The 142,021-nt window shown below is 47.8% G+C and overlaps 2 protein-coding genes across 7 annotated transcripts; one reads left to right on the top strand and one right to left on the bottom strand.

The window, feature by feature from the left end:
- The first annotated feature begins 51,360 nt into the window (after positions 1–51,360).
- On the top strand, positions 51,361–110,767 carry LARP1 (La ribonucleoprotein 1, translational regulator). Of its 3 annotated transcripts, none has more exons than XM_032337221.1 (19): positions 51,361–52,236; positions 85,665–85,726; positions 85,969–86,034; positions 86,986–87,160; positions 88,102–88,230; positions 88,307–88,513; positions 88,613–88,775; positions 89,675–89,819; positions 92,912–93,086; positions 93,206–93,375; positions 95,388–95,780; positions 96,542–96,665; positions 96,786–96,991; positions 97,443–97,549; positions 98,278–98,429; positions 101,269–101,413; positions 104,941–105,050; positions 105,221–105,348; positions 107,131–110,767. In XM_032337221.1, exons 1-19 carry the CDS (start codon positions 51,795–51,797, stop codon positions 107,338–107,340), a joined length of 3,309 nt encoding a protein of 1,102 aa, XP_032193112.1. In that variant the 5' UTR covers positions 51,361–51,794; the 3' UTR covers positions 107,341–110,767. The 3 variants fall into 3 exon arrangements, with proteins under 3 accessions (XP_032193112.1, XP_032193111.1, XP_032193110.1); XM_032337220.1 differs by having other exon boundaries at positions 51,626–52,236; positions 88,307–88,414; XM_032337219.1 differs by having other exon boundaries at positions 51,626–52,236; positions 88,307–88,435.
- Positions 110,768–112,651: 1,884 nt separating this feature from the next.
- FAXDC2 (fatty acid hydroxylase domain containing 2) lies at positions 112,652–140,227 on the bottom strand. Of its 4 annotated transcripts, none has more exons than XM_032337225.1 (10): positions 140,020–140,227; positions 130,603–130,707; positions 125,895–125,942; positions 123,759–123,850; positions 123,530–123,669; positions 119,852–119,955; positions 115,638–115,843; positions 115,039–115,144; positions 114,504–114,670; positions 112,652–113,667 (listed from the first exon to the last, which is right to left on the bottom strand). In XM_032337225.1, the coding sequence occupies exons 2-10, from the start codon at positions 130,603–130,605 to the stop codon at positions 113,511–113,513; spliced, it is 1,023 nt and encodes a 340-aa protein (XP_032193116.1). In that variant the 5' UTR covers positions 130,606–130,707; positions 140,020–140,227; the 3' UTR covers positions 112,652–113,510. The 4 variants fall into 4 exon arrangements, with proteins under 4 accessions (XP_032193116.1, XP_032193114.1, XP_032193117.1 ...); XM_032337223.1 differs by having other exon boundaries at positions 119,834–119,955; positions 140,020–140,224; XM_032337226.1 differs by having other exon boundaries at positions 119,834–119,955; positions 123,530–123,633; positions 140,020–140,223.
- Between the last annotated feature and the right edge of the window lie 1,794 nt (positions 140,228–142,021).

The following is a 142,021-nucleotide window of genomic DNA, read 5'->3' as shown; positions in this document are numbered from 1 at the left end:
CTTTCTTGTTCTGAAATCATGATCAGAATAGATCATTCCTTTTCAAAAATTTTTCCCTCCCCTCTCCCAATAATTCATCTTTTTAAAAAGATTTTATTTATTTATCTGAGAGCTCACGAGCAGCAGCGGGGGAGAGGGTTAGAGGGAAAAGCAGACTCCCGGCTGAGCAGGGAGCCTGGTGCAGGACTCCATCCCAGGACCCTGGGATCATGACCTGAGCTAAAGGCAGATGCTTAACTGACTGAGCCACCCAGGCATCCCCGATAATTCATTTTTTAAAAAACCCATTCTGGGCAAAATTTAAAACAGACATCCCTGTTGCCGATTTTTTTTTCCCTGAAATTTCATTTGTCCGTGTAACCTGTTATCTGATAACCACCCACATTCTAGATGAACAACCTTATTTTATTTTTTTAAAAGATTTTATTTATTTATTTGTCAGAGAGAGGGAGAGCGAGAAAGCGAGCACAGGCAGGCAGAGGCAGAGGGAGAAGCAGGCTCCCCGCTGAGCAAGGAGCCCCATGTGGGACTCGATCCCAGGACACTGGGATCATGACCTGCGCCGAAGGCAGCTGCTTTACCAACTAAGCCACCCGGGCATCCTGAACAACCGTATTTTAGAGATGGAGAAAGTGAGGCCTAGAAAGACCGAGCAAGCTTTTTTCCTAAGAACACAAAAAATACAAGCAGTAAGATCACAAACCTCCAAGTCCTTCTACTCAGAATTGACAACTGGTAGGAAGTAGTGATAAATGCTTAATCCTGTGTTTTTACTTTTTAATTACAAACAGAGTCAAAGCCCCATTGGCCTCCATCTCTGACCCATTCCCTCCTCCCCACTCCCCTGTGGGGCCCCCACCATCCTCTATCAAATGCAACTAACAATATGTATCGTATTGTTTAGTGTATGTATTTTGAAATTACATCAATGGTACAAAACTATACCTGTCATTGTCACTTGCTTTTTTTCTCCCCTCTCAACATTGTATTTTCCAGGTACATCTGCATATGAACAGTGAATCATTTCTCCTTAGTATTTAGTGTTCTGGCTGGTATAGCCGTTCTCCTTTGAGATACACTGAAGTTGTTTCCAGATGACTTTTCCCAGGTCACACGGGAATCAAATGCCCTTTCTACTGCCCAGTGGCCCAGGCACATACTCCCTCTGGGGGAGATACAGTTCAGAATTCAGAGCTCCATCACGGTCACCCATGGTCATGGGTGGGATCCAATTGTCTCCCTGAACCCACACTCCTCTGTTCTCTTTATATCCTGGAGCCCCAGAAATTTAGGGCAACTGGGCTTCACAGTATGTTCAAGAGGGGGATGAGAGACCAGGGTCTTTCCTCAGGGTCAGAATGCTGACAGATGCCCAGGCACTTCTGGCCTGGACTTAATGGTTCCAAAACGTGCTTAGGACTGTCAGACTGTCAAACTGTCTCTAAATGGTCAGCAGACGACAAGGCCTGTGGGGGGCATCAGTGTCGTTCAGTTCTCCCCACTTGGAGCGCATGGAAGAAAACAACCTCTCCTCCACTCTTAAGCATACCTTAAATGTGATTTGCTTTGTCCAAAAAAAAAAAAGTGACAGGAAGTAACAAGTCACTTCCGGGTGAGGCTTGACGAGCCAGTGGGCCACTGACTACATTCTTGCTTGCCTCCTGGAATGGCAACTGGTCGGGTTGGTGGCTGACCACGCAACAGAACCTGTCGCAGCCTCACAATGAATGTTTTAAGCCCCTGTCTTGGGGTAGTTGGTCATGGCAACATAACCTGGGCTATCGTGTCTGTTACGGGGCCGTGTCTGCTGTGTCCAGGCTGCCGGGGGCCTGGTGATAAGCTACCAAGACCTGTCCTTTCAAACCGATGCCTCTTTCGAGTCCAGTGCCACTCACAAACCTGCTGCAGAGCAAAGACAAGTACTCCTCAGGGGCGCTACTGGAATAAAGAACTTTAGGACTGAGAAAGCAGGGAATTATCCATCCTTAAAACGCACTCTGAGTTAGACAAGAGCGTAAAAGTGTCATTGTCTAGCTGAGTTTCCCTTGGCTGTGGAGGATTAAGTGAGATGCAGCCACATCAGGGACTTAGGACAGCCCCTAGCACGCGATGAGCTCTGGGCTCCCAAGATGCTCACTGACACCTCATTATGAATAGGAAAAACTTGGAAGCTTAAGTGTACAACAGTAGGGGAAACAGTTAGCTAATTATGGCATGTCCATATATATATAGCTGTCCCTTACTTTTGAAAAGTTTGTGTTACGCCACTTGCTTTTACAAAAGACCTACATCAGGGGCACCTGGGTGGCTCAGTCGTTAAGCGGCTACATTCGGCTCAAGGTCCTCGGATTGAACCCCACATCGGGCTCCCTGCTCAGCAGGGAGCCTGTTTCTCCCTCGCCCACTCTCCCTACTTGTGTTCCTTCTCTCACTGTGTCTCTCTGTGTCAAATAAATAAATAAAATCTTTAAAAAAAAAAAAAAAAAGACCTAATCAGCACCTATGTGAGTACTTTGTCAGAGACCCCAAGCCAGAGCCCATGCTAAATCACTCCTGAATTCCTAATCCACAGGAACTGCGAGATAATACATATTTGTTTTAGGTACATGGAGGTGGTTTCCAGATGACTTTTCCAGGTCACACAGGAATCAAATGCCCTTTCTACTGCCATAGTGCTTGTCTACACTTTAGGGTTATTTGCTACATAACAGCAAGTAACTAATACAACTATACAATCACAGTACAAGAAAAAACACGCCTTGAATATCTTTAAAAGAAAGCAAGACAATTACCACATGACTCTCTTTGTCCCCTTTGGCCAAGTGTTGGAAGAACTAACACTTGTGCCCAGAACCACCTGGCCACGTTCTCACAGCTCCTGAAACGCACACCGTCTTTCTCTGGCATCAGCTCTAAAATGGGCCACCCATCTGTTCCTGTGACTTAATGCCTTCCTTACCTTTCCTACAACCCAGTTCAAACAAAAGCACCAGAACAATATATACCCTGGCTCAGAATACAAATAAACTTTATGCACTAATAAAAACTTGGCAACACCTCTTAGAAGTCATGAGACCACGGCCCACTGTGCTAGGGATTTCATCAAAAGCTGAAAAAGGGCAACTTCTTCCCTTTTTTTTTTTTTAATCTTTTTTTTCTTAAGAGAGGAGAGCACAAGTGGCAGAGGGAGAGAGAGAATCTTAAGCAGGCTCCCCACCCAACATGGCACCCAAGATGGGGCTCGATCCCATGACCTTGAGATCATGACTTGACCTGAAATCAAGAGTCAGATGCCCAACCAACTGAGCTACCCAGATGCCCTGATCCCTTTTAAGCCAAACCCCTCCTCTGCCCAGGGACCTCCACCACCATTGCCTTCTCCATGTCTCCCACATTTCTGCTGCCCACCCCAGTTGGAGAGGAGCCCCACTTCCTATGGGGAAATCTGCTTTCAGCGGAGAAGATCAGGGTGATTAGGCTTTGCAGGGACAACACTCGGGTTCAGATTCCTCTTAAGCTCCGTCACCCTGAGTAAGTCACTTAGCATCATCACATCTGAGCTTCCCCTTCGCTGCTGTGAGACTAATAATAGCTCTTTCCTTACAGAGCTGTTGAAGGGATCAAAGGAGGAAAAAAAATTGTCCGGGGCTGAGCCCAGGGCTTGGCAATTGACAAGTGCTCACGTGCCTTTCCTTGTTCCTAAAGAATAATGGCAATAGTGGGAGCCGCTGTTTATTAGGGGCTCCCTGCATACCTTGCATCCTTTACACGTACCACCTCATCTAGTCCTGCCAGACCCGCCTCTCAGTATCCCCACTTTAGAAACGAAGAAGCTGAGGCACGAGGAGGTGAAATGCTCGCCCAAGATCACCCAGACTTGGACGAGGAGATGCCAGAACCCCACCTTTATTTATTTATTTTTTTAAGATTTTATTTATTTCAGAATCCCCACCTTGAACCCCTCTGCAGCCTCCCAAGAGGAAATGCAACGAGGCCTCACAAACACAGGCACGCCGCACAGGTTGCGGGAGAATGGATGGAGCAGAGGGAGAGTCGGGGCAGCAAAGGAACACACCGTGGGGAGAAGAGAGCTTCGGGGGCGGCGGAGACGGCGGTGGTGTGGAGGTCCTCTGCGACCATGGCCTGCTCTGTCTCGTCTGTAGCAGGAGCCTGAGGCCTCCGGCTCCTGTGGCAGAGCTACAGCTCTCTCCTCCACCTGCCACCCAGGCCCGCCCAGCAGCACAAACACCCTGCCCAGGCCTGGACACGCCAACGGCCCTGCATAGGACTCCACTTTGCCCTTCCTGAGCACCTGCGCTGGCTGTGAGGCAGCTCTTGCTCATTAAAATCAGGCCCTGCTGGTGGGGAAAGTCAAGCTGTTTTATTTGGAAAAACAGAACAGCATAATTATGACAGCGTCAAAGGGGACCAGCTTTGGCTCAACACTATAGCACTGTATTCTCACCGAACCAGGAAAGCAAACTCGCAGAACCAGCAGCGTCCACAGCTCTGGGCCAGAGAGAACTGGCTGGCTTGGGGCCCTCTTTCTCCACGTTCTGACCCCCGGAAACCCCTGTGACTCGCTGGATAACAGTAAGAGCTGTTGATGTATCAGTGAAGTGCCAAGTGTTCTGTGGCTGGAGTTCAGAGAGGTTGAGTTGCTGAGCAAGGTGGCCCAGCTGCTCAACCCTCTGTTTGTGGCACAGGCAAAGGGCTACCTGCATGAAAGCGATGATCCCTGTGGAGGAAGAGGGGGCAGCTGAAGCCACCGGACCAAGTGGAGAAGGTACAGCCCCTCAAGAAACATTTAGCCAGGGAGGCAGGACAGGTCTAGCACAGTGATTCTCAATCAGGGGGTGATTCTGTCCCCAGGGGGCATTTGGACTTGTCTGGAGACATTTTGGTTGTCACAACCAGGGAGGAAGGTGTGACTGGCATCCAGGATAGAGACCATGGAGGCTGTAGACTATCCTATGGTGCCCATGGCAGCCCTACATCACTGAATTCTCTGGCCTCCAACGTTAATAGTGCTGGGATTGCAAGCCCGTGGTCTAGCCATTGAGAAGGCACACCAGCCTCTGGAGTCGGAGGCACCCTTCCTAGCTATGGAAACAGCAGCAGGCACTTGACCAACTCAGTTTCTCCTATGAAACAGGGGATACTAGATTTCTGCCTCCCAGAGTTGAACCAATGCCAGTTCGCTGCTTTTGTGGGGGCTCACACAGCCAGTGAGCCCCCACATTGCTATTGTTCATGAGCTCTGCAGAGGACCACTGCCTCTCGCTGACAAGATGAACCGACCAGGGAGGAGGCCTGGAGACAAAGAGACCAAGCACCTGAGGGGGCCCCAGAAGCCAGAGGAGCTGGCATTCGAGGTCTTGCTTTAGCCTACCTTGTTCCCCAAGCCTCCCACTGCTCTGAATGGCCCCTGGGCCTCTTCCTCCAGGACGCATCTCCAGTAGCCCAACCCTTAAGAATCACATGGCCCTAAAAAAAAAAATAAGGAAATCCTATCAGTTACCACAATACGGATGGATCTTGTACGCCTTATGCTAAGCGAAATCATCCGAGGAACAGAAGTATTGTATAATCTCATTTAAATGTGGAATCTAAAAACAACAACAACAAAAAACAAGTGATAAAGAGAGCAGAAGGGAAAATGGAAGAAGTGGTCAGAAAACACAAACTTCCAGTGAGGAGGTAAGTAAGCACCAGAGAGGTCCTGCACGGACTGTAGCTACCATCTTCGGTGATACATCGGAAGGTTGTTAAGAGTAGATCCTAAGCGTTCTCATCACAAGGAGAAATTCTCTTTTCCTTTTTTCCTTCTTTTCCTTTATTGTATCTTGTATCTGCATGAGAAGATCGATGTTAGCTGAGCCTGCTGCGGTATCGCTTCACGATATACGTAAATCAGACCATCACACTGTACACCTGACACTTAGGCAATGATGTATGTTATGTTTCAATAAAACTGGAAAGGATCACATGCCCCTTATCTCAGACTAAATCAGGAGAATGACTAGAGAGAGGCATCAAGACGCGTACGCAACTGTATCCATTCAGACTCTGAAAAAGGAATGTGTTCTCACTTATACACACAGACACACACATGCCACCTGAAGACACACTCCAGCTTAGGTCACAGACTCACAGATGTATTCTCCTATGGACACAGACAGCTGCATAACACAATCTCACTAAGACACATGCAGTCCCCCATACACACACATCAGCACATAAAAGCAATACATACCCAAGGACATGTAGTCATATACACAAACCTACAAATTCATGTGCAGATATCTATTTACATTCAAACTTAGGGATGCCCGTAGATCTCATACGTACACACGTTTAACCTTGAGGTACATAAACACCTGTGCATATCCACAGAGATACATTCTAGGCACACAGACTCATACACAGCTATCAATATGCTTACATGTATAAGCACGCATATACATATATCATTCAAGACACACACACACACTCCTATATATCCCCCCAAACACACAAGAACACATGTTCATATAAAAAGGCATTTAAAAATAACTGTGCCCTCATATACACGCATACATGCGCCTACTGCACATTTCATTCATTCATAGATTCATTTATATTATCAAAAATTTGTTAAGGAAACTTCCTTGGGGCACCTTCCAAATTCAACTTTGTGTTACAGCTATTTGTGTACGCCCCCAAAATAAGCCAGTAGATTATCTCTCCCTTTAAACTTGCACTTCTAGGGTAGTTGTGTGGGCTCTCTCTCGCCCCAAGCACCCCCGCCCCCCGACGCAGAGTTTAGGCTCCTTCATCTCGGTCTCTAACTGCCCAGGACCCAAGGCCCCCACCGGGAGGTGCTCCATAAAAGTCCACGGCTAAAGGTGCATTTCCTCTCGCCAATCCACCAACGGCAAGGGTGGGCCTGTCGGTGCGGCTGGGAAGCGCGCGTCCACACGCGCATTCGGGAGTGGGGCTCCTCTGCGGGGAGCGCACGAACCTCCCTTCTCCGTCTCAGCCGCGCCCCTCCGCTATTCCCCACCCAGCTCCCCCAGCACCCACACAGCCCGATCTCCGTAGGGTTGCAGGAGCAGGGGGGCGGGGCTTCGGCCTCCCCCTCCCCCCGCTCAGCCCCTCCCCTCCTCTCTCCTCCCTCCCCTCCCCTCCCCTCCCCCCAGGCCCCTCCTCTCCGCCCTCCTCTCCGCCCTCCCTCCCCTCTCCCTCCGCGGCCGCTTCTCGTCCCCTCCCTTTCCCGTCTTTCCTCCCTCCTCCCTCCCCTCCCCGCACTCGCCCTCGCCCCTCCCCCGCCGCACCCGGGCCGCCAGAGGCTGAGTCGTCGCTGCGGCGCTGCGGGGACGGCGGGCGAGCAGGTAGGGAGGGTGCGAAGAAAGCGACGTGCGCCCGTCGCCGCCACCACGGATGGGACCGAGTCCCTGCGCACGGCCCTCGGCGGGAGAGGCCTGGGAGGGGGCACCGATGGGCGCCGGCGCCGCGGCGGGGAGGGGCGGGCGGTCCCGGAGGGCGCGGATTCCGCCGCCCTTGCAGCAGCGGCTGTGCGGCATTCTGAAAGAGCTACACGTAGGATGGAGTCATAAACTTACACCATTAGGATGGCATCCAGGCCGGGCAGCGCGAGCGGGCGGCCCACGGGCACATCTCCCCTGCACCTGATCTGCGTTTGACCCACAGAGTGTAGTTTAAGTTGAAGCAGATGCCCGTATTTAAACACCGTGTGATACTGCGTAGGGGGAACACCAGATTCCCAACCCTTGAAAAATTAGAATTACATGGCAACACCGGTCCCCTATTTCCCAGTACAACAATAGCCTAAGGCTGAGTGAGGCCGCCTTTTTTAGTCAAGGTAATGCATCCTCTCGTTCGCCACAGTCCCCATGACGCCTTCCTATTTCACCGAGGCCCCTAAACTTCTTAAGGCTACGAGCCAAGCCTTGGATCTAGTGATTCCTGCCCTGTCCATCCTACCCATTTCTCAGATGCCAATGAGGAAGTGGATTGGGAGTTTCCCAGGGTCGCAGAACATGTGGCCTTAACGGGGAAAGAGAAACCAGCTTTTTCTCACTCACTCATCTTTTTCCGGCAAACCATCTTGCCTCCTTTGGTATGCGGACTGAGAAAGGGAATTGTCTTGCCAAAGGTGGGTCCCAGAACATGATCTGGGGGTCAGAGCACCCCAAATGGAAGATGATTTGGAGCAGTAATTAACCAGGAGAAGGGTCAAATCGCTTCACATTTATTCCTGGATGAGAGCGATCATACTGAGAAATTGAGCGGAAGCGGAGTGTTTCAGCGGCCCCTCCCTGGCGTTGATGGAACATTCTTGGTCTTTCTTTTGGAGTCACAACAGAAGGCAAAACTGAGGCGGTGGATGGATGGAGCAGTTGGCAATTCCGGCAAATTTGGTTAGAATAAGCTGTTTTCAAGTCACTGGAGTCCTGCCTGTGAGACTCGAGACTGTTGTGTAAGGGTTACAAAAGCAGTCATTGCTTGGATTAGTCTCGGTGTTCTTAGCCTGTGATGTGTACATGAGTCGGGTAAGATGCAGATTTGAGGTCAGTAGGACGGGGATGGTTCGTTTTCGTGAAAGTCTACATTTCTGACAAGTTTCCAGGTGATACCAGTACCTCTGGCCCCCAGACCCCACTCTGAGGGGCAAGGTGCCATACTCCCTATGCCTTCTAGTTTATTCCTGAGCGTCGTTCTACCTGGCAACCAAAGGAGGGGCTCAGAATCCCAGAGATCTGGGCGTGGGTCCCCGCCCACCCCTGAGTAGCCAGGTGATATTCCCGCTTATCTTCTGTGTGCCTCAATTTTTTCATCTGTTTGATTGGAATCAAAGGATACTTCCTTAGGAGGATAGGAGAGGAAGAATGGGCTAGACGTGTGGCCCCAGCACAGTGTGTGGCTCTTGGTAGGTGCTCTGCAAAGGTAGTTTTTGTTAACCGTGCACTCTGTAGGCCTGCCCAGAAGCAGTGACCCCCAACAGCAACCTGGTCAGAGAGGGGGATACAGAAGATACTTCAGGATAAGAATCAAACCCCGTAATAATGGCTTTCCAGGCTTTGCATGGGATGGTCACTACCCAGCCCACCCTTTGCTGCTCTTCCCCTCTCTGTCCACACTGCAGCTGTGCTACCCATGTATTAGGCCCTTCAGCCATGGTACATTCTGTCCTCAGAGGCCTGGTATGTGCTGCTGTTCCCATACTTCCACCTGCCTGTATATCACTATATCACTTCCTCAGAGATAACCACCTACCTTGATCCCCAGAGTCTCTGAAGTAAGGATTTAGGAAATATATTCTGGTAGAAAGCAAAAGCGGGGACTTCTTTTGAGGCTCTGTCTATATAGAGAAATCACCCTTTTAATTTCGATTCTACATTTATTTAGAGCAGCTTTTAGGGGGAGTTGGGGGGTGGTCAGAGAAACTAAACACTGCCCCTGCATTTCTGCAAAGTAGAAAAGGGCACAGCTTGGGCAGGCAAGCAGGATCTGGACTTCAGCTTTCGTCTGCCCTCTCAGCTGGTTACCTTTGTGCAGTATACGGACTGTGCAACCTTATGTGGCAGCCTGGAGTGCTAACGCTTCACCCAGGCTGCCTCGTGACCTGCTTAATCCTCCTGCCTAGATTAAGCTCCTTTACAAACTTTCTTAACTCCATAAAAAACAAATCACCAAAAACAAACAAAAACGCATCACAATTGGAATTAGGTATCTTGGGAATCATTTTTTTAAGCTCTGTCCCCGGCAGTAGACTCCACCTTCCATCAAGGCAAAGTCTATCTGTCTTGTTCTAGGCCGCAGTCTTAGTTTGATGCCGGCAACAGAGCAGGTGCTTCTTAAATATTTGTCAAATATTCCAGGAGCTCGTTGTCTACCAGGGGAGATCGGACTCATTAAAATCAGTTGTGGCATGAGATGGGCAGGCACAGACCCTGGTGTGGCCCCAAGGAGGGAGAGGTCACTTCTAGCCAGGGTCATCCGGGGATGCTCACGGAAGATGTGGTGTCCCAACTGGGTCTGATAGAAGAGGTAGAGTTCATCAGACCCAGATGAGTGGGAGGGTGTTCTTGGCAGTGGAAATAGCAAAAGCAAAGGTACAGAGGGAGAAAAGTTCAGTGTGTTCCTATGAGAAGTCACAAATTACGATCAGCCGACTGGCCAAATGTGTTTGGTGAATTAGCTGCCAGTATTTAAAAAAAAAAAAAAAAATGAGATTTCTCATAAAGATCCAGATTTCCGGATTTTCTTTAAAAGAAAGTGGAAGATACCACCAAAGGACCATTGCCTGGCCCTGAGAAGTGACAGGTCCTGTTGGCCAGGGGACCGTTTGATCAACTCATGGGAGATGCTTGGGAAGCTGGTTCAGATGGTAGGGGCACTTACAGGCCAGACTAAGGAGGTTGGCAGATGCCCACCCTGAGGGAAATGAGGAATCACTGAAGGATTAAGAGCTGTAAACCTTTACTGTAAATCACGGGAAAGCTGGGGGGGGACTCCGAGAAGGTCCTCGAGGCCTGTAAAGAACACACGAAGAAGCATAATAACCCAGAGTGGGGGAGAACCCATGCCCCAGCCGGGTTTTTGTTTGAACTGGTAAATAACAGGCCTCCTCAGCTCACCAAGTAAGCTGGTAACTGCAGGGACCTGGGGGTCATCTCCAGCTCCCCAGGGCACAGCCCGCAGCTTCCCGTGGCCAGGCTAGGCCTGACTTCAGAAGCAGAAATTCTTGGCCAAGGAGGCTGGTGAAATTCTGGAAGATGAAGGAGTGGGGAGCTCTGCATGGGGCTTTCAAAGAAAATAAAACACGGACTGACCCACGGCTGGGGGACGGGTGCTTGCTAAAGGCAGAATTGTCATCCTAAAGAGTTCTGATTGCCCACAGATGGGTGACCTCGAACTTACTTCAGCTTAGCCTTGACTAATTTCAAGCACATTATTTTTCTTTAAAAATCACTGTCGTCGTCTTCTATTTATAAAAATAGTATACTTGTTAGAAAGAGGGAAGTAGAGAAAAGTAAAGATAAAGACAATAGTTATCAGTAACCCTACTACCCAGAGGTCACTTAACATGTTGGAGGGTTTCCTTACCATTATTTATTTTTGTTTTCAGTGTATTTACACTTTTTAAAAATGTAGTAGGGGTCACACTTCGTATACACTGGATTGCTCTTGTCTGATGAACGTTATATCATGAATATGTTACCATGAGAATGTATTTATGCGTCTTTGTGTAAAATCCTTAAATAAGAAATTCACAATAGGGAAGTAAGCCTTATATATTGGCATCACTTTTCCTGGTTATTAAATGTGCTTTGAAAAAACACTTTGTATGTTTGTTTCCTTCCATTCTCAAAGTAGTCGGGAATCTGCTCAAAACAGATGAAAGAAGGATTATTATCCCCATTTGACAGAGAATACTGAATCACAAAGATGAAGTGATTTACCCAAGTAGGTGGGGGGAGGCAGTGCCTGAACGACAACGCCCAGGCCTTCTGAGTCTACGTTAGTGCCGTGGAGAGAGGGGTCCACAGGATGCTCTTCCCCACCCAGTCTTAGTACAGCTGGGCTTTAAATACTGGAAATCAAGGAGGCCTTTAAACTGTGTGCAGTTAATCTGGGTGGACTTTGTAGAGGAGGCAGGTTCTATTCCGGATCTAGAAGGTTTGTCCACTACATAAGTAAATTAGTGGCAGGTACCCGTGCCTCCTGAGTCCCAGGTTAATCATAATAACCAGCCTTTATCATGTGGCAAGTGCCTTACTAGGCCCTTAAATACTACTTATGTTATTTAATTCTCATACCGAACTCTATGAAGCACTGTTACTTTCACCAAGTTAAAAATGAAAAAACAGAAGCACAGAGGGGACGCGAGCAGCTCAAGGTTGCTCAGCTGGTGAGTGAGGACAGAGATTTAAAACAGGCAGCATGGCCCCAGAGCAGTTCCTGTCACTCCATCTGTGTGCCCTCCTCACCTAGGCTGGAAGGGAGCATGGAGTCTGCACCCCCAGCTGGGGATGGGGCCTCAGGACAGGGGATGGTCCCCTGTCTGAAGGGCTGTGCGACAAAAACCAACCGGGAGGACGCCCTGTCCCTCAGAGAGGATCCCCAAAGTGGGAAAATATAAATTAAAAATGAAGTGTTCCCCAGAGTATGGGGTAACCTGGTGGCTAATCCAAAACGGTTGTGTCTTTGTCCCTCTTTGATGCTGAAATAGACTCCATCCTGAAAGAGTAGCACACTTGGAATTAAGAGACACAGTGCCACTAGTCCTGTCTCTGCTGAGATATGACTGTGTGACCTTGGGTCAATCGCTTTTCCTCTCTGGCTCTCAGAGGTTAAGGCTGGGGCTGCAGCGGGTCTTTGCAGCTCACCATGTCTCACTGGGATATGGCCCACAGGTTGCTGATCTCTGGGATGAGGCTGAGATAAAGCAGTCTGCCAGGCTCTGGGGAGTCCAGAGTGCGGAGCCAACCCGATGTTTGCCTGCCTCCTTGGGAAGACTGCAGGTGTCCCACAGAACCCACCCCGAAATCCTTTCTCCCTCCCAGGCCTCCTGATGACCGGGAAAGTAAGAATCCGCACACAAGCCTGGGAGGCATCTCCCAGGTCCTGTTCATGTCTGCTCACCTCTGTTCACCAGGTCCCGCTGGCCTGAAGGGACACCTGGCTTGCCCCTGAGAGCTCCCCCCAGCAGCTGTCCACTCATCCTTCACAGGGCTGAGTTCCCAAGGTGCATGTTCCCAGATACAGCCCTGCCGCCCAGACCAGGAAACCTGCACTTGCCGCCGGAATAACGTTCAAACTCAGGATGACTGAGAAGGCCTGTCTCCACCTGTCCCCAGCCTGCCTCCCCAGCTCTGTTGCCCCTGTCACCGTAACACTGGAGCTTAGTGCTTCTTAAAGGCAGAGGCTCAGGAGTCAGGCAACCGGATTCAAATCCTGAGTCTGCCTGTCTCTAGCTACCTAACCTTAGACAAGTTACCCACGTATCACTCAACCTGGATTCCACACCCTTCAAATGGGAAAATGGAGGTGGTGGCACCCACTCCATAGGACTGTGTGAAGAATTAAATGAGTCACTTAGCATAGTTCCTGGAACGCAGTAAACTCAGCTTAAGTGTTTAGTCCTTACAACTATTCTCAGCCACATTCAGCTACCACCTCCTACTTCCTAAAGCCAGTCATTCTCTTCCCCAACACTGTGCCTCCATGTATGCCTGGAGAACCCTTCCTCTTCCTTTGTCTCCATCCAGTAGCCTCCTACAGACTCTATAAAGCCCTATTCAAATGTCACTGAGAAGACTTAACCACCCTTTCCAGTTCCTTTCTCCTCAATGTGTCTGTTACTTTCTTAACCCAGGGACCACACAGCGTGGCCAGTGATGGGACAGCCAGCATTCCCTGCCTTCTGATAGGATGCAATAGAATCCACAGCTCCACCTGTTTTGGCTCTTGCCAGAAATGTTGAGCCTAAACCTAATCAGGTCTTTAAGGCTAGCTTCAGTTTACAGGAATTTCAGGGGCAGAGGAACATAGTGAATAACACCCAGAAAAGCAGCCAGACACATCTAGAACGTGGGACAGTTTATAAGACAACAGTTGGGATCTCTCTTAAAAGTCAATGTCATGAGAACAAAGCAAAAGCAATGGGAGAGGAGATTCTGGATTTAAAGAGATCTAAGAAAGATGTGACTCTTGATTATATATATCTTTGTTCATTTTTTTCCCTTAAGCTGAGACCATGTATTCAGACAATGGGGGAAATCTGTGAACTGGACATCAGATGATGTAAGGAAATGATGGTTAGTTTGTGAGTTGAGGTGAGTATACTGTGGTTATGGAGGAGATTTTTTTTTTTTTTAAATGCACTCTGAAGTGTTTAGGGCTCGAGTGCCAGAATATTTATAATTAACTTTCAGATGTTTTAGCCACAAATTTAACATAGAGTGAGATGAAGTAAATATGGTGAAATATTCACAGTTGTTGAATCTGTGTGATCAACATGTAGGTATTCAGTTTACAGTCCTATCTCCTTTTTTGTAGGTTTCCACATTTCCATAATGAAAAGAGTCTTCACTGAGATTGGTTTCAGGTATACAACCAACAATTTGGTCTATGCATATATTACAAAATAATCACCACAATAAGTCTAGTTACAATCTATCACCCCACAGTTACAGGTTTTTTTTCTTGTCATGAGAAGTTTTAACTCTCTTAGTAACTTACAAGCATATAGTACTATTAACTACAGTCACCATATTATATGGTATAGCCCTAGGACTTATTTATTTTATAAAAAGGTTTTTTAAATGCTCCTTCTCCTGGGCTCCCATGGCGAAGTTTTGGACCTTCATTAATTTTTTTAAATTTTTATTTATTAGAGATAGAGAGCACGAGCCGGGGGAGTGTCAGGCAGAGGAAGGGGAGAAGCAGACTCCCTGCTGAGCAGAGAGCCTGATGTGGGGCTCCATCCCAAGACCCTGGGATCATGACCTGAGTAGAAGGCAGTCAGTCACCCAACCAACTGAGCCACCCAGGTCCCCTTTGGGCCTTCATTAAAACATGAATCACAATATAGGTTGGTGACGTATACCAGTGAATCTTGCCATTCAGATTACAGATTATGAACTCCTGGGGGTAGGATCTAGATCAACTGTGTTTCTCTCAGGGTACCAAATTTATATACTAAATACCCATTAAACATTTGTCGAATGAATGAAGACTGTACGTTTGCTATAGTAGATGATTCATCAGTAAACTTAGGAATTTCCAGAATGAAAAATGATGATGGCAAACTTCTGTCAAGTACTATGCACCAAGTTTGGTGTTAAACCCCTAATTTTGTTTGTCATGGATTTTTTTGCATTAATTTTGGTTTTTAAAATACTACATTTGCTTGTTATTTATTTAGGTTACTAAGTTTGGGGGAGGTCCCTTATTTAGTGCCGGAGGCACCTTGATATGGGCCCTGATAAAACAAGTTTTGGGGCACGTGGCTGAGTAATGGCCCATTGCCCTCTGGGAATCCTTCCAGATCCTATCAGTTTGTCTGACAGAATTGAGGCTTGTTTGGCCTCACTGTAACATTGCTCTTGTCATCTGACCTGAAGAGAGGTTTGGAATCTGCAGTGCATATTTATTTTGCTGCCCCAGCAACATTCTCCCTTCTTTGGCAATAGCAACTCTGGGCTGCTTGGGGATCCTCCCCTCCGTGTCTGCAGAGTGGACTCAGGCCAGTAGCGCGAGGTGCGCATGGGACTCAATTCTACCAATCAGAGCCTTGCAAATCCTGGTCACAGTGATTGCTTTGGAGAGGGCATGTGACTCAGTTATAGCCAATGAGACTCAGTTCTGGGAGGTTGACCTGAATTGGGGTAGGGAGACCTTTTCTCATTTCTGTGGATCTGAGGTAGGATGGAAGCCACCTTGGAAGCTTGAACCTCTCTTGAGACTGGAGCTCACACAGAAGACTGTATATGGGGATGGAATCAGGGAGGAGATGTCCTGAAAGTGTTTGAGCTCCTGGACCAGTTGTGCACAAAGCCGCTCTGCTGTCTGGGCTTAAGGGATGTGTGGGCCAGCTTTGTCTAAGTCAGTTTGAGTCGTGTTTCTGTCCCTTAGATGATTCACTCCCTCTTGCCTGTGGTCTGTCCACGCTGGCCCCAGGAGATGCCGTGGGGAAGCCCGGCACCTAGCGCCAGGCTAACGCCCTTAAGGGCTCCTTCCAAGGTGCCTTTCATCCCTAGGCAGCCTTGGAGGGCAGATGATTGAGAGCAAAAACAGTAACTCCACAGAGCCTTCCTGAGCACTGGGGCACTGTCAGGTCCTATGGTAAATATTTACACATCGATTTACTCCTTGTGTCCTGTAACAGATTCCATGAACTCCAGGCTGAAATCATCCATCTGCTCCCAGGCCAACTGTCCCAAATCACCAACTAGAGGCAAAGAGAAGGCCCCAGTTAACCACCAGACAAGCCTGCTTCCCACTCCATTTTGTCTCTTTTGTAAATGGGTTGACTTTCTAGGAGGCAGGCTCTTTCTAAGAGCAGCTGAGCCTGGGTGTTAGCAAACCCCTCTGCTGCTCCCCTCACCCCCCACTTTCCCATAATACTCTTCGCTCCTTGAAGTGAAGGGCCTAAGGGCAGCTTCCTTTGGCCTGGTTGTGTGCTCAGCACCTAGAGCAGTGTATGCTTTCAAGATTGGCATGTGAGTTGACCCAGTGGCCATGGCCATCTTTGCCATCTGTGTTCATTTGTTCGTTCAACAAACATTGAGTATCAGATCCATGCCAAGCACCAGGAATACAATCATGAACAATACCAGGGGCAGTCTCTGCCCCCAGGTTGCTGACAATCTTGTCTGGGAGGCACGCATTAAATAAATAATTGCACATGCAATTATTTAATTACAAGCACGATAAGCAGTGAGAGGGAACAGTTCGGGTTGTTAGGACTCTTATGATCGAGTGCTCATTGTGGCACTGGGTTTGATGCTGAGTGCTGGGCAGAGTGGGGAACCAGGTCCAGCCCCTGCTCACAAGGAGATCACTGTGCACCAGACCCACACCATCGGACAGGTGGTGTCCCCAGCCTGCCGCCTGTGAGCAGCTGCAAGGTGACAGCTTTGATATCCACTCCAAAGGACAACTTCACTCCTGCTTCCACAGAGCCAAATATATTTAACCGGTTCCCTTCGCCTCACATTGGTCTGACTGTGTCTTTCTGTGACCCTCGGTGGTTTTCATTCTGTAGTGTTGGGGAAATTGGGACCAATGGTCACTGAGCCAACCAAGAATGTTTTGTTGGGCTCTGTGAACATGGGGTCTTGGGTGAGAAATACACATGGTTTCCCTGAGAGGAGAAGGCATCAGGAAAGGGAAGGAACTGGGTATTGAAACTCCCTATGCTCTGTGGCTCCAGCAAGCTGGGGACAGCAGCTCAGCTTTGAGGGCAGGCTTTTGTGATATTTCTGGCTGCCTGGCCCCAAGGGTGCAGACCAGAGTGTGGTGCCCAGCTCACCACAGGGAACTTTCTGGATGGCTTTATTATTCAGAGCATGTGATGCTTTGGCTCTGGCAGCCCGAGGCAGTCAGGGAATCTGCAGAGCTGGGGGAATGGGGTTCTCGGCAGTAGAGGTGAGCACGTGTGTGCATTCAGACCCAGGAGGTCTGGCCTGGTCATTTTTAGAGCCAGCTTGCCTGCGGGATAAAATAGTCAGAATCACTTGGCCCCCGGGCCTGATCCAGGCCTGAAATGTAACGGCATGGGGAGAGATGGAAAGGAAGGAGTGGCCTCTGACCGTGTCCCCCACTGGACTGAAGCACTCTGAGGGAAGGAAATGCAGTTGATTCTTTTTTGTATCTCCCGAGCCTGACACCCTGGCATAGATGTCTTTCATCGTCAGCAGCACAGCTCCTGTATATTGAGGGCGTAGCATGTGCTAGGCATTAGTTCATCCTGACAACAACCCCATGACATTCGTTCTTTTTTTTTTTTTTTTTTTAAGATTTTATTTACTTGTTAGATAGAGAGAAAGTGTTTGAGCAGGGGGAGAAGCAGAGGGGGTGGTGAGGGAGGAGTAAGGATCTCAAGCAGACTACGCACTGAGTGCAGAGCCTGACATGGGGCTCGATCTCACAACCCTGAGATCATGACCTGAGCCGAAACCAAGAGTTGGACGGTTAACCGACTGCACCACGCAGGTGCCCCCATGACATAGGTTCTATTATTATCCTCATTTTACAAGGAACTGGGTTTCAGGATGGTGGAGCAGAACCCACACACATCTAACCACTTGAGAGCAACATAGAATGTAGCATTTCGTCCTTTTGCCGGTGCCTTTCCTTCTATCAATAATAGTAAAAGTAAATAACCTACTCACTAAGGTCTGACTCCTTTATAGTCATGGGGTTAAGTGCTTTATGTATATCATTTCATTTAATCTTCACTTTGACCTATGAAGTAAGTATTTCTATACTTCTGAGAAAAGAGAATAACTTGGTCAAGGTCACAGCTAGTAAGTTACAGGGCTGGGATTCTGCTGAAGAATGTATGGCTCCAAGATCTGATTCTGCAGAGCATCAGAGACCTCTTTCAATTCCTGGTTCCTCCACAAACCAACCATGTGCCTTGGCAAGTCATTTAACTTCTCTGGGCCTCATTTTCCCCATCTGTAAAATGGGTAGGTTGGGCTCAATGATATGTCAGGGTCAGCCCCCCTCTAGCTCTTATATCTAGACTTTAAAACTCTTGAGGGACATCACCTCTGTATTCCCAGCACTCAGAAAAGGAGTGGGTACCTGGGTACTCCTGGGTACTCCTGCCCAGGAGTGGGTACCAAGTCAACGTGTTGAGCCAAGTCTATCCTGATGGGGTCCTGGCTCCTGTGTCCACACAGACTTGCCATTTCCAATCCCTACATGTCATATCCTCCCCCTACCTCTCGGGGTCCAAAGATGTCAGAAATTATTCATTTGGGTTGTTTTCCATTTTTGCTATTTAAAAAATGCTTCTGTATGTCTCTTAATGGACTTAAGTTTCTCTTGAGTATAGATCCGGATGGGTCAAAAATTGTAGGAATTTACATTCCCACCTTCTGGGAGAGTTCCCTTCCCTGTATCCTTTCCAAACTTCGAGTTTGTCAGATTTTAAAAATTTTGTCAATTGGTTAAGTGTGAAATGTTATAACTATATTTTAACTTTAAATAGCAGAAATTTTTAAGTATTTACAAAATAACAAGAGAGATTAGGGAATGAATTTCTATGTATCTGTCACCCACCTCCAACCCCTTTCCAATTTTGTTTCCTTTAGATTTCACCACCCATTCTTTTCAACCAAATCCGAGTTATCGCTCCATTTCATCTCTAAATGTTTTAACAAATAGCTGTAAAAAATAAGGACTCCCCCTTTTAAACATAACCACAGTGGGGGCGCCTGGGTGGCTCAGTGGTTGGGCCACTGCCTTCGGCTCAGGTCATGATCTCAGGGTCCTGGGATCGAGCCCCACATCGGGCTCTCTGCTCAGCAGGGAGCCTGCTTCCTCCTCTCTCTCTCTCTGCCTGCCTCTCTGCCTGCTTGTGATCTCTCTCTGTCAAATAAATAAATAAAATCTTAAAAAAAAAAATAACCACAGTGTATCATCAACTATCTCCAAATGTTAACAAGAATTCTTCCATATTATTAAGTATTCAGGTCAGTGTCCACATTTATCCAATTATCCCATATTTTTAAAAAATAATTGCTTGAATTAAGAGTCAAGTAAGGTTCATACGATGTGACTGGCTAATATTTCTTAAGTTTCTTTTACTCTAGAGGTACTCTTTTCTCTCAAGATATTTTTTTAAAGATTTTATTTATTTATTTGACAGATGGAGATCACAAGTAGGCAGAGAAGCAGGCAGAGAGAGAAGAGGAAGCAGGCTCCCTGCTGAGCAGAGAGCCCGATGCGATGTGGGGCTTGATCCCAGGACCCTGAGATCATGACCTGAGCTGGAGGCAGAGGCTTTAACCCACTGAGCCACCCAGGCGCCCCTCAAGACATCTTTAATATCTTGACATTCATTTGTTAAAGAAATCAAGTTGATTTTCCCATTAGACTTTCCCCCAGTTTGGCTTTTGTGTATTGTGTCCCGATGGTGTTATTTCATGTGTTCCTCGTCCCTGTACTTCCTGTAAATTGGTAGTGGGGTTCAGAACAAGGGTTGGCAAACTATGGTCCATGGGCCAAATCTAATATCTATCCTTTTTTAAAAACAGGATTTTGTTGGAACAAACTGCCCATTTGTTTGGCTGTTGTCCACAGCTGCCTTTTGTGCTCCCAACAGCAAAGTCGTTGCCACAGAGACCAGACATAGCCTGTAACGTTTAAATTACCTGGCCCATTAAAGACAAAGTTGGCCAGTACCTACCTACTCCAAAGGCTTGATCAGACTCCTGCTTGATTCTTGGGGCCTGAGTTCTTCCTAGGAGGTGGCGGTTAATTCCACCAAGAGGCCCATTAAGTCTGGTTGTTTCTTTCTTTGGAGGATTATCAACTAATTCATAAGGAGTTGCAAAATGCTAATATTCCGAGTTAATCCTTCTTCTTTCCTATTTCATTTAATTCACTGGAATGCTTACATAAAAAGCACCTTCCTCTCCTCTATTCTTTGGTTGCCTGAGGCACAGTTCTTACAGGAAGGACAGAATAAATGCTTAATTGTCTCCCTTTATTTACCAGGTTTCAAAATATAATGAGTTGATTTCCTAATCCCTTACAGAGATGATCAGTGAGGGTTTTTTGCTTATTTTTAAAATATCATTATGGGGCGCCTGGGTGGCTCAGTGGGTTAAGCCGCTGCCTTCGGCTCATGTCATGATCTCAGGGTCCTGGGATCGAGTCCCGCATCGGGCTCTCTGCTCAGCAGGGAGCCTGCTTCCTCCTCTCTCTCTCTCTGCCTGCCTCTCTGTCTACATTTGATCTCTCTCTGTCAAATAAATAAATAAAATCTTTAAAAAAAATAAAAAATAAAATTAAAAAAAAATAAAATATCATTATGAACTCACAGATTGAAATGTATTCAATGTTTTCTACTCATTGCAATTATTTTCTTCACTGATGAAGTTGTCTGGACTTTGGCATATGGGAGTCTCTTCTGATTGTCTCCTGAGTCCCTTTGCTGTGACCCCAGTTTCCTTGATTTGTGGCATCAAGAGTTGATGTACATGTTGTACATTTTCTGTCCCAAAGTTGGAATCACCTTTTTTTTTTTTTTTTTTTTTTTGAGGAGCCTCCTGGGTTCCTTTACAGAACATCGTATTTAGAGACCACAGTCTGGGCACTGAAGGTGCTCACTCAAATGTTGGTTGTTGTTTCTACCCCTGACAACAGTAGGCATGGCTAGGGAACATGGTGCTTGTTTTCAGATCGGCGACATCAAAAATTCACACTGGGACTTCTGATTTAAATCCAGGACTGTAAAATTTTGACTTTACCCCTTTTGTCTTTCATTTGTCTCTCCTTTCTCTCACACCAGAAGTCCTGGTTCTCAGCACTACCGACATGAAACCCACTTGTTTTAACCCATACTACCCATTTGACAGTTTCAGAATAACAACCATAACAACTCCAGTGTTCCCACCACAAACATGATGGCTGAAAACAGGCAGCCCTTTTTAAAAATCAGAGTAAGAGGCACCTGGGTGGCTCAGTGGGTTGAAGCCTCTGCCTTCAGCTTGGGTTGTGATCTCAGGGTCCTAGGATCGAGTCCCGCCTTGGGCTCTCTGCTCAGCAGGGAGCCTGCTTTCCTTCCTCTCTCCGCCTGCCTCTCTGCCTACTTGTGATCTCTGTCAAATAAATAAATAAAATATTTTTTTAAAAAAATAAAAATAAAAATCAGAGTAAAAAATTCTGAAAACAAAAGTGGAAAGGCATTGAATGGGAAGGGGCTGTGCTGGCCCTGTGTCACCATACGGCAGTTTGCGTTGCTGCTGCGTATTTTAGTCCCATATTGTTGGTCAGGATTTGATTCCTCAATGTGGGAAACTCCTGAAATCATAGCCCTTGCCCTTTGGGAGCTTACACATGTCTACAGAGTGGAAGAGACATTAAGTGAAAGCAGTGTAGGCTTGTGGAATGATTGTTTTATTGGTGACTCAAATGTGCTGATGAACTCCACACTTCAGTTTCCCTCCATAATGAATGAGGATAAAGAAAGGAAGGAGAAATGGGCAAGAGGGGATCTTGGGCAAGCCATTGCTCTGAATCATTTCCTTATCTATTGAAAAGGGAGTGCAGGGATTGGACTATGCTCTAGCCACAGCAGCTTTCATTGTAGTCTCCAAATACACCTGCCTCGGGGCCTTTGCACTTGCAGTTCCCAAAGCCTGGAACACTCTTGCTCCAGCTCTTTTAATAACTGGTTCCTTGTTATTATTCAAGTCTCAGCTTCAATATCCCCTCCTCAGAGAGGGCCTCACTGACTACATACTCTAAAATAGCCTCCCCATTCTTTATCATATCAACCTATTTTTTTTTAAAGATTTTATTTATTTATTTGACAGACAGAGATCACAAGTAGGCAGATAGGCAGGCAGAGAGAGAGAGGAGGAAGCAGGGTCCCTGCCAAACAGAGAGCCCGATGCGGGGCTCGATCCCAGGACCCTGAGACCATGACCTGAGTCGAAAGCAGAGGCTTTAACCCACTGAGCCACCCAGGCACCCCTCATATCAACGTATTTTATTTCTTCATGGTACTTTTACCTATCTAGCTTGTTTACTTGTTTATGTCTGTCTTTCTTCTCTCTAGAGTGTAAACTCAATAAGGTCCTTGATTTTCCCGTTCACCGATATAGCCCTAGGACTTAAAACAGGTGTAGCACTAAGAGTTGCTGAAGAACCATGCCTGCAGAATGAGGGGATGCCTGCTGAATGAGTGGATGAGCTAGATCATCTCCCGAGTCCTTTTGAGCTCTAAGTCTCTGAGACACTCAATAAATTGAGTAGAGACCTACATACAACCATGACTGTACCGTCTTACAGATGTGGAAACTGAGGCAGTAAGCGGCTTGCCAGAGGCCTCACTGAGAGGGATGTGGTGTGGTCCAGGAGCAGCGTATGGAAAGTCAAAAGCAGGAGACTCACGTTTGGGTCCTCACACCCTCCTACTCGGTCGCCCTTCCCTCCAAGAGCTGCGTGAGCTGGACAAGCTATTTCATATCTCCAAGGACAGTTTCTCCATCAACCGAGAAGACATACGGGTAACTCTGGTCTAGGGTTACTGTGAGCTGGTGAAGCTTGGGGAACTGAATGGCACTAGGCACTTTGCAGGATGTTTGCCCTTTCTTTACCTCCCCAGCAGGTCCTGCAGTGGGGGGCGGGGATAAGGAAGGAAGCCCAGGAAGGAAGGGCTGTCTGTGGAGGAAGGGAGAGCCAGCTCGTTGTCACTGTTTGTTTTCTCACCTGAGTCCCCAGCCCTCCCCTAGCCTTGCTTCTCTCACCTGCTCAGGTAAAGAGGTAGGGGGAGCCTTGCTCAGCCAATGAACTGCAGTCATGCTCTTAAAGGCACCCAGCCACTGGCAGGAAAACCAGCCATGCCACCTGGAGAGCTCCCAGGTGGGGGCCGGAGGCAGCTGTGCCAGCTAGGTGTAATTAAGCCCTCCGTGGCCACGCCGTGACCCCAGGGCCTGGTCATCTGGTGGTGTCCTAGTGGGTGCTGTCTTCAGAGAGGCCACCTTCGCCTTTGCCCAGAGCTGGCCTTCCAGGAGGCTCCCTTGTCTAGCTGCCCTGGCAGACACCCAGGAAGGAAAGACAGCGTGGCCTTGGCAACTGCCCGCCAGGAAGGAGCCCACAGGTGTGAGGGAGAAGCCACTTCCCTGTCGTGACCCCCTGCAGCAACCCCGGTGAGTCCGGACAATCTGGGTTTCTTGATCCTCAGCCCAGCAGGGTTGGGGGTGTGGGGTGGGGGGAGATGTGTCTCCCGAGGGTCAGAAACCTTGGGTGCTGGTTTGGGCCCTGCTGTGTGACCTTGAGCAAATCACTCCAGCTTTCTGAGCCTCATGTTCTCCATCTGGGAGAATGAGAAGCTCAAATTTCCATGTCAGCTTTCTCCTTTTCTTATTTTCCCCTGTCACACCCCCTGTTTTGAAAGATTTTTGTGGGCCAAGCTGTACCTGTTACATAATGTCATTAATTGGGACCCTATACTGGCCGATCTGTTTTCTGGGCAGCAGGAACGCACCGCGGTGATACCGCTGAGCTGATGTAAGTTAAACCAAAAGCAAAGAAATGCAGTGTTTTAGGCTGCCTGTGCGAGCTTATCTAGAGTCAATATTTGCTTTTCATTTGGCCTTTTGAAATACGAGAAATAGGGCAATTTTCAGGGAATGGGGAACCTAGGTGGGAGCCTCTAGATCTGGCTTGTATGGTTTATGAAGGAACCAGGCAGAAATACCGCCTTCATACCCCAGCCCAGCTTTGGTCTCTGCAACACGTGGGATGTGTTCTTGAAAGAGGGCTCCTGTGGCCTGAAAATTTCCTTTATTTCCTACTCCTAGGAGATCCCATAGTGGGTTCATCCCCCCTCTGCCTGAGGATGGACAATCCTGGATGGCAGAGCTGAGGTGTCCCTTAGTCCTCTGCTAGGGGTTGGCCAGTGGGGTGATGGAAACAGGTAGGTGTGAGCACAGTATCTAGAGTCCAGGAGCAGAAGGTGGACCCAGCTTGTGCTGGGAATCAGGACACAGGGCTAATCTGCATTGGCTGGCTCTGTAACCTCAGGCAAGTTGCCTAACCTCTTTGAACCTCGGTTTTCCCAGCTGTAAAATGGGGATTGTAATCTTGGCAATGCTTGCCTACCAGGATTATTCTTAGGGCCAAATAAAATAGTGTATTTCATGGAAGCTCAGAGACCACAGATTTTTAAGTGCTTCCCAAACTCAAAGATTGAAAACAAAAACCCCACAGGCATGCATTTTAGAATTGACAAAATAGAGTAATGGATGTTTTATAAAATGTGACCTCCACGATAAAGAAGTATTCCAATTATGATGGGATTGTGGTTGCTTGTTAAGTTCTTTTGCTTTTTTACAATATCATTTATTGGGGCTTTTTTTGAAATACAGACTCATATAAACACAAAGCAGGGGGAAACAGCTCACTGAGTCATGGTATTTTCTAATGACTCCTGGAACTGAACCCCAGGCCGGAAACGTGGCCTTAATGTATGAGGTGGTGTGATATGTGGTTGGAACATGCACTTTGAAGTCAATCTTGAGTTCAAATACAGACTTTCAGACCTACCAGTAACCTTGGGTATAAGTCACTTTTCTCTGCCTCGATGTCTTCTAAATTCTAATATGAGGTGTGAGTGGAGGAATAGCAAGAGTGTTGCTGGCTAAGTGGTAGCGATGTTGTTGTTAAGCTGAGGTTCAGCTTAGGACAAGGACTCAGAACACACACATACTTGATCCATTAGAGAGTCCCAGATTGGGAGGGCTCCCGATCCTTGGTGTGTATTGGATAAACTGACTCAGAGGAAGACATTCGTGTCTGTCTCCCCATCTGTGAAGTAGAGCCCCTCATAGTCTGGCCATCATCTGGGGGTGGCAGGAGACTCCTGGAGACATGGATGGGCGGGTCTTTGGAACCAGTCCATTCCCCTGAGTCCCGGGGGCTGTTGTTGCTTCTTGCTTCAAGGGCCCAGACTAGGTTCCAAGGCCCTTCTGTTCAGTCATTTGAGCTTCTTTGCCCTGTCCCTTCTCCCACAGCTCCCTGCTGAGCAAATCGGTCTCAGGGAATGCTGGTTCAAGGGTCAGGATGGTACCTCCCTTCCCAGTGAGCCTGCAGGAGAATGAGAGGAGTAAGAGCTAGAATAGAAGTTTTCCAGGAACAGGAAAGGCAGCCCCTTTTGCCCAGGCTCTGGGCAGATAGTGTGTGAGAGCCTATATGTGCGTGTGTACTGGTGCATATGAGCTAACAAAATTCAACCTGAAAAATTCCAATGCTGTGAAGCACCCCAACAGGTCACGTTCGGCAACCCTCTGCACTGTATAGGCCTCTCTTCTAAACAACACTAGAGGCTTGTGGCTACACTCCAGGGAAGCCTCCTAAACATCTTTCCTTGGTAACCACACTTGGCATCTCCAAATCCTCCCAGGGGTGTGTGCAGGGTATGTGTGAGCAGGTTTGAGGGCCTTGCGCGTCTATGTTAGAGTTCCTTGGGCACTGAACTCCAAGACCTTGCAGAAATAAGCTTGAGGTGGATGGGCTGTGGGGTTCATCCAATCACCGTGAAGCCTAGAGGCACTTTGGTGGAGGAGCTACATTTCTTGAGCACCTGTGGTGCTCATTTCTTCGATTAAGAAATGAGCACCATTTCTTGATCGAATGACTGGGCTAATTGTTTACAACTCATCACCTCCCTTAATCCATACTCTAGTCCATTCTAGTATTCCCATTTTACAGATGAAAGCTGTGGGGCTCAGAGAGGCTACAGATCTTGAGTAAGACTGCTCAGCTAACAAAATGCCAGAACTGTGACTCAGGCCTTTGTACTGCTGAATTCAGAGCCTGGGCTCTCACCTGCTCTCCCAGAAGTTGCAAATCAGGCCAAATTCTAAAGTCCCCAATCCAATCTGTTTGGTCTACTCAGTGTTTTGTTTTGTTTTAACCTCTTAAAATTTAGACACCAACATTTGAGAATGGAGTTGTTTAATTAAAAAAAAAAATCTCAATTCTGACTTCTCTTTAAAATCAGGAGAATGGGGCCCTCTAGGTCCACACCCTCCCATGCCAACCATCAACTTAAACTGATAATCAGCTGCTGCCTCTCAACAGAACCCGTGACCTCTAATTTGACACAGTTCCCATCATTCCCTACTATCTACCCAGCACACTCTCTCTGCAGAGACCTGGGCCCTGGTCCTAACGCTTGAACTGGCTGTGACCTTAAGTAAGTTATAACACTTGTCTGGGCTTTAGCTGTAACCTAGGCTAGTGAACACTCGGAAATAACTTTCTAACTGGCTTTTTGTGCCGTTTGGGAGAGAAACCACGTATCTACAGCACAGCCACTCTTGACCACCTGGCTGTGCGTGATGTCAGGCCCTGTAAATGACACGAGGAGTGGTGGGTGTTATACACTCTTTGTCATCATCATTCTGCTGCACCACGTGTCTGTTGCTTCTTGTGACAGGAGACATCTGGGGACAGGTAGGGCCTGGTGGCACTGGTCCTGGCGTGATGCCCATTCCCAACACTGCTCAGAGTTCGACTTCCATGTGCCTCTGCTCATCTGTTCTGGGAAGTCTGATTGAGATTTCAACATCCGAGTGTCCTCTTCTGACCCCATTTTTGCTCTAGAGTGTACAAGAGAAAATCTATAGCCCAGCTAAGAATGTTCTCTTTCCTGTCTCTCTCTCTCTCTCTCTCTCTCTCACACACACACACACACACACACACACACACACACGTGTCTGAGTGAGAAATAGCCATGCTTGAGAGGTCTGCACTTCTAGCTACTGTCTTACTTGAGTTCCTGGAATCAGATCTTTAGAGACATGGACAGACTAGTCCAGATGGAAATGTGTAGATGATCTGGTCCAGCAATACCAGATATGATTCATTTGCTAATTCCAATCAACTGGTAGAGTGTTAAGATAGCTTCTGAAGCTGCCTGTGAACATGGAATGATCGTGTGCTGAGATCTATCAGCAACGTCTACTGTGGGCATGGTAAGGGCTTGTAACCGTACTTAGGAAGGCAATTACACCACCCCGAAAACTGCCTGGGTGAGGGAGGTGACTTGCCCAAAATCACTCAGCAAGGCAAGGAAGGGTCCCATCTGGAGGGAAATGAGAAACAGGACTCGGACCCACGAGTCCTGGCTCCCTCGGAAGTCTGACTGGGGTCAGGGCTGAGGAATTCAGTTCTGTCCCACTAGACTGAGCCCTGCCATCCTGGCCCGTTGGCTTCTGCTCCACTTCTCGGAGTCCCTTTGCTCCTGCCCCACTTTCCTGTCTCATTTTCCTCGGTCTCAGAGTGTGCACGTTGGAGCATGGGGCCTCCGGGGACCCTGGGTCCTACATGCCCTCTTTTGGCAGAGCCTTCAACAGTTCCCAGCCCCCTCCATTCTGGAAGAGAAGTCCTAGAACAGGGGCTCGTAACCTCCTGATGCCCCGGACCCCTCTGGCAGTCTGTGAAGCCAGAAGGACCCCTTTCCAGACCATTTTTAAATGCACAAAAGAAAATATATAGGCATCAAGAAAAATTTTTAATTGTATGCATAATAATATGTACTTTTTTATTAATAACTTTAAAATGAGATTTGGCAGCAGATATAATAACTATTGTCATTTTCGAGTAATGAGCATAAATGATGTTTTGAAAGATCTATGACAACTATAATATAAAATATCTGATACAAAAATATCTGATTTCTCTTAGTGACAGAGTCACAGGAACGGTCTCTATTAGTGTGGTCACTGCTGACATTTACAATGGAACAAAGTATTTAACTTGAGTTAGAGGTCAGTGAAATAAAGATGGAATGTTTTCCTTCCAAGTTCGGAGAATTCTATTTGTAGATCCAGGTGGAGAATCCCTCACTCTAGGATGCTGAAGTAGGAGCCTCCAGTCCATGGTTCACAAACTGTGGGCCGTGGAACCCTGGGGATTCTGATAGTGTCACGGAGGCTACCAGATGGTGGGGGCAGTCAGGACAACCAGCCAACCAAATAGCCACCTCTGCCTCAGCCTGAGAAGGTTCTTTTTTATTTGAGTTCAGGTTAGTGATCCGTAAGATTCCTTCATTTAAAAAAAGGGGGGGGTCACCTGTTTATGTCTGAATGTCAAGAACCTTCATTTGGCTCCACCCACCTCTTCATACGATAAAGAGCAAAGCCTGAGCAGGGGCGTGAAGGTGCTGGAAGAACACTGACCTTTGGCAGCAGGCTTGGGGCTGTGGAGTGCAGGGGAGGCAGTGGGAAGCAGCTGGGCAAGGGCAAATTTCCCACCACCTCTGCCTGCCGTCAGTTCAGAGAAGCCATTTTTGTGGTCAAACATGGGGCCAAGAGTCAGGAGACCTGAATTTGAGGTTCTAATTGTGCCCCTACCTTACATTTATCATTAGCAAAACAGACAAGTGTTGGGAGGGCCAAATGAGAAAACATTTCCTTAAGAAAATGTCATAAAGTGCTATTGAAGGGATTTTAATGTGTCTGTCTCTAAGCCTGAGACCGTTTTCTCTACTCTTCCTTAAGGTCTTGTTCCCCATACTGACAGAGCAGATCGTGCCTATGACTCATGGCAGTGTAGCATGTAATGTGTAACTGGCATGTAACATGTAACTGCCATGTAACATGTAACTGATTTGTGGTTGAACCACAGATCAGGAGTCACCCAGTCTGCCAGCTGTTCCTCCCCTTTGCTGGCGCTACTGCCATGTCATAGTCTCTGGCCTGCATTCTCAGACAGCCCCCCATCTCTCTCTCTCTCTCTCTCTGCCCCCACTTCTGCCCCCAAGCACTTAGTAACTATGTCCATGACCTTCTTCTGCTTCAAGGCCCTTGGTGTCTCCTCCCTGAAGACCAGGCCAACTCCAGCCTCCAGAGAGTCATAGCCCAGGTTCTTTGGGATCTACCTCCAGCCTCCCCCCATTCCCCCAGCACCCCTCCTTCCTCTTGCTGGGAGGCTGTTATGCTCCTGCCACTGGAGTCTTCTCTGCCTTTTCCATCTGATTCTCCCAAAGCCTGGGAGCTGTGGGAAGAAGAGAAGGTCCAGGAAACTAGGAGTGTTTCTCTCCCAGAGGCTGATTGGGAGGGCGGGAAGAAGCTGAACATGCACAGGGCTCAGGGGAGTTCTGTTGATGGGGGCCAGGGATAGGTGTGGCTCTGCCCTCTGTCAGGACCAGGCAGGGGTTAATTTCAGAGACCAGCCAGTAACGTGCTGGGAGAGCTGCAAGCACCAGCACAGTCAGAGAGAATCTACTATTTGCTACACTTATCTGAACCAAAGGCAGGAACCAGGTTACCAGGAAAAGAATACTGCTGAGTGATGGGGAATTCACAGAATACCTGACTCATAGAAGGTCAGAGCCAAAAGGGACCAGGTAGATCTTTCCTCTAGTCTAATTCTTTTCTGCTCCAGATGGAAAAGTAAGGCCCAGAAAAGGGTAATGGCTTGCCCAAAGTCACATGAGTTTGAGGCAGAGCCGGGACTGGAGCTGACATCTGATTTTCTTCCCAATCTTTATGTTCTGGGCTCTGGCCTCTGGACTCCTACTAGAAGACTGAGTAACTGATCCAGGACTGATTTACCAACAATGGGTTAATGTGTCACTTTTGGGCACTGCAGTGTTGGCTCTTATGTGGGGTTGTCAACTTCTTAGTGCCGAGGGCCCCAGACAGGTTATAATTATGCTGAAATATAGAGCCCTCAGGTCTCGAGTGGCCAGGTGGAGCCTAGGGCAGCCAAAGCCCCCAAATCTGATGAGACAGTCACCTACAGACCTCTAATAGCCTCATTAGCATAGCCTAGGTGGTATCCAAATGTTTTCATGTACTGCAATAGGGAAAGTTGAAAAATAATGCCTTAACCCTAGAGTAGGAGAAATTTTAGGGGTGCTGTGGGCAAAGGTGGGGAAAAGGAGAATCTGAAGACACAGGTTCTATCCTGGCAGTACAGAGTGGATTAAAGCATGGTTTCTTCCCCTTTAAAAATATAACATAAATGTTAGAAGAGCAAGGGTTCTATATTTCCAATAATTCTATAACTCCAATAATTACAAATAATTCTGTATTTCCAATATCTTATTAAAGACCAACCCTTACACTGAGAATTGTTAAATGAGCTGAACAAAATAAGTGTGTGTTTGTGTGTGTGTGTGTGTGTGTGTGTGCATGTGTGTATGTATATTAGCATTAGAGAGCTACCAAAGCAACAAGGACCTGAGGGTTCAAGATTCCAGAGAGAGAAATGCAGAGAGGTATAGTCATATTCAGGGGCCACTTTGCCCTTCAAGACATATGCTGTTTCTCAAGAGATGACTAAGAAGCTAAGCAGAAGCTGAACATCTGAAGGCATTGTAAAGCTAAGATATAAAAAGTGGATTTCAGTGTCCACCAAGTAGGAGTGTCCCTAGTAAACACCAAGGCTTTCAAATGGAACCCCTGAAGGATTCTACCCTAGGATAAGAGACAAATCAGAAATAGACCAACCCCACAAAACTGGAGACAAGCATATAATCAATTCAGTCCCTTACACGACTTCTAAGACTCTTGCTTACCAAAAAGTAAAAATTTCTCTGAAGGAAGATAAAATTTTCCTATAATATTTTTCACCTATAATATCTAGCATTCAATAAAAATTTTTCAAAAAATCTTAGTAGGCAAACCACATGGCCAAAAACCAGAAGAAAAAATAGACGATAGAAATAGGTCAACAGAAGATCCAGATACTGGCATTATAAGATATGGACTTTTTTTTTTTTTTAAAGATGTGAACTTTAAAATGTAATTTATGTAATCAAGAAATTAATTGACAGTATGGAGAATTTCATCAGAGAACTGGAATCTACCAAGGAAGAGTCAAATAAAATTTGATCAAGTGAAAATTCTAAGCCTGAAATACAACTGAAATTAAGAAGTCACTAGATGGATATAACAGTACAGTAGCTTAAGCATAGCTGAAGATCAACTTAGTGAACTGAAAGAGGTCAGTAGAAAGTACCCAGACTACAGCACATATAATAAAGAAGAGAGTCATAGGGAACGTGGTGAAAATGTCTAATTATGTATGATTGAAGTCCCAAGGGAGAGTGGGAACAAAGCAGGTACGGGGATAGAAAAAAGGAAAAGGAGGGAAGGGAAGAGAGACTTAGAGAAATGAAGTGATACTGGAGGCGATATTTTATGATAGTAATTTTCCAAACCTGATGAAAGACATCAAGCCACAGATTTAAGAATCACTTTAAACCGCACACAGAATAAACAAACAGAAAACTAAACTAGGGTCTATTATGGTATAACTGCTGAAAACCAAAGATAAGGGGAAATCTTGAAGGCAGCAATAATGAAACTGACAGGTTCTTACCAGAAATAATAAAAGCCAGAAGGCAATGGAACAGCATCTTCAAAAGTGGTGAATGAGAACAGATACTATGTGAGCATAGGTTAATGGTTCTCAAGTTTTATTATGGGTATGAATCACCTGGGCTGGAGTGGGAGGAGAGGAGTGTTAAAATTTTAGACTCCCAAATCCTACCCCAGATGTTTGGATTTAGAGGTTCTAGAGCAGAGTCAAGGAATAGACTTTCAAAGAGTGTTCTGCTGTCTCTAATGCTGTTGGACTGTGGTAGACTGATTGCAATGATGGCTGCAACATTCCCACCATTCCTGTGCCCGTGCACATTTGCAATGTGACTTTGCCATTTTTCTAATCAAGAGATAGGATCTATTTTTCCTCCTTTTAAGTCTGGGCTTGCTCTGTGGCTTATTTTGACTGATAGATATCACTTAACCTGATGTTATGGGACTTATGAGCCTTGGCCTCAAGAAGCCTTACATATTCAGCATTCACCTTTTGGGATACAGCTGCCATGGTAAAAAAAAAAAAAAAAAATCAAGACTATTATGCTGGAGACATTTGGAGAAAAAGGCACAGTCAATAGCCAGACAGATAAGTGAGGCATGGGTCCAACCAGGAGAGAGAAACTGTGTAGTATGTCAAACAGGAGAAGTTTAAAGAATTGTTCATTGTAAAGGAGGTTGATGTAACAAGGGACTGACTAACAAGAAGTAAAGAGAATTCTAAAGAATTCAAGAACAGCACATACAAGGGGCAGCTAGTATCTCTAGAGGTATGTAGAACACCCAAAGAAGAGCTTCCCCTGCTGCCCCCAGGGCTGAGATCCAGTTCTTATCACAGAGGATGTGACTGTGGCCTCTAAATGGCAGAGAGGTCCCTGTGGTACCATGCCAGGCGATCCCCTGGAAGTTGCTGGAATTGTGTCCTCTCATGTTCCAGGAAAGCCATTCATAGGGAAGTGTCTCTCCAGAGACCTTGCTACAAAATCACTGAAGAGAGATTCCTGGGGAAGCTGTTGGCTGCCAGATGCTGCTGGCCCCTGTCCCCTGCCAGAGCCTGATGCTGGAGAAGCCACACACTGCAGGAGCTAGGCATGGGGACCCACACACACCTCAGGAGGCTGATGAGATAGCACATGAAAACCAGGAAGCAAAACGCTTTCTTACTTAAATGTCTCCCCAGCTCCCTCTACCGATAAGAGGGAGGCATCCTGCTAGCCGCCAAAGAAAACAAATTTAGAAAGGGCCCAGATTAATTTTCCTGGAGCAGGCAAAAAGGGTAAACAGCACAGGCTGTCTTGGGCTAGCTAGCCCCAGTCTATCTGACTACAGTCGTTTGAGTGACCTTAGAGGAGACAGCACTGTCTCGCTAAGCCCAGCCTATACTGTCAACTTTAAGAATTCTGAGCAAATAAATGTCATTGTTTTTAAGCCCTAAGTTTTAGGGTCTTCTCTTTATGGCAAAATGTTGTAATACCAATGTTGCAAGCAAGCTGGACTGCTTCTTGCAATCTTGCACTCTTGCAACTTTCTCTGTGCTATTTACTCTGCCTGAAGTGACATCCTTGGCCTTCTTTACCTGATGGATGTATTTACCTGGGCTTGCTCTAATTAATTGGTGTTTTAATTGACTTGTAGAACATATGTAGAAAAGCACATAACCAGAAATGTATAGCGTGATACATTTCACCAAGTGTTTATATGGTCTTACCTACAGTCAGATACCTACCCCCACGGTCCCTTCCAGTCACTAGCCATGCCCCCAAATGTAAACAGTGTCCTGACATCTGTTTTTAATTTATATTCAATTAGGCCACTTATAGTACTTCATTAGTTTCAGATGCAATGTCCAATTACTATTAGTTGCGTGTAACACCCAGGGCTCTTCACATTGGGTTGTTCTGACATCTTACAATCTGACATCTGATGTCTTAACCACATCATGGTTACTTTTGCCTGGTTTTGCACTTTATATCACCAGATTGTAAGGTATGTTCTTTTTTGTGCCTGGCTTCTTTTGCTCAACATTATATCTGTGAGATGCATCCGTGTTGCTAGGTGTTGCTATTGTTTATTTTCATCACTGTACACTTTTTGATTAGGGAAGTATAGCACAATTTATATATCTATGCTATCGATGGATATTCAGGTTATTTCCAGTTTGGGGCTGTTTTGAAAAGTGCTGCTTCCATTTGCCTTTGGGTGAACATAGGTATGTACATATTTGGTTATTCTTAGAATTAACATTGGTTATTCTTAGAATTAATGGGTTATGGAGCACTCTCATAGTATATTAAAAGTTTAAAATCAAGGAGTACCAGGGTGGCTCAGTCAGTTAAGCATCTGACTCATGATCTCATCTCACATCTTAATCTCAGGGTTGTGGGTTCAAAACTCCATATTGGGCTCCATGCTCCACTAAAACAAACAAACAAACAAACAAAACGTTATAAAAATCAAAATATGAAATGACACACATAGATTAACAACCATGAGAAGGGAGGGGGAAAAACCCAAATATCTATGCGTGGAGTAAAAAGATACTAGAAGAGAAAAATAAAATGTTGACATACCTTATGGATGAAGGAACTAGGAATGATTTTACTTCTCAATAGTCTGTCTTTTCAAATAATTGTGAAATGACCATATATTACTTTTATAGTTGAAGAATAATTTAGGCCATTTGATCTCCAAAGTCTTACTCAAATGCCATCTTCTTCCAAGTAGCCTCACCATGGCCAGATCACTGTAGACGGCCACTGTCTTACTTCATTTTTGTAGTCTGGAGCAAAAACACCTTGCACCTAGAGAAGGTGCTCTCAAAATATCTGACCCTTTGCCTACAGTCATAGAAATTTCAGCAACAGCTCACATTTCTCAATAGAGCACCCAGATTTCCAGTAAGAGAGGCAAGGATATGAATCCAGATGACGGTCTCCATTTTCAACTTGAAAACACCCAACACAAAAATTTAAAGGGATAGGTTGCCTGCCTTGGCAAATCACTGGTAGGGGCATTCTAAACAGCTCAGCCAGGAAAGAGGAATCTAGTGCAAAACATATGATCTACCAAGTATATTCTGAACAGAGCAAAAAAGCAGGGGTGGAGATTAAGAAAAAAGCAAAAGTTTGGAAACGGGGACACCTAAGTGGCTCAGTTTGTTAAGCATCTGCCTTCGGCTCTGGTCATGATCCCAGAGTCCTGGGATTGAGCCCCACATCAGGCTTCCTGCTCTGTGAGAGCCTGCTTCCCCTTCTCCCTGCCACTTCCCCTGCTTGTACACTCTGTGTGTGAAATAAATAAATATTAAAAAAAAAATTGGAAACCTCAGCTTTATATTACCAGCAGTGTAACTTTGAGCAAGTTACTTTACCTCTCTGAACTCCAGTCCCCTCTCTGTCACATGGTAAGGATGGGAATGGACCAATTTCCAGGACGGCAAATAGGATTTGAGTCTGATTAGGTGGAGGTAGTTGCTGAGACTGCTATGTTGAGAAAGATTCTGAGATTAAGTCCAGGCTTAGTGAGAAAGAGTGCTGTGATTGATTAATTTCCATCGTAAGCAGAGAATCTGAAGTTGATTTTATGTTTATTACATATTTATTTGTCTTTTTTAAATAAACTACTTATCAAGATCCTTTCCAGCCTTAAGTTCAACTCTTCCGAGTTTAGATCTATTTAGGTGTCTAGTGGTATCATATTCATCCCACAGGGAATTCTCCTAATTACAAAGGCAAAGGAATTTTAGTTATCTTCTAAAACTCTAAAACTATAGTCTTTAGGGTGCCTGGATGGCTCAGTCAGTTAAGCATCTGACTGTTGATTTGGGCTCAGGTCATGATCTCAGGGTAGTAAGATTGAGCCGCATGTCGGGGTGGAGCCATTTTAAGATGCTTTCTCTCCTGGGGGTGCCTGGGTGGCTCAGTGGGTTAAGCTTCTGCCTTCAGCTCAGGTCATGATCAGGTCATGATCTCAGGAACCATTGGGCTCTCTGCTCAGCGGGAAGACTGCTTCCCCCTCTCTCTCTGCCTGTCTCTCTGCCTACTTGTGATCTTTCTCTCTGTTAAATAAATAAATAAATAAAATTTAAAAAAAAAACAAAAAAAGATTTTCTCTCTCCCTCTCCTTTTCCCCTCCCCCCCACACTCTCCATCTAAAAAAATTAAAATGAATAAAAAATAAAACTATAAATTTTGTCTCCAACAATGTATGTGATATATATTTAAACAACCTGACTCTCAGAGATCCTTAGAGATGAAAATGTTTGAATACAAAGTGTTAATTACATAATCATAATCATTCTTTTGAAATCATATTATTACAGTGACCATCTTTGACAGCCTTTCTTTCCTGTCTGCCCATTGGCTTCCCCTCAGGTTGAAGTTGGTCCTGGGAGGTGGGTGTGTGTCCTGCTTGGTTGTAGTGGGTAGTGGAGTTAATATCTACACGAATAAGCTAAGTGTCCAGGATACAGTCCCACAAGCCCAAACCACTCAGAGTCCCTAGGATTGGCTCATTCATTTGCTGTTTGTGGACCTATCTGGAATGTAATGTGGCTTGAGATTTCTGGAAAGAGGTTGACCTTTGCCTTATCTGAGAAACAAACATCCTACGACCACCAGGAGAGTGGTAGGAGAGCTGACTGAACATTGTAAGTAACACATACTTACTCATGGCTGCTGAAGGGACCCGTGCACAGGGTAACAGGTGAGTACATCATGTGTGTCTAGCAGAGTAGCCAGGCTATCAGAAACATAGGCTTTGGGATCAGACTGCTGTGAATGTCAACACAGCCTTGACGTTTGTAAATGAGTTTGTACCAGCTACTTAACCTCTGTTTCCTCCTCTGCAGAATGGGTTTATAGTGGTACCTACTTTGAAGGGTGATTGTCTGAGATAATTCATGAGAAGCCCAAGTGTTGAGCACAGATTAAGTTCACCCTACATAGGAAATTTTACTGTTGCTATTGTTTTCTTAAAATTATTAGCAGTGACTTCTAATTATATACACAATAAAACCTCAGGAATGTGAGTTTTGCTTATGAAAATTTTGTGGACGTAAAGACAAGGGCCAGAATGGGCCAGGTTTTTGCTGTTGTTTCAGTAAGGAACAAAGTGCTTCCCTAAAAAAGTTAGAAAAAGGGCGCCTGGGTGGCTCAGTTGGTTGAGTCACTGCCTTTGGCTCAGGTCATGATCCTGGAGTTCTGGGATAGAGTCCCATGTCGGGCTCCCTGCTCCGTGGAGAGTCTGCTTTTCTCTCTGACCCTCCCCCATCTCATGGTCTCTCTCTCTCTCTCTCTCTCATTCTGTCTCTCTCTCAAATAAATAAATAAATAAATAAATATTTTTTTAAAAAGCTAGAAAATACAGATGGTAAAAAGAACAAAATCAGTACTCAGAAGTAGCCATTGTTAATCATTTGGTGTATATTTGAATAATGAATATGTATTAGAATAAAAAGGGACATTTGACAAAAATAGGATCATACTGAACAGGCTATTTTATAACCAGCAGTTTTTCAGTGAGTAAAAGGAAGTCTACAGGCAAATGTATTGGTTTCTTGTTTATTTGTTGTAATAAAAGACATCTGACATAAAATTTACCATTTTAAAGTATGTGGTTCAGTAGTGTTATATATATTTACATTGTTGTAAAACAGGTCTCCAGAGCTTTCCCATCTTGCAGATATGAAACCTTATATCCATGAAACAGCTCCTCCTCCCCGTTTCCCCAGTCCCTGGAACCCACCATTCTACTTTCTATTTCTATGAATTTGACTGCTCTATTATTTTTTCTGTTTTTTGTTTTTTTTCCAGTGTAAGTTCTGTGCCCAACATGGAGTCAAGAGTCTCATACTCCACTGACTGAGCCAGTTAGGCGCCCCTGAATTTGACTGTTAGATACCTCATATAAGTGGAATCATACCTATCTGTTGTTTTGTAACTGGCTTACATTTAGTAGAGAATCCTCAAGGTTCATTTATGTGGCAGAATTTCCTTCCTTTCTCAGGCTGAATAATATTCTTTTTATAGGTAAACAACACATTTGTGTGTCCATTCATCCATTGCTAGACACGTGGATTGTTTCCACCTCGTGGCCATTTTGAATATGGCCGCTATGGACATGGGTGTACAAATATCTCTTCGAGTCCCTGCTTTCAATTCCTTTGGATAAATACCCAGACATGGGGTTTCTAAGTCATATAGGAACTCCATTTTTAGTTTTGTTTTTAAAGATTTTATTTATTTACTTGTCAGGGAGAGAGAGAGGAAAAACAAAACAAAACAAAACAAAACTAGTGGGGGGAGGGGCAGGCAGAGGGAGAAAGAGGCTCCCCACTGAGGGGGGAACCCTATCCCAGGACTCTGGGATCATGACCTGAGCCAAAGGCAGACACCTAACCGACTGAGCCACCCAAGCATCCCATCTGTTTTTAATTTTTTGAGAAAGCTACATACTGGTTTCCATAGCAATCGCACCATTTTGCATTCCTACCAGCAGGGCACAAGGGCTCCGATTTTTCCACATCCTCACCAACACTTGTCCATCCATCCTTCCTTTCTTCTTTGATAATAGCTTTCCAAAGGGGTGTGAGGTGAACAAATGTATCATTTTAATACAGGAAAAATGTTTCAAGTCCTAAACCTTTTTGACACTGAGCAGCCCGGAAATCTTCCTTTTTATACATAAACAATTAACAAACTGTTCTGAAGCGTATCAGATCTAATCTCATTAAACACACTCTGCTTTGTGGATTAACCACCTCCATCTCGATCCCTCCACATTTGGGGGTGTTTAGTTGTTAAAAGATAGTTACTCGTTGTGCAATAGTGCAGCAGGTCAACCTAGGCAACTTGCTTTCTCCTCAAAAACTCGGCTACCTCCAAAGCCTCTCTTTGATGTCCTCCAGCTATTTATCTCCTTCTCCTCCACTGGTTCCCACCACAGCCCTCCCTTCTTGAATGAGAGGTTCTCCATCGTGTCAGCTTTTTCCAGCCCTCCTCCAACCTCTCACCCTCAGCACTGCCCCTCAGAGGCCCCGAAATTCTCCTGACTTAACTCACATTCTGGGTCCCAGGAACCCTCAGATCCTCGTCCCCAGCTTCAGGCCCTCTGTTAACTTGCTCCAGCATCTGCTCAGGAAGGTTGTGTGTGTGTGTGTGTGTGTGTGTGTGTGTGTGTGTGTGTGTGTGTTGTAGTACCAAAAGCTACCATTCCCTTAGCAGTCTTGGTTCCCACTTGTGCCTTTCACCACACCATATAGCCTCCTTTTGTAGAGATACATTCTTTCTCTCACAGCCTGCCCCCTGCGTGGCAGCAGGTATCCAACGCGGACCTTCTGAAGAACCAGCAGGCTGTTACAATGCTTGCAGAAACACCGGCTGAGAGACCCTACTGGCCTCGGTGTGTTCCCTTCTGAAGGGCTTAATTTTGCCTTAACACTGGCCTTAGACACTGACTCCCTCATGAAAAAGAACTCTGCCACACCATTTTATCACTTTAAAAAACTGAGTTAAATTTAACCACAGTACTGCTTAGGTTTTAAGTGTTACAGTTCGATGAGAGTTTTGGGTTGTGTTTTTTGTTTTTGTTTTTTGAGATTTTATTTCTGAGTAATCCCTACACCCAAAGCAGGTCCTAAACCCAGAACTCCAACATTAGGAGTCACACGTGCCACCTACAATGCCAGCTAAGCACCCCCAGTTCAATGAGTTTTGACAAATGTTAGCCCCCACGAATTACAGGATTCTGATACACAATTAGCTAATTTAGAGAAATCACAAGATTCCATAGAACTGTTGGAAAGAGTATGGGGTTTGGAGTCAGGAGACCTGGCTACCTGGTCAAGCCTCTGCTGTAAACAAGCTATGTGACTTCGGGTGAGTGCCTTCCCCTCTCTGAGCCTCTGTCTCTGATTTGTACAGTAAGACACATTCTGGGGACCTCTTCCCGCTGTAGCCCCACATGACATGACAGGTGGTGACCAGAAGTCACCCCAGGCTTCCTGAAATTATGCAGAGCTCCTGTGTCCTGCCTACATTTACAAAGTGAGTGCACCCAATCTAGATCCTTCCCATCGGATTCCCAAATAAGAGAAACATAAGATATAATTATGACAATAAACAAAGATGTCAGAAATCAGTCAAACCAAGCCCTGTGTCCTGTAGGAATGTACCAAGTGCTTATAAGTAAATCCTTCTCAAATTTGTTTGCTCCAGTGCATTAATGAAAGAAGATTCTGAAGGGATTAGCTTCAAATTCACAGCAAGTATCAAACACACACTGTTTGCCAAATAGGTTGAGTTTAGCTATTTTGCTGTGTGGGAGCTAATGGGCCTGGTTAAAAGAGGACAGGACTCTCCAACAAAATAAGACAAATCCCTCACATCCATGGACCATTTTTGCACTTTCCAAAGCTTCTTGTTTATTTCTCATTTGATCTACATCAGTTCTATGACAGGAAGCAGGACAGGGATTATTTTTTTTTTAATTTTATTTATTTATTTGACAGAGAGAGATCACAGGCAGGCAGAAAGGCAGGCACAGAGAGTGGAAGGGAAGCAGGTTCTCTGCCGAGCAGAGAGCCCGATGCGGGGCTCAATCCCAGGACCCTGGGATCATGACCTGAGCCGAAGGCAGAGGCTTTAACCCACTGAGCCACCCAGGTGCCCCAGGACAGGGATTATTCTCTTTCCTTTCTTCAGGTGAAGTCCTGAAGCCTGGAATGGTAAAGTCAATTCTCATAATCCCAAGCGAGCCCACCGCTCTGGATTCCCAGCCCCATATCTTTGGGCTGGCCCCTGCTGTCTGTCTTTACAAACAAATCCACCAGCCCCAAGAACAGAGTCGAAGGAGATCTAAAAACGATAATAACAAGGAGAACACTCCTAGGTAGCAGTTAACAGAAACAGACATTTATTGCCTTCGCACTGAGTATTAATGCTTATAGTTTCCCCAACAGCCCAAAAAGGGTTCTCCCTACTTTGCAGAAGACGAATGGAAGCACAGAGACGGTTCATGGCTTGCCCAAGCTCACACAGCAAGTAGTTCCAGAGCTGGGATTCTGCCCAGGCTAGTTAGAGCCCAGACTGTTTGCCTCTATACTCCACTGCCTCGTGTTCCATCACGCTGCTGAAAGGGCTTCCTAAATCTTCACTGGTGAGATGAGGGGCCCTGAGAGTTAATGAGTCCTCTCTTTCCAAGCACTTCAAGGGGAATTCAGGTGATTATGCTCACTACTGAGCAAGGGTTAGAGGGCAGTTACGTTTAAGGCAGATGGTCAGGCCAAGCGTCCCGGAGGGTCCTTTCTAACCAGAGATTACAGGATTTGTTGAACACTCCCAAAGAGCCCAGTCTTTCCTATCGGGACACTGACAAGTCTTCTTGGCCTTTGAACTTCCAGACTGAACATCGTCTCCCAGGTGGCTGTGCAGGGTTCATGCTGGAAATCTTATAGCATGGTTCCCAGCCCAGGGACAGGGGAGGAGGGACAGCAGAACACAAAATTACAGGGTGTCTGCCACCTGATTAAATCAGCGTGCTGTGTGCAGTGCTGTGGCAACAGAACATACCAGGCTCACTCCTGGGCCCGGAGCCCAGGTATTAGTCATAGAGCCACAGTCCGAGCTGCCGAGGCGCTCAGCAGCACCTCATTCAAACACCGCTTTTTACACGTGGCCCAGAGAGGGGAAGTCACTTGCCAGAGGCCACACAGCATTCATTCAACCAAATATTAAGTGCCTACTGTGTGAAGCACTCTACTTGGGACTGGGAATGAAGGGTGAACAAAATAGCCACAAGCTCCAGGCCCACAGAGTTTATACATTATTGGAGAAAAGGGCAAAAGAAGATAAGCCCATAAAGTCAGAGATTGTGATCTGTGGTATGGAGAACACGGAGTACTTCAGCCAAGGCGATCAAGGGAGGTCTCTCTGAGAAGGGGGCAGCGTAAGCTGAGGCTGGAACACGGGAAGTTTACGTGTGGCCTTTGTGTGTGTGTGTGTGCTGGGAGCCATGTGTTTTGGGCTGTGGGAACTGGGCCCTAGAGCCCCCAGACTGGGAAGAACTCCGTGTGCTTGAGAAGTTGGCGCAGGGCAAGGGCAGGGAACAGGAGCAGAGACAGGGAGTCAGAGGTGGATGGAGTCGGGAGCACATGGGGTCTTGCAGGCTAAGGTGACAGGTCTGGAGTTCATTCCTGTTGTGATACGGAGTCGCTGGAGGGTCTTTTTTTTTTTTTTAAGATTTTTTTTTATTTATTTGACAGACAGAGATCACAAATAGGCAGAGAGGCAGGCAGAGAGAGAGGAAGGGAAGCAGGAAGGGAAGCACAAGGGGGACCTTGTGGGAATTGGAAAACCTCTCTGATCCAGTGATGGTTGCTGGGACATGTAGTCAGGCAGCTTCATCACCTTGTCGTGGGCTTTTCCCATCTCATTCCTGTGACCAGCACTCATGCTCTTCGTCAGAGAGGTATGAAATGTGAGAAACTGGGGCACCAGGCGGCTCGGTCAGTTAAGCATCTGCCTTTGGCTTGGTCATGATCTCAGGGCCCTGGGATTCAGCCCCACGTAGGGCTTCCTGCTCAGAGGGGAGTCTGCTTCTCCCTCTGCCTCTGCCGCTCTCCATGCTATTCTCTCTCTTTCTTCAGATAAATGAATAAAATATTTTAAAACAATTTTTCTTTATTTGACAGAGATCACAAGTAGGCAGAGAGGCAGGCGGAGACAGAGGGGTAAGCAGGCCCCCCGCCGAGCAGAGATCCCAATGCGGGGCTCAATCCCAGGACCCTGAGATCATGACCTGAGCCGAAGGCAGAGGCTTTAAACCACTGAGCCCCCCCGGTCGCCCCAAATAAATAAAATCTTTTTTAAAAAAATGTTGGAAACTGCTATCGAGACTGCTAGAATACGAAGAAACTTCCACGGCATTCAGACTTTTTTTTTTTTTTTTAATGGAAAACTAAAGTACAGAAAAGAAAAGAGACTTTTCTCGGTTCCATAGAACCTAGAAGTAGAAACAGAGCCAGAGCTGAGAGGCAGACCTCTTCCTACACCTCTTTGTCTGACACCACCCCAGCAGAAAGGGAGTCAGTGTTTCTCAAAGGGGGTTCCACAAATACCCAGCTCTGATTTGCTTGTATTACACGAGTTTGAGGAATATGCTCTTTCTGAGAGATTCACCATGAATGGTAAAAGCCCCGATCTATCCCATAGCAAAACATTTATTTAACATTGCTTTTTTTTTTTTTTTAAAGATTTTATTTATTTATTTGACAGAGAGAGACAGCGAGAGAGGGAACACAAGAAGGGGGAGTGGTAGAGGGAGAGGGAGAAGCAGGCTTTCCGATGAGCAGGGAGCCTAATGCTGGGCTGGCTCCCAGGACCCTGGAATCATGACGAGCTGAAAGCAGACAGCCAATGACTAAGCCACCCAGGCGCCCCATTATTTAACATTGCTTAAACCCAGTGTCTTCCCAAATGGTTTGGTGACAGATTCCATCCTAGTGGACTACCTATTTACATTCTGGAGAATTTACCTTGGGAAGTGCCACCCTAAACAACAACAAGAAGGGAAAAACCCTATCTGTAGACTCTGCCATTATCCTTATTATTCTTGGTATTATCACTGAGGGCAGGGGCCCTAGTTCATACTTCGGCTTGTGTGATCACATCTTTCTCCAGGTATCTTGCACCGTGCTGAGTACTCAGGGATGAGGACACAGATCAATTAATCAACAAACACAGACAATGTGTATTGATTCTGGACCTCCTAAGTCATATGGCCTCATATGAAATAAGGGGCAGCGTATTTCTTTTCTCTTCTCCACTAAGGGAAAAACCTGGGGAAGTGCTAGGGAGGAAACTCATCATCCCTGAAGGTCACCAAATGCTAAAGTAATCTTCTCTACCTCATACCCTCCCTTCCATTCTGGACAAAGCCCACTTCCTAATATTAACTTGTAACCCACATACAGCCACCTGCAGGAAGGCTTCCCTGACTACCTCTTCCCTGTTCCTCCAGCCTGTGCCCCTCTTTGCCTCATCTTTAGTCTCCACAACTCATCTATACCCTGTGTTTAGTGACGGGTACCGTAAGAGCCTGTGCAAGGATCTAAATGTGGGTCGTTTGCTGCTTGACTGGGAGTAACAAACACCAGAGGAAGGGTTAGGCCTGATGCTCACTAGTGTGTACTAGGCCCATCAAATCACAGTTAAATTCAATTAAAAAAAAATACTGTGTGGGCCAAGCAAAACATGCCTGTGGGCTGAAATTGGTCAGAAGGCTGACAGCTTGCGACAGCTAAAATATGATCTGGAGAGGGAAAGCATTGCATTTGGAATATCTAGCAGTCCTGGCATCAGGACTAGCATCGACTAGCATCAGGGTTCCAGATAAATGCCTCATCTTTCTGAGAGTTGGTTTCCTCATCTACAGATCAGGGTAACACTTGTTCTGCGTTTTGTGTGTGGGATTCGAAGAGTGTTTCTCTTGATTCTGTGCCAATGATAATAATAGCAAACATTCATTCAGTGTGTACTATTTGTCAGGCACTGTTCTAAGCACTTTGCATGTATTTACTAACTTAATCCTCACAATTACCCTAAAGGTCAGTGCTGTTATCATCTCCATTTTACAGATGAGAAAACCCACACAGAGGCCAGGGAACTTTCTCAAAGGCATAATGAATTTTCTCAGGCAAGTATTTTCCTTTCACCATTTTATAGATGGGGACAGTAAAACTCAGAGAAAGAAAGGAATTTGCCTAACATCACACAGCTAGGAAGTAGGCAAACCTGAATCTGAACCTAACTTGACCTCAAACCCTTTACCCCTTTTTTCCTCCTGTGCTATAGGTAAAGGACAGGCAAGTGGTCTGTGACGAGAACACTGCTAGTATATGGAGTTTTGTTCCCTGGGACAGAGAACATGTCTTGTCCTTTATTGTTTCCACTCTAGTCCCTAGGTCAGGGTCCTTCTGTTCTGGGAGCTCAGTAGTTGTGACTGATTACAGTCATGTTGCCAGGAAAATTGCCTCCTGTCTTCGTTTTAGCTGCTAATTTCCACCTCTCTCCATGAACTTGGATGTTTGCAGACCCTGGAATGATTTCACATAGTTGTCTGAGTTTGTCTGATTGGTTGGGGGGGGGGTGCATTTCAAAGTGTACTGTGTCTCCTGTGGGGTTGTGGAAGGGTCTGGAATGGGAGGGGTATGACCTGGGTTCTCACCTTGAGTCTGTTGCCCCAGCATCTTGAAGCAATTAACCGAACTTCTGGGAGCCTCAGTTCTTTAGCTGCCAACTGGGGACAGTCACACCTGTCCTTCTCCATGAAAGCCCTTTGGGAAATGCAGTGTAGCACAAACAGAAGGTAGGCAGCTGTGAAGTAAGGCAAACCATAGGTGCTCAATAGATGGCACAAATTACTGAGGGTAGGGAATTTGCAGTGCTCATAGTACATAGACAGGGCTCATAGTACAGTGTTAGGGTGGGGAAACAAAAAAATAAAGCTGCTGAATGTGCAATATGATCTCAGTTATTTGAAATATCTAAAATATATCTAAAATATGCATAGAAAAAAAGACTAGAAGAAAATACATCAACATGTTGCCAATGATTGCCCTTGGGCTGTGGGCTTATATGCGGGTTTTGCTTTGCTAGACTTAAAATACTTTCCATTTGTTAAAGTTACCACATTTTATTTTCATATTTTATCATTTAAAAGTACATATGTAATTTAGTTATGTATAATTAATATATTTATTATATGTAATATATATTAAGTATCTATAAAATTTAGCACTTGGCCCTTGACAGGTGTCACTCTAGCTACCAAAACATTGATGTGATTAGGAGTGAGTCTGTAGTCATTAATTCTTTTTTTTTTTTTTTGGTCCAGAAAATACACTGAGGGCCAGCTGTGCAGAAGGCACCACTGGTGAGTGCCATAAGGGACACTAAGAAGAATGGGGTGCAATCCTTAACTTCAAGAAACCTTATAATCTAGATGGAGAATAAGGCATACTCATAAGTAACCATGATTGAGGGCAAAAAGAAAGTAAAAAATATCATGTGCTTTAGGGAAATTGCCACCAAGAACTAAGAGTGGGGAGATATCTATTCTAGTTGTGGAAACTAAATAAGATTTTGTGAAGCAGTTGGCATTTTGTGCTGAGCCTTGAAGGACAAGTAGAATTCTGGACAAATGGAGATGGAATGACATTACTGGCAATAATACATGTAATGAAAGGTAATATTTACTTAGCATATACTATGTGCAGGCATTGTGCTATTAAATTATACACATTTTCTCCTTTAAAGGTCACTGAAGGTCTATGAGATAAGTAGTTTATTATAATTTCCAATTTACAGATGGGGAAACTGAGGCTTAGAGAGAAGTTAAATATTTGCTCGAAGTCACCAGATAGTTGAGCTGGGATTTTCACTCAGGACCTCGCTCTCAACAGAAACAACACAGTGAGGGGAATTCCGTGACTTGAGGTAGGAAAGCTTGGGGCCCACAGGGTGAGACCAGGAGATTCCTGAAGGCAGGCAACCTACGTATCTTGCTCACTTGTCCAGCTCCAGGGCCTGGGCAGTACCTGGCACATCATGGATGCTTAATAAATATTTGTCGAAGGAAAGCTACAGTGAGTGGTCCCCTGCTGTTGGAATATAAGGTGTGGTAGAGGTGGCAGGACAGGGTGGGGTGTGAGTAGGGAGATTTTTAGCAGAGGCAGGGCTCATCAAAGTCCAGGAAAGAGTCAGAGAACTGGCTCAGGCAGTGTGGTAGGCTGCCTGCAGTGGGGAGAAGTTAGAGGGCAAGCTCATCATGAGACCATTTGAGAAGCGCAGCCATGTCGGGAAGGGGAGCAGGGCCTGGGAAAGAGGATAGTATCGAAGAGAAAGAGGCTGGGATGAGGCCAGTATGAGCCTGGTCTCTAACTCAAAATGGTGACTATGTTAGAAGTTAAATTCTCTGTTCGACCACCTTCATTACAAACCTGTTCTCCTCTTTTCCTAACCCCCCTGGGGAGGCTGGGCTGCCTCTGAGCCTACTTCCTCATCTGTAAAATGGGGATAATCCTACTTACACAAAAGTGTTGCTCTGGGGGTTAACCAGGTCTTATGGAAACAATCAGTATTCCCCCGTCCTCACCCCACTGAGCTATTGCTGTTTGTACTGACTTCACAAGAAGAAGTCTAGGCTGAGGTCCTCCCACGAACTGAAATAAATTTCTTGGCATGTGCCAAAGAACCCAAGAGTTTTCAGAGTTTGGAATAGCACTCCGCGGCTGGCACCATTCGTATTGGCCCAGGCCCCTCCCTTGCTGACCCCACCTACTCCGTGTCTGCCTAGAGGCCTCCTGCCCAGGAGCCCCTGATATCAGAAGATAAGTTATGCAGACCAAGTTCTTCCAGAAACACAAGTTCCTTTGGAAAATCAAACTGAAAGAGGAGTACAACTGTATACCTACGTGTATTAAAATTTTTCTTGCTAATACAGATTAAGTGGAGGAACCTCTACACTACCTTCTCCCTATGCTCCCCACAAAAGAATGAAGCTTCCTGGAAACTGAACCTTTCACATCCATAAGCCACATAGATAGGGATTACGCTTCCCATTTTTTGGATGGAGAGATGGAAGCCCAGGAAGACAGAGAGGCTGCCCAAAGTCATTGGGCAAAGCCAGAGACGGGCTGTAGCTTATCAGTTAGGTCTCCCAGCTCTCTGGGGTCCCTCAGTCCCTGGGGTGGCTTCCTTTGTCTCTCTTCAGGAAGTTGTCAGCACTGGAGGCAAACAAAGCACATAATTAAATACAAATAAATATTTGGACCCACCCGACAGTTTTTATTTTTTAAGTTTGATTTTCTAACGCTTTGTCTCTGTTTTCAAGCACTGGTGTGTTGAAACCACACAAGTTAGTTTGATCCCTGTCACTTTCTGCCCAAAGCAAATCTTGTCTTACCTCTTTTTTAGCCTAGGGTCACATATTGCTTAATTGCTTGCCCCTCTCCCTGACATTGGAGTTTGCCTTTTGGGGAGACAAGATTCAACATTTTTAGCATCTTTCCCAGGACGATATATTTGATGGTTTCTGTATAATTACTTGTGGGTTTCACAGTGGGAGGAAGAGGCAGGCCTTACGGTGTCGTGTGAGTTAGAACAAGGCCTGGGAAGTTACACTGCCCTGAAACAGGTCACTCTGATAATTAGCTGCTGCCTGTGACCCCAGGCACCCACCTTACTTTCCTTTTTTTTTTTTTTTTTTTAAATATTTTATTTATTTGACAGAGATCACAAGTAGGCAGAGAGGCAGGCAGAGAGAGTGAGAGGGAAGCAGGCTCCCCGCTGAGCAGAGAGCCCCATAGGGGGCTCAATCCAAGGACCCTGAGATCATGACCTGAGCTGAAGGCAGTGGCTTAACCCACTGAGCCACCCAGGCGCCCCCTTACTTTCCTTTTTTAAAGATCTATTTATCTGGGAAGCCTGAGTGGCTCAGTCGGCCAAGCGGCTGCCTTTGGCTCCGGTCAGGATCCCAGGATCCTGGGATCGAGCCCTTCTACCTCTCCTCCCTGCTTGTGCTCTCTCTCACTGTCACTGTCTCTCTCTCTCAAATGAATAAGTTAAAATCTTTTTTAAAAAGATGTATTTATTTATTTGAGAGAGAGAGAGAGAGCATGAGTGGGAGGGGGAGAAGGAGAAGAGAGAATCTCAAGTCAACTCCACGCTGAGTGGGAGCCTGACATGGGGCTCAGTCTCACCATCCTAAGATCATGACCTGAGGCAAAAGCAAAGGTTGGGCACTTAGCCGACTGCCCCACCCAGGCACCCCAATGCACCATGCTTTCTTTTCTGAACTTCGGTGACCTTTTGTGATTGACGAGTACAGCCACAGGACCTTGTCATGCCAGGTACATAGTAGGGACTCAATGGATAATTTGTGGCAAGAATTAATATGTATCTCATTGGGTTATTATGTGAATTAATTGAAATAATGAATGTCAAGGATTTTTTTTTTTTTTATAAAATTTTTTATTTCTTTTCAGTGTAACAGTATTCATTGTTTTTGCACCACACCCAGTGCTCCATGCAATCCGTGCCCTCTCCAATACCTACCACTTGGTTCCCCCAACCTCCCACCACCCGCTGAATGTCAAGGATTTTTCATGGTACCTAGGATATAGTAGATACTCAATAAAAGCAGCTACTCTTAACTGGTTTTAGTCATTATTAATAATTAAAACTGAATATTAAATGTCACAGGGGATCAGGAATTTTAAAGACCTGAACTTGAATCCCAATTCCATCATTTTATATTGAAAAAACGACTGGATTTAGGGTCAAGAAATTCAGGTATGAGACCTGGCTCTGTCCTGAACTAGCTGTGTGACCTTGGTTAAGTAACTTCACTTCTCTGAACCTCACTGCCCTCATCTGCAAAACGAGGAAATTGAGTAATTGTTAAAATTCCTTTTTCCAGCTCTAACAACCTCAGTTTAAGATGTAGTCTTTTCTTTTACTGTCTCTGGCCCCAGTTTGCCCGTCTGTAAAATGGCATGATGATATTTAAGAGCCCCTTTCTGGGACAGAGCAGGCCCAGGGTGTGCAGATCCCAGTGCCCCTCTAGCCTCTAAACAGCTTATTCAGCTCAGACTGAGTGCTGGGTGGTGTGAACAGGTTACTCATCCAGAGTCCGGGTTCCCTTACAAGTTGTCTGGGGGCAACTCTACTTTCTACCTCCAATTACAGGAATATAGAACAGAATGACCAACAGTGACCATAATGCCCCTTATTAACAAATAAGGCCTAGTGTGAATTACCTCTTTAGGAAATACTTAACAGTAAATATGACAAAAAAAAAAAAATAGTCCCTCACCTTGAGGGACAAGGTGAAATAATTTACCTTCTGACTAAGGGCATATATAATGCAATTATGAAGAATCCTGCTTAAATTTATTTACATTTCTGTAATCATTACAGGAAGAGGTACCGTTTCTTAGTACCTCTTTTGAAGCACTGGCCTCAGTCTCTATAATTTACACAGCACTTTGACTAACAGTGTCTCACTTGACTCCTTACAAAAGATGGGAAGGTAGAAGCAAGTCAGGCATAATTTACCCCATATTTCTACCAGGAAAGTGTACCCAGGAAAGAGTGGAATGCTGACCATGGTGCAGAGGCTGAGTTGCAAGTTAGGGAAGAGCTGGGACTAGACATCAGATTGCCTGGCTGTCCCCAACAGCTCCTCTCCCCAGTAGTCATGGTTACAGCCACCCTACAACCAGCCTTATCCTCTGGGGCAGTTCCAAGAGGCTATTCAATAAGCCTTCTCCCATACCCAGACCATCATGTGCTCTAATTCTTGCCATGGAGACGGCCAACATCCCAGGCTGTTATGTCTTGAGCAGGTGGGATCACAGCCCTTCAGAGAGGCCAGGAATTCTCCAAGGGAAGTGTAGGACCGGCTGATCTGTAAGCACCCAAGGGGAGCTTCTTAGACACGCAGGTTTCTAGGTCCATCCCATATATACTTAATCCTTAAAACATTTGGAATCTGCATTCAGAGTTATCCCTCATCATTCAAACTGAAGTAGCTGGTCGAGTCCAAGCTACCACTGTAGTAATTATTGTCTTCATAGATACTAGACAAGTGCTTGTTTACCAGTTTCTTTCTCCACCTGAGAGTGTAAAGTTCATAACGATAGAGACCTCGTTAGCCTGACTGATTGCCGAACCCCATTTTCTAGAACTCTACAGGTCCCCACAGTACAAGGTTAATAAGTATTTACTGAATGTGCACCCAAGTTTGAAATCAGTGCCCTACACAACTGGTTCCTTTTACAGAAGAGAAACTGAGGCCCACTGAGGAGACCACTGCTGCAGAGATAGTAAGGCGCAGGGCCAGCGCCTGGATAAAATCTCAGATCTCTGAATCCCAATGGGGCATAGGTTTAACTCCGCCCAAAGCAATTATTTAGAAAAAACGAAATGCAGTTGAAAGAAAAAAACATTTCCTGCCTATAAACACTCGGCTTAGGGGGCTTGGCGGGGCGGGTGGGGGGGCGTTGGTAGTTCGTTCCCACTTTGTAGGCACCCTTGTCCCCAAGGGTTAAGGGCCTGCCTTCGGGTCGGGCGTCGAACCCAACTCAGGGCAGTGTCCCAGCCAGAGCCCGCGGGGAGGAGCCGAGCACGGCCCACGGAGGTGAGGGCGGCTCGCCCAAGGTCACCCAGGCGGCGCCCAGAGGGGCCAGGCCCATGGGGCGCCAGGGAGCCAGCAGTATCGGTACGTGTTCGAGGTAGATGGGCACCCTTCTCCTTCACCCTGCAAATCAAGGGTGACATTAATGGCTCCTTCTCCCGAATTTGGCGCACCCAACCTAAAGAGCGCGGCCAGGCCCGGTCGGCCGCGTGGCCCGTTCCCATGTGCTCCACCTGCGGACGCCCTGACGCGCTGGCCCTTTAAGACACCTCCCCCTCTTCACCCACCCATCTCTCCTGCCCCCCCCCCATTGCCCTCCCTTCCGAATTGCATCAGGCACGTGCTCGCCCCCGTCCGGTCAGAGCACCCCTCACCCCCCAGTCCGGGAGGTGCTCCGAGGAATTGGAGGCGAGGGGCGGGGCGAGGGGCGGGGCCGCGAGGCTGTGTGCGCGCGCGCTCCCGCCGGCTTCGCCCGCCCGCCTGTGGCCAAGGTCCGGCCTCGGCGGGCGCGTTCCCGCTGCGCCGTCCCCTCCCCTCGCCCGCCGCGTCGCGAGGCGCGCGCCCGCCCGCCGCCTGCCGCGGATCGCGTGGTCGCCTCGGCTCGCCGCGCCTCTCCCCCGTCCGTCCATATTGCTGCAGCCCCCGAGCCGGGAAGCCCGGGCCGCCCCGGCGGCGGGGGGGGAGGGAGGGACGGGACGAGAAGCCTGCCAGGCTCGGGGTGGGGGCGCCTTGCGAGGAACGGGCGGGGGGGGGACGCGCGCCGAGGAGGCCTGGACCGCAGAGTGGGGGGCCTTCCTACCCCCCCCGCCCCGCCAGCGGGCCTCGGATCTACGGCGGCTGCATCCGACCGCGAGGGGGGCCGCGCCTAGCGTGAACCCCGACCCTTCTCCGCAGGGACTGGGGCCGAGCGCCCCGGAGGAAGGCGTCGCGGGTGCCCTGAAAGCCAAGTTCGAGGCGGGGGAGGCAGCCTCGGGCGCGCCCGGCTTCTCCGGGGGGGCGGGCGCGCAGATGGCCACTCAGGTGGAGCCGCTGCTGCCGGGGGGCGCCCCCCTCTTGCAGGCCGAAGAGCACGGGGGTCTGGTGAGGAAGAAGCCGCCGCCGCCACAGCCCGAGGGCAAGGGCGAACCCGGGGCGAACGACGTCGGAGGGGGGGAGCCGGACGGCGGCGCCCGGAGACCTCGGCCGCCCTGCGCCAAGCCACACAAGGAGGGCACCGGGCAGCTGGAGCGCGAGAGCCCGCGGCCGCCGCAGCCGCCGGGCGCCGAGGGCCTGGCGATCAGCGACGGGGAGGAGGGCGGCGGCGGTGAGCCGGGTGCTGGCGGAGGAGCGGCTGGAGCCGCGGGCGCCGGGCGTCGTGACTTCGTGGAGGCCCCTCCGCCCAAGGTGAACCCTTGGACTAAGAACGCGCTGCCGCCGGTCCTGGCCACGGTGAACGGACAGTCCCCTCCAGGTGGGTCTCCCTGCTTGCTCTCTTGGATCCGGGGACCTCTTCCGGGGACTTGGACGTCCCCTCCCCCAGCGGCCTTCAGGGCCCGGGGGTCCGCCACTGGTCGTGGTGACTCGGGATTTTTTTTTTTTTTTTTAATTGCCTCCTGGCTTGTTTGGGTCGCGGTTCCCTCTCACACACTGGGGAAGCCTCCCCTGCCGGAGGGCCCAGCCCCCGGGAGCCCATGGCCACCGCCTGGGCCTCAGCGGTTAGTGGGCAACGGCGTGGTCCGGGCCTACCTCGCCAGGAGAGGGTGGGCGCTGGTTTCGGTGAAAAGCGCTCGCCCTTCCTCCCGCGTGTTGGTGTCGAAGACGGTTTCTAGCTTAACCCTTTCTCGGGAAGCCCCTCTTCCCACCCCGCCCCACGTTCCCCGTTTTGGTAGCGTTACGATCGTCCCCATGTTGTAAATGTTTAATGAGCATATGTCACGGGTAGCGAAGCGCGCGGTGATGAGTTCATACCGACCACACGGATTCGGGCTTTAAAAGTTAACAAGTTTTGTTCTCTGGTAGATGATACTAGATGGTGGAATCGCCATTGGCGACGGGTTGAGGGGTCGGTTACGGGGAGAATGATGAGAAGAGGAAACCCAACGTGTCATTGAATTCGGTGGTTTCCCTTCCCGATCCCGGGGACCTTCCGCCTCGAGAGGGAGCCGGATGGCGAGTGTGCGGGGATCCAGTTAGGGGTTGGCGGAAAATGTGAGGCGAGGAAGGGGGCATGCGGCGACAGGAGGGGCGTGTGGCGGCGGGGGAGGGAGTGGCCGGGCTGGGCGGGCGGGTGACAGTTGGGCGCCATGCGCCGCGCCGCCGGCCCGCGGGCTGCTCGCGGCCGCTGGGCCTGTGCGTTCGGCCCCCGCCGCCGCGCTCGGGGTGGAAGGCGGGTGCGGGCCGGCGGCGCGGCGCGGCCCGGAGTGTGCGTGTGCGCGAGTGTGAGTGCGCGGCCCCCCTTCCCGGCATTCCTCCGCAGCCGGGACAACGTGGTGCCTCCCCGCGCGGGGAGCGGCATGTGACCGCCGGCCGGCGCTCCTCGCGCCCTCCCTCTCCCTGCTCGGATTTTCGGTCCGGTGGACCCCGTCCTTTGGGAGATCCCGGAGGAGCCGTGTCAGCTTGGGGGGAAAGGCGGTGAAGAATATGGAGGCTCGTCTCGGCCTCCCTTCGCCGAGACGAGATCGTCGGTTGGGTGGGGGGCGCGCCCTGCTGCCTCCCTTTGCGGGCGCGTGGAGGCTCAGCGGCTCTGTTTTGGGTCCTTTTGAAGTGGATCAGTATCAAAACCCGCTTGCGGCTAGAATGTTGGGCCTGTGGCCATAGCCCTAGTGCTTTTCAGAACTCTCCTTCTGTAGTCGCTGGTTGAGACTAGTTTAAACCATCAAAATGGGGAAAGTTGAGAGAGCTTATTAATGCTTTTACGTTCGAGGGTTTAGGACCACTCATAGTCTTAGGGAGACTTGAACAGCCAATTCGGAAAATATCATGTTGCAATTTTTATTTCTTTTAAGGTTGCTTCATTTGGAGGAGGGGACATTTGGGGTTTACTAATAATACCTCAAACCGTGTTCTCTTCCTTCTGCCCTCTCCTCCTTCCCCCCTTTCCCTTCCAGAACTCTATTATGCAAAGGGCAGTGCTGAAACGTCCATTTTCTTGCATATTCCTCCTGATCCACCCACAGAGGGAGGGAATGTAACTTTAAGACACTCTTTAGTCCCCCCCCCCTCCTTTAAACTCAAAGGGGTATAATCATCCCTAGGAGAGAGCACTCCTCAGAAGTTTAAATGGGGCTACTCACCCTGGCTGCTGCTGCTTAGCTAATGGTGAACCTGCCTTGTGGGTTTTAAATCAGCCATGACATCAGGTGGTATTGGGTGCCTGAGCTGGCGTTTTGTGCAAGTGCAGGGGCCCTTGATAGGGTGCGTCACTGGGGTTATTGATCGTGGGAAGAAGACAGCTTGGCTGGCATCTCGCCTTCCTGAGTGGAGAAGCCAGCTTGGTTTAAGTGCCCAAAGCAAAATTCTGAGTCTGGTAGTTTTGCTCTGTTCTTGTTTTTCTGGAATCTTAAGGCAACAAAGTGTCTTGTCTGCTGGTTGGTTTTTGAACGTGAGGACTAGTTTTTGACAGACTGACTCCGAATTGATCCAGTAGCTTTTCTGTTTAAGTCTGTTTTAGGGCTTGGTTGCTTTTTGAGGGAGAATTCTGATTAAATCGTCTGTCTAGTAAGGTTAGATGGAGGCTCTTTTTTTGGAGAGTGCATGGACTGCTACGGCCGTTTTTTCAGCCCTGATTTTATTTGGAGCTTGGACAAGTTTAAATGTGACACCAGTGGAGTGACGGTGTGGTCTTGGGAATTTTTGTGTTCTGTGATGCATATGTTTTTGGGAGTCTACAGAAATGAGTGCCTCATAAGCAAGCTAAAAGCTTTCCAGAGCTTGCTGCAAATGCCTATTTTTAGCCCTCCTTTTGGCTCCGATGCTAGTGTTTTAGTGCTTTAAGGGACACATGCAGTAACTAGTAATAAAAGATGTTTTTCAGTACCCCCCCATTCTTGTGGGGTTCTCTCTTCTGGTTTAAGTGTCCACATCTTAGATTTGTAGTTTTCATTTTAAGTCAGGATTTGCATTTTAGCCTTTTGTATATCCCTCCCCTAGACAATTTTGAAGACCTTTAAATTTTTTTCCTTATTCTAGCTACAGCTCTTGTGAGTATGAAAGAAGTAGAATGGGAAATGATCCACAGCAAACGTTCTAGGGTTTTATTTGGGTTTAACCCCAGCTTTAACTGCGTTGGTTCAAGTGCCAGCTCTACCACTTGCTGGCTGTGCCTCCTTGGGTAAGGCACTTAACCATTCTGAGTCTCAGCTTCTTGGTTTGTAAAAAAAGGATTAAATTATGATTTATCTGTTTCATGGGGTTGTGAGCATTGACTGTGGTGATAGCCCAATGCTTAGCATGTGGTAGCTGTTCTACGATGTCTGGGAGACTGGGGCTTTCCAGGACTTTTTCTGGGTCTTCTTTTTCTCCACCTGGAAGAGGAGGGGGGTGGAGAATACAGTACTTTCCTTTTTTGGTATTGTGTCAGTACTCAAATATGTGGGATCCATCTCCTTGAAAATGGAGTTTTGCTTATCCATAGACAGGAAAGGCATATTGTCTATAATCTTAAAGGTTGCTGACCCAAGGAATTGGCTATTTTTGCTTTGGAATGTGGTATGATGAATGTTTTAAAAATAAATTCTAATTTGTTTATTTGCGTTTTGTAAAAACTACCTTTGGTAGAGTGCACATATGCTCTCAAGGCTGTGGGGAAAGACCATAACTGAATTAAGTTTGCTGTGGCTAGTGCACGTGCGGTGGGTTGAGACCTGAGAGTGTATCATCACCACAAGCTTCTGCCCACCCCAGCAGGGGGAATTGGTGGATTGGTCTTGTAGGACTTCTAACTTCATGTAACAAGAAAATTAAGCAGTGGTATAGTGTTCTTTAATCTTATTTTATTTTTTTAAAGACTTTTAAAATTTATTTTTTCAGGGGTGGGGCACAAGCAGGGGGAGCAGTAGGTAGAGGCAGAAGCAGGATCCCCTTATTGAGCAGGAAGCCCGATATGGTGCTTGATCCCAAGACTCTGGGATCATGACCTGAGCCGAAGGCAGATACCTAACTGACTGAGCCACACAGGCACCACAGTGTTCTTGACTTTAAAAGGAAATCCAGGGGCGCCTGGGTGGCTCAGTGGGTTAAGCCTCTGCCTTCGGCTCAGGTCATGATCTCAGGGTCCTGGGATCGAGCCCCACATCAAGCTCTCTGCTCAGCAGGGAGCCTGCTTCCTCCTCTCTCCGTCTCTGACTACTTGTGATCTCTTGCTCTCTCTCTCTCTCTGTGTCAAATAAATAAATAAAATCTTAAAAAAAAAAAAAAAGGAAATCCAGCCAAATACATGAGTATTTGTGTTCTGGGCATCAGTTTTTAGTGTGTTCATTTGAAATGTAGCTAACTGATGGCACAAAGTAAAGAAAAGGCAAAATCTCTGCTAACCCAGAGCAGCCCTAGGAATCCTCCACCACAGGCAGCTAGCCCCAAATAAATCTCTACTTTTCTTCTTAGGTTTAGGCCCTTTTTCAGGCTCCTCCTAGTCACTAGGGAGGCGTAACTGTGTGGATCTGGGGTATCAATTTTCAGTACGGCTTTTATTTTTTTTTAAGATTTTATTTATTTATTTAAAAGACAGAGATCACAAGTAGGCAGAGAGGCAGGCAGAGAGAGGGTCAGAAGCAGGCTCTCTGCCGAGCAGAGAGCCCCGATGTGGGGCTCGATCCCAGGACCCTGGGATCATGACCTGAGCTGAAGGCAGAGGCTTTAACCCACTGAGCCACCCAGGCGCCCTCAGTATGGCTTTTAGAGCTTCGTCAGACCCTTGCCTTTTCCTTTTCCCACGATGAGAAGTGGACTATGGAAGCAACAGCTCTGCCTTGGAATCCTACAGTCTACAGTTTTTAGTCCCAGCTTCACTTCTTTTGCTGCTGTTGCTGCTTTTTTAAAAAATTGAGGTATAATTGATTATTAGTTGCAGATCAGTAACATAATGTTTCAATATTTGTATATATTGAGTTTTGATTCTAACTTGCTGTGCAGTCTTGGGTGAATTACTCAGCCTCTCTGAGCCACCATTTCTCATCCCCAAAATGAGAATAATGATAGTTACTACGTCTAAAGGTTGTGAGAATTGAAGAAAATAATGTTTATAAAGCCCTTAGCATAGTGCCAGGCACTGACCATCCAGTAGGTGCTACTTATCCAATAATTGCTATTTAAAAATTTTTAAATAAATGATGACCATTATGAAGCATGTTCATTCCACTTTTGATTCTGTTATTGAATAGTATTGTGGATACCAGCATGCCCTAGGCTTCCTCTGCCTCTCTTCTCAGAATGAGGGAATCCAATTAGGTCTAAATGTCTTTAAAATATTTTTCCTATCAAAAGTTTTTCAGTAGGGTACCTGGGTGGCTCAGTGGGTTAGGCCTCTGCCTTCAGCTGAGGTCATGATCTCAGGGTCCTGGGATGGAGCCCCACATCAGGCTGTCTGCTCTGCAGGGAGCTTGCTTCCCCCTCTCTCTCTGCCTGCCTCTCTGCTTAACTTGTGATTTCTCTCTCTCTGTGTTAAATAAATAAAAGCCTTTAAAAAAATAGAATAATTTAAAAAAAAAGTTTTTCAATAAACCACCCCCCCACACACACAAGAAAGAAACCAAAACAGAGTTTTTTTTTGTTGTTGTTGTTGTTGTTTTTAAAGATTTTATTTATTTATTTGAGAGAGAATGAGTGAGAGAGAGCATCAGAGAGGAGAAGGTCACAGGGAGAAGCAGGCTCCCCAAGGAGTTGGGAGCCCGATGCGGGACTCGAACCCGGAAGTCCGGGATCATGACCTGAGCTGAAGGCAGTCGCTCAACCCACTGAGCCACCCAGGCGCCCCAAAACAGAGTTTTTAATATGTGTTTATTTCTGTTTGCTGTAGCAGTTAAGAACTCAGTTTGAATACAAGTTCTGTAAGGGCTGGAGAGACTCTTCTGGCTTTAGGAACCTAGACAGATTGCTTGGGGTGCATATCAGATACTGTGGAGCAAGCAGACAGTATATGCCTTGCAGTGTCGTGATAGAAAGTACCCAGCACTGCCTGTGAACATTTCCCCCCACCAAAGAAGAATTGAACCCAAACCTAACAGAGCCCTAGATCTGTGGACATGGAGGAACAAGTTAATGGACCTTGGGGTAGCAGTCCAGTTTCCGAGTGTGAGAAATTCTTCAGGACAGGTTATCGATAAATGACATTTTTTTAAAAAAGAGTTGAGACATCAGTCAGATGCATTGTGTGGATCCTGATTTGAACCAGTTTCAAGAAGACATTTTGGTGACAATGGAGGAAATCTGATCCCTTTAGAGAATGATAAAGGAATTGCTTGTCAGGCGTGATGAGCCCCCTGTTTATATGGCGCACCCTCAGCTAAGAACTGCTAGGTTAGCCTCCATAAATGAGGCTTTAAAGCTGTTTTCCTGCATTGCAGATTACTTTTTCCCCTTCTAAAGAAAGCACACAGTTAGGACCCTCTGAAAGGGAGGTGGGAGGAGGCTGACTGTCCCTGAAACTTCAGGGTAAGGTGTTTGAGTTTTCTACTTCCCTGGGGAAATGAGTGCCTGCTAGGAACGGAGTTATACCCATTCAGGCTGGGGGGGTACGGGGTGGTCTCTGCAGTCTCAAACCCTGAACCTCCTGAGCTGTGAAGTGTCTTGGCTGACCCACCCCCGGTCTGCAGTGGGACCAAGGCTAGAGTAAGCATTTTATTTTTTTATTTTTTTAAAGATTTTATTTGTTTATTTGACAGACAGAGATCACCAGTAGACAGAGAGGCAGACAGAGAGAGAGAGGGAAGCAGGCTCCCTGCTGAGCAGAGAGCTGGATACGGGACTCGATCCCAGGACCCTGGGACCATGGCCTGAGCCGAAGGCAGCTGCTTAACCCACTGAGCCACCCAGGCGCCCACTAGAGTAAGCATTTTAGAGCTGTTACTCAGCACTGGGTTCCCTCCCAGAGGGAGGCGGGGAGAGGAGGAGTGGGTCTGAAACCACAAAAACCTTTTTAAAATGGAGAGCTTGGCAGATGGGAGTGCCACTGTTTGCAAAATCCAAGACAAGCTCACAAAGGGGGTAATTAGGGTGCTGGGGCCTCAAGAGGGCTCACAGGTCCTTCAGTCTGGGGCTCACAAACATCCCTGGCTGGTCCAGAGTTACCTGGTGGAGTGGTCAGGAGAGAGGATGGCCTTACCTTGCTGGGGGTTCATGAAAGGAAGTAAGTTTTGCTGTCTGGCTGATGGAAGCATAGGGAACAGCTGAGTGAGGGAGCAGAAGGATAGGTAGTGATAGGATTTAAATCAGAACATGGGCAGAGTAGCTCTCTCTGCCCTCACTTGGTGACTTGGCCTACCTAACTTCTGTTTTTCTTAGTCTCAGAATGGGTCTAATCCCTGTGCTGAGGTGGTTTTGAGGATCAAATTAATTTGAGTATGGAGTAGCCCCATTCATTAGTTAAAATGTCCCACGCAGGTGTAAGTGGTTTATGTTCCAGAAAATGCATTACAGAGCCAGATATATGTAATTTCAGTTATCCCTTCTGGGGGGTTATTCATAACTTTCCTAAGTGAGGATGGGTAATCAGGAGTTAGCTTAATTTTCAAGTAACGCTATTTGCGGAAGTTACCAGGGCCATTTGGCCAACTTCTTATGGCAGATAGCCTAGGGTGTCTCCCTGAAGGATTTTCTGAGAATCACAGGGACACCGTTGACTTGGCATCTTTCTTTTGGCTGCACCTTGAACTGGCAAAGCCATAGGTGTGGGGTATGAGGAGTGTAGGCCTTTGTTGATGAATTTTGTAAAGCCAGCAATATAGATCGGTCCTGTGTAGTGAGGGGCTTCCCCATCTCAGTATGAGGTACTCTTAGCAAATCCAGCTGACCCCTTCCATCAGAGGCCTTGTTTCGAGGACCCTTTGTTTTTTGTTTGTTTGCTTTTTGGCTTATTGTTGTTTTAAGATCTTATTTATTTGAGAGAGTACAAGCGGCAGTGGGTGGGGGTCGTAGCAGGGGGAGAGGGAGAAATGGGCTCCTTGCTTAGCAGGGAGCCCAGTGCAGAGCACGATCCCAAGGATCCTGGGATCATCACCTGAGCCGAAGGCAGACACTTGTAATAATAATCCTCCCTACTTTTGATAACCACCTTACCTAACTCCAGACGTCCATTCCAGTAACTCAGGGTAGCCTTTTCTTTTCTCTGCCTTAAAGTGAACTTGAAAGAAGCTTCTCAGAGAAGCTGAGTCCCACCATGGCCAGGAGCCATCTGCATAAATGGTCCGCCTGGGCTCTGTATGGTTTTCGCTCTCCTTTTCACATACAGCAGCTTACTTAAGTTCCTGCTGATCCCAAGATAAGTCATGGTGATACAGTAGTTACCCCTTACTGGATACTTGATGTGTTCTAGCCCATGTAGTACCCTGCTTCACAGATGAGGAAAGTGAGACTCAAATTAGTAAGCAACTACCGTTCTAATTGTGTGGACTAAGAGTCTTGGGTCATCCTTGCTGAAGCAGCTTCCCACCTGGCCTCCTGTCACCCTTCCCTCAAGATCCTCTCATGCCTTCTCTTTGTGGAATAAAGTCCCAAGTCCTTGGAGTATTCTCTAATCTACCCTTGGTATGGCTCCCCACACCACCCATTCGTATCCACACCCCCCCCCCCCAGCTCTGACCTTCTCTTTCACCGCTTTTCCTGCCCAGCAGCGTTGGTCTTTGCATTTCCTAGATTATGTTGTGTTCTCTCTGCTTCAGGGGTCCAGTTCTGGAATGCTCTTTCCCCAGATAGCCACATGGCTCACACCGTCACTTTGTTCAGGTTCCTGTTAGATAATTAGTGAACGAGTGGATAAATCTCATACTTTGACAGCATCACACAGCACATTTTGAGTTTGGCATAGAAAATGCCACAGTGACTACGTTGGGAAGGAGCGCATGTGCTCACAATGCAGTATGAGAGGTGCTGTGTAGGAAAAGGGATGGGATTCTCTGGGAGTGTGGGTAGCAGGGGTACCCACTCAAATCTAGGTCAGAGAATTCATTCTGGAGGAAGCAATCGCTGAACCCCTTGAAATGGGAAGGATGGGTAGGAGTTACTTGAGAAAAAGCCTGGAAAGAGAGCTCATGCTTGGTGAAGCAAAGGCCCTAGTGTTCAGGGAATTAAGTAAATTCCTTGTGGCTATAGTGTAGATGACTTAGATAAACTGTGATTTTTTAACTGAAGGCAGAGGGAAGCCATTAAAGATTTTAAATGAGAGAGTGGCGTGGTCAGATTTTTTTTCTTTTGAAAGATTATTCTGGCCATGTGAGAACCTCTTAAGAGTAGATGGTTTGGGGTTTCCTGTCTGATCCTTTGGGGCAAGCTTCCCAGATTACAAAAGGGAGCAGATTTCCAAGTCATTGCTGAAGTGTTGGGCAATTGTCAGCTGTCATCCTTTAGGCATAGGGAGCGGCTCCAGTTTATGGGATTTCTCTGACCTTTCAGAAGGCCACATTAGCTGGAATGCGGCTCAGTTGCCGGAAGAAGCAGTTTCTGATGGACTGGCCTCAGCTGAGTTCACGCGGGAGCTTGGAACCACCAGCGTGCTTCACCCTGATGCAGCAGCACAGGCACGAAGAAGAGGAAGTCCTGGAAGTAGTAGCAGGGGACAAGCTGGCCAGTGGGCTGGTGTAGCGACTCCCACCTCCAGCAGGGAAGCACCCCGGTGGCAGAACTTGCTGGCTCAGCGGGCTGCCTCTTGTCAACCATTCTGCAGCTTGGCTCTGTAGGCTTTTCCACAGATAGCCGTGTGCACAAGGTTCCCTTCCATCAGAGCCGCCTCCCCTCAGCTTACTTCAGCTGGTTTGAGTCTTGAGGGGAGTGTGGTGGGTCTGCATTTGCCCATGGATAGACTGCTATCAGGTGTCCCTGAGAACGTGGGACTCTCATCAGGCTCACCCAGCCCAGTGCCCAGTTGGCAGTTCAGCTCTGTCCTGATTGCTGTGCTCTTTCCCTTTTTTTTAATATTTATTTATTTTAGAGAGTGGATAGCAGAGGGGCAGAGAGAGAGAGAGTCTTAAGTGCAGTCCATGCTGATTGCGGAGCCACCGTGCGGTTCGATCCCACAACCCTGAGATCACAACCTGAGCTGAAACCAGAAGTGAACACTCAGCTCAACCAACTGCGCCACCCAGGCACCGCTCCCTTCTTTTTGAGCGGAAAGAGTATACAGCGCTGGAAGGGACCCCAGAGGTCACTGAATCTAAACCCCTTGTTTACAGGTTATGTGCTTCAGGCCTAGAAAGGAAATGGGGAGTTGCCTAGGGTCACTTGAAAGGAATGCCAAGACTTGAACCCAGTCATCTTGGCTCCCACCCCAGTTCTGTTTTCACTCCACCTCTGGAGGAAGAGGTAGATGGGGTGGTTGATCAGGAACTTGGGAGTCAGTCAGTCGAGCATAGTTTGAGGTGATGCCAGCCGCTTAGCAACCGAGTGCCCTTGGACAGGTTGGTAATGTCTAGGCTTCAGTGAATGTGATGTGTTCTTTCTAGGGTACTCACACGCTGGAGGCCCTGTTGAAAATGAGGGGGATGAACACGAGAGCTCAGCTGGAGCTCTCAATAAGAAGTGAGAGTTTGAGAGTGTCAAGGGCTTGGTTTTGACCTGTGTCTTCATGTGCTAACAGAGGTCAGGTGCCAAAACCAGCCTTTCTTGTCTCTTCCTGGATCCTCTGCATCTCGATCCCTTCTATTCAGTCCTGTTCGGTAGTTGTGTCAGTTAGAAATGGACTCCGGTGCTACTCCATCTTTGATGTCTTTCTGCAGCTTTGGGTTGGTTTGGGGGGAGTGGAGGTCTTTGCTTTTCCTGTTCTGTGTATATGTATTAACAGCAGCCTGAGAAAGAGATACCTATTATGTGTATAGAACAGCCTGGTTTGGGTTTTGCCCCATGTGGAGCTGAATGTAGGGGTAGAGTTTAGACGTGGTAAGAGCAAGGTTCTTGGGTGTGGGCAGCCAGATGCTGCCGATAGGGAATGTGGGAGGGAGACAGGAAATCAGGAACACAGAGCAGCTCACAGGGATGCTTGCACCTTTCTGTGAGGAGGGAATGGTTGAAGGAACTAGGATTATTTTGTCCAAAGAATCAAAGCTTGGGGTGGGTGGAAATGTTCTGAAATACAGTGTTTGAATAGACCTGCTTCCTGTGTCCCTATTGGGTAAAGCTCTGAATGCAGATGGGCGGGGCGGGGGGCGGTGTTAGAAGGTCAAGAAGTAACTTTCAGCAGTGTCTCCAGATGCATTCAGCTGTTGATGAGGTGTACTGAATTTCTTGATGTGGTGATAATACTTAAACAGGTTGGTTGGTGATGTGTTCCAGGGGCCTGCAGCTGCAGATTTGCAAAAGTAGTTGCCCAGATTTGTTCATTTAGAAATTTTTGAGTACTTGTAGGTGCCAGTCCCTGAAATTCAGGGATAGACAATTTAGGGGCTGTCATGATGGGGCTTACATTCTAAAAGGGAGAAGTCCCGAAATAGTATTCCTCATCTTACATCCTGAGGCCCATTCCAACTGACTGACAGGTTTTTTGCGTGTTTTTTTTTTGTTGTTATTATTCATCTATTTTAGAGCAAGAACACGCGTGGGAGTGGGGGAAGAGCAGAGGGACAGGGACAAGCTGACTCCACACTGAGCATGAAGCCTGACATGGGGCCTGGTCCCGCGACCCCAACATCATGATCTGAGGGGAAATCAAGAGTCAGACGCCCAACTGAGTCACCCAAGTGCGCCCCTCCCTTTTTTAAAGTTTGAACTGACTGATGGGTTTTGATTGGCCTTCAGTTTAAAAATAATTTAAAGCATGGGGAGGGTATGTGCTATGGTGAATGCTGTGAAGTATGTAAATCTGGCGATTCACAGACCTGTACCCCTGGGGCCAATAATATGTTATATATTTATAAAAAAAAAAATAAAAAAATAAACACAATTTAGAGTAATCACCTATATTTTAAAATCTGAAAACCCAGAAATTTGCAGCTTATTTTTAAGAGGGCAGACTCGATACATAGAAAAACCCCAGATAAACAAGCAAAACCCATTGAATTTTGTACTTTGAATGGATAAATAGCATGGTATGTGAATGATATCAGTAAAGCTGTTAGAGAAAAAAAATGAGAAGACCTGGCCACACTGAATCTGTGTTCTTGAGGACTCAGTTTTTGACCCGTGCTGATGAGTGCTATCGAGTGGCAGTACCCGCCCCACTTTAGACTGGGACACCAGCGTGCGTCACCTGGGCCCAGACTTCGTGTGTTTGATCATACAAAGCAGAGACTGGCAGCAGTCTGTCCAGCCTGCAAGCTGAGAGCATCCTCATGGGAGGAGTTTGAGAGAAGAGTGGGGGGAAGGCCTATGGCAGGAATTGGGAGTCTCTAGGGGAACTCCTTACACACGGGGAGACCTGATAGGACTGGGCATTGTGGCCCCAAGACCCCAGTACCGTGATAGAAAGCTATCTGGGAGCGAAGGGATGGGAAAACTGGCTTGTGTTAGGTCCCACTGAGCCTTTGTTCCCCTCCTCTTTGAAATGGGTATGGCATCTTTGGTCTCTCTCAGGCCCCTTCATTTCCAACACTAGGTGTGAGGGTGGTTGAGGCAGGTGTTACTAGTTCTCAGCTGAAAAGGAGAAAGCTGCTGACTAAGTCCTGTGTCATTGGAGCATTGAATTCTCTCTGGGGGAAGAAACACTGGAGAGAAGCTTCCCCAAGGCTGGCCTGCTCCTCACATCGTTGTTGGTGTAAGCCCTGTGGTAGGGGTAGGATGGAGAACTCTGAGCAGGAAACTGGAGACCAGCCTTCTAGTCCCAGCTGTTTGGCTCACTTGCTAAGACACTTTGGGCAATTTACTGAGTCTGTTTGGGTTTCCTTTTCCTCTCTGTAAATGAAAATGGTTAAGCCAGAAGATCTTTCAAGGTCCTTTCCTGCTGGGGTAAAGTTTGATACATCAAATTGGAGGTGAAGACTACATTAGATTGAGAAAGATTCCATCTAAGGGAAATTGCTTTCCCCCACCCGACTGGCCTGGTTTTAGGGTTACACTTGAGAGCTTGCCCGAGGCTTTGGGATTCTTCTACCTAGGCATGAGCTCTTCTGGCTTAGGCTTCTGGAAAATGTTGGGCTAAAATGAGCTGCCGCAGAAGGTTATGAGTACCCGTCACAGTGTATAAACAGTGGTGGCCCGTCTCTTGACAGAAGTGTCGTTGAGAAGATTCTGCCATTCTGTACCTGGCTGTGCTGGGTTGTTGCTGAGAGCACCCCCTGCTTCTGGCTCTGAGATTTAGAACCTGTGTCTTGTGGAGGCCAGGGTCAAAGTGTCAGCCAGCTCAGTGGAAGGGAAGCTGGCCCATCTCAAGAGACTGAGTGCTTAGAGTCCACAGGCTAATCAGGAGGAGCACCAGGGCTTGAGCCTGCCCTTTTGTGTGAAAGGAACTAACTTGGCTACCAGCAAAGTGAAAATCATTCATTTAACATACTTGAGTAACCTACTGACTGTTAGACCATGGGAGTACTGATGGGAACAAGACAGAGGAGGGCTGCCTTCATAGTTTACCTTCTAGTGGGGAGACACAGTAAACCAACGGGGTAGTTCTTGCTATCTCTTGCTGCCTAACCAATCACCCCAAACTTAGTAACATAAAAAAAACCAACTATTTGTTCACTGATTTGTGTGTGGGTGTGGATTAGGACAGGCTTCAGCCAGGTGAGTCTTTCTGTATGGCAGTGATGGGTGTAGCTGGTGTTCTGGTCTGGAGGGCCCACCAGGCTTCACTAACATTTTTGGTACTTTGGCAGGGGTGGGTGGAAGGCTGAGTTCAGCTGGAACTTGAGTGCCTTCAGGTGCCCTCTCCAGCCTGGTGGTTTCAGAGTGGTAGGACTTACTGCACAGTAGTTTAGTGCTCCCTGACGAAGCTTTTTAAGAGACGAGAACTAGATTCTGTCAGTATTCTAAGGTCTGGGTCTGAGCACTAGCACATAATCACTTTCACCACCATGTGATGATAAGAGGCCACAGACCCTGCTGAGATGAAGGGGAGGGGTCATGGGCCCTGCCTTTCAGTGGGAGGAAGGCCAGCTTGCAGCCATCTTTAATACAACATGGTGGCTGCCAATCATGGTTAAGTGCTGTAAAAGAAAGTAAGGCAGTGTGCTAGAGAGGTGGGAATATGTGGCTGGGGACAGCTTCAAACACTGTCCAGGAAGACCTCCAAGGATGAGCCAAGGTGAGACTGATAAGGAGTATGGTGGTGAGCATTCTTGCCTGGAGGAACAGCAAGTACTAGGCAAGGAACAGATCAAGAGGCTGTGAGGATGAGAGGTGAGGGCCCCCAAAACTCAGAAGCAAGAGGCCCTGGGAGGCCAGCCTAGGGAGTTTGGATTCTGCTCTGAAGGCGCTGAGAGAGGTAGTGTGATAAGATTTCTGCTTGAGGGTTACTTTGTCCTTTGCAGAATGGACTGGTGTGAGGGGCAGGGAGAGCCCTTGGAGACTTGTACAGTAGCTAGGGAAGAGATGGAAAGGAGTGGACGATGGCATGGTGACTGGGCCTGATTTTTTTACCTTACAGTTTTCCTTTGAGACTAGGCCACTTAAAGAGTAAGTTTTCTGGTTGCTGTTTCTTACTTCCTCTTGTTTGTCCAGAAGCCAAATCATTGTTGTATGGTGCCCATAAATAAGAAGAGGATGGTCTGAGGCAGGCAGCTGTTCACCTGGGTTCCTGGTAAGCCTCTCAGACTGGGAGCCTCTCAGACTCCGTGTCCCAGGGTGGAGGTGGAGGGAGGGTGTGGGTAAATAGCCTGGAGGCCTGGGGCTGGGGCTCATTCCCCGTCCTCCAGACCCCACCATCCCAGCCCCAGCTCCTGGCGCCCCCATGCTATTTGCCACACTCTCCCTCCACCTCTGCCCTGGGACCTGGAACCTGAGATAGGCGAAGGGAAGCCGCCGAGCTGGGAAACACCAATACTCTCCTGGCGCTGGGGCTTTCTAATTCCAGGTAAGATCTTCAGGGTGGGGTCAGAGCAAGCTGAAATCTGTGGATCCAAGTTCTGTTTCTAGCCTTGCTCTCTCCATTCTCCTGGCTGAACCTTCATTTCTCACAACTTGTAAGAAGGGATTGGGTGTGTGCTTATGAACACATTGCTCGTCTATCACTATGTGCCTTTATCATGTCCCTGGGCATAGCCAGGTGTCCTAGAATCTGCCTCATGGGTAGCTTGCCTTGAGGACATGTCTCAAGGGGCCAGGGCAGACTGCCCCAGACCGTCCACTTCTGACATGATTATCAAACTGAGCCACCATACCATCTCATTCATTATCTAGGTTCATTTTCACAAAACCCGTGTGGGATCTGGCTACAATCTTCTGATCCTTGTTTTATGGATGAGAAAATAGAAGTGTTCAGAGAGGTTCAGTAATTTGCTTAAGTGTACGCAGCTTTTTTTTTTTTTTTTTAAGATTTTATTTATTTATTTGACAGAGACCACAAGTGGGCAGAGAGGCAGGCAGAGAGAGAGGAGGAAGCAGGCTCCCTGTTGAGCAGAGAGCCTGCGGGGCTCTATCCCAGGACCCTGCGATCATGACCTGAGCTGAAGGCAGAAGCTTTAACCCACTGAGCCACCCAGGCGCCCTGTACGCAGCATTTATTGAGGAGCTGGGATTGCAGCGCCTGGCATGCTGACTCAAGAGTTGGTGCAGTACTTGCCATCTAGCTGTGCATTCTTCCAGACCACAGATGTATATGTACCCTACCTGGAAACCTTTCTGGAAGAGAGTGGACCCATACAAATTTTCAGGCAGCAGGAATCTACAGAACCCTTGTGCCGCAGCCTGGATTTCCTACGTCTGTTCCTTGACCACCTTTAGTGGGCATGAACTAGGTCCTGGAACTTCTGATCTTCTCTCTCTTCCCCCAGAGATGTTCCTCTTCAGCTCTGTCAGGCCGCGTGCAGCCCTCTGGAAAGGGCCGTGCTGACCTTGTGGTTTCTCAGGCGTGGCCTTGGGGCCAGTGGTGGGGGTGGGGGGTGGCTCTCTGCAGGCACAGGGAGGCTCTCTGGCTCTTCTCAGAGGAAAATACTGTTAGGTATTGGGACTTTTAACTTCTTTTCAAAGGGGAAATCTTTTCAACTTACTTAAGCAACACCAATTCATTGTAGAAAAATGTCCACCAACCACCATCAACACTACTAAGAAACCACATCCTTTTAGACTAGTGTTGCCTAATAGAAATACAACACAAGCTATGTGTATAATTTTAAATTTTTCAGTAGCCATAGTTTTAAAAAAGTGAAGATAGGTGAAATCAATTAAAATGATGTAACCCAGGATAATCAAAAGAGTATCATTTCAACATACAATCAACATCAAAATTGTTAGTGAAATATATTCTTTGTACTAAGTCTTCAAAATTTAAAACATGTCTTGGTTTGGACTACTCACATTACAAGTGCTCAGCATCCACATGTGGCTAGTGACCGTTGGACAGCACATTTCTATACCTTTTTTTTGTTGCCTGTGAGTATATGTGTGTGTGTGTGTGTATCTGCTTTTAAAAAAAAGTAGGATCATCATATCTCATGACCTATGTCCCATCTCCCCTCCTAACATTTAGAAACATAAGCTTTAAAGGGCATTTACCTGCTTATAATCCTCAGAGCAACTCTTGGTAAGGAAGGTAGCATTTTCTTGATAAGGGTTAAGGAGCTGGCCAGTTCTGTGTCACCGCACACAGCCTAGCTCTGCTGCCCCTGAAGCCCCCCCCCCCACTGCCCCCCTGCAGGCACCTGGAGTGGACCCAAGCCCACTGAGCCCAGTCCAGAATTCACATACACCACGTGCACATGCCCACACACCATGCAGTGTGCTGAATGAAGCAGTCCCCTTATAGGGGAGGCTACTGACCAAGGCTGCCGAACAGGGGTGCAAGGTTTAAAACCCAAGCATGCAGATCCCCAGGTTAGTGCTCTTTCCACCACACTTAATCGGCCCTCCAAGAGCTTACTGCTTGGTTTGCAACTAGCCAGAGTACAGAAGGAAAATCAGTGCGGTGGGGTGGGGGCAGAGACTTTCACTTAGGTTTGTTCCGGGGTTCCCCAAGCCCCATAGTACATGCCCCATGGAGGAGACAAGCTAGGTCATAGTGGATGCAGAAAGAGACGTGGTTTGACCTGGAAGGGGTTCAGACTTAGAAATCTCTAAAGATCTTTTTGTCAAGAACCACCGCCCCCCTCCCCCGCCCAGTGCTATTGCAGGGATGTGTGTGCTTCACACCAGGCCCCTTCTGCGGCAAGTACCTCATTCTCTGGCAGCTCTGAGATTTGTAGGAGCCTGATTTCAGTCCCTGCCCCCCCATACACACAAAATTGTGCTTCAGTTTTTCAGACTGTAAGATAGGGTTCCTTTCTAAGTAGATCACATGCTTCTGGCTACCCCTGCCCCTTTGTAGGACAGCTGGGGACAAGTAGCAGACCTTGGATTAGCCCTCAGGTAAAGGGAACTGGCATACTGATGATTGAGGTTTGGAAGACTGGGTAGATAGATCCAGGGAAGCCGGCCTCCTCCTCCATTACCGTGGCACCTGGGAATGTTGAGCCAAGTCTGCACAGGCTGGGTGCAGCCTGCTCCAGTGGATGAGGAGGTGACTTGGTCTGCATTCTTTTGGGAGCTCTGTTGCCCTGAGGTGAAGGATACTGTCCAGGGTGGCACCTGCCAAAGCCAAGGATTTGAAGCCATCATCCATCAGTTTATCTAGGGTCTAGTCTTACTCAGCAACTCTTATTCAACTCTTGGATTGTAAGAGTTGGTACTGCCTTTGGGATCACCCTTAAGGTTTTAGAAGACTGCACAGAACATTTCTTTATTTGTATCTCATAAGTGCCTTTCAGGGGGTGGTAGTTGGCCCCCTCTTAAGGAGAAATTCCTTTTCCATAGTCTTATGGTGATTAAGGGACCTGCCCAGGGTCAGAGTTAAAAACTTGTGAGGCCAGTCTGTTTTTTTTTTTTTCTCCTTTAAATCAACAACTAATAAAGAAAAGATAAGTATCCGTCTTCCTATTAAGTAAGATATTGCAAGGGCGGGCGGCACTTAACACAGAGTTCATACTAAGGGCTCAGTAGTAGCTCTAGAAACACTTTTTTAAAAAAGATACTCGACTCCACCCATCTTTCCAGAAGCAGTGAGCACAGCAGTTTGTCCACTGAGCTGGAGGCCCTCCTGCCAGGCATGGGGCAGGAGCACAAGGGCAGCCACCGCATGGGAATGCTAGACTGCTGGCTGGGAGTGGAGAGGCTACTCAAGTTCCCCCTTTTGCTGCTGGGCTTGGAGTTGCTCTAGAATGTTCTTTGCCATTCTAGGCTTTCTCAGTCCCAACCCCTGATTTGCGTCATCCTGCCACTGCCCTTCAGAGGTGGCAGCACTTTGGAGATCCTCAAGGAAGGCCAGAATCCAAAGGGACTTTGGAAGCCATCAGGTTACTTCTCATTTTATAGAAAACTGAGGCTGTCTCTTGGCCAGAGTCTCCCACATGGCACTAAGGGAATCATGATGCCTGTGCTTGGTCTCTTTTCATTCTGCTTTCTTCTTTCAAGGAAAGAAAAATGGGAGCCCCCTTTGTGTGGCAGGAGCTACAGGAGCATAGATGAGAAGAGGACTAGGTCTGGCAGCACCAGCCCCCAAGACCGATCTGCGTGCTGTCATTACTGCTCCTCCAGGCATTGAGCCTTCTGCTCTCTTCCCTCCCACCACGTGGGCCAGCCGATGACACACCCCGAGCCCTCAGAAGGCCAGGAGGTGTTGCCCAGAAATGCTCTACATTTCCTGGAAACAGGTCCACCCTTATACTCTGCCCTGCTGGTGAGCTCTTTAAGATAGAGCCCAACACATGATTCTGGGAAGACTGGAGGCGCTTCGCAAGCTTCCAGGACTAAGTACCTAATAGGAGGCTCACTTAGAAACTGAGCTTGGGGGTGTGTGGAAATATTTGCCAGTGGCCCTTCTACAGAAGATTGATTCTGCAGCGACTTTTACTGAATTCATAGAGGAATTCCTTTATGAAAAATAAACTAAAGCTGTACAGGCATGCTTTGTAATGGGACAAACCAGGGATGAAGCCTGCTCGGATACACAGAGATGGCCTCTGAAGTTCCAAGATAGAGGCACCTGGGTTGGCTCAGTGGGTTAAAGCCTCTGCTGTCGGCTCAGGTCATGATCCCAGGGTCCTGGGATCAAGCCCCACATCAGGCTTTGCTCAGCTGGGAGCCTGCTTCCTCCTCTCTGCCTGCTTGTGATCTCTCTCTCTGTCAAATAAATAAATAAAATCTTAAAAAAAAAAAAAAAAGTTCCAAGATAGTAGCTAACAAGTGTTTGGTGCTTACTGTGTGCTAGGTGTTTTTCTGAGCACTTCACAAATAGCAGCTCAGTTAGTCCTTATAGTCCCATTAGGTTAGAAACTGTTCCCATTTACAGAAACCGGAGTCACCAAGGGGGAACAGGTGTTGGAGCCCAGGCACTTACCCATTGCACCACGATGATGCTGGGGGGAGGTAGGCAGTTTTCCTGACTCCTAGCCCAGTGCTCTTCCCACAGAGGCACCCGTCCCATAATTCTCACTTGTGTTTCTGCATTTTGTTCTTCCTGGGACTTGGCTTAATGCCTCCAGAAGAGCCCAGGCCTAAGGGTTTTTGTAGATCTTTTCTGAGGTAGGGACATAGCAGCTTTTGAAGGGAAAGAGCATTGACCCTGCGGCGCCCGTGTCTGCTGCCAGCATCCGCTACTAGGTTCATGGGCTGGACCCTTGGCAGTGTTACCTAATTTCTGTATCCACAGTCGGTAGTGTGTGTTACCTTGTTGTTGAGAAGAGCATTTTTCAGTCACTGCAAACGGGATGCCCACAGCAGATGTTGAGCCCATTTACTACATCCCACGCATTGGAGGTGAAGCAGTCACATGTGGAGGTTAAGATTAAAGCCCTTGTATGAAGTGAGCCCTCAAAGGACAGGGACTGTCTCACTCACCACTGCTTCCCCAGTGCCTGGCACACAGGTCCCTCCATTGCCCCGTTACCCGTGGTCAGGTGTCATGGTAGGGTGGTGGGAACCCAGGACAGGGACCTCAAAAAACAAGTTGATATTCTTAGCACAAGTCAGGGCGCTCTTTTTCTCAGTTCTTGTTCTGTGATATGGGGAGAACCACGTCTGCCCTTCCTCAGACTGTTGGAGACTTTGACCCAGTGATGGGTGAGGAAGTGTCTTACAAGTTCATTAGTCCTGATCAGCAGGGCGAAGGAGAGTTTACCTGAATGGGTGGTGGTGTATGCTTCGTTCAGCTTTCTTCTGTGCCCCAGAGCGGGACCTGTACAAAGTCCCTGTTTTCTCCACCTCCCTTTCCCTTCTTCCATCCTTTCCTTTCTGATCTGCTGGAGGCAGCAAAATCCTCCTGGGCTTGGTGCTGGCTGGAGCTCAGGCCTTTGGGTTGCAGGTGGCCTTAGAGCATTGCCTTTCACTAAACAGTGCTTTGATTCCTGACTGTACTTTGCCCTTCTTCCCTTACACTGTGTGATGGCATCCCCACCTGATGGCAGGAAAGTAGGCTAATAGGCTCAGAGAAGCAGATTCTGGCGCTGGTGGCCTCAGTCCCTTGTTCAGCCTGCGCACGTGAGCTGGAGCCCTTTGGGGACTTGAGGAACCTGATGTTTGTCTCCTGCACTGCCAGAAGAGGCCTCGGGTAGCCTGGGATTTCGTATCCTTAGGGTCAGATGTCTTCTCACGTGACCTTGGCTATCCACTTAGCCTCTGAAACCGGGATTGAGTTCCACTGTTGTGAGGATCAGGAGACATGATGCACAGAAAACCTGCAGCCAGAAGCTTGCGTGGTGAAAGCTTAGTAAGTGGCAGCCGTTATTGTGTAGCGGACCCAGACGTTGGGACCACTGGATGAGCAAGGAACAGGCTTAGCCTAAGAGAGTGGAGATTATTTGGCTGTGAAGGAGGGAGGCAGGCAAACAGTTCCCTTAAAGAGCCTTCATTCTTCTCCTTCTGGCACAGCCATAGTTTGGAGCTCATTGTGAAACTGAACCCCAAGCCCAGCCCAGACTGATCCTTTGTGACCTCAACGTCTGTCAAGACATTGAGCCCATGGTTTCTTGGCCTGATGAGTCTTGGTTCCCAATGCTAGAGATTGAACTTGTGGGTAGATGGAGGGGTTGTGCTCCTTATGCATCCCTCTGTGGCTGCTGTTTGTGTGTGTAATGAACTCGTGTGCTATGTCCTGCTGTTGTGAGGCTGTTCATTCCTGTCTGCAGATGGGAGACCCTGGTCCGAGGGTCAGAGACTGGGCTTCCTTCCCAGCACTCTCATTCCCAGGCGGCTCGGTTCTCAAACATTAACTGGCACCCATATTACATAGGAAGCTTGCTAAAACTGTAGATGCCCAAGCTCTGTCTTCCTCAGACTGATTCCTGGAGCTCGAGGGAATTCAGGAATGTGCATTTAAACCAAGCCTTCCCTCTCCACCAAGTGGTGTTGCAAGCCTGCTAGCTAGCTCCCTGGTCCCAGTTTCCACAGCTGTGACGTGAGGGCTTTTCATACAGGCTTCTCTGGCTGAGCAGAAGGTAAAGGGGGAGGGGGCTTGGGATACGCATCCATCAGAACAGCTCTGCCAAGTCAGAGTATGTGACTCTTGATCTCAGGGTTGTGAGTTCAAGCCCCACATTGGGTGTAGAGAGATTACTTAAAATATTTTTAGAAAAATTGTTCAACATACTTTTTAAAAAGAACAGAAATGTAGAATTATTAAATGTTTTAATTTTAATCTATGTTAAATTTAATTATGAAAAAAGTAGATGTATTATTAATTTTAATTAATATAAAATAGGGGCACCTGGGTGGCTCAGTTAAGTGTTTGCCTTTGGTCTAGCTCATGATCCCAGAGTTCTTGGGTTGAACCCTGCTTTAGGAGTCTGTTTCTCCCTCTCTCTCTACTCCTACCCCTGCTTCTTCTCTCTCACTCCTCAAATAAACAAAATCTTTAAAAAATATATAAAATATAAAAATGAGACCCATGTACCCACTACCAGTTTAAGAAGTGCAGCCATGGGGCACCTGGGTGGCTCAGTGGGTTAAGCCGCTGCCTTCGGCTCAGGTCATGATCTCAGGGTGCTGGGATCAAGTCCCGCATCAGGCTCTCTGCTCGGCGGGGAGCCTGCTTCCCTCTGTCTCTCTCTGCCTGCCTCTCCATCTGCTTGTGATTTCTCTCTGTCAAATAAATAAATAAATAAAATCTTAAAAAAAAAAAAAAAAAAAAAAAAGAAGTGCAGCCATGATTTTAAAATGTTAGATGCAGTGTTGAGTTCTGGGTAACCTGTATGAGAATTTAACAATTAAAACTCTGCGTTCAATAAAATAACTCCTAAATGTGTCCAGAGAAGACCTGTGTTAGAATTAGCTAGTAGAATAAACAAAATCTTTAAAAAGGGAGGGGGTGCCTGGGTGGCTCAGTCTGTTAAGTGTCTGCCTTTGGCTCAGGTCATGATCCCAAGGGTCCTGGGATGGAGTCCCACTGCGCGCTCCCTGCTCAGCCGGGGGGCCTGCTTCTCCCTCTACCTCTGCCTGCCCCTCCCTGTGCTTATGCTATCTCTCTCTCAGATAAATAAATAAAATCTTTTAAAAAAGGAAATCTTAGAACTGATATCCTTTGTAGTAGTGGTTTTGATGGTAGCTTTTTCCCCTTGGGAAGCTAGCTTCATCTAAAGTTGTAGTTAGGGTGATCAGTGAATGTAGGAATAAAAGTCAAAGGATGTTAGGCTTGGAAGGACTGCAGATGACAGGATCCTGTCCATCCTAACCATAGGCCTCTGAATGGAGGGACTGAAGACCCCAGATAGGAATTCACCTGAAGCTCACACAGCAAGGGCTCTTGCACCTGCATTGGTGCTGGCCTCCCATCCCCTGACTCCCAGCCGAGGGCTTTGCTCACCACCCCCACTGTCCTGGAACATGGGGCAGTGGTCCTTCTTTCCTGGTCTTTCCTTCCCCTGGTGGCCAGATTTAGCAAGTAAAAATAAGTAAAAATACAAGTCTCCCAATTAAATTTGAATTTCAGATAAATGGTGCATTATTTTTTAGTATAAAGTGTCCCAAATATTGCACAGGACATACTTACTCTGAGAGATTACTTGCTGATCATCTGAATTTCAAATTTAATCAGGTACGTTCTGAGATTTTTTTTTTTAAAATCTGGCAACCATAATCCATCTCACTTTTTTTTAAGGCACCACATAGATAAAAGAATTACCTCAAAGAGAGAAAAAAAATAGCATGCATTATGTGTTTAATGAGGACCTCATTTAAGCTGTTAAATGTGTGAGCTATCAGCTGTCATAAACCTCACAGTTAGAGATCCTGTCTGGCTCTGGGATCTCCCATATAAATTGCCTTTTTGCCTCCATCTCAGACGTGCTTGTTTGGCCCTCATTCTTGTATGGCGTGGTTAATGCCTATCAAGTTACAAGTGCATGAAAGGTTAGTCAGATCTGACCGTGCCCCCTGGCCTTGTGGGTTCTCTTACTTGATGCCAACTGATGGCTAGAATGGCTTTGGGTAGACCCAGTCTAGTACATTGGTGATGCTTTGGGGTTTGTGTAGAGCGTAGACACCTTCTTCATTTGCTGAAGGGGAAGGGACCTGCCAGTGGCTCGAGGACATCTGAGCAGTGGTGGGAAGTCCGCCCGTGTTGCAGCCCCTCTCTCTTCACCCATGGCTTCCCAGGGCTCTGCTCTTTCCCAGCAGGGTGGAGCATGTGGCACTGAAGGGGCCCCCAGTCCGAAATCCAGATCAGCTGCTTCTGGGAAGCAAGGGCTGACCGGCTGACCTGGGTTGGGATAACTAGTCCCTAGCCAAGAACTCCAGCTTGCCATCCGCTTCCAGGATTCCTGGCAGGTCTCTTCCACTGCCGTGGAGTTGCGCTTTGCCAGGTATACCCAGCCTGCAGGGCTAGAGCTGTTAGGGCTCGGTGATCTCAGAGAACAGGAAACTGAGGACTGGCGGGGGTGCCTTGCCCTACCTCGCCACATGGATGAGGGATCAGTCCTGTCTGCCTGCATCCTGTCTTGCAGAGGGAGCCCTGGGGAGGTGTGAAGGAAAAAGTTGGAGGTAGAAATGACCTCTGCCTCCTAGATCCACTTCTACAAGAGCACTCCTCCTCTGTCTTGTGTTCCAGTTCCATGTGAGAAGTTGTTTTCTGAAAAACAGGGGCAGTTCCTCTAATGCTTGGGTTCCTAAGCCTGCCCTCCAGCCCCCACGCATGCCCTGCCCCCTTCCCATGAGTGGGTGTCCGGTGCATAGAGCATAGTCTGTTTTGGCAGGAAACTGGCTTCCCTACCAGCTGGGAGAGCTCTGGACTTGGGGGCAGGAGCTGGGTATTCAGCGGCAGCTCCACAACAATTCACTGGCCACTGTGGGCACGGCCTGGCCCCTCCTGGGCTCACTTCCTGTCTGTACAAGGAGATGCCTTCTGGTCTTGACTGGGTCTCAGAGCCTCTCGGTTCCAATAAAAGTGATCATCGAAGTAATTGGGACGGGGGAGGCTGAGAAGCCACTTGAAGCAGAGAATTAGGTTAAGACAATAAAATGAAGGGTGCCTGGGTGGCTCAGTTGCATAAGTATCTGCCTTCAGTTCAGGTCATGATCCCAGGATCCTGGGATTGAGCCCCACTTCGGGCTCCCTGCTTAGCTGGGAGTCTGCTTCTCCCTCTCCCTCTGCCTTTCCCCTGCTAGTGCACAAGCTCACTCTCTTCTCTCAAAATCTTTCTAAAAAATGAATTTGTATTACCTGAGATGGTGGGTGAGCACTAGGGACGGGAAAATCAGCTTTCAGGTTAGTAGCCTCCCACATCAGGATGATGGAGTCAGGCAGGCAGCAGAGCATCGCTTGTGCCTCAGAACCTTCCCGAGACGGGTAGCTCCTGAAATCCAGGGCTTAGGAGAGCATGCAGGAGCCCGGAAGTAGAATTTGGCTTGTAGACGATTTTTTTTTAAGGTGAACTGTTTAGCAGTATTTATAAAGCAGGAAATTCTACTTTATTTTTCTTCTTTTCTGGGAAAACTCAGAAGCCCTGGCAACACCAGGTCATTGGAGGGGAGAGCTTGGCTCCTTCTGAGCAGGTGCTTCTGCTGCCCCCTTAGCTGGTACATGTGCCTCCCGGCTTGCCAAGGCTGCCAGCCCGCCTTGAGATTTCTGCTACGGCCTAAGGCCTGGAGGCTGAACGTCTGGGAGGTTCATGTGCTGTGTTTTTTTTGCTGCATACCGTCTCTTGTCCTGTCTTTTCCACAAACTGGTTTGGGTTAAAGCTCACTGATTCCAAGTCTGAGAACAGAACAGAGGTCTAGACTCCACAGGGGTTGCCGGTGCCAGACCGTATCACTGTGCTCTCCAGTCGTGATGCAGAGGGGTCATTCACCTTTCCTCCCAGAAGAGAACGCTTTGGGAGTTCTTTGAGAAGCACCCATACTTAGGTATATTCCTTCATTGAGTAGAATGTTGACTGTGGGCCTGCCATGTAGGTGCTGCAGTCTCGGGTTACACAGGCCTGCAGGCAAGGTAGAAAAGATCCTACCCCATGTGGTTGGTGGTCACTGTCCACAAAAGGTGTGTCACAGGCTGACAAGGCCCAGGGGGTCAGTCTGTATGAGGATTTCTCTCCCACTCTGGAACCTGGTAGCCTGCTGAGCTTGGACAAGTCATTTAGCCTCTCAGCCTTAGTGTCCTCATCTGTGATCTGGGAATCATCCCAACCCTACCTCCTGAGTGGTTGTGAAAAACAAATGAGCTGCTGTATGTAAAGAACTTTGGCATCTGAGGGGCGCCTTGGTCACAGTTGGTTAAGTGTCTGCCTTTGGCTCAGGTCATGATCCCAGGGATTGAGCCCCACATCGGGCTCACTGCTTAGCGGGGAGCCCGCTCCTCCCTGTCTGCCTGCCCCCCTCTCTCTCTGTCAAGTAAATGAATATAATCTTAGAAAAAACAAGAGAGAGGGGAACTTTGGCACCTTGCAAGGATGTAATACGGCCTCAGTAAGTGGGGTTGAGATAAAGTTGCAGTCATTTCTGGGGGTGGCTCTGAAGACCCCGAGTTACAGACTGAATTAGAATTTTCTCCAGAGTTCCTAGTTGGGTTGCTCCTTACATTGGGCACTCGCAGAAAAGACTTCCTTGGAAGAAATCTGAAATTAATGCTGAGGTCTGTGAGTAATGTCATCTGGAATATATACTAGGCCATTTTGCTTTCTGAGCAACTGGAATAGTAGTGTCTTTTTGAGGCAGTTTAGTAAAGTCACACCTCCAAAGCAACTTAGACTAGCACAGTCAACAGGGTGCTAGGTCTAGCTCTTCGAACCTAGAACCAAATGTGCTCTTCAGCAAGGCCAGGTTAGGGTGCTGGCGCTCAGTGCTTGTGTGTCCCAGCTGTGATGTTTATTAGTTAGCTTGTGGGTAGGACTTCAGGGGCTAGCGCCAGCCTTAGGGGCAAGGTCCATGTCTGGTCGGGGAGAGTGGGGGCGCCAGGCCGCTTGGTCACCACAGGCTAAAGATAGTCCATTGAGGATGGGCCTGGGCCAGGCCGGGCAGCTCCATGTGACTGGAGCCCAGTGGCCCTGCCCCTCCTCCCAGGCCAAGGGGCACAGACTGTGGCTGGCAGCTTCCTTTGAGCCAAGCCTCAGAATGGTCTGATGTTCTGAAAGCTCCCCACACCCGCAAACCTCCACACAGGGATGCCCTCCAGCCCCTTTCTCTGTTTCATCCACAGGTCTGGTGGAGTCAGGATGGGAGGGCTGGGCAGAGAGAGGTCTCTGAGGAGTGGTGGCAATGGCAGCAGCAAGAACTGGTGAGCAGGGGGGAGGAAGTTAGCTCAGCATCCTTTTTACTCTGGAAGGTTTCTGCCTAAGGTCTGACCCTAGCAGAGAGGCTTGTGGTCACCAAACTCCTCCGTGACCCTACCCCAGTCTCCGGGGTGGGTGATAGCTGAGAATATACCAGATTTTCAGATTCTGCCCCTGGGCTGGCATAGGAGGGATGAGCACAGGTGGGCGATGTCACCAGACTCTTCTGCCTCACCTTCTTCTTAGCTGCTTTTGCTGCCTTCTGCATTCACGGTCCCAGGCTGCAGCGTATGCAGATAGTGCTGGCCTTCCCCATATTGGGAGGCTATAGGTGGGGGCAGAATCCATGTTAGCTGGAAACCCCCAACCCCCAGAACATTACATTGGAGCAGAGGCAGGAGTGGAAGAACTGGGAATTGGGCCTGGAAGCTGTGCCTCTTTCTGCACCAGGGCTGCTGGGGTGCCAGAAATAGGGACTTCAGCTGGGTGTGTGGTGGCACTTTCTCTTGCCTGTCTCTGTGTAGGGAGAGAGGGATTGTCAGGTTGTTGGCGTCCCGTCATGGGATTGTTGTGACTTGCCCTGCTCTGTGACCTTAGGTTTTCCTGCAGTGAGCCTTGGTTTTCCCCAGTGTGTAGAATGATAACCCCACATCCCTGCCACTGAGGGCCTGCCCTGTTGGCCACAGTGAGCAGGGAACTGGGACTGTGCTCCTAGTGGTTGAGAGCACAGGTTTTAGCGTCAGACTGCTTGGCATCAAATCCTGTCGGCGAATCCTGTCGTCCTGCTTGTTGCTTGTGATCTTGGGCAAATCTTTCTGCCCTGTGCCTTGGTTTTCTCATTTGTAAAATGAGACCAATTAGAGAAACTAGCTAGTGTCCCAGCAATGCATGGTATCTAGTAAAGGCTCACTGCATTTCATAAGCACTTGTTACTATTCTGACCACAGCTGATTGCTTGCATGAGAAATCTCAGTGGTCTAGGGCTTGCCTTCTCTCCCCTCATACCTCTAGACCTCATGTTACTACCTTTCCATTCATTTGAGGAAGGTCAGGCTTGGGCAGGAGGGGAGGTAGTGCCCGCTCCCCGGCAAGGTTATACAAGTGCCAGAGTCTGGATTAGGACCCAGCCCTGATTGCAGGTAATCGGGTGCCTCAGAGTCAAGGCATGGCTGGGTGTGGGGTTCTTCTGGAAGCCAGCAGTGCCTAGGTTTCTTGTTTCTCTGCCTGGGGAGAGCTCTGACTAAAGGTGGGAGGGTGAGACTGTAGCCTTGGGAATTAGCACTTGGAAAGCAAAGCCTCTTTTCTTCGGTATAAAATCATGGAGGAGATGGGTTTGTGAACTCATTCATTCATTCAACAGATGTTCCCAGGCCCTGAGTTAGACACTGGGATTACTGATTATGTGGCACTCAAGGAGCCACGTAATCAGGGAGTGAGGGCTATAGTGCTGGGAAAGCATGGAGCAGAGGCACTTGAGTGGAGGGTCTGAGAGGGCTCCCCAGGAAGAGTGACCTAATGGCCAGATGAAGGTCCACAGGTGGATGAGTGTGAACTCGGGTAATGCAGCCCCTTCTTTAACCTAATAAATTCTCCTGTTCCCCCAGATGGAAGTTCTTGCCAGTCCGGGTAAACACCCTTTTCAGATGCCAATCTTCAGGCAGTGGTGCCAGCCCCAACATAAACATTAGGTCTTGTCCGTTCTGCTGGCACTGAGGCTGAACTCTCTGGCCACCCACTCAGGCCTGTAGTGTCTCTCCCATCCGGCCCGCCTGGTCTCACCTTTTATCCACGTTTGTCCCCCAGTTTCATTTCTAGCTTCTCCCTCTTACCAGTTCTTTTTTTACCATGACCTGTTGAGTTCCACTCACCCTTGTGCCTTCTCCCCCAAAGCCTCTAGTCTCTCACTGGGAGACCAAGCCTTTGCTCTCGAGGTCTCCTGGATCTGGCCTCTCTGGGTTGCTTTTATTGCAAAGGGTCGGTAGTATTAGGATTTTTCTAGGACAAGACAGTATAGAAAATGTGTGTGTTTGTTTTATCTGGCTTTGTACCAGGTGTTTATGGGTTTGGTCCCGTTTTAGGCTGAGAGATACTGCTGGGGGCCTCCCATGCTATGTAAAAAATTGAGGCTGGTGGGGAGGGGACCCAGAAAGGGATTTGTAATTGAAGTCAGAACTCCAAGCCTTCCCTGTGCTCTTCCTTCCTCTGGCGTGGCAGGGGCTTATGCCAAAGTCTCCCCCGGGGACCTGTGGTGAATTTCCCCCTCTTTCTTTCCTCTTTCCTGGGGAAACCTGCCCTGGAGCCCAGCCTGTCTATGCAGGGCGGGTCCGGAAGAAGGGCCAGGCTGGAGTTGGCGGGAGCGGGGCGGGCGTTTGTAATCTGAATCAGGGAATGGAGCCGGTTGATCCTGAGGAGTTTTTCTCCACACAGTCTGATTCTTTTCATGTTGAGAGATTGTTTTTTCCTTTTTAATGATGAGGATGAAGATTACTTAGAAGTAGTAAACTTTGTGTGTGAATCTGAATTGAAGTATTTTGCATTTGCTGTGTGTTGGGCCCTCTCCTGTTCTGTTCAGGGAACCCTCACGGCTGTGCTGTGAGATAATCAGGACTTCAGTCTTAGAGATGAGGAAACTCAAGTTCAGAGGGGTTCTCCGGGGGCAGAGAATGTGTAGTAGATAATAAACCCGTGTAGTTACGATGGGCTGTCTGCTCTCCTCCACTGTTTGAATGAAGGGGCGGCAGTTGAGGCTGAGAGAGCGAATCTCGGAGTGTTACGCGGTCAACCGCTCCACTTTGCAGGGAAGCTGCCCTCTGCCCGCCCCCCCACCCTCCGCACCCACCTCTGCCCACCTCATTCCCTGCTATCCCACATTAGCCGTGGTGGTTTAGCTCCCCTGCTGCCTGCCCCTCTCAGTAACCTGAATGAAAATGGTGAGTTGGCCATGCGGATCCAGGTTCACAAAGTCTCCTGGTGTTCCACCCCGATGACCACAACCAGACGTAGAGGAGAGGCTTTGGTGGGCTTCATTTAAGACCCAAATGCAGGTGTATATTTAGGAAGCCCCTTCATCCCCTGGAACTAGAATCATTACCTACTTCTTTGCTGAGGATGGTCCTATGGGACAGAAAGTGGCTTTTCTCCTTTTCCAGCTACCTGTTAGCTCCTGACTTGCCTTTATCAAAGAGGAAGGTCCTCCTGCAACCCCTTTCTGCCATCCTGCTCCCGTAGAACGGTGGGCCTCAAGCAGGGCCCACCTCACCACACTTGTACCTCCAGTACCTGAGAACCTCTCTCTGCCTTCAGTAACTCCATTTATCAGGAAACACCAAAAGTGCCCTAAGATGGCACCAGGAAGGAGTTTTGACCCTACCGGTGGACACCTGGGGTTCATGGCAAGCCCGAAGAGCACTTGAACAAAGAGGGTTGGGACTTCTGGCTCTCAACCCTGAAGGGAGGCACCTTCAGGGCTCCGTTCCCTATCTGCAGACAGAAGGGATTAGAACCATGGTCCTTTTTGCTGCTCGTTCTTGTCCAGGTGCAGGGTGGCGAGTTTAGTGTTTCCTGAGCTGGGCTTGGGTCAGTGGCAGCTGGCCCAAGTGTCAGAACGCAGAGGCAGGAGGAGGGGGCTTATTCCCTGTTTTGGCTGGGATGATACTGGACGTGGGGACTGGCACCTGCGCAAAGGATTGGTTTTCATTGGGAGCCATTTCAGATGCCAAGCCCTTGTATATATTGTGGAGCTGAAGTGTGTGTTGGTTGGTTGCCTGGTGAGGGAGGATGCTGGGGGGTGAGGAGGATGGGGACCCAGAAAGGGATGTGTAATTGAAGTCAGAAAGCCTAGTCTTTTTTTCTAATCTCTCACAGGGCCTGACAGCAGTGCATTCGAGCCTTCCCGGCTTCTCCTAGGCCCCCACAGGATTTTAACAGATCTAGGAATTTTACATAACGGCAGAAATAGTTCTCTCTCCCTAGTGCACCCTTATGTCTCTAGGAGACTTTGTTCTTCCTTAGAGTAGAGACAGTCTAAAGTTCTAGCTGTGAGCAGAACAAGAGCAGGGCACTATGGGTCCTGGGGACAACAGGGGGCTAGCTGGGCATGGGGCTTTTTCAACAAACTGCACATTGGACTCCTTGAAGAATATTCCTGTGTATGTCCAGATCAGCCGTATTTTCTCAAGTCATCTTGGGGTTGGTGAGGGAATAGGGATTCACTGTGGTCTTGTAGTGGCAAGATGGCTCACCCATTAATTGAAGCCCCAACTTTCAGTACATTACATGTCCTTTTGTGATCTTGGTGGGTGAAATGTCAGGCAGGGTGATCACAGGATAGGACTCCTCCCAATTTTAAGAAAATTTTAAGGAAATAGAAGAAACAGTGACCTAAAGAACTTCTCACCTTTTCAAGGAAAGTCTCCAGGAGCACCTTGCTCTCTGAGCCTGATTCTCTTCTCCTGCTCATTGTTAATGAACTTGAAGTTGCAGGCCCTTGGCCTGCTCTTGTCCTGATAGCATGCAGGGAGTGTTTGGGGGGCTGGAGCATGGGTCCTTGGAGAAGTGATGACTGCCATAACTCAGGTGTAGTCAAGGGAGATAATCTTGTACCAGCTGCTTCTGCCGGGTCCTGGCTTCAAGCAACAGCCCAGTTGAGGAACTGGGTGGTGGTAAGCTTCTTGGAGCCACCCAGGATTGGCAAGAAAGTTGGTGCATAGTAGCTCCCTGGTTCTACAAGCTTCATCCTCTTGGGACTGAGAGATTTTCTGGGTTTCCCCTGTCTGGCACCGAGGATGGAAGAGGCTTGTGGGCTGGGTTCCACAGCTCCGGCTCTCAAGGTCTGTGGGGTATCTTGAGGGGCAGTGGCTCCGGTAGGGTTTGAAAGTCAAGAATACTGTGGCCAAGGGATGCCTGGGTGGCTCAGTTGGTTGGAGGACTGCCTTTGGCTCAGGTCATGATCCCGGAGTCCTGGGATCGAGTCCCGCATCGGGCTCCCAGCTCCACGGGGAAGTCTTCTTCTCTCTCTGACCTTCTCCTCGCTCATGCTCTCTCTCACTGTCTCGCAAATAAATAAATAAAATCTTTAAAAAAAAAAATGTAATACTGCGGCCTCACAGTAGTCGCGGGCTCTTTCTACTCATTAAGAGAACATGGGTCTGTTCAAAGGGTAAAAAATTCCTTTTGAGGCCAACTAGGGAGATTTCTTTGCTCAGGGACTGGGGGCAGCTCTTGCCTTGGCATGGTTGGCCAACAATGGAGTCAAGGTGATTGGAGAGAAGTGGGTGAGCAGAGCCCCAGGATGTACCTTTTCCCATGGATCTCTGGGGGTGGCAAGGTTCAGAAACCCTTGTTCTTCAGAAGTGTGTTTGGAAAATAAGTTGTAGGTGTAGAAGGGACCAGAGCTTTTAGAGTTACTTCCTTTAAAATTTTTTTTTCTTTTTATAAAAAGCCCATGTCTTTGTTGAAATGACCGGAAAATTCCAAACAGAATTAAATCACTGTTAACATACTACTTTACTCATGCTAATACTTGGTTATATGGCCTTCTAGATAGTCCTACTAGTATGTATGTGCATATACATGGGGCTTTTAAAAAATAGTTGAAAGAACTTGAGCAAGCAGGGGGAAGGGCAGAGGGAGAGGGAGAGAGAATCTCAAGGAGACTTCGCTGAGGGTGTGAGGCTCACAACTCTGAGATCATGACCTGAGCTGAAACCAAGAATTGGTGCTCAGCTTACTGAGCCACCCAGGTGCTCCTAAATATACATGTTTTTTATTTGCTTTATAAAAATAGGATTGCAGGGGTGCCTAGGTAGCTCAGTTGTTCAGTGTCTGCCTTCGGCTCAGGTAATGGTCCCAGGGTCCTGGGATCAAGCCCGACGTGGGACTCTGCTCAGCAGGGAGCCTGCTTCTCACTCTCCCACTCCCCCTGCTTGTGTTTCCTCTCTCGCTGTCTCTCTGTCAAACAAATAAGTAAAATCTTAAAAAAAAAAAAAAAAAAACCAAGATTGCAACTCTTCTCATTTATTGCGTATATCTTTTCATATCTTTTATCTCTGGCAGAGAGCATTATCTTTTTTAATGACTGCTCTAAAAATTGTTGAACTAATTTCTTTAGCCATTTTTCTGCTGTAGGACATGAAAAGTTTTCAATTTTTTAAAGTTAGACATAGCAACTTCTGTTATGTACAACAGGTTTTTATGTAACTCCAAACACGCATCTAATTTGTATGATTGGGATAAATTCCTAAAGGCAGGACCATTGAGTCAAGTGGGTCTCACTTTTGCTTTGGGAATTTGGAGAGCATTCTTTCCTGAGTGGCTAACCCTTCTGTTGACTGCAGTCATTGAGGACTGAGCTGGCCTGGGTGAGGGGATAGGGAAGCTTAGAAGAGAGAGCCCTAGTCTTGATTGCCAGCTCAGGGTTTTTATCTTGCCTTACCCGTGATCACTAGTTTGGGCCAGCTCACCCACAGGCTTCCACAGTATTAGAGCCTGAGAAGGCCTTTCAGATCCTTCCTTTTTGGAATCTGCTGGGATTAGGGAGCCTTCCGCTATAGAGCCGGCTCTGGCATGGCCTCAGTCATGGACGTTTACCCTCCCCAGGACTCAGGGCCCTCTTTATGGGAAGGTGCAGAGCTGGGAGGGCCCTTCTGCTTCAGAGCTGAGTTCCTGGGCTGTTGGCTGCTGTTAGTGTCCATGATCTCACTTTCTGTGATTGCTTCCAAGAGGCTGGTACAGTTGTTGCTGTGTCCTTTCCCTCTTCACCACGTCTTCCTCCTTTGGAAACCTGCACGTTGTTTGATGGTGTAGGGATGGTAAAGAGGGTGAGGAGCTAGTGGTGGCCTCCCTCCATGGGTTTTGCGTAACCACCTCTCCCTTCTTGTTCCCACAGAACATTCTGCTCCAGCCAAAGTGGTGAGGGCGGCAGTTCCTAAACAGCGCAAAGGCAGCAAGGTAAGGAGACCTAAGCAACCGAAGGGGACTTTCTTGAAGAAAGAGGTGGTGGCCTCTTCTGAGCTTCCGGGTAGTTCTGGATCTTCTCTGTAGTGGAGGAGCCCTCCGGGCCTCTAGTGTGGATGGTTGTAGTGGACAAACTGATTGTGGCTTCTGATCTCTTGGGGGAATGGTATGTGGGGTGAGGGGCTGAATGGCAGAGACAAGGCCACCCCAGGGCCCTCATAGAATGTGTCTTACAGGTTGGTGACTTTGGAGATGCAATCAACTGGCCCACACCTGGAGAGATAGCCCACAAGAGTGTACAGGTATGTCTGTGGGGAAGAATGGGCAGGTTTGAATGCTCTGGACATACACACATTTGGTTTCTTAAGTTGTCAGAGCCTTGGATCTTACCTTACTTGGTTTTTTAGGAGTGGTTGGTATAATATGGCAGCACTGAAATAGCTAAGGATCATCATCATTTGAGCCCTTGCTGTATGTCAGGAACTGCCAAGTGCTGCTTACCATTGCACCTGTCCCTCACGGTGACTTAGAGACGGGTCCTTTAGCAATTCCTGTTTCACAGATGAGGCCACTGAAGATAACAACTGTGAGCCCTTGGGAGAGGCTCATAACCAGCCCTTGATGGTCAAGTGGGGATTGGAAGTCAAGTATGTTACGTTGTTCCAGAGCTTTTGTTTTCCATCAGCCGTACTTGGGTTGCTAGTGAGTGAAGCAGGAGACTGGCCATTAGGCCAAGTACCCACCTCTAGACCATATGTCTTAGGGAAGCTTTTGTAGCGCACTCTAGTCCCAGCAGAGGAGGAACTCCAGATCAGTCCTGTCTTTCTGGTGTTTTTGTGCTGGGCTGATGGCCTAGATTCCTCACTAGCTGTGACTTCTGGTCTTTATGCCATAGACAGGGTTGCTGTGGACAAGCTGAGGGCCAGCAGCTCTTTCATGCCACAGACTGCCAGGACAGTATGGTCTTGTGGGGAGTAAATATATAGCCCCTGTGTCCTAAGGGTTGTTTCTCAAGACTCAAGGAAGATGGAGAGACCGATTGTCTCCCACCTGCTGCCTGCCTGACCACGCTTCCCCAGTGGAAGCCTCTCAGGCATAAAAACGGGACCTTAGAATACATCTAGTCCAACTCCTCACATGCTTCAGTTCCCAGTTCCTGCCCTGTCTCTCTAGTAGCAGGGGTTCCCTCCTGTCCCATCCCAGGAGGCTCTCAGGTACACGTCACCTCCCTATTACTCTGCTTCCCGCTGCAGCCACAGTCCCACAAGTCCCAGCCTGCCCGGAAGCTGCCACCCAGAAAAGACATGAAGGAACAGGAGAAAGGAGAGGGAAGCGATAGTAAAGAGAGCCCGAAAACCAAATCAGATGAATCTGGGGAGGAGAAGAATGGGGACGAGGACTGCCAGCGAGGGGGCCAGAAGAAGAAAGGTGAGTGACTTGGCAGCAGGGCTTGGGAGAAGTGGCAGGCAGAACTGTGAAGCATCAGAACTTGGGGCTGCCAGATGGGTTTCCGGAGCCCCGAGAACTCCTTGGGAGGCTGACTGACGTAGGCCTCTGGGCCCGCAGTCTTCACTTCTGCCTTCCGTCTGTCAGTTCCTTGTGTTACTTAACAAGCATCGGTAGGCCCTGTTCTCAACAGTTGGGCTCCTAGCAGTGCACAGAACAGATGAGGTCCCCGCCTCAGAATAACGAGTGTATTTCACTGTATTGCTGTCCCATGTAAGATTTTGTTTAAAGGCAAGAGTTCCCATTTCCTTGGCTAAGGTGTTCGGGGTTATGGGTTAGCTTCTCTAACAGAGATTCAAAGTAACAGTGTTTTAAACAAGATAGAAGGTTCTTTCTCTCACCTGACAGCTGGGTGGAAGTAGGCCAGCTGTAGAATGGCGGCCATTTCATCTCGTTTTCCTTTCCTCTTGCTGTGGTATGTTGGCTCTTCTCGTCCAGGGTGGCTCACTCTTTGCTTCTCATTTCATCTAGCAGGAGTGGAGGAGGGGGAAAGTAGCTCCCTTTGAAGGACTCAGCCTGGAATTGACTACTTTAACTCTTGTAGACAGGATTTTGGCACATGTCTAAAGGGAGCCTGGAAGTGCAGTCTCAATTTTGGGCTCCCATGTGTCTGGCCCCAGAAGGGGGTTCTCGGACCATGGAGAAATTGATATTAGGAGTCAGCCAGGACTGACTGTCACCCTGAGGTCCATGGCTTCCTTATTTTAGAGGTAAAATGAGGTCCAGTGTGGGAGGAGGAATTTGCCCAAGGTCATCAGATTGGAATCAGACCTTTTGCTCCAGACAGAGGAGTAACAGAGATAGGGATGGCTAGAAGGGACCTCTCCTTCAAGACTTCCTCATGTCCTCATGCCGTCCTCCAGGGAACAAACACAAGTGGGTTCCATTGCAAATAGACATGAAGCCTGAAGTGCCCAGAGAAAAACTGGTCTCGCGCCCTGCTCGCCCGCCAGAGCCGCGGCACACAGCTGCCAACCGAGGGGAGATCAAAGGTATGCACCGCCCACTGGGGAGCGCCTGGGCACGGGGGTCACCCTCAGGCGTGACCCAGTGCCCCTCTCCCCATAGGGTCTGAGCCTGCCACCTACGTGCCCGTGCCCATGGCCCCCCCAACCCCAGCCTGGCAACCAGAGACCAAACCGGAGCCTGCCTGGCACGACCAGGACGAGACATCGAGTGTGAAGAGTGATGGGGCTGGTGGGGCGCGGGCTTCCTTCCGTGGCCGTGGACGGGGGCGTGGTCGCGGCCGGGGACGCGGCCGGGGTGGCACTCGAAGTACGTGAGGCCCCTTTGGGCTCCGGGATGTCCGAGGGAGTGTGGCGGGGGCGGTGGGCAGGGATCTCCCTTCCCTTATGGCACCCATTTGCCCCGTAGCCCATTTTGACTACCAGTTTGGCTACCGAAAGTTTGACGGTGCAGAGGGGCCTCGCACCCCCAAGTACATGAACAACATCACCTACTACTTTGACAATGTCAGCAGCACTGAGCTTTACAGTGTGGACCAGGAGCTGCTCAAAGACTACATCAAGCGGCAGATGTGAGTGGACGGGAGCCTTCTTCCTGAAGAGGCATAGGGTGTCGGGACCTGTCAGAGGGTGGCTGGCGGGCAGAGCAGCGATGGGCAGGTCTTCCTGGTGTTCTGCTGGCCCCAGGGGCTGCCCCTGGCTGGAACTGGGAGAGAAAGAACTGCTGCTTATCCTTTAAAAGCTGAATTTTCATAAAGGTAATATTTATTGCAAAAGTAATACCGTATCTGCCCTAAGAAAATTAGAAATACCAGCAACAAAAAGGAGAGGGAATGTCCGTTGTCTACCCCACTCAGCAGTTCTCTTTGTAATGGCAGCACGGTCAGAATGCTGGCAGACACGTGCAGGGTTCTCCCTGTTGGCGGGGTACAGACTTAAGTGTTTTACAGGATTGTCTTATTTGTCCTGCACTAGTCCGGTGAGCTAGGTCTTACCTCTGTTTCAGAGATGAGCAGACAGACCCTGGAACTTGCCCAGAGTCTCACAGCTGGTAAACAACAAGGCACAGATTCTATCCATTTCCGTCTGATGGCAAAACCCTAGCTCCTAACCACTCCCATATATTGTCCCTTGGTCCAGTAGGGAAGCCATACAAGGAAGTAGATCATTTCAGGAGAGTGTGACAGTATTTTGGGAGAAGAGAAAGTGACTGGTAACAGTGGAACGGGTTGTAAAGGCGGATGAGGGATTTGCCAGGTGTACAGCGAGCCTGAAGGGCTGGGGGAATGGGTCTGACCCAAGGTTAGGGAGCCACAACAGGATAACATTTCTTTTCAGCCTGTTACTGTACATACGTACAGTAGGGTCAGGGTTGGTCAGAGGCTATGTGAGGTGGCCGGGGTGTACAGAATGAGGAAGGCAGTCTCCTCTAAGTGATGCAGCAACCCTCCATCTTCTCCCCTCCACCTAGTGAATACTACTTCAGCGTGGACAATTTAGAGCGAGACTTCTTCCTGCGGCGGAAAATGGATGCTGACGGTTTCCTTCCCATCACCCTTATTGCTTCCTTCCACCGAGTGCAGGCCCTTACCACTGACATTTCACTCATCTTTGCGGTAGGTCTCCCTCCCTGGGGCTGGGGTGCAGGGGAAGGAAAGGTCCTTACTTACGGAGCTGGAGTGTGGGCCCCCGCAGAGAACCCTGGAGGAGTCCTCATCTGATGACCTCTGCTAAAGCTTCAAGGCTTGGCTGGCCTCTGCCTCCCTCCTTCTCTCCTCTCTCTCCCTCTTACTATGGAAAATTGCAGACATTTACAGAAGTAGACAGAATGGTATGATGAACCCATCGCCCAGCCTCAGCAATTGTCAACTCATGGCCTGTCTTACTCCATCTATCCCCCATCTGTTTCCTCTTCCAAATTACTTTGCAGAAAATCTCAGGTAACCTGACATTTCATCCATGTTTCAGTACTTATCTCTAAAAGATAAATACCTGGTTTAAAAAAAAAACAAAAACAAAAACAAAACGTGGTCACCGTATCATTATCACATATAAAGATATTAACAATTCCTTAATATATCCAAACAGTCCATTGCAATTCACCCTATTTGGGGGAAAAAAAAATTTGTACTCGATGAGAATCGGGATCCAAATAAGACCCATGTGTTGTCTTGCTAAGTGTCCTCTTGCCCTGTCTTTTTCCTTGCAACTCATTATTTGGATAAAACTGGGTTGTGTATTTTGTCTAATTTCTCATGGGACACAGTGGTGGCATCTGACGTGTTCATCTGTATTCCAAATTTTGTGTAAACTGCTGATGCAGAGGCCTGATCAGATTCAGGTTTGGGGGGTTTTCCTCCCCTTTTTGTCAAGACTCCTTTATAGATAATGATATGTTCTCTCTGTGGCACAGAGCATTTCATTTGTTCCCTTGTGATGCAAGCTGCTGTCGATCACTGCCTGCTATTTCAGTAGGGACTGTGGAGTGGTGAAATTCTAATTCTATCACTCTGTCTTCATTTGTTAGCCGGAATACCTTTTTAAGGAGGGACTTTGCCTCATCGGCTATTCAGTTACCAAGAGGTATGGTTTGTACAGAAAGGGTTGATAAAAGCCCAATCTTTCCCTTTGTTAACCAGTTGTCAGAATTATGAGTTGATCCCTAATAACTTGCAAGGGCTTGGGTTGGTTTGGTTGGTTTTTGTTTTGCTTTAGTGTCTTTTGGTAGCATCCCAAACCTGTGGATTCAGCCTTACTGCAGTCTCAGCCCGTTGCAGTTCCTGTGCTGAATCCAGTTTTCCCTCCGTGGCTAGCGGAGCCCCGCTTGATCTCTTACACTTCCTGCCTCAGATCTGGAATAGGCCATTTTTTCAAGGAGCCCTAGGTCCTCTCTTTTTTGGGGAAGTGGTGTTTATGTACCACACAGTCTGAGTTATAGGAATGTTTGTTGCTGCTTTGATTGGTCATTGTTTCTAGAGCTTTTTTTTTTTTTTAAATACATCAGGAAATTATACTGATATTTTCTATTAAAGTTCAGGATTACAGTCTCTACTTAATACCAATGGTCTTTTTTTTTTTTTTTAAGATTTTATTTATTTATTTGAGAGAGAGACAGTGAGAGAGAGTATGAGTGAGGAGAAGGCAAGGGGGAGAAGCAGACTCCCCATGGAGCTGGGAGCCAGATGCGGGACTCGATCCTGGGATTCTGGGATCATGACCTGAGCTGAAGGCAGTCGCTTAACCGACTGAGCCACCCAGGCGCCCAATACCAATGATCTTTTATGTCTAATACTCCTTTCTCCTATACCCCAAGTCCTCATTGCTGTTGACCTCAACGTAATTCCACATTTGTTTTATTTGATAGTTTATATACCTTATTCTCGTAATAGTACTTCTACTACTACTAAAAATGTGGGAGGTTTTTGCTACTTATACCTCAAATGACTGTATTCTCAAGTACTTGGAATAATCTTTGTGTAATTTTGTCTCTAATTCGACATATATTTGTTTTGTTAGTTTCATCTTGCTCTCAAGTTTTAGGGATTGCTTTTTCCCCTCTAATTTCTAATTTGTTTTGCATTTAGGTAAAACATTTACATGGTTCTAAAGTCAACATGGTATCCTCCTAGAAGTCCGATTTAAAATTCTTTCACTTCTGCCTTCCTTTTATTCCCCAAAGGCAACTTGTTTTGAATCCTTCCATTTAAAAAAAATTAGCAAATGCCACTTGGTGTATTTGTATCCTTCCCCTGTGTTAGTCGGGTGGCACCATGTAATGCATGCATTTCTTCACCTGTACTTTTGCTTTCACTTAATACATTTGGGGGCTGACTGCATGGTAGTACATAAGAGAAGGATGTTCGTCGTTCCTGCTTAGAGCTGCATCTATATCTCGCTGTATTTTTGCCAGTGTATCTTTGATGTAGATTTCTAGAAGTGAGAAGGCTGCACTATGGGGCAAATTGCTGGGTTCCCTTTCCTCAGGGACTCCCTCCAGCAGTGTAGCAGAGCGCCTCTAGCTGTGGCCTCACCGACAGAGCGTATTGTCCTGTGTCGCACTGTGGAAGTGTCTCCCATTTCCACTGCAAAAGATTCTTAAAGACAACTCTCCTCCCTTCTCCACTCTGACCCTTTTTCCTAGAGATGAACACCCATAGGCGTTTCCCTGTGAATCCTAGAAGAATGTGTATGTAGTTTGTTTGTATTTATTTAAAAGTTCAAACAGCAATGGCATCTTAGACACATTGACCTAGGCCTGCTTTTTTATGGCTCTTTCCCCCTCAGCACATGCGAAGCTATTTTTTAACATGTGAGTCTTATAGCACTGAATGGGTGCGCCATAATTTATTTTAAGTTGTCGGTGTGCTGGCAAGTTGGGTAGTTTCTAGTGTTTTCCATATTACAGACAATGTTGTGAATGGCTTTTTATCTGTATCTTTACACATAATGTAATCTGTCTATGGCCCTATTTCTCTGGGGGTAGATTGCTAGATATCGAATGGCAAGGTCACGGGGCAGGTGTGTTTTTCATGTTGGTCCCCTCTTATAAGTTTCATTTCGTAATTCGATGCCAGTTGTGGAAGATGGTGCCAGTTTTCTTATACCCCCATCAGCACCAGACTCTTAACTGAGCTCGTGGGGCCCAGTCATCCATCTGCCAGCCGCCCAGACCTCATTCTGTCTGAGTCATTCCTCTTCTCCCCTACAGGCCCTAAAGGACAGCAAGGTGGTGGAGATCGTTGATGAGAAAGTCCGCAGGAGGGAGGAGCCAGAGAAATGGCCTCTTCCTGGTCCCCCAATAGTGGATTATTCCCAGACTGATTTCTCCCAGCTTCTCAACTGCCCCGAGTTTGTGCCCCGTCAGCATTACCAGAAGGAGACAGGTAGGTGCTGCTGGCCTGTGGGCGCCTTCCTGTTGTCCTTGTCCTTCAGCCAGCACTCCTCCTCAGAGCTGGTGTCAGGAGGACTGGAAGGTTGAGGACCTCACCTTTCCACCCTTCAGAGTCAGCGCCTGGCTCTCCCCGGGCCGTCACCCCAGTGCCAACCAAAACGGAGGAGGTCAGCAACCTAAAGACGCTGCCCAAGGGCCTCTCTGCCAGCCTGCCTGACCTGGATTCTGAGAACTGGATCGAAGTAAAGAAGAGGCCGCGGCCGTCCCCAGCACGGCCCAAGGTGGGTGGGGCTGGGCCTCAGAGGGGCTAAGCCCACAGGCTGGCTGGCTCTTGGCTGTGACGTGAGCCGAGGTCAGCAGTGACTGTGGGAAAGCTGCTGGGCTCATGTCCCCTTCCAGTGAGGATCACCTCTCAGGACAGCCCCCGCTGTGTGAGTTCCTGAGTGGCATTCTTCACAGGAGGAACTCCTATGGCCCCTGGCAGCAGTGTCCCTGGTTTCTTGGTGTTTGGCTCTTTGTTTTGCCCCATTGAAATCACTGGGGCTGCCGTAGTGCCCGAGCGTGTCCTCACTGTCCCCTATATAAGCCACTCAGGCTCTGTGAAGAGTGAAGGGAAAGAGCAGACACACAGCCTGGATGTAGAGTTAGTCTAGACATGAACACAGGTTTCCTATCACTGATGGCTGTTGACCTTGGGAAGCTTGTTGTTTAGTATCTCAAGTCTTCAGTGTTCCCATCTTCAGAGGAAAGAAAGAAGGGCTTAGACGGCTCTCGAAATTGTAAAGCAATATGCCAGCAGTACACATTGAGTCCACTCTGAGAAGTGTTTCCATTTCAAACTAAAACTAGTGCCCCCTTTCCAGGAGCAAATGTCTGCTCCATCTGCCCCACTCCCCACCTTCTCTTGGGAGATCTCTTTGGTTTAGGCTTGTGAGGAGGCCTCACAGATGACCTTGGACTGTGGGTCTCTGAAATGCTATGTCCCCTTTTTCATTGTACCACTGAGACTGCCTCCCTCTTGTTCATACCCCGACTTCCCTCTCTGTTCTGGCTGTGATCCTTCACACCGTGTCAGGGATCAGGCCAGTCTCGAGGAAAACATTGGAGAGGGACCTTATGAGTTCCAGGCCTATAGGCTCTCAAGGTTTGGAAAGGCAGGCAGGCTTAGCCCCCATTCCACAATTAGAGCCCTGTTGTTCCCACCAGGCCTATCCTGAAGCTTACGAGAGAGTAGGTTTGGAGTTTATATGGGAGGTTTTTCATAGGAGGGAATTGACCTTTTGGATAGAAATTGTGAGGTAGACAAATGCTTCTTCTGCCCTGAGGTCTCAGATAAATTCATCCTAGCAACACTCTGAAATATTTTCTTTTTGCCAGAAGCAGCCTGTTTTCTCTTGCCTCTAGAACATGCTGTCCTTTCTGCCTCATACACTCTTTGTTCCTGCCTTCATCTGGCTTACTTATGTTCCTCCTTCTTCTGTCATTACATCTCCCAGGAAGCCTTCCCTGACTGTCCTCACTCCCACCTCTAGCTGGTTAAGTGTCGATCCCTGTGTAGTCCACAAATTCTGTTTTTACTCTTGACCAATACCACACTGCATTTGGCTGGCTGGTGGTTTGACTTTTCTCCCGCCAAACTGTGAGCTGCCTTAAGTTCAAGAATTGTGTCTTCTATAGGGCCTGGTATCAGTGGGTTCTTGTTAACTCATCAAAGAGTTGAGCATCTGGGGTAGTTAAGCGTCTGCCTTCAGCTCAGGTCATGATCCCAGGGTCCTGGGATTGAGCCCTTCATCAGGCCCTTTGCTCAGTGGGGAAACTGCTTCTCCCTCTCCCACTCCCCCTGCTGTGTTCCCTCTCTCACTGTCTCTCTCTCATTCTGTGTCAAATGGAAAAAAAAAAGAGTTGAACATCTGCTATTGCTAAGTCCCAGTCTAGGTACTAAGGATATGATGGAAAGCAAGGCAGCCGTGGTCCCTGTCTGATGAAGCTCTCCTTTTCTTGGAGAGATTTTGGATAGATGGAATGGATGGATCAACAGGTAGAATCGTGTGCCCACTCCCAGGCTAGGTAAATGAGAGCACAGGTGGCTGCAGGGCCTTGTCCCCTCACCGTTTGAGAATGACTGTGATGTCAGCTGGGAGAGAGGAAGCCTAGAGTCGTAAGCGACAGGCTGCAAGGCTGGCAGCTGTGGCTTGCTGGCATTGCCAGGGCCTCTCTCTCGGTGACAGCTACAGAGGCTAGTCCAAGACCCCCTGGTAATCTCACTCCGCATTCTTCATTTTCCCCATTTTAGAAGTCCGAGGAGCCCAGGTTCCTCCACCCAACCTCTCTGCCCCAGCAGCTGCCCTCTCAGCAGCTCATGTCCAAGGAGCAGGAGGAGCAAGAGGAGCTCGATTTCCTGTTTGACGAGGAGATGGAGCAAATGGATGGGCGGAAGAACACCTTCACCGCCTGGTCTGATGAGGACTCTGACTATGAGATTGATGACCGGGATGTGAACAAGATCCTCATTGTCACCCAGACGCCGCCTTACATGCGTCGGCACCCTGGGGGGGACCGCACAGGCAACCATACCTCGCGTGCCAAGATGAGCGCGGAGCTGGCCAAGGTCATTAACGATGGGCTCTTCTACTACGAGCAGGACCTGTGGACCGAGAAGTTTGAGCCTGAGTATTCCCAGATCAAGGTGAGGCTTGGACACAGCAGTGGGGGTGGAGCCTGGGGTGTCTGTAATCTGCGGGAGTGAGGAAGGCTGATTCGCTGTGTGCCCTTGGGCACAGAGTCTCAGTATCCTTGTGTATGAAGAGAGGGTGGTAAGTGACACTTTGCAGGGGCATGAAGTGAGGAGAGATGGAGAGACACTTTGTAAGCTGTGTCACTGTGAGAGGCGATCACTGTGCTGCCTCAGCATCCATGTTCAGTGTCCTGACAGCCACACTTGTGGGGAAGAGAAGAACAGACTGGATTATTCTCTTCTTAAAAATTTAGGCCTATATAAAAGTTTTCAGGAGCCTGTTTTGAGTATGGAAATTAGAGAAAAGACAGGTTTAAAAAAAAAAAATCCCTGCTGACTGGAAACAGTCAAAACTTGCAGATTTGTCCAGAGTAGCTGTGAGGTGAGCCTGTGCTGTAGTAAGCAGCAGGGAGTTTGGTGGAGGTGAGGAGACAGTGGCAAGAGGAGAGTCAGCGGCCTGTGCGGAGCTCCTCATCTAGCCTTGCTGTAAAGAGGGCTGGGCCAGCACTCAGCCCTTCTGGGTCGGCACGCTGGTGTCCAGGTAACTGGGGCTGGGGAATGGTGTGGGGCAGCTGAGAGCCTGGGGACCAGAATTCCACGTATGTGGACGTGGGAGCTGCCCCCTGCAACTTCCTGCATGTCTTGATTCCTAAACAGGCTGGGGCAGTCTTCTTACTAACACCGACACCCCACCCATTCTGTATCCTCCACAGCAAGAAGTCGAGAACTTCAAGAAAGTCAACATGATCAGCCGGGAGCAGTTTGATACACTAACCCCAGAGCCCCCCGTGGATCCCAACCAGGAGGTCCCTCCTGGGCCACCCCGCTTCCAACAAGGTGAGAGAGGGGTACCACCTGGCCTGGGTGGGAGAGTACAGCCCTCTGAAGGGGGGGCTTCCCAGGTGCAATCAGTCACAGGCCCACCCCCGCTCACTGGCCCACTCTCTCTCTCTGCAGTCCCCACCGACGCCCTGGCCAACAAACTGTTCGGTGCTCCTGAGCCCTCCACCATTGCCCGTTCTCTACCAACCACTGTCCCAGAGTCGCCAAACTACCGCAATGCCAGGACCCCCCGCACTCCCCGGACACCACAGCTCAAAGACTCAAGTCAGACATCACGGTTTTACCCAGTAGTGAAAGAAGGACGGACGCTAGATGCCAAGGTGAGGGGCTCCTGCTGCGTGGCTAAGAGTCTTGGGCTCACTTGACCGCATTCCAGTGCTTTGCTGCGTTCCCTTGCCTGAGCCAGGAGACTGCCAAATCCCAGACCTGCTCTGTGTTCTTAGGAAGGTGGGCTGCCTTGGGATCGGGTGGCCACATCTGAGGAAGGCACTGGGTGTGAGAGTTGGTGGCCCCGTGTCACCATGATAAGGCCCAAGGAGGATTGAGCAGCTGGCTCCTTGGGCTCCCAAACCTCAGTTTTCTCACCTGTGGGATAGACGTGACCAGTCTCTGGCTCAGAGCTGTGGACCTCATGTGTGAGAGACTAGATAAAGAAATTTTTTTTCTAAATTGTGAAGAACTCACACACATGAAGGAATCTTAGTCCTACAAATGCTTGGTGTTTCTCAGAGTTCTGTGAGTTAATAACATACTCTGGACTGACCTTTGCAGATGCCTCGAAAAAGGAAGACAAGACACAGCTCAAACCCGCCCTTGGAGAGTCACGTGGGCTGGGTGATGGATTCCCGAGAGCACAGGCCCCGGACGGCATCCATCAGGTGCTGGCGCAGTGGAGAGGAGAGATGAGTCTGATGGCAGGGTGGGCGGGAAAGCCAGGCAGTGGATGGGACCGAGAGGAAGGAACCTCTTTGGTCTGTAAATTAAAGAAGGGGTCCTTACCTAAACCCCAAAATCTGAAGAAGTCTAGAGAAGTAAATCCAGGGCCTGGGAACATTTTCCCAAAGAAGTGGTGTCACAGCCCTTCAGACCAGAGGCTCTCAGAGAATATCTGTGAATTGATTTTTGGAGGTAGATACCCGCTGCCTGCCTCAGGATAGCCAGGTCATTAAAGAAAAATACAGATTCCTGGGCACTCTACTCCCTGCACAGATGGCACAGACTGGGAATAGGTGTGGTTTTAAAGAAAAATACAGATGGATTACCCCATAATAGTTCATCAAACAAAGTTAAATGTGAACCTGGGTTAAATAAATGCTTATAAGCTCAGGTTTGGGCATTATGCCGATCTGGGATGTACCGCAGTCCATGACCCAGGACAAGTCTCCCAGTCTGTGTGAGCCTCAGTGGCTGCTTTGTAAAACCCATCAAAGGTCGACTCGAAAAGTGATCGGGCCGAAGGATGTCGGTTGGCCTACCATAGTACTTAGGTCTCTTTGTTGCCCTTTGAGAGGCTAGATCTTGGCTGATGGACCAGAGGAGCCCCTCCTTACCTGATGGCCAGCTGCTCCAGGGAACCTGGTGACACTGTCTCTCTCCTGGCCTCTAGCTCCAGCCCCTCAGAAGGGACACCTGCAGTTGGCAGCTATGGCTGTACCCCACAGTCTCTGCCCAAGTTCCAGCACCCTTCCCATGAGCTGCTCAAGGAAAATGGCTTCACACAACACGTCTACCACAAGTATCGTAGGCGCTGCCTTAATGGTAAGTAGCACAGAGGCAGAGGGGCCTAGCCTCGGGGGTCAGAGTGTAAGGGCTGGTGGAGCAGGTGATTCTGCTTTCTTCTGACCTTAGATCAAGAAAGATTGGAGTTAGACTCAGGCCACGTAGTTTTGGAATATAGGAAGCTAAAAGAATCTGATACTCAGAACATTTCTGTTCCTTGATCTTCCTCTATTGATAATAAAAAGGTATCAAAAGTTTACCTATTTCTGGCATGGCTGTTAAGTTGGCTGTTGTCCACTGTGGCCCACTGTTGATCATAAAAGGGTGTGCGTGGGGCGGCATAGATTCTCTAGAACAGGGGCGCTTAACCATGGCCTGTAGACCAAATCCAGCTGCCTATTTTTGTATGGCCCCTGAGCTTAGAACAGTTTTTACATTTTTGAGGGGTTATGAAGGAAAAAAGAGGAACCTATGACTGAGACCACATGAAGCCTATAAAGCTTAAAATATTTACTCTGGTCTTTTATAGAAAAAAGTTTGCTGACCCCTGCTTTTAGAAGGTGGTGTAAGGAAAGACTGTCTCGATACTCCCATGTGTTTCCTTTTATCATACAGTGAGATATCTTTTAACTGTAGATTGTCAGTTTGGCTGTAAAGATGCTCAGAAGCAATCTCAGTGCTCCTGCGGAGTTGTTACTTTTAATTCCCCCCCACACCCCTTCTCAGTTAGCAGCACATGGCTGCTAAGTGCTTCACTCATCTGTCTTACTCCCCTGTGTATTTGGGTGTGTGGTGACTGCTTTTTTGAGACAGAATTCACATACTCCACAGTCGACCCATTTAAAGTGTGCGGTGTTGTGCAGTGGCTTTTAGTATATTCCAGCATTGTGTGTCTGTCCCCGGCATCGATGTTGGAATATTTTCATTAGCATCGCGGAAGAGAACCTGTGTGCCTCACCAGTCACTTCCCACCTCCTCCCCTGCAGCTCCTCCCAGGCCTGCACAACCTGCAGTCTTAAGGATTTGCCTGTTCTAGACTTTTCCCGTAAATAGAATCATCCCATCAGCGGTCCTTTGTGGCTGGCCTCTTCCCGAGCGTGCTGTTCTCACACTCGATCTCTGTGGTAGCACGGTACCAGTACTTCACTCCTGTCCGAGGCTGGCTAGCACTTCAGTAGAGGGACATTTCACGTCACATCTGTCTCTCTGTCACCGATGGGCCTTTGGGTTTCCACTTTCTGTCTCTGCTGAATAATGCCGCCATGAACATGTCCATTTTTCTGTGGGCGTAGGTTTTCATGTGCAGAGTCATGTGATAACTCTGTTGTTTAACCTTCGGAGGAGTTGTGAGACTTTTTCCCAAAGAGGGGCCGCCATTTGTTGTTCCTGATAGAAAGCATGAGGCTTCTGATGGCTTTGAGTCCCCCCAACACTTGTTGTCTGTCTTTCTGGTAGTGGCCATCCGAGTAGGTGTGAGGTGATAAGTAATACCTCCTGGGGGGTTAGATTTGCGTCCCCCCCCAACCCCATAGCTGTTCGTGCTGAACATTTTTTTTCATGGGCTTATTGGCCATTTGTATATCTTTGGAGAAATGTCCATTCAGTTCCTTTGCCTACTTTTTAACTAGATTATTTGTCTTTATTATTAAATTATAAGAGTTCTTTATATATTGTAGGTACAAGTCCCTTATCAGATTCATGATTTGCAAATACTGTTTTCCACTCTGTGGCTTGTTTTTTCACTTTGTTGATGATGTCCTTTGAAGCACAGAGGTTTTTATTTTATATTATATTTATTTTGAGGAAAACTTATTTATTTTTTAGTAGTTTTAAGATTTTATTTATTTGTCAAAACAAGAGAGTGTGAGCACAAGCAGGGAAGGGAGTGGCAGGCAGAGGGAGAAGCAGGCTTAGGGAGCCCGATGTGGGACTCGATCCCACAACCCTGGGACGAAGACCTGAGCCGAAGGCAGATTCTTGATTGAGCCACTCAGGCGCCCGTGGTTTTTTTTTTGTTTTGTTTTGTTTTTGTTTTTTTTAAAGATTTTATTTTTTTATTTGACAGAGAGAGATCACAAGTAGGCAGAGGCAGGCAGAGAGAGAGAGAGGAGGAAGCAGGCTCCCTGCTGAGCAGAGAGCCCAATGCGGGACTGGATCCCAGGACCCTGAGATCACGACCTGAGCGGCTCAACCCGCTGAGCCACCCAGGCGCCCGCCCGTGGTTTTTTTTAATGATACTAAATTTTTTTCCTCTTTTGTTGTTTGTTCTGTGGTGTGTGTTTTTAAGATTTTATTTATTTAACAGACAGAGATCACAGGTAGGCAGAGAGGCAGGCAGAGAGAAAGGAGGAAGCAGGCTCCCTGCGGAGCAGAGAGCCCGATGTGGGGCTCGATCCCAGGACCCTGGGATCACGACCTGAGCCGAAGGCAGAGGCTTTAACCCACTGAGCCACCCAGGTGCCCCTGTGGTGTGTGTTTTTAATGTTACTCTTTTGTAATTGTTAATGTCTAGGATTCCTGAAATAATAATTGGTAATAAATAATTAATATAAGTTGTTAGATTACCAAATTATTTGTTGATGCTTTTCCTTGTTCAGCTACGCTTGAGAGCAGTCATATTTGAGGTGAAAAGCTAGACTGCGGTGACTTGGTTTAGAAACCGATGCCACCTGCTTCTGGGTGCCCCACAGCAGGGCCTGACACAGGATCATGTTCAGTAACTGTCTCTTCAAACACCACAAGGACAGGGATGAGCCAGGGAATTGGCGGGGGAGAGGGTATAGGAGAAAGGACCAAGTCCTTGAGCCCAAGAACATTTGTCCCCTGAATCACAGGCAATGTGGCCCTGACACGTCTTTCCTCCTTCCTCCCCCCTCAGAGCGGAAACGCTTGGGCATCGGCCAGTCTCAGGAGATGAACACTCTCTTCCGCTTCTGGTCCTTCTTCCTCCGAGATCACTTCAACAAGAAGATGTATGAGGAGTTCAAGCAGCTGGCTCTGGAGGATGCCAAAGAAGGCTACAGGTGAGCGGCATGTTGGGTGCGGGGTGGGGGCTGGCTGGTGCTTGTGTGGGGGGTGAGTGATCCTGGTGGGTCTGCTTCCAGAACTGTAACCAAAAATCTCTGGTGTGTATCCCAAATATACTTCATAAAAGGATGATAATTTTTGAATGAGTAATAATGTTCACGTGGTTCAGATGCAGAGAGGTCAAAGATTGTATCATGAGCGGTCTCCTCAGCCACACCCTGCCTCCAGTTCTTTCCCCACAGACAATGAGCATGGTCAGAAGCCTGTGGGCTTTCCTAAAAATACTTTGCTTGAGTAAGCAAGGATATCCCCGTAGTCTCCTACTAGGTCCCTGTTGTTTACCCAGAGATGAGTCTCTATTAGATACTGTTTTGCAGTTTATTTTTTTGCACTTATTTTTTTTTTTTTTTAAGATTTTATTTATTTATCTGACAGAGAGAGAGATCACAAGTAAGCAGAGAGGCAGAGACAGAGAGAGGAGGGAAGCAGGCTCCACACAGAACAGAGAGCCTGATGCAGGGCTCAATCCCAGGATCATGACCTGAGCCGAAGGCAGAGGCTTAACCCACTGAGCCACCCAGGCGCCCCGATATTTTTTTTGCACTTTTTTAAATAAAAAAATTTTTTTTTAAGATTTTATTTGTTTGTTTATTTATTTATTTGTCAGAGATAGCACAAGCAGCACGAGTGTTTGGCAGAGGGAGAAGCAGGCCCCCACTGAGCAGGGAGTCTAATGCGGGACTTGATCCCAGGACCCTGAGATCGTTACATGAGCCGAAGGCAGGCACTTAACCAAATGGGCCACTCAGGCATTCCTAATACTGTGTTTTAGAGATCATTCCATGTCCATGTATAAATAACTTTCTTGTTGCTTTTTATAGCCAGTATAGGCTTACGCTGTATGGATGTATCCCAGCTTATTTAACCAGTCTCCTGTTAATAGATACTTCGGTTGTTTTCAGTATTTTGCTATTAAGAAACAAATACCTGGAGCACCTATGTGGCTCAGTCAGGCATCTGCCTTCCTCTCGGGTTGTGATTGCAAGGTCCTGGGATTGATCTGCAGATCGGGCTTCCTGCTCCGTGGAGAGCCTGCATCTCCCTCTCCCTCTGCCTACTGCTCCCACTGCTTCCATGCTCGCTCTCTCTGTCAAGAAGATAAAATCTTAAAAACAAAACCAAATACCTTTTAAAGATACTTTTCTTTCCCCCAAATAAAAGATTCTCTCTGTAAGCAATTTGAAAAGTACAGAAATGTTTTTTTTTTTTTTTTGAGATTTTATTATTTGACAGAGACACAGCGAGAGAGGGAACACAAGCAGGGAGAGTGGGAGAGGGAGAAGCAGGCTTCCAGCTGAGCAGGGAGGCTGATGTGGGGCTGGATCCCAGGACTCTGGGATCATGACCTGAGCCAAAGGCTGACACTTAACGACTAAGCCACCCAGGCGCCCCTCAGAAATGTTTAAGAAGCTGTGGGGAGAGAAACCCTTCAATCCAGAAATTACCAGTGTTAATGTCCTGCCATATTTAATGCATTTAGATCATCACATGAATGCCTATTGGTATCTTTTTTTTTTTTTTTTTTAAGATTTTTATTTATTTATTTGACAGATTATAAGTAGGCAGAGGCAGGCAGAGAGGAGGAAGCAGGCTCCCTGACGAGCAGAGAGCCCGATGCGGGGCTCGATCCCAGGACCTTGAGATCATGACCTGAGCCAAAGACAGAGGCTTTAACCCACTGAGCCACTCAGGCACCCCGTTGGTATCTTTTTTTTTTTTTTTTTTTTTAAGATTTTATTTATCTGATGGAGAGAGAGACAGTGAGAGAGAGAGCACAAGCAGGGGGAGCAGCAGAGGGAGAGGGAGAAGCAGGTTCCCTGCTGAGCAGAGAGCCTAATGCAGGGCTCGATATCAGGACCCAAGCTGAAGGCAGACACTTAATAGCTGAGCCACCCAGGCGCCCCTCCTGTTTGTTTCTTATCATTTATAAGCATTTTTTTTTTTTTTAAAGATTTTATTTATTTATTTGACAGAGAGAAATTACAGGTACACTGAGAGGCAGGCAGAGAGAGAGAGAAGGAAGCAGGCTCCCCGCTGAGCAGAGAGCCCGATGCGGGACTCGATCCCAGGACCCTGAGACCATGACCTGAGCCGAAGGCAGCGGCTTAACCCACTGAGCCACCCAGGCGCCCCTCACATAACATTTTGAAACACATTTTTTCCACTTGATAATCTATCATAAGCATCTCAGTATTCCTTGATATAGATTTAAGTTATATATATTTTTTAAGTTTTTATTTATTTATTTAACAGACAGAGATCACAAGTAGGCAGAGAGGCAGGCAGAGAGAGAGGGGGAAGCAGCCTTCCTGCTGAGCAGAGAGCCCAATGCAGGGCTTGATCCCAGGACCCTGAGATCGTGACCTGAGCTGAAGGCAGAGGCTTTAACCCACTGAGCCACCCAGGCGCCCCTTAAGTTGTAATTTTTTGGAAAGATTTATTTATTTGAGTGAGAGTGAGCGAGTTAGCACTGAATGCAAGCACACAAGGTGGTGAGGGGCAGAAGGAAAGAAAAGAGAGAGAGACTCCCAATCAGACTCTATGCTAAACATGGAGCCCAACACGGGGCTCGATCTCACAACCCTAAGATCACTATCTGAGCTGAAATCAAAAGTTGGACATTCAACTGACTGCACCATGTGGGTACCTCAGGTTATAATTCCTAACAATTTATATTCTGTTGTACAGATTTACCATGATATTTCTTAACTGCTTTTCTAAGACATTTAAATTTTAATAATGTTATGATTAGTTTTATATATCTGTAAAATACAAAAATGTATTTTTTGTCATTTCCCTGGCATACTGTTCGTAGAAGTAAAATTTTTATTTTTTTAAAAAATTTCATTTATTTGCGAGAGAGAGAGAGAGCAAACACAAGTGGGGAAGTGTGCAGAGAGGGAGAAGCAGGCTTCCTGCTGAGCGGGGAGCTCGACACGGGGCTCAATTCCAGGACCCCAAGATCACAGCCTGAGCCAAAGTCACGCTTAACCAACTGAGCCACCCAGGTGCCCTAGAAATAAAGTTTCTGAAGTCAGATAAGCAAACTTACTAACGAACATGGCCACATGACTTTGTAGAGAGCTCGTCCCTGGCAGACTTTTTCTGTACAGGGACATGAGAAATATTTCAGGCTTTGCCAGACATTGGAGGGGGAGCTGTCTGTCACAAGTACTCAGCTCTGCTCCTCTGGCACAAAGAAGCCAGTGACGTTTCATGAACAAATGAGTGTGGGCAGGGGCCATTGTTCATTTTTCTGGAGATTGCTGGCCCCTGGCAAACCATAAACTGCTAGACCCGACTTAGACTAGCATTAAATATTAGTCTTCTTGAAGATTAGTTAGCATTTTCTTGAAAATCCGTATGCTTAAATGGTTTCCTAGTTCATTTGTGATGCAGGTATATTTCCCTGTTGTACCAATACAGAAACCGTGTCCCAATTTTACTGGCTTGTGTTCTACAGATATGGTTTGGAGTGCCTTTTTCGATACTACAGTTATGGCCTGGAAAAGAAGTTCCGGCTGGATATCTTCAAGGATTTTCAGGAGGAAACGGTGAAGGACTATGAAGCTGGTGAGAGCTGGAGTTGGAGTTCTGCAAGGCCTGGTCATCCAGGCCTTCTTTCCCTTCTCCCTCCCTGGGTCAACCCAGGTCACATCCTACCTCCTGGTTCCCTGAGCCTCTTTATTCTCAACTCCTCACCAGCCTGGCTTCTCTCTGACTCTGCCTCTTCTTTTCTGTAGGCCAACTCTATGGACTGGAGAAGTTCTGGGCCTTCTTGAAATATTCCAAAGCCAAAAATTTGGACATTGACCCCAAACTTCAAGAATACCTCGGCAAATTCCGACGTCTGGAAGACTTCCGAGTGGATGTGAGTGAAAGTCTCTCCTTTTTCTGACCCCTGTCCTGGACAGAAAACTGGACCAGAGATCAGGATACCTGGGGTCTTGTCCCAGCTGTGCCACTGGCTTAGGGACTTTTACAGGTCTTCACCTGTAAAATAGAGGGTGAGAAGTGGACTCTGACCCCTAATTGGAGGGGTTTTTATGGTTGCTTCTCCCTCCCTCCCATGTTCTCGTAGCTAAATATCCTAATGCCCTCTCCCTTTTATCTCCTACCCCTCCTTACTGGTGAGCCCTGGTCAGCCATAACTAGTTGACTGGGGTGAGTACTCAAGTAAATGTCGTTTTTTCTGGAAGACGCCAGTTCCAGCCCTAGAAGTTTATAGATTCTGTTTAACACCCCACCACCACAGCCATGGTCTTGTCTTCTCAGAGCAGTGACTCAATGGTGACATCCAGTGGTGGTTCAGAGTTACTGCTGCTAGACATATCCAGGGAAGCACTAGAGTGATGGATGTCTCTGTGTTACATGTGCTTCAGGGAGTCCAGAAATGAAACTTTTTCTTTCACAGAGTTTGTAATATATTAGATGTATGCTAATCATCTTATTCCCTTTGGAGCCTTTTAGCAAAAAGATAAATATAAGTAAGTAACAATAGTACTCCTCAAATGTATTAAAAAACTGCCACTGATTGAGTGATTACCATGGGCCAGGCACTGTGCTGGGCACCTTATATTGATCTCCTTTAACCTTTATAATGTGGTGAAGGAAGCAGGGTTTATTGTTACTGTTGCTGAACCAGTGGGTAAAGGGGAGCCCATGACCACCCAGTGAGATGGTGGCAGTGCTGCTCAGCCCTCCCAGTATAAAGAGGAATCTGTTGTCTTCCATCTTTGAGCACCTCCTCATTTGGGGGCTAGAGGGAGGCACATGTGCACACATGTACAGAGGAGCCTTGTAGTAGGAAAACCTGTGGAGGTGGGGACAAGAAGGGCTGAGCTTTGACACCTGGAAATGGAAGGGCATGTCGTTGAGGTCACCTTTGGTAGCCATGAGTCCAGACTGGATCATGGTCTGACTCTTAGGTCAGTGTCCTCTTTTTTTTTTTTTTTTTTTTTTTTTAAAGACTTTACTTATTTATTTGACAGACAGAGATCACAAGTAGGCAGAGAGGCAGGCAGAGAGAGAGAGGGGGAAGCAGGCTTCCTGCTGAGCAGGGAGCCCGATGCGGGGCTCAATCCCAGGACCCCGGGATCATGACCCGAGCTGAAGGCAGAGGCTTTAACCCACTGAGCCATCCAGGCGTCCCACGTCAGTGTCCTCTTTGGAGCTTCATAGGAGATGAGGCAATCCCCAAGAGTATCCGGGCCTTCTGAGCTGAGACGCCGTGGGCTTTGCAGGCCACATTCCACGCATCGTCATCTGAGCAGCAGTCCCTTCTCAGAAGGGGAGCAGAGACTTGCGTAGGTGAAGGCCTGGGCTTCGGAAGTAGATGGGTCTAGTCCACATTTTGTCTTCACCGGTTACAAGCTATGGGACCCTGGGCAAATTATTTTTTTTGTGCTTTACTTTGGGGATGATCATGTCTCCATCAAAGGGTAGTATAGACCCCGTGAGTGAATATGCAGAAAACAGCATGGGGCTTGGCATCTTGGCACAGAGATGTGCTTTGTAAAACAGGTAATTGGTTTTTAAGGTTACACCTGTTACCTACATTTGGAGGTAAGAAGGTAAGTCTCTAGAGAGGCCTGGCAAGGAAGGGGGTCTGGGTCGTGGCTGCTAATCACCGTGATCCCCTTCTCTGTTACAGCCCCCCATGGGTGAGGAGGGCAACCACAAGCGACACCCAGTGGCGGCAGGAGGTGGCAGCGGCGAGGGCAGGAAGCGATGCCCCTCCCAGTCTTCCAGCAGGCCCACCACCATGATCAGCCAACCCCCTACACCACCCACTGGCCAGCCCGTCCGGGAAGATGCCAAATGGACGAGCCAGCACTCGGACACACAGACTTTGGGAAAGTGAAAAGCCCATTAGCCCTGGGGTTTGGGGGGGTGGGGACGGGGTGGGCAAGAGTCCATGGGGGTGCCCAGTCCCAGGAGAGGGGACAGAGAAGGGACAGGCCTCAAGTCATTAGAATGGGCCTTCGTGCTGAGTAGCAACGTGTACACCATTTGGGCTATCAGAGGTACCCCTGGGCAGGAGCCTCCACATACCCTCTTCCCCCTCCTCTCTCCATGACTCTTCTTCACATCCTAGCTTCTTCTAAGGGGGGGAGGGAAAGGGGGGAGATTTTTTTTATATATATATATATATATATATCAAGTTTTAAATTATTGATAGTTCGTCTGGATTACCAAAATCACTCTGTAGCCCTGCCCGCGGCTGGTAGGCCGCCACCCTGGTTCCCAGCCACAGCCTCCTGCTCCCCCTCAAGCCAACTATGCAGCCCACAAGAAGGCCCTGTGGGCCCCATTGCCCAGCACTGTCCCATGGAAGGCTCTGGCAGCGTCCCTGGGCCCCAAGCATCAGCCCCCTGATCATCTGGGGCTTGTCATCACCATGTTCTCCCCCTGCTGTCCCCACCATGCCCTTCTGCCATCTTCTGGGAGAAGGAAACCAAAGGATCTAGAAGTGGGGGCAGGGGAAGGTTTCATCCTCTCCCCACCCCCCTCTCCCCATACCCCTTAGTCCCCAGCCCAGAGAGACGCTGCTCATACCAGAAAAGACTATTGAAAGATGATTTATTTTATTTTTCTCTGACCTTTCCATCCTTGGAAAAATGGAAAAAAAAAAAAAAAAAAAAAAGACAAAATCGACCATAAAAGACCAAAAAAATAAATCAGAAAACCCCCACCTAATCCACAGAAAGTGATGTCTTTCCCCTACCCTTGGATTTTGTTTTTTGTTTTGTTTTGTTCTTGGAAATAATATTTTTTTAAAAGTTGCCTTATTGTGGAGCGGGAATCTGAAATACCCAAATGCCTGTTTTCCTCGGTGGAGTCAACTCGAAGAGCTCACACCTTCTCTGGATGTGCCTGGGCTGGATTGGCTAGAATCTTCCTCTGGACTGAGTTGCATGTACAGTGCCTCCTGCCTGTAGGCAAGAGAGTTGGGGGCGGCTCACATAGAGCCGTCCCTGAAATACCCCTGCTGTTGCATCGTTTGAAGCTGACGTCCTGTGTCTGTACACTGCTGCCACTGTCGTGTCCTCGCTCTGCTTGCTGTTGCTTCATGACAGGCCCCGTCCTGCCGTGACACCCTTCATCCTACCCTGGGAACCCCAAGGCCAGGTTGGCTTCAAACTGTTGAAGAAGAGCATCGGCCTGGATCTGGGACACACTTGGCCTCAGCTTGACCGTCTCCCCCCACCTCCAAGGGGAAAGGTGAACGCCTGGCAGCCGAGGCTGGGGAACGTGTTGCCCGGAAAGCTCTGAGACCTCAAGGAGGCTTTGTCTCCTAACAGGCGGAGAAGGATTCCATTTGCCTCCCTTGGGTCTGGTGGGGTCTCCCCATCTTGCATCCCCCCTCTGCAAGCCATCTCTGCCCACCCTCCCAATTGACCCTGCCTGGGAATGAGGGATGAGGAGGATTTGAGGGCTGGGGGGAATCCTGCCAGTTGGAGAAGCCCCGCGGCAGGAAGGTATATGTGGACATAGAGTATACCTGACTTCTCTTCTCCAGCCACTGACTGCTGGGGTCGGGCTGAGCGACAGTGGCATGGTTGGAGTCCGCTGGCACCCGAAACTAGGGAGGGTGACGAAGGACTGACCCACACAGATTGAGCTGTGTGTTGGGTGCGGGCGTGACGATATGTTCCCCCGTAGTGGGGACCGGGCAGCACAGAGAAGTTGATGGTAGTGTTGCTCCATTGCTGACACTTCCTTGGCCCTCTTTTTAACTGTTTCTTCTGTTGGGCCCAAAGATCAGGAGCAGGAGACAGTATCCCAGACTGGCAAGCTCTGCGCTCCCAGTGGTTAGTATGTGGGAAGCCCACCTCAGTTCCTGTGACCTGGTTTGTTTCGAAAGTCAAGGATGAGTGTCTGGTCTTTGCTCTGTAAGTGGGATCGGAGGCCTTCCCTGCTGTTTGGTGCCTGCCCTGCGTTGTACCAGATGCTGGACTCCTGCATCCCTTCTTCCCTTTTTACCCCCTTTCGTTGGGTCGCTCAGCCGTGTACTGTATCCAGCACCATAGAACCTCAGTGTTTGTCCTCTGCTGGGTTTGGGGGCGCAAGGAAGCCTTGGGGGTGTGTGGAAAGGCTTTTCTTACCTAGAGTTTACTCCCAGGCCAGGGGGCTGCCATCCCCTCCCTGATCCTCCCACAGACACCCCAGAGAGAGGAAGCCCCTTTGGGGTGGGGAGGTGAGGACTTCATCTCATCACAGGCTGAGGATGGGGGGAGGGGCTTTTTCTTTTTCTTTTTTTGTAACATGTTAGGAGTTAATGTTGCAAAGAGTAGTTTACATCTTCACTTTCTGAAGACACTTGAATTTAGGACCGACGTATCTGTGACAGGCATGCCGGGAGCGGCCGGAGCCATCAGGGGCTTGCCGCTTCACACCCACCACCCTCCCGTGGGGGTCCCAAGACCTGAGACACAAAGCAGCCTGCCCAAACCCTTCCACTCATCCTGTACCCCTCCACGAGTGGTCCACGCCAGTACGACCTCTGGGCATCAAACATCACAAGGTCTGAGTGCCTCAGCCCTGCTAAGGGGCAGGGTTCTCTTGCCCTCTTCTGAACCTGGCGGCAGACTCACTCCCAGCAGAGTGGCTGCCTGGCCCTGCCCCAGCCTGGACCCCTGGGGCTCAGGCCCAGGTGCTGAGCCCCCATGTCAAAGTTGTTACGTTTTTGTTTTGTTCCATTGTAGCTCATTTTTCCCCCTTTCCTGATGATTGAAAGTAAGCTGCTCAGCAGGCCCTGGAAGTGGGGAGCAGGGGCAAGGAAGACGACTAGACAAGGGGCAAGGGCGGGTGGGCATGGGTTTTGGTTTTGTTTTTGCCAAAAAGCCTGAGTACAGTGGTGTGGATGATCTGGTGCCCTCGTGAGTGGGACCCAAAGTATGTCCTGTGTGGAAGGGCCCCTGGATTTGCCCCAGCCCCTGCCCTCTCCTTCAGCCATGTCGATGGCAGAGGCAGAGGAGATCAGAACTTCTAGCCCGTTTCTCACTGGCGAGGAAAACTTGTCATCTGGCTTTGCGGAGAAGGTTCCACCTTACGCTCATAGTACATTATCTTTACCATGTGCTAGGATATCACATTTAAAAGGACAAAAAAATGTAAAATACTTGAATGAGCTTGTATTATAACATTAATATTATTGAGAGCATCTGCTTTCCAGGCTGAAGTGATTCATTCATTATTCTAGTCCTGCTTTAGTCCTTTGTAATTTGTGGTAATTATGCTTTTCTTTTTAATACAAAAAAATGTATAAAAATAAAAACTTGAAAAGGCAAAACATTGGCTGGTCTCCCATCTGGGGTACAGCTCTTGAGGGATGGAGCCTCAGATCCAGGGAGTCCTGCAGTTGGAATGTGCAATGAAAGCTTTTGCAGGATTCTGCTGTCGGGCTTGTGAGGAGTCTGCCTAGGGAGCAGACTCCCGGAGCTGCTGCTGAATGGTTCCAGGAGGAATCCCCAGTGGTTTTTGAGGGCTCCTGCCAGCCTTGAGTTCACGGCCACCTTGGGTCGCAGGTGAGACGTGGCAGCGGTAGTAGGTGCCACAGAATGGAGAGCTGCCAGGCAGCAGATCGGGGGTTCTGCCCCCCCTTGCACGGCTCCCGGGATTTCTGTTCTCTGGCTGTGGTTTGGCATCTTTTAAGGAGACAGCCAGCAGGGTTGCTGGGATGCCTCATGGACAGCCAGCACCACCCCTCACTGAAGAGTTCCCCTGCTAGGTTGTAGAAGACTAACGGGTCAGTGCTCTGTGGCCTTAGGGAAATCCAGGCCAACCAGCGAGCCTGGAGGATTGAAGCTGGAATGATGACTATACCCCACCCCACCCATGACCGGCCCCTGGGCTCTCGGTGGCTTTTCCCTGACCTGTGAGGCCAGGCCCTGGCAGAAGAAACTTTTGGAATGCCAGTCTGGCCTAGATGTAGAATCATAAAACTGGAAGTGAGGCATGGCCTTCCCTACCCATTAATCCGAGCACTCTCATGCCTAGCACTGGAGCATCCCAGCAGAAGTGTTTTTCCAAAGAATTCCGCCATTATTTCCGTGGGCAGGTGCTTTAGGACCACTGCTTGCCTCCGTGGGCTGAAGGAGAGTCGAGGTGGCAACCGGGGCTTCTGTAGGAGGATCTGGGGACAGGCAGACACCCTACTCCCACAGTCTGGTAAGGATGCTCAGAGCGGCCACTGATGGTTTACTTGCACGGCTGTGGCTCCCAGATGCCACGTGATTAGGAGTGTCCGGACTAGTCAGAGAAAACATGGAAGCACCTACTGGAATTAAGAGATCAGTTTATTTTCCATGCCTTCCACTTTCACCCTCACAAGGTCTATTGGGAATTTGGTGACGTCTGCCTTTTTGTAAGTCTCACTTGTTCACCAACCTCCGGGCCATTCTGTTTGGTGAAGAAGAGAACGGGCCCAGGCCCCTCTTTCAGAGCCCAGCCACCTGGCTGCCAAAAGGTATGAGAGACTGTCAGCCTCTGGACCCTCTACAGTACCTCAAAGTCTAAAGCCCTCACAGGAAGAAAGGCATCTATTCTTCCTCCTCCTCCACATTCCTCATTCCCTACCTTATTAAGTATACTGAAGATGGGCTGTTTCCTAAGTGTTGTAAGAATAGGTTGCGCGTGCGGGCTAGCAGCTGCGGCAGCTCAGACCATGGGTGCACCAGAAGCTAGACTTAAGCTCAGGGCATGGGTGTTTTGGGGATGGGGCCAGGCCCACCAAGGTCAGACTAGGGGATGGGGTGGGTGGGGTTTTGAAGGCCAAGGAGGACACTGGTAAGTGCCCAGTTGGTGTACTGGGCAGGTCTGGAGTTGTAGGGCTGATAGGAAGGAATGAGTCTTAGATCTGCCTGGAGACTTGGTTCTATCTAGTATTAAGGTGGTTAATAAAACAACGGATGGTTTTCTTGACAGCTGAAAGTCCAAAGAACAAGAGTTTAGTAACTGATAATGGTGGTCTTCAGATTGTCCTTGGGAGCTGCAGGGTTCCTGACAATGTCTGGCTGCTGAGGTAAGGCCAGGCCGGGGACTGCTGCAGCCCACGCAGGTCTTTGGTTTTGTTTCAGATAATAAGGTTCCTGACAAAGTTTCATTAGAAATAATGGTGTTGAGACAACTGGTTAATCATCTGGGGGAAGGAAAAGGGTTTTGCCCTTTGGTCAGCCATGTTTTTCTTGCCTTTTCTGAGAGGGTTCTAGCCCCCTCAGTTGGGTGTCCCCAAAGGTCAGGAACTCTGACCCTCCCTTCTGTGGATAAAAGGATCTCCAGCTTAGCAGGTCAGCAGGGTTTGGCCTGTGGTTTGTTTCCACATCTGACTGAAGGTGGGAGTTGGCGTGCATCTGTTTGATATCCCGGTTTTCATCCAGGGAGGGGCGCTCTGTGATAGGCTTTTTTCTTTTCACAGAGGGATGATGTTTGTAATGGGGCAGAGTTGAAATGGGGCCTGTGTTAGCTGACTGTGTGTTTGTGTGTTTTGGAAATGAGGGTGTCCTGGCCCTGGTCAGAGTAGGATTTGAGAAAAGCTTTTAGCGACAGGAAGGGGCAAAGTAATACCTTCTGGTTCCCTCACTCCCTGGCACCCGGAGGAGATCTCCCAGAGCTGGCAGTAGCTTCCTATCTCACCGCTACTTTTGCATTCTCTGTATCTTGTCTAGGTCATAAAAAGGTCATAAAAAGGTCATCTGGGGTCATCTTTTCCCTTCCGCAGCAAACGACCAGAGGGACTCACCAGGACCGCTCTAAAAAGTGGGTTTCTTCTCACTGGCCTCCATTCTGGGGAGCTGTTTTACCCCCTTCCTTAAGCCAACTTCTTGTTCCTTCAGAGGGACAACAGGGGCAGCTGGGGGAGCCCTGACCCCATCCTTGGCCTGCTTTTCTGGGAAGCTGATTTAACCCCCTGCCCCAGTGGTGCTGTCATTAGTGAATGGCTGGAGGAGCAAGTTTGGTGCAGTCAGAATGCCTCAGGCCATCGAAGCAGTCTACTGAGGGGGAAAGCCAGGACGGCCCTGGGGCCCTCTCTCACTCCATCTTCTTCAGGGCATCCGGGATGCTCTCAGACAGTGGGGTGAAGCCCAGCAGGAGGATATGTCTTTCGTAGGCCTTAGTCTGCTTGAACACTGTGTCGGTCCCATGGAGGTGGTCCAGCACCCCCAGCACCCCATAGCACTGGTTGAACCTGGAGGAGAGAGGACAGTACGGGAGACTGGTGTGCTGTTCTTTTCATTCATGCTAGCCTTACGTTTCTAAGCCCTCTGACCCCAAACACCCATCCCCAACATGCTGACCGCCTCCATCAGAACATCCCAGGGAGTTGTGCACATTCATGGGGCCACTCTGGACTGACAACCTATGCTCTCCTTTTGAAAAGCTATCTGACTCCGCTGCACACAAGTCAGAATGTGTGGCAGAGCTTGGCTTGTTCAGGTTGGTTCAGGGGCCACCTCCATCAGAATCCCCCACCAGAACATTTAACTAAAACGCAGTTTGCGAGTCCTGCTGCCCCACACGCTTTGGTTCAGCAATGTGCAGCAGAACCCCAAAACCTGCATTTTATCAAGGTTATCTCAGGTGATTATGGCGCTGGAGGTTTGTAGACCACACTTGAAAAAGCCTGGAGGCTTTCAGAGAGGACAGTCCCCCTTGTGAGGTGGACGTGATAACCACTATGCTGAGGAAATGGACAATTCCCCTTGAATTGTGTGCAGTATTCTTAGGTGTATATGCATTGTTCTAACAGTGTCTATAGCTTAACATTAGATACTCAAAGGGCCCAGGACCTAAGTAAAGGTTAAAAACCCACAGCTGCAGGAAGACCCAGTGTTCGGAAGAAGGAAGAGAGCAAGGTGATCTGGGTCCAGCATGGTCCTTATTCTGCCAACCTCTAGAACTCTCCCTCCACTAGTACCATCACAAGGAAACTGAAGATACCTGGGTCATGTCTGCTCCTAGAATCTCCAGGAGAGAAGGTGAAGGCTATTGCCCAAGGACCCACAGTGGGGAAAGAGGTCTTACTTGAGATGATGGTAGTCATGGAATTCAGGTGAAGGCAGGAAAGGTAGGTGGTAGCCACAGTGGGAAATGGTGGTGGTGATGAGGGCCAAGGAGAACCACATGGTGATGGAGGACAAGTGGGAGCCCATTATTAGGGGACCCACCATCACCGGCAGCATGTTGGAGACCTGCAAAGGGAGGGCTGTTTTGAAGGTGGGCCCCAGGGAGATGGAGGGGACCCAACGGGTGTCCATTTTGCCCCAGGGTGGCACCAGCAGGACTTCTTTGACTCAGATCTGGAGAAGCTGAAAGAGTTGCAGGACCTTGAGTCACTGGAGTCCTTCAGCTTTTTAACTTTCAGACAAGTTACTGTTTGAGATAACTTCTGCTGGGCATCTTACAAAGCCTAGCACAGACTGGGTCAACAATAAATGGTAGCTGGTGAATGGGAAGAAGGGAGAAAGGGCCACTGTGGTCTTAATTCTCTGTGGGAGGCCTTTGGGAATGTGGTTGGGGCTCTCTGCCCTTTGCCTCTGAAGAGGAGACCTCTACTGACCACATGCTCGATAGGGTGGGCGTAGAGCGAGATCACACCGATGGGAGCTGTCCACTCATGGTGTTTCTTGTGGATTTTCTTGTAGAATGCTGGGTGGTGAAGGAGCCTGGAAAAATAGTTAACAGTTAATAATCTGCCAGTCTCCCTTTTCCCTTTCCCACCAGACTATGAGAAGCCAAAGGTAGGAGCTAAGAGTTCCACCTATGGAGCAAAGTTGCAAACACATTGGATTGGCACTCAGACCTGCCTTTGCGTTCTAACCCCGCCTCTTAAGCTGCATAATTTTGGGGTGGGTTACTTTGCCTCTCTCTACCTCAGCTGTACTAGCTGTGGGGATGGCGGGAATGGTGCCCACAAAGAATTCAGTAAGGAGACAAATGGGAAAGCGCCCCACTGCACATGAATGCAGCGGCTTTCTTTGCTGGATGTCTGTCAGTTGCCTCAAGTTGTCAGTTTTGGAACAAACAGTTGGTGCCCACGTTAACTAAGAGGCGGCTTTTGAGGCCAGGTGGTGTTGCTCTGAGGCCTCAATTTCCTCCCTTCCGAGTGAGCCCTGGGAGAGTGAGCAGCCAGCTGTGTCTGGGCCGGGACCAGCTCACCGGTGCGAGTAGTAGAACAGGACTTCCTCAATCAGAGTGAAGATAGCCAGCTCCAGGAGGAACCAGTGGAAGGTGGGTAGCTCTCGGCGGCAGGGGTCTCCCCGCAGCTTGAGGATGGGATAGAGGAAGACCAGCATGGGCAGAGAGATCACGCACTGGTTGAAGAGAACTGTGCGGACAGACTGGCGTAGTTTCTCGGCGTCCACCTGCCCAAGGTAAGGAAGGAGGTCTTTCCATTCTAGAAACGCCTTCGCTGTGATCCGCTCTCAGGGGGCCCTCACTCTGGGGTGGATGCTCGGTGTGACGTCTGGCCATAGCCAGCAGTCCCCGGCTGCTGCCCAAGCCCTGGGGTGGCCCATCCGGTGATAACTCTGCTTTTGGAAACTCCCTTCTCAGCAGCCTCCAGTCAGCCTGAGCCTGTCTTCTTCCTGCCAAATGTCACCACTGTTCTCCCCCTTTCTCCGGCCGGGCCCAGACACGCTCCTGACAGGCACTGTAGGGTGCCTCCAGGGTGCTTGGAGAAGGCTGTCCACTCTCAGGTTGATCTCCTTTTTCAGCCTTTGAGCCCCTCCTCATCCATAGCAGGTGCAGAGATCAAGGTCACCTGCGCCCTGTGGCCCAGCCTCCCTGACCAGACCCAGAGTGAAGAGAAGGTGAGCTAGAGAACTGCCTCTCCAGGTCTTGACTAAACTTCCTGTGACTTGGTCTTCCTGGTTTTCATGGTGGGGCTGTCAGGATGGGACCTGCCTGAGCACTCTGTCCAGGTTTTCTCTGGCGAGTTGGCTTCAAAATCTCTCACCCTCAGTACTGGGCCTCAATACTATAGCCAGCATTTGCCCAAGAATCAGTACCTGACCCTTCCCTTCCTCAGAGCACTGGGGCTCCCTGGAATAGCCCCATGACCACGGGTCACTTCCTGGGTCCTGACAAACTAGTTTGGGGACTGGTCAGAAGGGATTTCTCCCTGAGTTGCCCCCGTGAGCTGGAGGGGTTCTGAGTGGTCATCAGGCTTCAGCTTTGCTCTTCCTCCAGCTTTCTCCGGCACGGCATGGACTAACTGACTCGAATCCACTCTCTAAGCTTTCAGTTCCATCCCACGTGAAGCCAGGCCAGGCCAGCCTTTTTTGGGAGCACCTGTAGATGAAGTCATACACCTTCTGGAAACCCTGAGCCAGAGGAGGGTGTCAAGCATGTTTACTCCTTCAGCGATTCGGCTGATAGGTCTGCAGCACCCTCGACACTGCAGGCGGTGTCCTGTGTGCTGGGAAGCAAGCATGAGCAAAACAAAGGTTTCTCCCCTTCTCGAGTTTCTATTCCTGGTGCCAGGAATCTTAAATAGAATGGTCAGGGTGAGCTTTGTGGAGATGGTGAGATCTGAACAAAGAGAGGAGGAAGGTGAGCGAAAGGAGAGCTGCAGGGGGTCTTCAGGCGAAGGGCACAGCTGGAGAAAGGCTGTCTGCCTCTCGCGGGCATCTCTGACCGGAAGTAGGAGGTGAGGCCAAAATGGTGGGGAGGCGCGAGAGCATAGACGGCCTTGTAGGTCATTGGGAAAACTGGCTTTTCATACAAGGGAAATGTGGGGTCATGATGGGAAGAGAAGTGACAGACTCTCACAGGATTACTCCAGTCACTGCACGGACCACAGACTGGAGGAGCAAGACTAGACCGAGAGAGATGAGTGAGAACAGTCCTGTAGGCAGAAGAGAATGACCGCTCGGACCAGTGGGGGTAGTGAAGGGCGGCCCTGCCCTGAACTCCCTTCCAGAATGTGGGTGGTGGACTTTGAGGGGATGATCAGAACTTCTCTTGGGGACATTCTGGATGGGAGATGTCAAAGAGGCCTTTGGCAATCCAAGCCTGGAATTCAGAAGAGAGCCCCGGCTAGAGATAGAAATCTGTGCGCTGTCGGCATATAGACTGTATTTAAAGTCATGACACTGGAAGAGAAAAGTGAGGGAGTGAAGACCGAGGTGGGGAGCAAGGCCTGAACCCCAGGATGCTTAGCATTAAGAGGCGGGGGAGCAGAGGAGACACCAGAAGGGAGACCATGAAGGAGCGGCCACTAAGATGGGAGAAGTGGAAACCCAGGTAGGAGAAGATACAGCACGATGCAGAGACAAGCCCCTGTGAAGACAAGCCTGCTAGGGCTAATGAGGGGAACCTTTGAGAGCACTTGGGGTGGAGCGGCGGGGGGTGAGGGCCTGACCTGAGCAGGTTTGCACAAGAGGGGAGACGGTGGGTTTGCGGTTATCAGGGAAATACCAGCTGAAGCACTGCAGGCGAGATCTGTAATGTCTGGAACTTACTTCCGAATGGTTAAGTTAAAATTACAGGTGCGTACATATTTGTATTTCTACTATCTACATAATGCAAATACTGTAAAATGTCTAAAAGTGGTGAATCCAGGTGATGTGACTGAGTGATCATCGTACTGCTTTGTTTCAACTTCTGTATCTATGTTTACCTTTTTTGGTAATTACAATATGCTGGGTGGAAAGAGTGGACCGAGAGGAGCTGGAAACCCTACAGACAACTCTTTCAAACAGCCTGCTTGCAGGTACTGCTCGCGGGCTGAGGTGGACAGAGCCGGTGGGATCTTTCTTCTGCTTAGTGAAGGAGGAAGCGAGGCTGTCCCCCTCCTGGAGGTCAGGGAAGGAGGTGTTGGGGATGTGAGGAGGGAGGGGAAGAGGCAACCCGCCGTCCGGGAGAGCAGGGGAGCAAACAGGCCAGGGGGCTGGGCGCCTGTGGAGGCCTACACTGCGGGAGCACCAGACCTGGAGTCCGATGAGAGGGGCCCAGGCTGTGTTTCCTAGTGACACTCTGACCTTGAGCAAGTCATGGCCCCTTTCTGAACCTCGGCTTTGGCAGCAGGCAAAAAGCCCTTCCCTGTGTTGCTCTCCAACCACTGTAGACTGTCACCATGAATGTTGTCAAGGTGGGGGATACTCTTGAGAGCTCATGTGGCCTGGGGGTGAGAGCATGAGCCCTGAGGTCAGAGCTGGAGCGTGCATCAGCTACCCATGTCACACCTCAGAGCCTGTTTCCTCGTCTGAACCATGAAGGTTACACAGTCCCTGGCCTTGAGCATTTACTCCGTGGTGCCCAGTCAGGAGACCGCCACGGTCTGACAGATGAAGGGCTCTCAACAGCCCAGCGACTGGCTTTGACATCAGCCCCAGCCCTTGCGTGCAAAGCTGAACCCCGAGGAAGCCCCCAGATCTGCCGGCAGGGACAGTCTCAAATGAGCAGAGCCAGTGCACCTGGCCAGTAGCTCTGGTTCAGGAAGAGGCTCTTCTGAAATCCTGGGTCAAGGGCATTATTTTTCACCCATTCTGCTTTCAAGAGTGCTGGGCTGTGGCAGAATGCCCTGATGCCGAGATGAGCCACCTAGGCACCTGGGCCGGCATTTAGAAGATGAGTGTGTTCTCTGGGAAGGGAGCCAGAATGTCGTTTCAGGTGGAGCTGGGGAAAGAATCTGGAGTTAAGAATGAGCTTTGTTGCATAAGAAAAGGCTCCTGGAGGTTGTCAAAGCACAATCAGGAGACTGGGCTGAAGGCCGGTCTAGGGGTGGGTGTGGGAGGGTTGGAGGGGTAGGAGGGGTGCGGGTGTGGGGGGAGGCTCCCTTCCAGTGCCATGTAAGTGGAAGACCTGGGTACTGGGTCAGGGTTCCCTGTAAGCAGGGTCCAGGACTGGTTTCTTGGTGATAAGCTACACACCCGCCGTTGAAGTGAATGACTGGGAAGGAGGACCTGCTTGAAAAGCAGCCACCGCCCACACATCACACCCCTCTATCCATCGTGGGCCAGCCACTGTGCCAACAGCTATCTTCCTCTGTGCTTTCGGCATCCGGCCATGGCCGTCCCTACCCTGGCCACTGGGGGAAGCTGCCTGATGTCTCTGCACTCAGCCGGGTACTAGGCTGAGCCCATCATTCTGGTTCCCAAAATGCTGATCACAGTGCTGTGGGGCAGCGCAGGCAGGTGCAGAGCCACGGATGGGAATCAGAGGACCAGGATATTCGTCCTGCCTGGGTGGCTCTGAGATCTGGGGCAGATTACTTCCTCTCTCCAACCTTCTACACAGTAACTTGGCTCGCAGAGGCCATGCTCTCTCCCAGGCCCATGGTGAGCATTTTGAGTGTGGCTTTTGCTCGTGCCCTCTATGCTTTGACCCAGAGAAGCCACTGCCACACTTACTGGTTCATTCTTGCCAACCTGAATTCGGTAGCGGGAGATGAAGTTAGGTTTTCCGGTTGTGTCAACCACCAGCAGAAGCCCGTTGAAGGCCCAGAAGAACAGAACTGGTACTTGGGTGGCACCTGAGGGTAGGGAGCAGAAGGAAACAATCAGGGCACTTCGGGTTCTCACAGCACATGTATTAACGGAACACAGCCTGACGGGACCAAGGCTGTGTGGTAGATGGTCCCTTGCTGGGGAGGTCTTGGTGCTCCTGGCCAGAGGGTCTTATCTTTAGTCCTGGGGTGACCGACTAGCTGGGGGAACTTGGCCAGGTCACTTAAGGAGTGTCTCTATTTTCTTAGTTGTAAAATGGAGACCACAACTTTCTAGGTTGTTGAAGACAAAAAAAAAAATTGTTAAAAAGAAGTAAAATTTATAATAAATATAAAATCCATATAATAATGAATAAACAAACTACAAATAAATTTAGGTTGACAGCTGGGAGTCTGTGCCCATTGAACACTTTATGAATTTCCAAGGGAGGGAGAAGCAGAGGAAGTGCTTGGTAGGACAGGGTTCCTAATGAACACTAGACTAGGAGTCAGTCAGAACCTTAATCTCTAGGACCCTATGAACTAAGCAGTGGGAGTTCAGGTATCTAGCCAGCAGTTCCCAAAGTGGAAAACTCATCTCTCTCAAGGTATCCTTGGTTAAACAGTGTTCATACCCACTTTCTTGAAAAGCCATGGTCCAGAATAGCCTGCTAGTGGCCCTAAGAGAAACCCATTTGACTTGGTTAATTAAGCCCAGCCTTTCCCAATCCTTTTTTACACCCAAGAACTCTATTTTCTCAGAACACCTAAGAACATGATGGCCCTGTACCCGTTTGCCCAGGACAGTTTGAATTTACATCAGGCAGTCTAGCATAATTATTAACACCACCTCATCTAGTCTCACAAATGTTCCTCTTTGGTTGAAAAATTGTACGGTCACCCCACCCATTCACATCCCACAGCACTGATGCTCTGCAAGATACTTTAGCAAACTGGTATTCCACACTTGCAAAATTTAGATAGGACTTTTTTTTTTTCCTGCTCCGTATCCCACTTTTCAGTAAAGTCATTCTGAGAATCTCTGATCTCTGACTATAAACAAACAAGCACTTTCTCCACTAGGATTCCCATTTATTGGAATAACAATACAATGTTATCTAACTCTTGCACTAGTTACTTTGTCCGTGTTTTGCTGCCTCCTTCTAAATATTCCAAGGGCCAAGGGCATTTCACTTAACTCCGTGTCTCCGTACTCTTCTTCCTGTACCTTCTTGCTCCCACCAGAAACCCCAGTGCCTGCGTCCACTGGGACCTGAAAAACACTTGGCCAGTGCTGTGGGGAAACAGGACTAACACAGGATCCTAGGGAGTAATCTGGCAGTATCCAAAGAAGAGAAGAGCAACAGAAAATTTGGTGGGGGTGGGGGGGGAGAGAAAAAGGCCACACATGTCCATACACATATATAGTCATTACCACATAAAACAAACAAACACAACAGACCCCTTAAGGAGCCTGAGTGTCTATTTTTTTTTTTAAGATTTTATTTATTTATTTGATAGAGATCACAAGTAGGCAGAGAGGCAGGCAGAGAGAGAGGGGGAAGCAGGCTCCCCGCTGAGCAGAGAGCCCGATGCGGGGCTCGATCCTAGGACCCCGAGATCATGACCTGAGCCGAAGGCAGAGGCTTCAACCCACTGAGCCACCCAGGTGCCCCGCCTGAGTGTCTATTAATAGGAAATGGAATAAACAGATTAGAGTATCTCTATATAACGGACTAGACTGGGCAGCTTAAAATAGTAAAGTCAGTTTATATGAACTGACATGGAAAGATGCCCACAATCTATTCAATAAAAAAGAATAAAAAAATAGTTGATATTGTCTAAGTTCAACCATATATCCAATATAAACTCTTCTATATTTATACTAATTTATACATTATTTATAGGACTTATACTAATATATTAACTGTGGTTATTCTTGGATATGACTTTCACTTTATGCTTATTGGAATTGTCTGATGTTTATTTTTAACAATGAACATGTATTTACTTTTATTCTCAGAAATTACATGCTTTCTTAATTTGGAAAAAAATAATGTTATGTTGGTGGTTGCCTAGCGGGCCAACCATCAAGGTAGTGCCTCCTTGTAGATCCAAAGGCTCCTGAAGGAATACAGAATAAAAGCCCCAACAAGATAAGATCTTGAACTTTTTTCCAGCTGTAACACTTAAAATTTGATCTCCTTCGTATTTGCTTATCATTGGGGTGAAAGGCAGTTTTCCCATCACTGTAACAAATATATATACATATATATATATATATATATATATATATATATATATATATATATATGTATGTATATGTATCAAATGTTTTCCCACTACTTCCCCAGGTATGTTTGCAATCTACATTGTTAAGGACTTTTCAATGACAGCTTGCAGTGAACCTGTCATACTTAATGTTTAGCCTGTTTGCAGAGTTCTTCCAGCTGAAAACAATTGTCAAGGACATTTGATTTGTACTTTTGCTTGTGACAATTGGCACTTTTTTTTTTATTTCCCCTTCTAGACTGTGACATAGTTTTTTATTACTATTTTTTTTTAAAGATTTTATTTATCCATTTGGCAGACAGAGATCACAAGTAGGCAGAGAGGCAGGCAGAGAGAGAAAGAGAGGAGGAAGCAGGCTCCCTGCAGAGCAGAGAGCCCAATGTGGGGCTCGATCCCAGGACCCTGGGATCATGACCTGAGCCAAAGACAAAGGCTTTAACCCACTGAGCCACCCAGGCGCCCCTTTATTACTATTTTTTAGAAAAAAAAAAAAAATTTTTTTTTTTGAGAGACAGTGCACACGTGGGAGTTAGGGGAAGTGGGGAGAGGAGCAGAGGGAGAAAAGGCACAGGATCCCAAGCAGACTCCTCATGGGGCACAGAGCCTGAAACGGGGCTCCATCTCAGGACCCTGACATCATGACCTGAGCCCAAATCAAGAACTGGAGATGCTTAACTGACTGAGCCACCCAGGCAGCCCTGTGACATAGTTTTTTAAATGAGATAAACAATTCATCTTAAGTATCTCTATATCCTCCATAAAAATTTGGCAGAGTAACATTAACATTCTTTGCGTGAATGAACTCGTGATTGAGGACATTCACCATTGTCGATAATGCTGATATAAATATCTATGTTAAAATGTCTTTTTTCTTTTACCGTATTATCTTTGGCTTGTTGTGAGTCATTCACAACATCAGTAAATATTAATGTTAAGTGACCACTTGTTGTTAAGCCCCAAGAGCTAAATTATACCAGGGATGAGGACACAGTCTCACAGGAGATCGAGCGGCTCTCTGTGCTTGTGGACCCGACATCCAGAAGCAGGACTGGTACTCGAAACATGTATTCATTTTCAGATACACGGTTTGTTTTTAAAATTTTCTATTTTCAGGGGGAGGGGAGTCTCAGGTTCTTTTCTTAGAAATCCTTAGGCAGCCATTTCAGACTGCCTATGATTAGCCCTCTTTTGGATTACCACTGTCATAAACATCTTCATTCCTTGGAATAAGGAGCTGAGAAATCTCAAAGTAGAGAAGAAAACCACAGACCAAGAATTAAGCTGTGATCGTGTACCCAAACCCTAAGCACTTGTGGTCTGGAAGGCTCACCTATAATGTAGAGGGCCCACTCCTTCCCTTCGAATGTCGACAGCAGCCTCTCCCACTGGGCTTGCCAAAAATAGCCAGAAGCGCCCCAGAATCTCTGAAGATGCCTTGGAAGAGAAGTCATAGAGGTTTCTGGGTGAAGACTGGAGGGTGGACAGTTTGTTACCGCACGCTCCGCCTCAGGACCCCCAGCACACTGTCCCCAGGTCGTGAAGGAAAGCTGGCAGCTCACCATGTGACTGAGTTCCAGAAGGCCACGAGCAAGAGAAGGCCAGAGCCCAAGATGAAAGCTGTCCTCCTCATGGAGCCCCAGATGTGTCCCTCCTAGAGGACAAGAAAGTGTCAGGCCCCAGCGAGCCTCCTGCTGTTACAGACAGCTCACAACTAGTCCTGGCAGGAAGATGTGGGATCAGTATCTCAACCACGTCAGCATCACACATCTGCTGACCTTTCCCCAGCTTCTGTGGGAGGCTCTTCTTATCAAGAGCTCTGGGGCTGTATATGGGTGTGTTCAGGAAAATGAGAGTTCAAGGCTGGGGAAGGGAAGAGAAGAAACCCGACTCCACAGCAACTAGCATGCAGTTCTGTCACCCTGAGAAGGACAGGTACGCCTTCCCCAGCAGTGGGCCTTCAGTACCACTCCTCCTGTGGAGCAGAGATGCCCATTCTCGGGGCATTGGAATCACCTGGGAGCTTTTAAAAAAATCCCAGTCCCGAGATTCCTTCCCTGCCTGATTACATAAGAGTCTCCGGGGTGAGACCTGGGTCTCTCTGTTTCTTTTTGTTTGTTTATTTTTGTTTTTGTTTTATTTTTAAACCTCCCCAGCTAATTCCAGTGGGCAGGCAAGGCAGAGCCAGCCAGCACAGGAACATCTGCAGAAACTGTTCATGGGCCACACCTCTTTCCCCATACCCATTCCACTCTTGCTCAGGAAGAAAAAAGAACGAATGAACACATGTTCTGACTTTTAATAATTCCTCTGCTTCTAGCGGGAGGAGCCTGGGCTGCCCCTGCCCAGGATAACAAGCAGTTCTAAGGGAAAGAACGGACCTCTGGCCATCACTGGGCGGTCCCTGACCTAGTCTGCTCCAAAAAGTCTAAAGTAGAGATCATTGCAAACTTGATGGTCAAATGAGCTGCCAGATTTATAGAAAGAAAATGCTACTGGCTGTGTCACCAATTTCCACTGTACCGTGGACAGAAATGACAAAAGTCCCTTCCCTCTCCTATTTCGAAGCCCAGATCGAGTCTGCTTATATCCTTTCCCGGGAGAGAGCTGGCTGGTCCCTGCAGCTGTGTGCCCGAAGTTCTGCAGTCAGCGAGCTGGACCACGGACACAGGCTCAGGGGCCATTGGCTACAGGAAGCTGCTCTAACAGGACACCATGTTTTAACTCAGACTTTGGAGCTCGGAAGGAGCAGGCTGTTTGAACTGAGCTGTCTGTTTATTTTCAGCGTTACCTTCTCGCACTTCTGATCGAAAAGACCAAAGAGAACAGTTATTTTCCGTGGCCAGTGAAAAGTGTTTGAAACTTTTCAATGAAATTTTAAAAATAAAATTGTTTTCTGTGGCCAGTGAAAAGTTTTTGAAACTAATGCCCCTCAGGGCCCTGAGCTCTGGAAATGAACTTTCCCCTCTCTCCTTGAGGGCTGGATGGACCAATCAGGGGAACTTGTTCTTTTAAGCAGGCCATGGAACACTCACCCTCAAGCTTGCCAAACATTTAACTCAGGCTTGGCAATTACTCCATTTTTAGTATTCAGAGGACCCTTTTCACAAACTTTTCCAGACTCGCTAGGAATTTTTCATTTGCGTGTAATCAGATCAAGCTAAATTAATAAATAACCTCAATTTCGCATAGAAGAGTAGCTACTTTTTTGGGGGCGAGATTGTGTTATCTCTCTCTGGCAGCCCAAGTGAAAGGACTATAAACAAGCCAAAGGTCTCTGTGCCATGCAAGAGCACAGGGCAGAAGTCAGCTCAGAAGTCTGCTGGGTTGGTTCCCAGTCCCAGTTTCCAGCCTCCAGTGGGCTTCTCCTATCTCCAGAGCAGTTATAAAAAGGGGTGGTTTCAAAGGCCTGAGGAACAGAGCATTCCTTGGGGCCAGGAGACAATGGGAAGATGGCCTCAGGCTTTTTAGGTCTTCTCCAGGCATCGTGCTACCTCACCTTGCATGGGCAAAGGAGTTGAGTTATATGGCAGCCAGGAATCCAGTGGTCTTTGCCCAGCTACTGAAATGAGCACACCACGAAGGTGTCAGCAACTCCTAGACCTTGGTGGAGACCCCAGATACATAGCACGGGCAGCTATGGAAGGAGCCAGTGGCTGCCTTCTCACTAGCTCCGTGGGTGGGGTGCCAGGAGTTACCTGCTTTGGCTTGTCACTGTGTTGCATTCTTCCAGCTTCTCCCTTCATCTGGAACAAGAAAGCACCAGTGAGTCATGAGGTCATGTTCAGAGGCAACCAAGCAAGTGTAAAGACTGGCTGAAGAATGTCAAGGGGAATGGCTAGGTGTGGTTTTTTAAAGCTGGCTACTGACTAAAACCATCTGGGGAGTTAGATAACCTCTGTCTGGGCTCCCACATCTGGAGATGGAATTGGTGTGGGCACAGGTAACATGAATCAGAGTTGGCAGTGGGGGACTCCCTCGGCAAGGAAAGGGTTCTCTACAGGAGGAACTGTGACAAATTCTCCCCTGGAATAGCTTTACTCCCTGCCTCAGCATAACCCCGTCTCATTCAGGAGAAAGCTTTCCTCTGTACCTCCACGGCACCCTAACTGCTGATGGCCTACAGCCCCAAGACTGAAGCCAGGGCCAGGCCCATGATCTGCATGGACAGCTGGTGTAACCTCTGTGAACTCAGGCTACCACACACAGGGGCTGTTTTTGTAACACTGACTGAAATGGAAGCATTTTGTAACCTGTTCAACAGGATTTGAATGAACGGTGTATTTACATGCAGGAATCATTAGACAGTGAGTCTGGAAATCTGACACCTTTCTCAAGGTTCTATCATCAATGGGTCTGTCACTTACTGGTTTTATGACCTTGGTCAAAATGTCCTCTCTGAGCCTCGATTTCCTTCGCCATAAAATGAGAATAACAACAGGGTCCCCGGTTGTGTGATCTCTGCTGGGGGACTATAACCACCATGAGGATGGGCTTTCTGGTGTGCCCTTCCTGCGGCCTTTCAACAGGACTTGCATAGCCCATGTACACTGAGAAGCTGAATCAGAGGATCTGGTTCGTTGGGCCAGTGTTGGCCCAGATGGACCTCGGGAACTCCTACATCGGTCACCTGGGGATTGGTCGAAGCCTGGATTTCCAGGCTACGCTCCAAATCAGAGTCTCTTAGGGCAGAGGCTAGGAAACTGCATTTTGGACTTGTTCCTATGTGGTTCTGGAAGGCTACGTAAGCTATGGGCTGTGGGTTGGTAAAGGGAATGGCCGTCACCTGAGGTCTATGGGGTACAGACTGGCTCTGGCAAATGTCTTCTCACCCAGTCCCGACTCCCATCCCTTCTTGGCAGAAAGCAGAAGCTAGAAGTTTGCACTGCTAAAGAACGGAACTTCCCTAAGCTGACCCACTGGGGGAGATACCAACGACATCATGAAATCCAACCCACGTAATTTAATCAAACAAGCACGATCCACTGGGACCTACTGTGTACCAGGCCCCGTGGCCTTTCATGGGTACTGCAGAGCACACTGGGAAAACCACGGCAAGGACACCGCCTTCAAGTTGCCCATAGTCCAGCTGGAAGCAAGCCTAGCAATACAGGCTGAAGTCCAGCAACTAAGAAGAGAATGGCAGGAAAGGCCCCAGGATGGGAGTAGAGAGGAACCGGGGGTGGAGCTGGAGCCAAATTCAAGATAGCACAGGACTATGAAAGTCTTGAACGAAAGAATTATATTCACCATCAGCACTACTTTTAACATTCAATGGGGCGTTCATCAACACAATTAGACAAGAGAAAATAAGCAAAGGTAAAGAATTGGGAAGAGAAAGGTAAAATCCTCACTATTTTTGGATGCAGTAGTCCCCTCCTAATTGTGGGGGATACATTCCAAGACCCCCAGAGGGTGCCTGAAGCTGCAGGAGGCACTGAACCATTCATGTACTATGCTTTTTCCTATGCATGTATATACCTATAATAAAGCTTAATTGGTAAGTTAGGAACAATAAGAGATTAATAACAATAAAATAGAACAGTTATAACAAAATACTGCAACAAGTTATGTAAATGTGAGTGATCTCTCTATATCATTCTCTCTCAAAAGATCTATGCTATTTATCCTTCCAGGCAGAAAATTTTTTGTCCGCATTCATACTCCTCATTGCGACACGCATAGTTGCGACACTGGCCACAGATTTGCCTTTGCTCATTGTCACTGCAGTTTGTTCCCAGGCTGCCATGGCATCAGGTTTAGGCCTTAACCTCAAGAAATTAATTGCTTGTTTTTTTTGTTTTTTTGTTGTTGTTGTTTTTTAATTGCTTGGGTTTTCTGATGGTTTGTGTCTTTAGTATGCATTCTTGCAACTTGTGTGTGCCCTTCTGAATGCCCTTTTTAATCTTGGCCTTTTCCAGTAGCTTCCTGGCATTCCTCTTAAGTGTTTTTGCAACAAACTTAAAGCGTTTCTCTGTATCTGAAACAATGCCATGGTTTTTCTAGGAAAATGGCAGCCTGAGACAGTGGCTGGATTTGGTAGTTGGGTGGCTGGGGATGGCGCTTGCCCTGAGTTGCCAGCCAGCTTGATTTGTTGAGTATCTCACTACCTGTCTTATTGCAAAGCTCTAGTAAGTGTGGTGCTAGCACATGAACAGGCAGACATATATAATGCATGAGAAAGTCCAGAAACAGACATATATAGGAATGTAACATATGATAAAAGGAAATCAATGTAAATGCACTTTGAACTGAACAGATGCTGAACTTACTCCGTGATAAGAGAAATGTGAACTAAAACTACAATGAGAGGGGACACGTAGGTGGCCTAGTCAGCTGAGTGGTGAACTCTTGGTTTTGGCTCAGGTCATCATCTCGGGGTCATGGGACTGAGCCCGGCATCAGGCTCCTCCGTGCAGAGTCTGCTTGTCCCTCTCCCTCCCCACTCTGCTCCACTCCTCATTCTGTCTCTCTCTCTCAAATAAATAAAACATTAAAAAAAATAAAACTACAATGAGAAATTATTTCTCACCCACCAGCATGGCAACAATCTAACAGCTGGATCACATGCTCTGCTGGTAAGGCTGAGGGGACTTTAGAATTGTATTTAGGGGCGCCTGGGTGGCTCTGTCAGTTAAGCGGCTGCCTTCAGCTCGGGTCATGATCCCACGGTCCTGGATCGAGTCCCATGTTGGGCTCCCTGCTCTGCGGAGAGCGTGCTTCTCCCTTTCTCTCTTTCTCTCTGAGAAATAAATAAAAACCTCTAAAAAATTAAAATTGTATTTGTTCTCATTTTTTAATAAGATATTATTTATTTGACAGAGAGAGCACCAGCAGGGAAGCAGCAGAGAGAGAGGGACAACCAGGCTCCACGCTGAACAAGGAGCCTGATGACCCCAGCAGAAGGCAGATGCTTAACTCACTGAGCTACCTGGGTGTACCTCAATAAAGGCATTTAAATTTTAAAAGATAACATGGGGTGCCTGAGTGGCTCAGTTAAGCATCTGCCTTCTACTGGGGTCACGATCCCAGGGTCCTGGGATCGACCCCGACACTGGGCTCCTTGCTCATGGGGAACCTGCTTTTCCCTCTACCTATTGCTGTCCTTGCTTGTGCTCTCTCTGACAATATCTTAAAAAAAAAAAAATGTCTTGGGTCTCCTGGGTGGCTCAGATAGTTAAGCATCTGCCTTCAGGTTAGGTCATGATCTCAAGGTCCTGGGATGGAGCCCCACGTTGGGCTCCCAGCTCAGCGGGGAGTCTTGTTCTTCCTCTCCCTCTGCCTCTCCCACTGCCGGTCCTCTCTCTGTCTCCCAAAGGAATAAATAAAATCCTAAATATATGTCTTTATTGATACACAATTCACATACCATATGATTTACCCATTGAAAATGTGCATTCATTCAGCTTTTAGTATGTTCATAGAGTCGTGCACTCATCACCATGATTCATGTTAGAACATTTTCATTGTCCCAAAGGGAAACCCTGCACCCTTTACTCATCAATTTCTAATTCCTTTCTCCTTCTGCCCCGACTCTAGCCCTTAGCATCCAGTGATCCACTCTCTGTCTCTCTGGCTTTGCCTATTCTGGACATTTCAGATAAATGGATTCATACGCTATGTAGCCCTTTGTGAGCAGATTCTTTCACTGGGCATGTCTTCAGGGGTCATCTGTGTTATAGCATGGATCACTACGTCATTTTTTGATTGCCAAGGAACATTCTGTTACGTGGATGTATCGTATTTCACTTATCCATTCATCTGTGGGTAGACAGATGGCTGCTGGGTAGACAGACAGTGGCTAGATAGACAGTGGCTGCTGCCACTCTGTAGTTCTCATGGTAACTCATGCACAAGCTTTTGCGTGGACATGTTTTTATTTCACTGGATACATGCCTAGGGGTGGACATGCTGGGCCCTACAGTCACGACACTGAACCTTTCCAGGAATGTAAAGTGGTTGCACCTTTCTACATTTCTAGCAGCAATGTATGAGGGCTCTAATCTTAGATCCTCACCAACACTGTTTATTGTCCTTGTGGAAGGGTGTCCTAAGCTGGCTGAAGGGAAGCATTACAGATCATCTGGTCCTGCTCTGTGATGAGGATGAAGGAAACTCAATAAAGGAGGGCTGACAACCTCCCAGAGTTCATAGATGGCACAGCCAGGATCAAAGCCTGGCTTTCAGTATCTCTAAGGATATTTTATTCTTTTGAGTTTGATTGTTCTCGCTTGTATTATTCTAGGTGCATGTTGACCAACTATGACCTTAGGAAATACTTCTTCTCTATGATCCACATTTCTTGTAGATTATTTAGGCTGGAGAAAGACAGCAGTGACCTATGAAGTGCCTTCCAGGGTCTGAGGAGTGAGGACAGCAGGAGGAGGTGACATGCAAGCTCCTCACCATCTCACTGGGACGACGGTATGCAGGAGGGATGCGGTCAGCTCAGAGGAAAAGCTGTCAGGCAGGAATACTGGGACATCTGATATCCAGTCAGGGAGCCAGCACCTGATTTAAGGAAAGGAACCAGAGGGCGTAGTGTGGTGTCAATCAGCCCAATCCCCACCTAGAGGCAGGAGAAAGAGTTTCAGCCACGCTTTGGCCCCGCCCCTAGAGGCCAGCTTCTTTGCTATCCCTCCTCCTTCTTCCAACTCCCTCTGTTCCAGGTGATAGAGGAGAGCCTGTTAGCAGGCCTGTAGGTGTGAACTCTGCCTCACTGCGAGTTCTCATGGAAAGCGATGGAAGAGAAGCAATGGACTGGAGCAAAGCCACCAGCATTTTCTCTTGTCTGACCTGGGATGGCAGCCAGGAGTCCTTGGCTTGCTTGCGTGCTCGTGGGTGCTCTGTAGTCATATTCCTCACCACCCAAGGCTTCCAAAAGGAAGGGATGGGAAGTCAGCCCCAACTGTGGTGAACACCCCTGCACCCCATCTCGGACAGCACATGTTACTTAATAATCCAGGTGTTAAAGCATTTCCAAAAACTCTCCCTTAAATAACAGTTTTCTCTGTCTGCCCTGTCTTGAGCAGCTCCTGTTGGCCTGATTCCAAGTTTGCTCCACATCCTGCATGTGGTTAGGGGCCCGTTCCAAGAAGTCACCCTTTACATGGGGATAGATTCTTGGACAAGACAGGGTCATTTTTCAATCTGGCAGCTTGCTGCCTGGAATTCTGAAAAGCACAGATCTTTCAGCATGAGGAACGTAGTGGTTCTAGGACCTTTGGGGCTGAGCCGACCAAGTGTCTTAATGATAAGGAACCAAGGGTCAAAGGAAGCACCTTGAGCTGAGACTCCCAATGTGTACAAGTTATTTGCAGACCGGCAGAATCACCTTGGATCACCTTTTCTATCACCTTGGATTTCCATCCTCAGTTCTTGCTGGGAGCTGTGAAAGGCTCTGTTGACCCTGTTGAAATAACCATCCCTTCTGGAGAAGGAAACAAAAGGACTGGGGTTTATTTGGTAAGCTTCTGGGACTGCTCTGCTGTAGGAACTTCACTTATAAGCCAGAGCCTCATCCTAGCTTTTCCCCAACTGAGCATCACCTATTATCCTTGCCAAGAGGTCAAGAAGCTAATGGGACATGGTCTCTGATCTTTAGAAACTCATCTGTTCCTTTCAGGGACATTTGTTTAGAACTTACCTTGTGCAAGGAACCGTGGAGATGCAACGATAAATGAGAAACCCTCATTTACATAAACCCATCATTCCAAAATCTGTATGGAAAGTATTAAGCTAGAAGTCCGCGCCAGAGCTAAGAAAATACTGAGCAGGGCAGGAGATCCGGCATACCCAAGAAATCTTTAGAGGAGGACAATGCCCAGGTTTTCTCTGCACTCAGACACATGATCTCCAACCTCAAAACTGAAGCTTTTCCTCCTTGATTTCATTTTAGTTTATTCAAGGAATGCTGGGTTTTAGTTAGATCATTCTTTTTTTTTTTTTTAAGATTTTATTTATTTCTTTGACAGAGATCACAAGTAGGCAGAGAGGCAGGCAGAGAGAGAGGAGGAAGCAGGCTCCCTTCCGTGCAGGGAGCCTGATGCAGGACTCGATCCCAGGACCCTGAGATCATAACCTGAGCCGAAGGCAGAGGCTTTGACACATTGAGCCACCCAGGTGCCCCTAGATCATACTTAAAAAAAAAAAAAAAAAAAGATGCTATTTATTTATTTAACAGAGATCACAAAGTAGGCAGAGAGGCAGGCAGGGGGAGAGGGGGAAGCAGGCTCCCTACTGAGCAGAGAGCCCGATGCGGGGCTCGATCCCAGGACCCTGAGATCATGACCTGAGCTGAAGGCAGAGGCTTAACCCACTGAGCCACCCAGGTGCCCCTAGATCATACTTAAAAAAACAAAACAAGATGTCACAAAATCAGACACACAGATCAACGGAACAGAATAGAAAACCCAGAACTGAATCCACAATTATATGGTCAATTATTCTTAACAAAGCAAGAAGAATATCCAATGGGAAAAAAGACTATCTTGTCAACTATGTTGGGAAAACTGGACAGCTACACGCAAAAGAATGAAACTTGACCACTGTCTTACACCACATACAAAAATAAACTCGAAATGGATTAAAGACCTAAGTTTGAGACATGAAACCATAAACGCTCTTGAAAAAGCACAGGCAGTAATTTCTCAGATATCGGCTGTAGCAACTTTTTTCTAGATAGGTCTCCTGAGGCCAGGGAAACAAAAGCAAAAATAAACTACTGGGGCTACAGCAAAATAAGAAGGTTCTGTCACAGCCAAGGAAACATCAACAAAGCTAAAAAGCAACCTATGGAATGGGAGAAGATATTTGCAAAGGACATATCTGATAAAGGGTCAGTATCCAAAATACATAAAGAAATTATCAAACTCAATGCCCCAAAATGAATAATCCATTTAAAAATGGGCAGAAAACATGGATAGACACTTCTCCAAAGAAGACATCCAGGTGGCCAACAGACACATGAAAAGATGCTCAACATCATTCATTATCAGGGAAATGCAAGTCAAAACTACATTGAGAGATCACCTCACACCTGTCAGAACGGCTAAAATCAACAGTACAAGAAACAACAGGTATTGGCAGGGATGTGGTCAAAGGGGAGTCCTCTTGCACTGTTGGTGGGAACACAAGCTAGTGCACCCACTGTGGGGAACAGTATGGCGGTTCCTCAAAAAGTTAAAAATAGGGGTGTCTGGGGGGCTCAGTCAGTTAAGCGTCCACCTTCAGATTAGGTCATGATCTCCGGGTCCTGGGATTGAGCCCCGGATCAGGCTTCCTGCTCTCAGTAGGGAGTCTGCTATTCTCTCTCTCTCTCTCTCCCCACCTCTGGCCCTCCCCACAGCTCGTTCTCTCTCTCTCTCAAATAAATAAAATCTTTAAAAAAAGAAAAGAAGTTAAAAATAGAACTACCCTATGATCCAGCAATCTCACTACTAGGTATTTACCTGAAGACCACAAAAACACTAATTCAAAGGGATACATGTACCCCGATGGCTATAGCAGCACTATTTCCAATAGCCAAATTATGGAAACAGCCCAAGCATCTATCGATTAATGAATGGATAAAGATGTGCGGTGTGTGTGTATGTACGGAATATATATATTATATATACATATGGAATAGATAAACTATATATATATCCACGTATGTACACACACACATACGTGTACACAGTGGAATATTATTTAGCCATCAAAAGAGCGAAATCTTGTGATTTGCAATGACGTGGATGGAGCTAGAGAGTATAATGCCACGTGAAATAAATCAGAGACAAATACCGTATGATTTCACTAGTAGGTGGAATGTAAAAAACAAAACAAATGAACACAGGGAGGAAGAAAAGAGAGGGAGGGTAAACCAAGAAAGAGACCCTTAGCTATCAAGAATGAGCTGGGTGGAGGAGGTGGGGCACGGGTGCAACAGGTGATGGGCATGAAAGAGGGCACGTGTTGTATGATGTGCTAAGTCAGTACACAGTACGCCTGACATATCACCCTGTATGTTAACTAACTGGAACTTATTTGTTTTTTGTCTTAACTGAATGGAATTTAAATAAAAACTTAAAAAAAAAATAGGAGCACCTGGGTGGGTCAGTCAGTTCGGCATCTACCTTCAGCTCAGGTCTTGATCCCAGGGTCCTGGGACTGAGCCCTGCATTGGTTTCCTTGCTCAGCGGGAGCCTGCTCCTCCCTCTACCTCCCCTCTGCTCATGCTCTCGCTCTCGCTCACACTCTTTCTCTCAAATAAATAAATAAAACCTTAAAAAAAAACTTTAAAAAATCAAGATAGATGTGTGAACATGAATATCACTACTGCCACTGAAGGTATTCCCTACTCCATTATTTCATTCTCCAAAGGAAGCCATGTACTTTGTATGAATATAGAGATGCTAAATTCTACATAGAAATTAGTGTACAGTTCTCCTCTTTGGAAGAAGTGGTATACTTTTTTGTAACACGCAAAACAAAACTGAGGCGATCCATTTTGGTCCCTCCATGTGCGCCTTTTTGCTTCGGCTGCCAATTAAGCTCAGAGTTAAATTTAATGCTCAAATACACTTTGGGGGATTTTTTTTTTATTATACAGTCCTATATAAAAAATGATGTATGTATAAAGATGTTCAATGTAACAGTTTTTAATGGCTAAAGATTAGAAACAAGTTAAATGTCCATCAATAGCAGCTGGTTAAGAAAATTATATTGCATCCAATGGTGAAACAATTTTCATCCAGTAAAGGAATAAGGCTTTGTGTGTACTCTCCAGAAGTATTAAGTGGGAAAAATAAACAATGCATGGAATATTTGTGTGTGTGTGTGTCCTGTTTAAGTGTGCATGGGATAATACATAGAATATTAGACTACTGCTGGAAGAGTATCTAAGAAACTGTTTACAATGGTGGCTTTTGGTGAGGTGAACCGGGCCACTAGGGGACAGGATAGAAGGAAGGCTATCTTTTTACTATATGCTGTTTCCTGCCTTTTGAATTTGGTACCGTGAGTATGTTTTTACCTATTTAGAAAATTACAGAACTGTTAAAAGTTTTTAAAATAAATTCAATGCCCATTTGTTGGAAACATTTTATTGAAGATTTGAAGAGTAATTAGCTCTCTCCTTAATTAACTTTCCCTTTCTCAAAAATCAGATTAATTTCAATTCCTTTGAGAAGTCTGTTTCCCCTGAAAGTATAGGCCAATTTTTTCCATGTTCATTCTTCAGGATAGAAAGGTCCATAGCTTTCATTAAATTATTAAAGGTAACTCTGATGGAGTCAAGCAGAGAAAGACAATTATCATAGGGTTTCACTTCTATGTGGAACACAAGGAATAGCATAGAGGATATTAGAAGGAAGGGAAAAATGAAGGCGGGGAGGAAATCAGAGGGACTGTGGACTCTAGGAAACAAACTGAGGGTTTCAGAGGGGAAGGGGTAGGGGGATGGGGGGTCCCAGTGATGGATATTAAGGAGGGTATGTATTGCAATGATCACTGGGTGTTGTATGCAATGAATCATAGAATACTACATCAAAAACTAATATACTGTATGGTGACTAACATAACATCGAAAAAAAAAAAAAAGAACCAGTGCTTTGTTTCTTCTTCTTTTTTCGTGGTGACAGGGACGGGGAGGCAGAGGGGATCAGGAGAAAGGTTAACAACTTTACATGGTCCCAAAGAAGAGCAGTAGCAGCAAAGCTTCTGGTTCTTTTTTCTACAGATCACAATTCAGAACAGTACGAAAGGTATTTATTTGTGCTGGATGGTTTCTTATCAGGTTTTACCTATTTGCAGCTGTCCAATTGTATATATCCTTTATTGGAAGCTATGTCAAACTCTTTGGAGATGGAGACTGGGTCTAAAGTATAAATAAACAGAACCAGATATTAAAAGTAAAAACAAGAACTAAGAGAGATGAGGATGACTGTCTGTACCATGAGACCTTGACCCTGGAAGGAGGCAGCTCTGCTTGATTCCAAAGGCAGAGAGAGTCCTGGGGCACCTGGGTGGCTCAGTGGGATAAGTGTCTGCCTCCCGCTCAGGTCATGTTCCTAGGGTCCTGGGATCGAGCCCTTCACGAGGCTCCCTGCTCAGCAGAGTCTGCTTCTCCCTCTCCCACTACTCTTCTCTCCACTCATGTGCATACTCTCTCTCTCAAATAAATAAATAGTCTTTAAAAACAAAAACAAACAAACAAACAAAAAAACCCCAAACCAAACCAAACAAACAAAAAACAAAGGCAGAGTGTTGGACGCCCACTGTGTCCATAGGATGGAAACTGAGTGCCACCAGACTGAGCAATGAGAGAAGTTCTACGGGAACCCTCGGCTCCGGGTAAACCTTCTGGCCAAAGGAAAGGTGACTGTTTATCTTCTGGTGCTGGGAAGGCCTCTTTGGCGGCAGGAGTCCCAACATTTTTCTGTCCACATCTGATCTCAGTGGAGGCAAAGAAGCACTTCCAAATATGTGTTCTTTGGCTAAGCTAATACGCCCACATACTATCTCCCAAGATATTTACATAGGAGGCTGACTCCTCTAAGCTGCACAAGCCTATATTCTGCTGAATATTTTATGCCAAAGAAGCTTGTTTTCTGTGCCTCTCTACCTGCTGGCAGATGTGTTTTCAGTTTTAAGTGGACAGAGTCTGTAGGAAGGTTCTAGGGAAGTCCCCAAACATGGTAGGCAGATGTGTCTTCAACTGCAGAAGTTCCTTCACATTGACTGCCAGTGGGAATGCTCAAGTTAGAGATTTTGGCAAATAAAGCCAATGGCGATTATTAATATTTGACATGTTCAGGTGCTATAATCACTCCATTTTTATTGTGCTTTCTCTCTCTGACCTTTTCCTTTACCTTTTAAAGTCTCCCATCCAACAACTAGACGTGACCTCAGAGCCCTTCAAGTCAGATGCTACTGTTTTCCACTGGAAGACATGGGGGCATAGAAAGGTTCAGTGTTTAGCTTCAAATTACATGGCTATTTAGTGGCAGAACTTGATTTCAGTGCTTATTATAGCAACTGAGTCTGCAAAAAGTGTAGAATGTGCTGATGTTGTGCATGCAGGGTGGGCATCAGGGTTGTAAAGGAACACAAAGGAATGAGATCAGCCTCTATCAGCCATGAATAATGGATTAGATACTGCGAGCACGCGCGCCTGTGTTTTAATACCAGAGGGAAAACAGAACATGTTTTCTCTAAAATAGTAATAATTCTTTCAAGAAACCTTTACTGTATGCAAGATACAAAGGTAGCCATAGGGGATAGATACAACTTCTTGCCGTATTTAATAAAGTAATACTACATAGCTTTGATTTTTCAAGTGAGAAAGTATGTAGGAGGAGAATATGAAATTGCATAGGATGGGAATACATTTAGGGAAGAGAAAGAAAGAAAGGCACCAAAGAAAAATATTCTAATACTTCCTAACAAGAAAGGCACCAAAGAAAAATATTCTAATACTTCGTAACAACGAACTGATTCCCCTTTAAAGGGAAGTTGATACATATTGTGAGATTATCCAAATTAGATACTTTTTAAGTATGGTTCTTTTGATTCTGACTATACAAGCTATTTATTGCAGAATTTTCGGTCTAGAAAATGATACAGTGAGGCTAAAGCTGATGTTCATGACCTTGAGAATCTGAATACAGACAAGAGACAGAATAGACGAATGGGGTGAGGGTGTGGGGGGGTAGAGACTTTAAGTTTTTTCTGCAGCCTGACACTTTCAGATTTTTTTTAAAGCTTTTATTTATTTGTCAGAGAGAGCGAGCGAGCGAGCGCACAAGCAGGGGGAGGCAGGCAAAGGGGGAAAGAGGGTCCCCGCTGAGCAGGGAGCCATGAGGGACTCTATCCCAGGACCCTGGGATCATGACCTAAGCCACAGGCAGATGCCTAACCGACTGAGCCACCCAGGTGTCCCTCTTTCAGATTCTAGGTCCCTGAATATTCTGCATGGTTGATGAGGGTTCCCATTTTATAGGTGTAAGACATACCATCTTTACATGACTATGTACTGTTTCTTTGTAAACATACTGTGAAATTACTAGAATTATTTACTTTCAAAGGAGAAAAAAGAACAAGTGAGACCTCGTTGATTGTCTACTCCACCTCTTCTATTTTATAAGCAAAGATTAGCCTCAATGAGCAGAATTGACTTGTTCCAAACTCCACAGTTTCTGGGAAAATCCAGGCTTCCTGAGACTTCGCTGGGCGCCGAGTGTGTGTTTGGAAGAGCACAAATTCTCTTTCATAAGTGGGAGACGACATCGGGAGAGGGCGACCGACAGGAGGATGAGAACTCCCACCACCTCAGCCTCTGCTCTCAGGCTGTTCATTGTCTTGGAAAAAGCTGAGCAAACTGTCTCTAAGGGGGAGGACAATGACCAGAAATGTAGTTGCCCAGCTTAAAGCCTGTGGTGAGGAAGATTTGAGGAACTGCTGTGACCAAGGTCTAAGAACAAATGAGGCTTTTGTGGATGAAAAGATTCTCACTCCAGAAGACGAAATGCCGGAAAGAAAGGTGAGACTCCGAGCCAAAAGACTGAGGATTGTTCTACCAACGTTCCTTTCCCTGCCTTTTCTACGAGGTATGTGTATCGTTTTCCCGCCTGATAGCGTGCCTGCGAAAATGAGCCTGCCTGTTTGTTTACTGTGAGGTCCACAAACCTGCCATGTGGCAGACACTCAGTATCTGCTGAATAAAGGAAAGGAGAACTGAATAAAAAGCACTGTGTTGTGGCACCTGGGTGGCTCAGTGGGTTAAAGCCTCTGCCTTCAGCTCAGGTCATGATCTTGAGGTCTTAGGATCGAGCCCCGCATTGGGCTCTCTGCTTAGGGGGAGCCTGCTTCCTCCTCTCTCTCTCTCTGCTTGCTTCTCTGCTTACTTGTGATCTCTGTCAAATAAATAAACAAAACCTTAAAAAAAAAAAAAGTAATGTGTTTTGCCCTCAGAAGGTGTCCAATATTTGCTTTCAAGGTATCAGCACCTTTCCCTGGGACTAAGGCCTTTTCTTTCCATGGCCAGAGGCTGGAGTTCAGAGCTTTTCCATTTTATCAAGTTGATTTTAGAATCATGATCTCTCAATGTAAGAGATGTGGTTGGAACTGTGCATGGAACTGAAGCAAACCGCAGTCTGTATCCTGTTTTGCTTGCCTGAAGCCCCAAAGGGTCCGCATGAGCCCCTGGAAACGACCAGCCTTATCGTTCATCGCCATCGCGGTACACAGACTGCATCCTCTCACGCAGGAAGCTTCGTGGGAGCCCTTCCCGGCAACTACGGAATGGCCAGTAATTCTAAGACCATTGATACATCTTTGTATGTGGCGACAAGACAGCTTGGACACGGTAGCCCATCTCTAGCTCACACCTTGATCTTGTTTTAAGACCGTTAAAATTGCCTATGTGCCCTCCAGGTGATCGGACAGGTCAGAGAAGCAGTTTGTGGTTTCCCCGCCAGACTTGCAATTGGTTTTTCCTCTTCGGAGTTCTGACTCGAGAGTTTGCCCTTTATACACAGGGTTGTGAAGCCCAACCCTGACCATCTGACAGGACAGACTGTCAAGTGCTAGCCGGACAGGAGGACAGAGGAGGGCATGGCACAAAGGCAGAGTCTGCAGGCATCAGCAAGGGCCTTGTCGGGGGCTCTGGGCAGCAAGAAGACGGCCCAGATCAACGATCAGAGGCAAATCTCACCTGTTTTGTACGTGGGGGAGGACAGAGAGGGAGCAGAGGGGAGAAGACCGCACTTTTTCTTTCTTTAAGGGAACTCGGAAGCGCCCAGACGGTGGCGAACAGCTCCCTCCCCGGCAGTTCCCGCTCACCTCTGCAGGGGCCCGTGTCCCAGCTCCTCCGAGGTCCCGGTCCACAGCCCACGCTCGCCTCCCCTTCTCCTCCGCCCCTACCTAGGCGGCTGCTGTCACTGCGCGGCTGCCCACCCTCGCGGCTCCTCGGAGGCTCGGGGAGGCCGGTCACAGTGATCGAGTTACTGAGCAGCCGACTGGCTCGGGCCAGGCACGTGATGAGAGAAAAAGTTTGGGTCTGCGTAGACTGGAGACAAAAAAACGCCCTTCTGGCCGAAAGACATCTCCTTAAAGCCAAGAGGAAATGCGCACTTAACCAGGAGCTTGAAGGAGCGCCTTTTTGGCCAAACTCCGAGCTTTTTAAAATCTTCTTTTTTAAAAACTTCCTTCATCTTCCTCAGCTTAAGAAGATGTTGCTGTCTCCAGGAGGCAAGTGCATTAAAAGATGTGGATATCAAAAATAAATAAGTAAATAAAATAAATTTTTTAGAAATGGAGCTCCTGGAGCCTGCAATTACCGATCTCTGAGTCCTGGGTTCAAGCCCCACCTAGGGCAAAGAGATTAATTTTAAATAAATAAATAAATAAATAATAAGTAAGTAAGTAAAATGGACAAAGATTAAATAAATAAGTAAATAAAGAATAAAAGATCTGGGCAAGAAGATTAATTTAAAATAGAAAGAAAGGGGGCACCTGGGTGGCTCAGTGGGTTACAGCCTCTGCCTTTGTCTCTGGTCATGATCCCAGGGTCCTAGGATTGAGGCCCGCATCAGGCTCTCTGCTTAGTGGGGAGCCTGCTTCCTCCTCTCTCTCTCTCTGCCTACTTGTGATCTCTGTCCGTCAAATAAATAAAATGTTTAAAAGAAATAAAATAAAATAGAACAGCAACAACAAAACAGATAGATTCAGGTATCAGATACTGTGATGGGCAGTCCAAGTAGATAAAAAGGTTACATGGACCAGAGAATCTCATTTTCTCTTTTTTTATTACTTCTGTTGCTGCCGAGGGCAGGCAAAGGAGGAAAGATGCATCAACTATACTAGTGAATCTAGGTGCAGGGAAGGTACACCTGTGGAGGTTAGGTGTGCTTGTTAACTGAAACAGGTAACGTTAGGATAGAGGATCCATAACATGAAATGGTAAACACCTTTGAAAAAGAACTGAGCTTTATTTGTAATTTTCTAAATATTATTTTTGGAGAGGCAATATGTGCAACTGATATAAAATACAAAAAGATAAAAGATATATAGTAAAAAGTCTTTTTTCGCTCTTCCCCAGTCCCCTAATTTTCCCGTGGGATCGAGCCCCGCATCAGGCTCTCTGCTCCGCAGGGAGCCTGCTTCCTCCTCTCTCTCTGCCTGCCTCTCTGCCTACTGGTAATCTCTGCCTGTCAAATAAATAAGTAAAATCTTTAAAAAAAAAAAAAAAAGAAAAAGAAAGAAAGAAACAGCACACCGTATATGCTTCTTCTGCTCCTTCCTATTTTCACTTAGCACGCAAACATGGAAATTGCTCCCTGTAGTTCCTTTCAGAGCTACCACATTCTTTTTAATGACTGCATGCTGTCCCATTACCTAGATGTGTCATTATCTGGCAAAAAAAGGATCATGTATTAGTTTCCTTTCTTCGCCTAATTCCTGGCACAACGCAAGAGCTCAGGTAACATGCAATGCCTGGTCCCAAATTAATTACATTTTGTACAACTTGCTTATATTTTCTTTCCTCTCTCCTTTTGGAGGTAACAGTATTTTTTTTTTTCAATATTCCAGATATTTATATAATGTATATATTCCCCCACAACCAAGCTGTCTCCTGCACTGCTCAAACCTTGCTACCTGATCCAGTGCCCGTTTTAATCTAGCTCCTTTCATATAACATTATTCCCCACTATTTCCTATTTTCTAATGTTCTGAGTATCACCGTCAGATGCATTTACCAATCACTTACTATGTGCAAAATTTTTTTTTTCTACTTTGTTATCCTTATCTCTATGTCACTGCTCATAGACTTTCCATCCAGATT

Source organism: Mustela erminea, chromosome 3 (assembly GCF_009829155.1).
Source record: "Mustela erminea isolate mMusErm1 chromosome 3, mMusErm1.Pri, whole genome shotgun sequence".
Classification (NCBI taxonomy): Eukaryota; Metazoa; Chordata; class Mammalia; order Carnivora; family Mustelidae; genus Mustela; species Mustela erminea.
This window is presented reverse-complemented; position numbering and strand designations above follow the sequence as displayed.

Bases quoted from the DNA above. Each gene is read 5' to 3' on its own strand.
- FAXDC2 (XM_032337223.1), bottom strand. The intron at 123,851-125,894 runs GTAACTCCTGGC...CTTGTCCTCTAG, and splicing joins ACAGTGACAAGCCAAAGCAG to GAGGGACACATCTGGGGCTC. The intron at 114,671-115,038 runs GTCAGTAGAGGT...CTCCCTTTGCAG, and splicing joins CCCACCCTATCGAGCATGTG to GTCTCCAACATGCTGCCGGT.
- LARP1 (XM_032337221.1), top strand. From the start codon at position 51,795: ATGGCCACTCAGGTGGAGCCGCTGCTGCCGGGGGGCGCCCCCCTCTTG. The intron at 87,161-88,101 runs GTGAGTGACTTG...GCCGTCCTCCAG, and splicing joins AGGGGGCCAGAAGAAGAAAG to GGAACAAACACAAGTGGGTT. The intron at 96,666-96,785 runs GTGAGAGAGGGG...CTCTCTCTGCAG, and splicing joins GCCACCCCGCTTCCAACAAG to TCCCCACCGACGCCCTGGCC.